The sequence below is a fragment of the Larus michahellis genome, chromosome 20, assembly GCF_964199755.1.
Source record: "Larus michahellis chromosome 20, bLarMic1.1, whole genome shotgun sequence".
NCBI lineage: Eukaryota > Metazoa > Chordata > Aves > Charadriiformes > Laridae > Larus > Larus michahellis.
In genome coordinates this window covers 6,056,312-6,174,267 of record NC_133915.1, presented here as the reverse complement: position 1 = coordinate 6,174,267, position 117,956 = coordinate 6,056,312, and the positions used below count along the sequence as shown (strand labels likewise).

The 117,956-nt window shown below is 60.7% G+C and overlaps 9 protein-coding genes and 1 long non-coding RNA gene across 28 annotated transcripts; 8 read left to right on the top strand and 2 right to left on the bottom strand.

Moving 5' to 3' along the window:
* Positions 1–769: 769 nt before the first annotated feature.
* PHYHIP (phytanoyl-CoA 2-hydroxylase interacting protein) lies at positions 770–5,459 on the bottom strand. 2 transcript variants are annotated; one of them, XM_074563719.1, is made up of 5 exons: positions 5,259–5,459; positions 3,695–3,878; positions 2,672–2,846; positions 2,329–2,446; positions 770–2,205 (listed from the first exon to the last, which is right to left on the bottom strand). In XM_074563719.1, the coding sequence occupies exons 2-5, from the start codon at positions 3,857–3,859 to the stop codon at positions 1,671–1,673; spliced, it is 993 nt and encodes a 330-aa protein (XP_074419820.1). In that variant the 5' UTR covers positions 3,860–3,878; positions 5,259–5,459; the 3' UTR covers positions 770–1,670. The 2 variants fall into 2 exon arrangements, with proteins under 2 accessions (XP_074419820.1, XP_074419819.1); XM_074563718.1 differs by lacking the exons at positions 3,695–3,878; positions 5,259–5,459 and adding an exon at positions 3,106–3,489.
* A 741-nt stretch (positions 5,460–6,200) lies between these two features.
* On the top strand, positions 6,201–12,219 carry POLR3D (RNA polymerase III subunit D). Of its 5 annotated transcripts, none has more exons than XM_074563717.1 (9): positions 6,220–6,353; positions 7,252–7,429; positions 8,476–8,519; positions 8,667–8,818; positions 8,935–9,059; positions 9,133–9,301; positions 10,864–11,120; positions 11,217–11,369; positions 11,693–12,219. In XM_074563717.1, exons 2-9 carry the CDS (start codon positions 7,265–7,267, stop codon positions 11,813–11,815), a joined length of 1,188 nt encoding a protein of 395 aa, XP_074419818.1. In that variant the 5' UTR covers positions 6,220–6,353; positions 7,252–7,264; the 3' UTR covers positions 11,816–12,219. The 5 variants fall into 5 exon arrangements, with proteins under 5 accessions (XP_074419815.1, XP_074419814.1, XP_074419818.1 ...); XM_074563715.1 differs by having other exon boundaries at positions 8,932–9,059; XM_074563716.1 differs by having other exon boundaries at positions 6,353–6,375; positions 8,932–9,059.
* Positions 12,220–13,741: 1,522 nt separating this feature from the next.
* On the top strand, positions 13,742–22,276 carry PIWIL2 (piwi like RNA-mediated gene silencing 2). 5 transcript variants are annotated; one of them, XM_074563808.1, is made up of 21 exons: positions 13,742–14,019; positions 14,101–14,203; positions 14,561–14,734; positions 14,815–14,913; positions 15,218–15,335; positions 15,492–15,616; positions 15,723–15,803; positions 16,141–16,254; positions 16,484–16,672; positions 16,806–16,890; positions 17,038–17,124; positions 17,282–17,422; positions 17,522–17,635; positions 18,021–18,209; positions 18,326–18,427; positions 18,532–18,651; positions 18,909–18,997; positions 19,296–19,401; positions 20,123–20,376; positions 20,551–20,658; positions 21,213–22,276. In XM_074563808.1, exons 1-21 carry the CDS (start codon positions 13,812–13,814, stop codon positions 21,367–21,369), a joined length of 2,763 nt encoding a protein of 920 aa, XP_074419909.1. In that variant the 5' UTR covers positions 13,742–13,811; the 3' UTR covers positions 21,370–22,276. The 5 variants fall into 5 exon arrangements, 4 of the variants coding, with proteins under 4 accessions (XP_074419909.1, XP_074419908.1, XP_074419907.1 ...); XR_012584294.1 differs by having other exon boundaries at positions 13,769–14,019; positions 18,326–18,431; XM_074563807.1 differs by lacking the exons at positions 20,551–20,658; positions 21,213–22,276 and having other exon boundaries at positions 13,769–14,019; positions 19,296–20,030; positions 20,123–20,190.
* Positions 22,277–23,485: 1,209 nt separating this feature from the next.
* On the top strand, positions 23,486–35,851 carry SLC39A14 (solute carrier family 39 member 14). 3 transcript variants are annotated; one of them, XM_074563709.1, is made up of 9 exons: positions 23,486–23,543; positions 26,998–27,273; positions 27,364–27,550; positions 29,995–30,164; positions 30,707–30,829; positions 30,914–31,099; positions 31,357–31,564; positions 32,082–32,266; positions 32,612–35,851. In XM_074563709.1, exons 2-9 carry the CDS (start codon positions 27,013–27,015, stop codon positions 32,756–32,758), a joined length of 1,467 nt encoding a protein of 488 aa, XP_074419810.1. In that variant the 5' UTR covers positions 23,486–23,543; positions 26,998–27,012; the 3' UTR covers positions 32,759–35,851. The 3 variants fall into 3 exon arrangements, with proteins under 3 accessions (XP_074419810.1, XP_074419812.1, XP_074419811.1); XM_074563711.1 differs by lacking the exon at positions 29,995–30,164 and adding an exon at positions 28,219–28,388; XM_074563710.1 differs by lacking the exon at positions 23,486–23,543 and adding an exon at positions 24,450–24,687.
* Positions 33,824–37,032, bottom strand: LOC141733397 (uncharacterized). The gene is made up of 2 exons (XR_012584284.1): positions 36,907–37,032; positions 33,824–36,326 (listed from the first exon to the last, which is right to left on the bottom strand). It is a non-coding gene; the product is annotated as an uncharacterized LOC141733397 (long non-coding RNA).
* A 119-nt stretch (positions 37,033–37,151) lies between these two features.
* PPP3CC (protein phosphatase 3 catalytic subunit gamma) lies at positions 37,152–74,483 on the top strand. 4 transcript variants are annotated; one of them, XM_074563611.1, is made up of 15 exons: positions 37,152–37,429; positions 54,537–54,734; positions 55,172–55,296; positions 61,326–61,437; positions 63,497–63,642; positions 63,797–63,936; positions 64,516–64,593; positions 64,690–64,784; positions 65,443–65,568; positions 66,514–66,591; positions 67,430–67,456; positions 68,369–68,450; positions 69,670–69,767; positions 72,525–72,554; positions 73,844–74,483. In XM_074563611.1, the coding sequence occupies exons 1-15, from the start codon at positions 37,378–37,380 to the stop codon at positions 74,020–74,022; spliced, it is 1,566 nt and encodes a 521-aa protein (XP_074419712.1). In that variant the 5' UTR covers positions 37,152–37,377; the 3' UTR covers positions 74,023–74,483. The 4 variants fall into 4 exon arrangements, with proteins under 4 accessions (XP_074419712.1, XP_074419713.1, XP_074419714.1 ...); XM_074563612.1 differs by lacking the exon at positions 67,430–67,456 and having other exon boundaries at positions 37,313–37,429; XM_074563613.1 differs by lacking the exon at positions 72,525–72,554 and having other exon boundaries at positions 37,313–37,429; positions 73,844–74,139.
* Positions 74,484–79,155: 4,672 nt separating this feature from the next.
* SORBS3 (sorbin and SH3 domain containing 3) lies at positions 79,156–91,568 on the top strand. 4 transcript variants are annotated; one of them, XM_074563813.1, is made up of 20 exons: positions 80,004–80,687; positions 81,185–81,341; positions 82,172–82,312; positions 82,430–82,535; positions 82,652–82,875; positions 82,975–83,038; positions 83,115–83,244; positions 83,336–83,429; positions 83,517–83,558; positions 83,657–83,743; positions 86,491–86,546; positions 88,301–88,425; positions 88,520–88,599; positions 88,694–88,740; positions 88,912–89,026; positions 89,128–89,253; positions 90,238–90,678; positions 90,764–90,843; positions 90,923–91,029; positions 91,118–91,568. In XM_074563813.1, the coding sequence occupies exons 1-20, from the start codon at positions 80,020–80,022 to the stop codon at positions 91,177–91,179; spliced, it is 2,952 nt and encodes a 983-aa protein (XP_074419914.1). In that variant the 5' UTR covers positions 80,004–80,019; the 3' UTR covers positions 91,180–91,568. The 4 variants fall into 4 exon arrangements, with proteins under 4 accessions (XP_074419916.1, XP_074419914.1, XP_074419913.1 ...); XM_074563812.1 differs by having other exon boundaries at positions 80,005–80,687; positions 82,172–82,321; XM_074563815.1 differs by lacking the exons at positions 80,004–80,687; positions 81,185–81,341; positions 82,172–82,312 and adding an exon at positions 79,156–79,286.
* Positions 91,569–92,729: 1,161 nt separating this feature from the next.
* Positions 92,730–100,779, top strand: PDLIM2 (PDZ and LIM domain 2). 2 transcript variants are annotated; one of them, XM_074563647.1, is made up of 10 exons: positions 92,730–93,016; positions 95,509–95,615; positions 96,056–96,260; positions 96,661–96,730; positions 96,822–96,913; positions 97,015–97,060; positions 98,873–99,030; positions 99,391–99,536; positions 99,643–99,748; positions 100,445–100,779. In XM_074563647.1, the coding sequence occupies exons 1-10, from the start codon at positions 92,745–92,747 to the stop codon at positions 100,638–100,640; spliced, it is 1,398 nt and encodes a 465-aa protein (XP_074419748.1). In that variant the 5' UTR covers positions 92,730–92,744; the 3' UTR covers positions 100,641–100,779. The 2 variants fall into 2 exon arrangements, with proteins under 2 accessions (XP_074419748.1, XP_074419749.1); XM_074563648.1 differs by having other exon boundaries at positions 92,757–93,016; positions 96,109–96,260.
* Positions 100,780–103,226: 2,447 nt separating this feature from the next.
* Positions 103,227–107,239, top strand: C20H8orf58 (chromosome 20 C8orf58 homolog). Its single transcript, XM_074563542.1, has 6 exons — positions 103,227–103,269; positions 105,874–106,376; positions 106,471–106,620; positions 106,739–106,814; positions 106,923–107,026; positions 107,136–107,239. The coding sequence occupies exons 1-6, from the start codon at positions 103,227–103,229 to the stop codon at positions 107,217–107,219; spliced, it is 960 nt and encodes a 319-aa protein (XP_074419643.1). The 3' UTR covers positions 107,220–107,239.
* Positions 107,240–107,483: 244 nt separating this feature from the next.
* LOC141733501 (uncharacterized) lies at positions 107,484–113,314 on the top strand. The gene is made up of 8 exons (XM_074563930.1): positions 107,484–107,596; positions 107,988–108,057; positions 108,150–108,273; positions 108,897–109,073; positions 109,827–110,103; positions 111,137–111,438; positions 111,524–111,637; positions 112,407–113,314. Exons 2-8 carry the CDS (start codon positions 108,012–108,014, stop codon positions 112,504–112,506), a joined length of 1,140 nt encoding a protein of 379 aa, XP_074420031.1. The 5' UTR covers positions 107,484–107,596; positions 107,988–108,011; the 3' UTR covers positions 112,507–113,314.
* The last annotated feature ends 4,642 nt before the right edge of the window (positions 113,315–117,956 follow it).

Sequence of the window (117,956 nt, the reverse complement as noted above, 5' to 3'; positions counted from 1 at the left end):
TCCCCTTGTCCCCTGATGGGGCGACGGGGATGCTCCGCACCCCGTTTGCGGTGGGATGCTGGGGCCAGGCAGCAGTGGTGGCGTGGAAACGCAGGGAGGGCCCCAGAGTGGGCTGCGCCCGGACAGGACGGTGACGGACACCAGGGCTTGTCACCCAGGAGGGTTTGCAGCTGCGGTGATGGGTGAGGAGGTGCCAAACCCAAACTTTGGTGGCCGTCCTGGGGCTGGCGAGGGGACCAGGGTGCCCGTGGCTGCCGCAGCATCCCTCCGTGCCACCTGCAAAGCCCTGTCCCCCTCTCCCCGAGCTGGACCGGGGTCTGGAGCTGCTTCTGGGGCTCCTGGTGGGGGACAGAGGCGTGTGACACGGCCGGTGGCGATGGCACAGGGTTTGATACGCCACCAGCACAGCACAGGGATGCTCGGGGACCCGTTTGCAAGCGGGATGCCAGGGACAGGCAGCAGTGGCGGCGTGGAAAGCGCTGCCTGGGCAGGGAATGCCCCGGAGTTGGCTGTGCCCAAACGGGACGGTGACGGGCACCAGGGCTTGTCACCCAGGAGGGTTTGCAGCCGCGGTGATGGGTGAGGAGGTGCCAAACCCAAACTTTGGTGGCCGTCCTGGGGCTGGCGAGGGGACCAGGGTGCCCGTGGCTGCCGCAGCATCCCTCCGTGCCACCCGCAAAGCCCTGTCCCCCCCCTCCCTGAGCCAGACGGGGGCCTGGAGCCGCTTCTGGGGGTCCTGGCGGGGGACAGAGGCGAGTGACACGGCCGGTGGCGACCGCACAGAGTTTATTGATACACCGCCAGCACAGCACAGGGATGCTCGGGGACCGGGGGGGGGTTTGTTCTCTTCTACCGTTACAGCGTGCATCGCATACACAGAGACGGGGAGCGGGCAGCCCGGGGTGGGGGGGGGCCGGCACGCAAGCGCCATGCTGCCGACGGCTCATGCGGGGGGCGGCGGAAGGGGGGACGCAGGGCTGGGGGGGAGGGGGGGGCTCAGCTCCGCTCTCCCCCCGGCCCCGGCTCCTCCGGCTGCCTCCTGGGCCGCGGGGCCGGGGGTTCGGGCGGCACACAGCGATGGCTAGAGCAGAGAGCGAACACGACACGGGGCCGGAGGGGGGGTACACCGCCAGCGTCCCCCACACACACACACACCACTGCGGACACTGCAGCCCCAAAGTGGCGCCGGCGGGAGGCGGGGAGGGGTCCCTGCCCAAGCACCCCTCCGTCCCTGGGAGCAGTTCAAAACCGGGGGGGTGCTTCCAGCCCCTCCGCCGAACCCCCCGGGGGGGAACGGGGATGGCGAGGGGGGGGGGCCAGCCCTGGTGTAGGGGGAACCGGGGGGGATGCGGGGGGCGGCGGAGGGGAAGGGGGTCCCGCGGCGGCGGAGCGCGGGGCTCACCCCGGCGAGGATGATGCTGGTCGGCCAGTCCAGGAGATGAAGGCTCCTTCCTTGGGGGCGCAGGGCGGCGCGGGCTCTGCCTCCGCGCTGGGCGAGGGTCCCGCCGGCTCCTTCCCCCGGCGGGCAGGGACACGGGCAACGCCGCTGTTTCCCCCGGCCGGGTCCCCCGCACCCATCCGCGTCCTCCACCCGGCAACGTCCATGGGTGAAACCCACCCCCCCCGGCCGCTTCCCGTCCCCCTCCCCGGCCCTGCCAGGCCCCCCAGCCTTAACGCCCCACGCTGATGTTGCACGTCTTGCAGCTGGGGTCCTTTTTGGCGTTGGCGGTGGAGAGGCTCATCAGCTGGTGCCCGCTGATCTCCCCCAGCACGCCCAGGCTGAGGTCCACCGGCTCGGTGTATATGACCTCCAGGATGCTGTCCTGGGCATGGCGGTACACCAGCTCGCCCTCCTCCACGCAGCACGTCAGGAACTTGTTGGAGGAAATGTCCAGCTGGGGTAGACGCTCCCGGCAGAAGAGATCCCCCGAGGAACCCTTGGGTGCCAGGACCAGGACCACGTAGTGGTAGGCGGTGTACATGCAGTAGAAGTCCGCGAAGTAGAGGTTGGTGTTGGGGTTGAAGAGACGCTGAGCCGGGATCTGGAAGCGGTACCGGCCGTAGGGGGAGTCCTGGGGGGGCTGCCCGGTGTTGAACTCGGTGTTGCAGCTGAAGAAGATGCCGTGCAGCATGCCGCTGGTGGGCGAGCCGTGGCTGCCGCTGTTGTCCTTCAGCGAGGGCTTCATCACGTTCCCGCAGTGCATCCTGCGAGGAGGAGGAAGAGGAGGAGGAGGAGGAGGAGGGACACACAGGGAGGGTCAGGGGACGTGGCCTCCGGCAAGGACCGGGTGTCCCTGGGGCTGGTGGGGCAGAGGGGCTGGGGGGTACCTGACGTGCTGGAAATACTCTTTGTGCTGGTTGCGGTAGAAGACGGAGAAGCGCAGCATACGGCCGGCGATCAGCTCGGCTTTCTCCTGCAGCTGGGCCAGGTGCTCCTTGGCGTAATCTGGGGACGGGGGGACATCAGGGTGTCTCCATCCCACCACCACCCACCCACCCCCGGGCAGCCCATCCCTGCCCGCATCTCCCGCTCCCCGCGCCTCCTGCTTCCCACTCATCAGCTGCCGCTCCAACCCGCCCGGCTTGTGCAAGCTCCCGGCATCTCCCCCGTCCTCCCGGTTGTCCCGGGTCCCGGCAGCGCCCGGCTCGGCCACCCCCACCCACAGCTCACCCCCGGTACAAAACTCCACCGTCTCGCTCCAGCCGGACACCAGGTACTCGCCGTCGCTCTGCTTCACCGCCGTCTGCACCGCCACGCTGTACTCGGTGCGGGGGCTCAGGAACCAGTGGCCCCGCACCGTCATGGGCAGCGGCACCGCTTTGGCCACCAGCTTGGTGGGGACATCCTGCGCCGAGGGGTGAGGGTCAGGCAGGGTGGCATCATCCCCTCCCGCCCCCCACTTCCCCTCTCCTCCAGCATCCCTGCTCGCTGCCGGGGGGATGCTGCCGGGGGGATGCTGCCGGGTACCACACGCTGCAAAATATCCTCGCCGGTGCCTTTGCCGGGGTTTGCCCGGCGCTGAGACACCCCCAAAGCGGCGTGATGTTGCCCCCACACACACACTCCAGCCCCCATAGATCTCCCTTCTCCCCGCCTTCCCGCACCTCCCGGCAAAGCCGCAGCTGGGACAGGGGATGAGGGGTCCCCCCCAAGGGGGTTCTTGGGGACCCCCCGCTCCCGGCGGCATCTCGCGGTGTCAATAGGCCACCGAGCAGCACCGCAGTGCAGAGCCGTTTCTGTGGCAACGGCGGATGCTGAAGTCGGGAGACACAGGGGAAAAAAAAATATCCCCCCCCCCCCCAACACACACCTCCCGCTACCACCCCCCTTATTATTGGGGAGGAGGAAAAAAAAATAAAAAAAAAAATGTTAAACATTAAATAGCATCACCCTGGCAACCGCGCTGCTAAAAACGTCCTGAATTAGTAACTCGCATCCAAGGGGAGGGGGAGCGGGAGCGGTTTGCGGCTCTGCTCCCCCCGCGGGGGCGCGGGGGGGGGTGTCGGTCACGCCCCCGTCCCCATCCCGGTCCCCTCCGCCTGCCGTGTCCCACGGGCGATTTGTCCCCAGATCAGCGTGGGATTGGGCTCTAAAGATGTTTTTCCCCCTAAAACCCGCTCTTCCTCTCCCCGGGAACGGGGTTGGGGGGGGGGGGGCCGCTTCTCCCCCCGGCTCTCCCCGCCCCGGGCTCACCCGATGCTTGAACTTGTTGGAGTTCTTGTTCTCCTTCTTGTTGAGGTCGATGAAGTAGTGGGTGACCCTCTCCAGGTCCCCCTTCTCCATGGCCCAGGAGATGCGGAAGGAGTCGCAGGTGATGTTGTTGATCTCGATGTTTTTGGGGGTGGAAAGCAGCTCCATGGCCGGAGGGGCTGCGCTCCTGCGGGCAGAGGAGCAGGATTGGGGGGGGACGGACACACTGAAGGGTGGCAAGGGGAGGGGGTTACCCCACTGCCCACGGCGGCAGCTGCCGGGGGGAGTTGGGGGGGGGGGCGGCCGCCCGCGCCGGTGTGGCCCCCCGCGGCGGAGCAGATGGCAGCGGGGTGGAAAAGCGGCGGGCAGCCAGGAATAGGCAACGCAGGCAGGAGCAGGCAGCGGGAAGCCGGGAACAAGCCCGTTCAGGGGGGGAAAAGCGGCTGCGCAGGATTGGAGGGGGTGCGGGGGGGAGCCCCAGCCGCTCCCCCGGGATGCCGCGGGGCCCCGGCTCGTCGCCAGTGGGTGTTTCGGGGTTTGCTCAACACCGGGTGGGGAAAGAAAAACAAGGGGAGCGGAGGGAGTGCTGGGAGAGGGGAGGGTTGGACGAGGGCACTGGAAAAGCTGGATCCGCCTTTGCCCTGGCCCGCGGCCGCCCCGTGCCTCAGTTTCCCCGTGGCTGCGCTCGCCTCCCTGCACCCTGGGGAAGCCGCTCGGCGGGGTGGGTGCGTGGGGGGCTTCGCACCCCGGGGTGGGCGCAGCGATGCCGTCGGTGGCACAGTGGCACAGCAGCCAGGGGATGCACCGGGGGGGGCTGTCGGGGGCGGAGGGGGACGGGGACCCCAAGGCTTGTGTAAGCCCCGCAAGGAGAAGCAATGCCATGGTGGGCGCCCACCCGAGCCGCGGCACCGCGGGGCCACCAACGCGCTCGCTGCAACCCACGTGTGCCCATGGTGGCTGGCACACGCGTGCCCGCGGCCACCCACACCCCAGCTCCTCCGTGATGGCCCCCCCCCCTGCCCCGCAACCGCCGCACGGCATCGCAACCGCCACAAACAGCGCCTGGCACATCCACCCCACGCGTGGGCACGCTCCCACGGCCACCCATGGCCACCCACGGCCACCCACGGCCACGCGTCTGTGTCCCCCGCTGTGTGCGCAGAGCCACGGCACACGCCGGCACCCCGCGGCAGGGTGCCCGCTTGCCCCCGCAGCCCTGCGGCGAGCCACACTGCGCACCCCCAGCCTCCCCCACCACCCGGACACCCCCCCCCAGCCGGGTGTCATCTATGTGGGGGTGTCACTTGGACACCCCACCACCACCCTCGGGCATGGAAGAAGGTCACCGCTTTGGGGACAGCGTGCCAGCCCCGTGCCCGGTGGAGGCGTGGGGGGGGCTCTCCTGTACCGGGAGCTTCGTAGCCACATCGTGATGCTCCGTGTCACCGCGTCCCCCGTGTCCCCACGCACTCTGCGTCCCCCGTGTCCCCACGCACGCCATATCCCCCGAGCAACCCCCGATGCCAGCAGGATGCTGCTGGTGGCACCGTGGTGGTGAGGCCCTTACCTGGCCGTGCCGGGGGGCTGCCGGGATGCGGTGGGATGGCGGTGAGGTGACAGGGCAAGGTAGCCCCGGTGGGGCCGAGGCGAGCGGGAAGGGCAAAGGATGCCGGTGACAACGCGGTACCCGACGATGCCGCGCTGCTGCCTGCGGCTGCTGCGACTGGGATCCTCCCAGCCAGCTCGGAAATAGCAAAAAAAAAAAAAACACCCTCCAGAGGAGGGAGGGAAAAAAAAAAAAAAAAAAAAAGAAGGAAAAATAGATACCGAGCAGCTTGGAAAGGGGTGGGAATAAAAAAAAATAAACCAACCCTTCTTCTTCTTTTGCCCAATGGGGTGGAGGGTTGTGGCCGGCGTCAGGGGATGGAGGCAGCGAGAGGAGTGGGGGGCTGTGGGTGGGTGGTGGGCAGCTTCTGCCTGAACCCCCCCCTTTTTTGGGGGGGCGTGGGGGGTTGTCCCGGTTGTGCCGGGGGCGGCACAACCGGGACACCCCCCTCCCCGTCCCCCCAAAAAATGGGATACAGTGATTGCCGGGGGATGCTGGTACCCACCAAGGATGCTGGTACCCAGCTGTGCCCCCCGGTGGGAAATGTGGGTGCAAAGCCAAAAAAAAAAAAAGGGGGGTGGGGATTGATGCTTCGCTAATGGTGATGTGGGGGACCCCCACTATGTGGTGGTTTTGGGGGGGGACCCCAAAAAAAGCTCATTTTCCCCCCTCCGAGCGCCCACGCGCGTGGGGGTGTAGATTGGTTGGGACCCCCCCCACACCCCGGGCTGCAGGAGATGCTGGAGGGGTGGTTTGAGCCCAAGATGAAGGGGAGGTTCAAATGAAGGGGTGAGTGACACCCCCGGCCCCCCAACCTCCCCGCTGTCCTCCCATTCCCCCCACCGTGCCCCCTCCGGAGAGCCGGGCACTGCCCATCACAAAGATGGCGCCGCAACCTTCGGCATGGCCGGGCAGTGCCAAGCACAAAGATGGCGGCCCATTGGCAGACCCCGCGTGCCCGTAACAAAGATGGCGGCAGCGGCGTCTCTCCGGGAAGGGCCCGTCGCACGGGACGCATGCGCAGTGGGGCGGCGAGCCAGTGGTTCCCCGGGCAGGGTAAGGGGCAGCGTGGCGTGGGGTGAGCGGCTCTGGAGGGGGGGCGAGTGGGTCTGGGGGGGTTTATGGGGGGGCTGAGCCACCTGGGAAGTGGGGCGAGTGGCTCCGTGGTGGGTGAGCTCCCTGGGGTGGGGGGCGAATGGGTCCGGGGGGGGTGCATGGGGGGGGAAACACCCTGGGGAGGGGGATGCGAGTGGGTCCGGGGGGTGTATGGGGGGGGCTGAGACCCCTGGGAAGGGGGGCGAGTGGGTCCGGGGGGAGGGCAGCACCCTGGGGAAGGAGGCGAGTGGGTCCGGAGGGGGGGAGCACCCTGGGGAGGGGGTGCCGGTGGGTCCGGAGGGGTGTGTGGGGGGGTTGAGCCCCCTGGGGTGGGGTCTAGTGGGTCTGGGGGGGTGCGTGGGGAGGAAACACTCTGGGGAGTGGGGTGTGAGTGGGTCCGGAGGGGGGGAACACCCTGGGGAGGGTGTGCCGATGGGTTTGGGGGGGGTATGGGGGGCTGAGCCCCCTGGAAAGAGGTGTGGATGGGTCTTGGGGGGGGGAAGCGCCATGGGAAAGGGGGGTTCGAGTGAGTCTGGCGGGGCGAATTGGGGAGGAGTACCCTGGGGAGGGGGTGCCGGTGGGTCCGGAGGGGTGTATGGGGGGGCCGAGCCCCCTGGATAGGGGTGCAAGTGGCTCTGGGGGGTGTGAGCCCCCTGGGGAGAGGGTGCAAGTGGGTCTGGGGGGGGTGCATTGCGGGGGTGGAGCACTCTGGGGAGGGGGAACGAGTAGGTCCGGGGCGGGGTGACCACCATGGTGCGGGGGGAGCACCCTCGGGGGGGGTATATATGAGGGGGTGCTATTTGGGGGTGAGGGGGGGGGCTGACCCTGGGTGCCCCTGACCATGTGTCCCCCCCTCCAGGGCCAGGCAGAGGATGGCGGAGGGGGGCTTGGGCGACACCGGCTCCCCCAGCAGCCTGCGGCCGGGGCTCCCCGGGGCGCGGGGGGTGCTCGGGAGGCGCCCGGCCGCCCCCCCCCTCACCCCCGGCCGCCTGCCCTCCATCCGCTCCCGGGACCTCACCCTGGGAGGCGTCAAGAAGGTGAGTACCCTTTTTGGGGGGTGGGTGGGGGGGATCCCCAAAACCACCCCTTTCGGGGTGATCCTGCCTCCTGCCCCACTGCTGGGGTGTGGGTGCGAGGAGAGGACCCCCAGAGCAGCAGCCCAGGGGGGGTTTGGGGCGCTCTGGGGGGAGCGGGACGTGGCAGATCCCCATCCACCTCCTCCAACCCACCTCACCTCACCCGGGGAGGTGTGAAGGTGAGTACCCCTTTTTGGGGGGGGGGGTGTCCCCAAAACCGCCCCTTTTGGGGTGACCCTGCTTCCTGCCCCACCGTTTGGGGTGTGGGTGCGTGGAGGGACCCCTGGAGCAGCACCCCGGGGGGGGTTGGTGTGCTCCGGTGGGGGGACCTGGTCCATTTGGGACTTGGCCGGGTCCCCAGCCGCCTCCTCCGGCCCCCCTCACCCTGGGAGGTGTGAAGAAGGTGAGTACCCCTTTTTGGGGGGGTCCCCAAAACCGCCCCTTCTGGGGTGGTCCTGTCTCCTGCCCCACTGTTGGGCTGTGGGTGCAAGGAGGGACCCCCAGGGGGGTCGGGGCGCTCTGGGGGGAGCGGGATGTGGCCGCGTCCCCAGTTGCCTCCTCCAGCCCCCCTCACCTTGGCAGGTGTGAAGAAGGCGAGTACCCCTTTTGGGGGGGGGTCTCCAAAACCACCCCTTTCAGGGTGACCCTACGTCCTGTGCCACTGTTGGGGGGTGGGTGCGAGGAGGGACCCCCAGAGCAGCAGCTGGGGGGGGTTCTGGGTGCTCTGGTGGGGGGGAGGCACCTCCTCCAGCCCCCCTCACCCTGCTAGGCCCGAAGAAGGTGAGTAACCTGGGGGGAGGATGTCCCCAAAACCACCCTTTTTGGGGTGACCCTGCCCCGCTGTTGGGGTGTGGGTGCGAGGAGAGACCCCCGGGGGGGTCGGGGTGCTGTGGGGGGAGCGGGACGTGGCCGCGTGCCCATCCGCCTCCTCCAGCCCCGCGGCCGGTTTGGTTTCTGTTGCTTATCTGGGCTCGTGCAGCGACTTGTCCCTCTGCTCTCGTTCGCAGAAAACCTTCACCCCCAACATAATTAGCAGGAAGATCAAGGAAGAGTAAGTGGCCTCGTCAGCGTTTCCGCGGGGCGCGGTTTCGCCGGGCGGGTACCCAAGGCGGCAGGGTCTCGGTGGGCAAAACAGCCCCCCGAGAGGGCAACCTGGCGGCAGGGGGACAGGGTGACAGGCCACCTCCCCGCTCCCCAGGCCCAGAGAGGACGTCACCGTCAAGAAGGAGAAGAAGGAACGGGAGCGGGACCGGCAACGCGATGGGCACGGCCGGGGCCGGGGCCGGCCCGAGGTTATCCAGTCCCACTCCATCTTCGAGCAGGGTCCTGCTGAAATGATGAAGAAGAAAGGTAAGGGGAGCTGCCCCCCTCCCCGCCGCCATTCCCGGGGAGGAGTGGGGGAAGATTTTGGGGTGTCCCACCCGGCTGGGGGCTCACCCCCGGGGCTGTTCCCTGCTCCCCAGCAGGCTCCTGGGACAAGACGGTGGACGTGTCGGACTTCGGCCCTTCCCACATCATCAACATCAAGAAGGAGAAGAGGGAGACGGACGAGGAGACGAAGCAGATCCTGCGGATGCTGCAGAAGGACGACGTGAGTGGGGCCGGGCCGGGTGGCTTCGGTGTCACCGGAGCCGTGTTCAGTGTCTCTTCTCCCGTCCCCGTAGTTCCTGGATGACCCGGGGCTGAAGAATGACATCCGTAACAAGCCGGTGCAGCTGCCGCTGGCCCACTCGGGCTGGCTCTTCAAGGAGGAGGCAACGGAGCAGGAGGACGCCCAGCCCTGGCTGCCCAGCCCCAAGGAGGAGAAGATGGAGCTGGACCCACCAGTGAAAGGTGCTTTTCGCGGGGGGAGAAACCCAGTGGGCGTGGGGGGGGCTGTCCCACCTCTGATGCCCACCCGCTATGTCTGGTGCCCACCCACCATCCCTGATGGCCACCCGCCCCCTCTCCGTGCCCACCCACCATGTCTGGTGCCCCCCCACCATTCCTGATGCCCACCCACCATCCCTGATGCCCACCCGCCCCCTCTCTGTCCTCACCCACCACGTCTGATGCCCACCCGACCCCTCTCCATGCCCACCCGACCCCTCTCCGTGCCCACCTGCCACGTCTGGTGCCCACCCGACCCCTCTCCGTGCCCACCCACCATGTCTGGTGCCCATCTGACCCCTCTCCGTGCCCACTCACCATCACTGATGCCCACCCGCCCCCTCTCTGTGCCCACCCACCATGTCTGGTGCCCACCCACCACCCTCGATGCCCACCCGCCCCCTCTCCGTGCCCACCCGCCATCACTGATGCCCACCTGCCCCCTCTCCGTGCCCACCCACCATGTCTGGTGCCCATCTGACCCCTCTCCGTGCCCACCCGCCATCACTGATGCCCACCCGCCCCCTCTCCGTGCCCACCCGCCATGTCTGGTGCCCACCCGCCATGTCTGGTGCCCACCCACCACCCTTGATGCCCACCCGCCCCCTCTCCGTGCCCACCCGCCATCACTGATGCCCACCCGCCCCCTCTCCATGCCCACCCACCATGTCTGGTGCCCATCTGACCCCTCTCCGTGCCCACCCACCATCACTGATGCCCACCCGCCCCCTCTCCGTGCCCACCCACCATGTCTGGTGCCCACCCACCACCCTTGATGCCCACCCGACCCCTCTCCGTGCCCACCCGCCATCACTGATGCCCACCCGCCCCCTCTCCGTGCCCACCCACCATGTCTGGTGCCCATCTGACCCCTCTCCGTGCCCACCCACCATCACTGATGCCCACCCGCCCCCTCTCTGTGCCCACCCACCATGTCTGGTGCCCACCCACCACCCTTGATGCCCACCCGCCCCCTCTCCGTGCCCACCCGCCATCACTGATGCCCACCCGCCCCCTCTCCGTGCCCACCCACCATGTCTGGTGCCCATCTGACCCCTCTCCGTGCCCACCCGCCATCACTGATGCCCACCCGCCCCCTCTCCGTGCCCACCCACCATGTCTGGTGCCCACCCGACCCCTCTCCGTGCCCACCCGCCATCACTGATGCCCACCCGCCCCCTCTCCGTGCCCACCCACCATGTCTGGTGCCCATCTGACCCCTCTCCGTGCCCACCCGCCATCACTGATGCCCACCCGCCCCCTCTCCGTGCCCACCCACCATGTCTGGTGCCCACCCGACCCCTCTCCGTGCCCACCCACCATCACTGATGCCCACCCGCCTCCTCTCCGTGCCCACCCACCATGTCTGGTGCCCATCTGACCCCTCTCCGTGCCCACCCGCCATCACTGATGCCCACCCGCCCCCTCTCCGTGCCCACCCACCATGTCTGGTGCCCACCCACCATCCCTGATGCCCACCCGCCACCTCTCTGTGCCCACCCGCCCCCTCTCGCCCCCGGTGCCAGTGAAAGAAGAGCCGTGCGACGAGGAACCCCCCCCCAAACCGCTGCAAAGCAAAGGACCCCCCCCGGGTTTTCCCCGGGACGTGTCGGTGGCCGAGCTGCTGCAGCGGCTGAGCCTGTCGGGGGAAGAGGAGCTGCTCTTCCTCCAGCTGCCCGACACCCTGCCCGGCCAGCCCCCCACCCACGACGCCAAACCCATCAAGACGGAGCTGCAAAACGAGGAAGGGCAGGTGGTGGTGGTGAAGCAGGAGAAGAGCCAGGTAAGGGCCCGACGGAGGGGGCGGTGGAGGGGGGACGACGGGGGACAGGGTGGTGATTTGTGTGTCGTTCCCCCCCCTCCAATCCCGCGGTGGCAGGAGGCGAAGCAGGCGGAGAATACCTGCACCCTGGCCGACCTCCCCGAGGGGCAGGTGGGGAAACTGCTCGTCCGAAAGTCGGGAAAGGTGCAGCTGGTGCTGGGCAAGGTGACCCTGGACGTGACCATGGGGACCCCCTGCTCCTTCTTACAGGTACAGGGTCGGGGGTGGGGGAGGGGGGTGTCTGGGGACCTGGTTCGTGGGGCTGCACCCCACCATAGCCCCTTGCCCCTTGGGGTTGGGGGGTCCCTGGGGCCATCAGGGAGGAGCAGGGTCGTGGCACCCCCCAGCATCCCTGTGGCTGCTCTTGTCCCCTGAGGTGTGGGTAGCAGTGGGGGGCACATCTCCTCCCGGCTTAGGGACACCACCCCCCGCCCCCGGCAGCGGGCAGGGACCTCAAGCCCTTCTCCCAGCCACAATTAAAGCGTTTCCCGTGGGATTGGGCTGTTTACGGGCGTTTCTCCCTGCTGGAACAGGAGCTGGTGTCCGTCGGCATCGGGGACAACCGGACGGGGGAGATGATCGTCCTGGGCCACGTGAAGCACAAGCTGGTGTGTTCCCCGGACTTCGAGGCTCTGCTGGAGCACCGGCACCGGTAGCCCGGGGGGAGCCGGCAGCGGGGGGGGTGCTCAGCCCCATGCCCGCAGCCCGTGGGGACGCTCCCCGCGCAGCTCGGGGACCCTGCGGTGCCCTCGGACCCTCCAGCCTGGGGACACGGAGAGGTGTCTTCTGCAGGTGTGGGCGCAGGGATGGCTCCTACCTCCTTCCCGGCCCTGCAGTGGGGCAGCACCGGGGCTGGGGGCTCCGGCTTTGACCCCCAGACCCCCCGCCCCCTTCCCGTGCCAAACAGGCAGGGGCTGTGTCTGCCTACGTCTCACGGATTTCTGGATGTGCGGGACCCTGGTGTGTCCCCCCCACCGGCTCTCCAGCAGCTGTGCACAGGCTGGGGAGAGCGGGACACGCGCCTGCGGGGAAAAATGTGGAATAAAAAGCTCTTTTCCCACCCCCCGCCCCGGTGTGGGGCTGCTCTTCCCGTCTCCTCCGCGGTGCCCCCGGCAGCTGTCCCCCCCCACCTCCGTGCCACCAGCCCCCCCCCCGCCCCCGTTGCCACCAGCTTGTCGGTGTGACACGCTCAGTGCTGGCACGTGGGGCCACGTCCTCGGCCACCTACTCACCCGCCGCTCCCTTGGGAGAGCCAGGGGGGGCCCCACAGCCTTTCCGGCCACCCCCAGGGCTGAGCAACCCCCCCCCCCCCCCCCCGAGCCCTGAGCATCTCCCTGCTCCATGCCGAGGAAGCAGCATGGAGGTGGCGGGATGTGGGGAACCCCCCCCAGGGACCAGTGTTGGCCCTGGGCACTGCTGCAGCATGGGAGGGGGCCAGTGCGTGGCCACCAGCGCCATCCCCGCGGTGGGGGCAGGAGGCTGCGTGTCTTGGGGGGGGGTGGGGGGGTGGGGGGGAAGGCATCGCCCAAGGGTCTGCCATCATGGAACCAAATCCTCCCGGGGGGAGGGCGGGGAGGCACCAATTGCCCGTGCGGAGCGGAGCGGGGGCTGCACTTGCCCCTTGGCTCTTGCCCCCCCACCCCTCGCCTCATCCCATCTTAACCCCCATTCCATTTTACCTCCCCCATCCCATCTTACACCTCCCCATCCCATCTTACACCTCCCTACCCCCAATCTTACCCCATCCCATCTTACTTTTACCCCCCCCATCCCATTCTACCCCTCCCACCCTATCCCATCCTACCCCCCCATCCCATCTTACCCACCCCATCCAATCCTTCCCCCATCCCATCTTACGCCTCCCTACCTTCTATCTTACCCCGCCGCCATATCAAATCTTAGCCCCCACCCCATTTTATCCCCCACCCTGTCCCATCTTATCCCTCATCCCATCTTATCCCTGTCCTACCCCATTCTACTTCACTCCCATCCCATTTTATGCCTCCCTAACCTCTATTTTACCCCCCCACCCCATAAAATCTTACTCCTACCCCATTTTACCCCCCCCACTCTATCCCATCTTACCCCCCGATCCCATCTTATCCTTGTCCTACCCCATCCTATCTTACCCCCATCCCATCTCATGCCTCCCTACCTTCTATCTTACCCCCCCCGTCCCATGAAATCTTACTCCCATCCCATTTTATCCTCCCCGCTTTATCCCATCTTACCCTGCATCCCATCATATCCCTGTCCTATCCCATCCTATCTTACCCCCATCCCGTCTTATGCCTCCCTACCCCCTATCTTACCCCCCCCCCCCCCATGAAATCTTACACCGGCCCCATTTTACCCCTGTCCTACCCCATCCCATTTTACCCCCCCCCCGCCCCGATCCCATCTCAGCCCCCCCGCCCCAGCTCCTGCCCCGGCCACGCCCCCTTCCTGCATGGGCCACGCCCCCTCGCCGGTCGCTGTCCGCGGTGCTGAACTCTACCCTCCCGCGCGGGAATTGGGCCCCGCCGCGGGGGGCGTGGCCATCGAGCTGCCCAATAAGAGGGCGCGGCGGCGGGGGTGGGCGGGGCCGCGCCTGCGCAGTGCGTCGGCGGCGGCGTGCTCGGTGCTGCGGGCCGTCGCCTCGACGGGGCGGCCATGGAGCCTCTCCGGCCCTTCCGCCTCCCCGGTCCCGGTCCCGCTCACCCGGGCAGGCTGCGGGGGCTCCCGGGACAAGCCCAGCGCCTGCCCCGGCCCGGCCCTCCCGAGCCCCGGCCCGCCGTGGCGCCTCTCTCTGCCCTGCTGTGCAGCCTAGGCCTGGGCGAGCGGCCCTGCCCCTCGCTGGAGGCCGGGGACTGGCCCCTCGGTAGGTGGCTGTGCCCGGGATGGGGGGGGGGGCGCAGCGAGGCCCGGTCTGGCCCCCCACCATGCCCTCTCCTTCCCACAGGCCGCGGCACCATGGTGGAGGCTCTGGCGCAGCCCAGCCCAGCGGTGGAGGAGGAGGAGGAGGAGGGGGCGGCGGCGGCGGCAGCACTCCCCACACGCGGGCGGTGAGCCCCCCTCTGTCTGTCCCCCCCCAACACCTTGGCCTCAAGTCCTTCTGGTGGTTTAATGGCTGACTCGGGTGGTGGTGGGCCGGGGGATGCTCTGTAAGTGACACCATTGTTGTGGCCGAGCCACCTGTGCCACCTCCTGTTCCAAAATTTGGTGTTTTGAGCATCTCCGGGCAGGGAGCACCCACTGTGTGTGGGGCACAAGCAGGGGGACCTGGCTGCTGGAGGGGGAGGATTGCTGAGGGATGCCCTAGGGGGTGGTAGGGATGGCCGTCACAGGGGGTTTGCAGCCAGGATACCACCGGCATGTCCCCAGCGTGCTGGGACTCACCTCTGCCTGCTCCGGGGACGCAGGATCCTGTGGCGAGGCAGAGGGGACGTGCTGCCCGCTCCCCCTGGGAGACAAGCCGCCGTGCCATCCCGCGGAAAGCCCTGCATTGCTGCTGCACCCACCCTGCACCCGCCGGGACCCCGGCCCTCCCTGCCACCTGCGCCCACCCCAGGGACCCCCCCGGCTGCCGGCAGACCGTAAGTGAAGTGTCAGCGAGCCCCGGCCCCACATGTTGGGGTCCCAGCTCTCCATACTGCCTCTGCTCTGTCTTTCCTAGGGCACCGGTGGCTAAGGGAACTGCCTTAGCCTTGGGGCTGAACTTGGTTAAAATCCACTGCCAGAACGAAGCCGTCTACCAGTACCATGTCACCTTCAGGTATCGGCGTGGGCACGGTGGGCCGGGCCCCCCCGCAGCCCCTCGAAGGGTGGGTGCCCCTTGGCAGAGCCCTCCCTGTCTCTCCGTCCCTCCATCCATTCCAGTAGCCGCTAGATGGAGCGTCCGGCGCGGCCACGGGGCTGCGGACAGAGCTGCTGCGGGGCAGCAAAGCAAACGAGCCCCGGCTTTTCCTCCTCGTGGGGTTGTTGGGGTCCTGAGTGGAGTCTCGTTGGGGGGCAGAGCGGGGGTTAAAGGACCGAGGACTTGCCAGCGGTGGCAGGTGATGCGTCCCCGTCTCCCGCAGCCCCGAGGTGGAGTGCAGGAGCGCCCGCTTTGCCATGCTGAAGCAGCACCGGGCAGTGACGGGGGACGTGACCGCCTTCGACGGCACCATCCTCTACCTGCCCATCATGCTCCCCCAGGTAAGGGGCGATGCGATCTGCACCAGGGTGGGGTTGTTCTGGCTGGTCTGGGGGCGTGGGGATGCCCAACCCGCCCCCCGCCCCGGGTCTCCAGCCCATGTGCTGGGTAGGAGAGCATCCCCCCCGCCCCGGCTAACGCGCCGTGTCGCCCCGCAGCCCGTCAGTCTGAAGGCTCAGCGGAGGAGCGACGGGGAGGAGATCACCATCACCATCCAGATAACCAAAGTCCTCGAGCCCAGCTCGGATCTCTGCATCCCCTTTTACAATGTGGTTTTCCGGAGGTGAGGAGCAGTGGAGACCCTCCCCGAGCTCCAGGGAAAAGACCCTCCTCCTCCTCCTCCTCCCTCCAAGCCTGAGCCCATCCTTGCTTTTATTTGCCTTCCCTAGGGTGATGAGAATCTTAGATATGAATCTGGTTGGGAGAAACTTCTTTGAACCTGCCCAGGCCACCGTAATACAGCATTACAGGTGGGTGCTGGACGTGGTTTTCTCCTGCCGCTCGCTTGGGTGCGAGACAGGGACGTCCCTGTTGCCCCGGCAGTAGCGCAAGGCTGGAAATTCGGAAGCCTTTGCCAGGTCAGCTCTCTTGGCCGGCTCTGGTTAACCTGACCTCAGAAGCGCCTGTTTTCTGCAGTGCAATTCAGGGGTTATTAGCTGAAAGCTGGCAGCCAGCTGGGAAATAAATCCTCTGTGTTTTGAGTGCTCCTTGGCGAGCGGGATGGCTGCCCGGTCCCTCTGGCAGCGCCGTGCAGGCGGCTCCGGTTTTAACCCGGGCGCCGTCGGGCATCTTTTCTCCTCGTCGCAGGCTGCAGATTTGGCCGGGATACTCCGTCAGCATCCGGAAGAAGGACGGCGGCCTCTTCCTCTTGGTCGATCCCATCCACAAAGTCATCCGCAGCGATTCTGTTCTGAACTTCATGTAAGAGAGGGTGGGGGGAAAGAAACAGAGGAGCCCCGTGGAGTTTTGGGGATGAGGGTGGCTTTCCAGCAGCCGTGTCCAGGGCTGTCTCTCAGCGAGGGCAATGCTGGCTACGATCACCGGGCTCGTGGCCACTGGTGTTGTTTGGCAAAAGGCGTTTGATTTTGGGGGGAGCGTGGGCAGGGAGCATCACCCTGAGCCTCTCCCCCTCCCTCTCTCCCCGCCGCAGGCACACCATCTACAAGCAAAGCCTCAGCAGCTTCCAGGACGAGTGCACCAAGCAGCTGGTGGGCAACGTGGTCATCACCCGCTACAACAACCGCACCTACCGCGTCGACGACATCGACTGGAACAAGACCCCGAGGGACAGTTTCACCCTGCTTAGCGGCGAGGAGATCACCTTCGTGGAGTACTACAGGTAGCAGTGGTCCACGGAGCATCCTTTGGGATGAGCATCTGTGGGGAAGGGCTTGATGCCCGGCTCTGACCGAGGGTGGCTGAGCAGGAGCGCGAATGTCTCACCTGATGCCACCTCCCTGCTGTTTGCCCAGCAAAGCCTACGGCATCACCATCAGGGAGCTGGACCAGCCGCTGCTCATCCACAGGCCCAGGGAAAAACAGACACCGGAGGGGAAGGTGAGCCGATCGCAGAGAGCTGCGGGGGGGAGATTGAGACCCGCGGTCTTTTCTCGCCTCCTCCAGCCCCTGACCTACCTGTCGCCGGGAGGGCAGGGCCTTGCAGCCCCCTCGGGGGGCTGACGGTGCCTGTCCCCCTCCCTGTAGCGTCGTCTGGACATGGTGCTGCTCGTGCCGGAGCTCACCTTCATGACCGGGATCCCCGACACAAAGAAGGACAGTCGAATGCTGAAGGTCGGAGCACGCCTGCGTCTGGTGATCCCCGCTCCCCTGAGCCGGCGCTTGCCCAGTTTGGAGAGCTGAGCCCTGGCCAGGCGCTGCTTGGGGAGCCCCCCCGCCATCACACCCGGGGGCTCCCCAACCCCTCTCCTCCCGTGCCCGCCCGCTGCAGGACGTGATGCGGGAGATGCTGCAGAGCCCCAGGCAGCACTACGTGCGGCTCACCAGCCTCCTGCGCAGGATCAAGGACAGCCCGGAGGCCTCGGGGGAGCTGATGCGCTGGGGGCTCACCCTGGACCCGGACATCCACAGGGTAAGGGGCTGCGGTGGGGGCCCCCCCCCTCCCCAGGAATTCAGGCAATGGCCGCACCGCGGCGGCACCGGAGCTACCGTGGGTTTCTGCTCCTTTCAGACCCAGGGCCGAATCCTGCCCGCGGAGAGGATCAACCTGCGGCACAGCTCCTTCCTGCCCGCCGAGGACCTGAGCTGGAACAAGGAGGTCACGCGAGAAGCTTCCATCTCGGCGGTGAGCCCACGGCTCGGAACCTCGCAACAACATCCCCTTGTTTGAAAACTGGGATGGGTTTTCTTAGTGCTGGCATCCCGTCTGCCCCGCTCCCGCCTGAGCTTGTTCGAGCTAAAACCCTTCCCTTATTTATGTTGGCTTTGTGCGTCAGCCTGGTTTTCCTAAGGAGGTTAGAGGTACGCGGCCGCGGCGTCTGCTTTCCCACCTCCTCCTGGGGTGGCTGAAGGCTTCCAGACTGCAGCAATCGGATGTTGTGTGCCCTTTAGGTTCCTCTTGGGCTCTTTTTCCCCTCTCCCAAATTTCCCGCTGTGCTGCAGGGCTGGGAGCTGCGTGTTTTGGCAGCCGTGGCCCCGAGGCAAGGGCTGTCCTGGCCTCCCTGTCCTAGATCGCCATGAATTACTGGCTGCTGGTCTACCCGAAGCGCCTGCAGGACCTGGCGAAGGATCTGGTGGCTGCCATGGAGAGCGTCTGCGGCCCCATCGGCATGCACGTCAGCCGGCCCGCCTTGGTGGAGCTGAAGGATGACCGCATCGAGACCTACGCCAAGACCATCCGAAGCGTTTTGGGCAGCGAGGTGAGGAGCGGGGGGCTGGGAGGGGGGGATATAGCGCAGGTTAGGACAGGCCGTGCTGCCGCTGGGTCTCCTTGGGTGCTCCTGCATCTGATGCTCCTGCGTCGCCCTCCCCGCAGGACAAGGTGCAGCTTCTCCTGTGCATCATCTCCAGCAGCCGGGAGGACTTGTACGGGGCCATCAAGAAGCTGTGCTGCGTGCAGTCCCCGGTGCCCTCCCAGGTAGGTAAGGGACTCGGCAAAACGGGACCACCGGCACGCTGGGGGCATCTCCAGCCTCGGTTTTCCCTGGTTTTTTTTTTTTTCCCCGCCCCCTGCCCCGCCAGGTCATCAACGCACAATCCCTCATGGGCCAGGCGGGCAAGATGAGGAGCGTGGTCCAGAAAGTCCTGCTGCAGATGAACTGCAAGCTGGGCGGCGAGCTCTGGGGGGTGGACATCCCCCTGGTAAGGCGAGCGAGACACGCGTGCCGTGAGTTTGCGAGCTCCGGGGGCTGGGGGGGGGGGGCGGGGGTGTGTAAACTGGTGCGGTCACGGGCTTCCCTGTGGGGATGCGGGTGAGCCATCTGCGGAATTGGGGTTGGCGTCTCTGTTTTGTGCGTACAATGTCCTTCGCAGCCGGAGGGATCCCGGCAGGCCAGCCCGGAGCTGTCTGACTTATCCCTAACTCCCACCTGCCTTTTTACCCCCCCACCCCCACCAAGAAACAGCTGATGGTCATCGGCATGGACGTCTACCACGGCCACAGCAAAGGGATGCGCTCCGTCATCGGCTTCGTGGCCAGCATGAATCAGTACGTGGTACCCCACAGTGTGTGGGGGGGGGGGTGGTGTGTAAAAGCGGTTTTCCTTCTGTTCTTCCCTGGGAATGCGGAGGGGTCCCGCACCGGCATCGCCGCTGCCTCCCCTTTGCTGGGAAAGGGGCGAAGCCGGTGTGTTTATGTTGGACGCGGTGGTGGCCTTCAGCGCTCTCTCGGTGCCGGGAAAGGTGCCGCGAGCGCCCAGCCCGGGGTGGGTTTTGCTTGCGCAACGTCTGGGTGGACTTTGGCTGGAGAAAGGGGGTGCCTGACGCTCGTCCCCTCCTGTCCCCAGCGTCCTCACCAAGTGGTACTCCAGGGTGGTCTTCCAGATGCCCCACCAGGAGATCGCCGACAGCCTGCGGCTCTGCCTGGCCGATGCCCTCCAGCATTTCCACGAGGTGAGGCCAAAATGGGGGAAAAAAAAAATAAAAAAATCCCTCCCGCCGTTTAACGTCGCCTCCAAACAAGGGGAAAAAACACCCCAAACCTCTCTGTGGGGGAGAGCAAACGTCCTCGGCAGCCTTTGGACTGGACGTGGCGCCCCGGGGAAGCTCACCTTTATCTGGGGAACGTGCGAACGTGCCTGGAGGATTAGTTTGCACTGGGGGAAGTGCCACGTTAACGCCTCCGCTCCCGTCGGCGTGGAACTGCTGAGCCCTGTCCTTTCGCCGCACGTCCCCAGCGTGAGAAAAGCAGCGTGCGATGGGGCAGGGACCGGCTGCTCTCGGGATTTTCCCATCACTTCGGCGGGCGCTGTAAAAAAAAAAAAAAAAAAAAAACACAAAAAACCACCCCTGAAAAGGGGAAGTTTGGTGGTCCCGTGGGCAGGATTAGCACGAAACGCTGCTTCTCTCTGCCCTGCAAGCCCTTCTGAAACCCGCTTTAAAACGCGTTTGTCAGTTCTGAGCATAATCAGGGGGTTTTCTGCAAAGCCGGCGGGCGATGGGTTGAATTCGCAGGCTGCAAAACCGCTGTATTATCCACCCTGGACACCCCGTGGGTGACCAGCGCCCCGCTTCTTGCCAGGGTGGGCATCTCCCCCTTGCCAGCCAGTCCTATGCGTGGTGGTGGGGGGAAAAAAAACAAAACAGCGACTTCTTCCAATTTCCGCTCGCCCAGATGAACCACTGCTTGCCCAAGAAGATTGTGGTGTACAGGGACGGCGTGTCCGACAGCCAGCTCGACACCGTGCTCAAGTATGAGATCCCCCAGATGCAGAAGTGCTTCGACACCTTCGAGAACTACGAGCCCAGCATGGTGGTCGTGGTGGTGCAGAAGCAGATCAGCACCAATTTCTACGCCCTGAGGGCAGAGCAGTTCGCCTCCCCTCCTCCGGGAACGGTCATCGACCACACCATCACCAGTTCGGACTGGTGAGTGCCGGTGGCGGCAGCGCCGGCTGCTCGCGGGGAGAGCTGCGTGGGGTGGAAAACACCCCCTTGTGCATTAAAAAAAACCAAAAAACCAAAAAAAAACCCACCAAAAAAAAAAACAACCCCCAAAATAAACTGGCGTGCCGCAAAACCTTGCCCTTCCTTCCCTCTCAGGCAGGATTTCTTTTTGTTGGCCCATTGCTCCCGCCAAGGCTGCAGCATCCCCACGCGCTACATCTGCGTGCTGAACACGGCCAACCTCAGCTACGAGCACCTGCAGAGGTAAGGGCAGGCTTTTTGCTGTCTCCTGCAGCGTGGGGACCCACGTCTGACACCTCCCGCCCCCAAAATCTGGTTTTATGTCACAAAACAGTCCCCCGGAGCTGGCGGGGAGGGCAGCAGGGACTGGGCTGAGCCTGCTCTTGGTACTGGGTTAGCTGGGAGGACTCGATAGCGGACAAGAGGGAGGATGGCATCTGTCTCGCCTCCTCTCCGGGCCAGAACTAATTGCAAAGGTGATAAAGGAGAATCTGTGTCACACGGCGGTGGCCTGGGTGGCCTTGAAGGAGAGCTGCAGCGGGTTCAAACGCGGCTCAAACAGTCCTTGGGTAATTAATGCAATCAGCCGCTATCGGCGCCCAGGCAGCACCTGACCTTTAATTCCTGTCATCGGGAAGAAAAACACCCCCGGGAGCAGAGCGAGCCGTAACGGCTTCCCGCTGCCGTAGGGAGCAGGATCCGATCCCCAAACCTCGACGCCACAAGCTGGGAATGCTGGGGAGCACTCACACACACACACCCCCCCCCCCCCCCGCCCCTTCTCTCGCTGTCCCCAGGTTGACTTTCAAGCTCTGTCACCTCTACTGGAACTGGCCGGGCACCGTCCGGGTCCCCGCGCCCTGCAAATACGCGCACAAGCTGGCCTTCCTCTCGGGACAGGTCCTGCACCACGAGCCCGGCGCCCAGCTCTGCGACAAGCTCTTCTTCCTATAACCGGGGGCGGGGAAAAAAAACCCATTTTGGGGGGTTCGGCTCCCCCAGCCGCTGCCATTAAAGTCTCCCGCGAGAGGCGCTTTCTTCCCTGAAGTATGGGTTGGGTTTTTTTATTTATTTATTTATTCTTTAATTTGAATTCTGGTTTCTTGGGTTCGTTCTTATTGGTTTTAAAAGGATGCTCGGAAGGGCGCCGGGGCGATGGCCTCTCGGGCTTTATCTCCGTGGGAATGAACCCGCGGCAAAACCTCGTTTGCCGCGGGGCCGCCAGCCTCTGCCCGCTGGTTTCCAGTCCTCCCAGTAAAGGGGTTTGAGTAAATGAGCCCCGCAGCGGAGGCTGCAGCTCATCCCTGCGCATGCCCCCGCCCCAGGGGAGTTTTGGATGCAAAACTCAATGATTTTGGGGATTTATTTGCTTCCCCCCCCAATCTCTCGCATTGCCATTGAGGCAGTTTAGAATTTGCCTTTGTTTTTCCGAGCTCCTGTTGAACAAACCCAGCTCCGGTTCGGCTGCTTGTCACTGGTTTTCCAAGGGGAAACCGTTATTATTTTTAATTTTTTGTTATTCTGTGGGGCTGGTAGGAGAGCAGGTCCCTATCCCAAGGGAAAAGCGTGTGTTTGAGTTTTCAGCTATTTCAGGTGTTTCTTTGCTGGGGTCAAGAGATGTTGGAGACCTTTGTGTTTAAAATTGTCGGGGGGCTGCGAGAGCATCCCCCAAATCACCTGCATTTCGCCTCGTGCCTCCCACCCCCTGCCTTGTGCCAACACCAGCAGGGATTGGGGGTACAGCGGGAGCCTCCTCCCAGCCTCTGCCTTCCCTTTTAATGCAAAAAAAGTTGAAAATATTTAATAACTTTTTTTTCCCTGTAACTAGTTTTCAATTAACTTCAATAAAAGTGTTGCTGGCAGCTGCTCGTCTCGGCTGCGGGGTGGGCGAAGGGGCTGGGTGCTCTTTCCCGGAGGGAGAGGGGACAGGGAGGGGGACGCAGCAGTGACACGATGCTGTCACTGGAGCCCGTCACTGCGTCCCCTGTGCCCTGGGTTAATCATTCACCCTCGCCACTCGCCGATAGCAGCTTTTATCCCCTTTTATTTGCCGGCCCCAGCGGACTTTGGCAGCCTTCGCCCAGCCTGGGTGGATGCTTTGGTGTGGGGTGAAGCTTGGCCCCGAGCGGCTGGGGGGGTCTTGGGGCTCTGATGGGGGACTCAACCCCCCTGGGAGCCCCTCCAGTCCCTTCCAGGGGGGTCCCTGGGGGGCTGTGTCCCCTCAGATGGGGTCTGTTTGGTTCTCTGTCCCCTTGGGAGGGGTCTGAGGGGTGCCCTGTGCCCCCAAGGGGTGTCTGAGGGGGTCTGTGCAGTGCCCTGTACCCCTGAGGGATGGCCAGGGGGGTCTATGGGGTGCTCTGTTCCCCCGGGGGGGGTCAGGGTCTGAGGGGTGCGCTGTGCCCCCAGGGATGCCGGGGTGGGGAGGGTCTGTGCAGTGCTGTATACCCCCAAGAGGAGGGCAGGGGGTCTATGGGGTGCCCCATCCTCCCTGGGAGGGGTCTGTGGGGTGCACCATGCCCCCAAAGAATCCTTGGAGGGGTCTGAGGGCTGCCCCATACCCCTGAGGGGTGTTTGGGGGGGTCTGTGAGATGCCCCGTGTCCCCAAGGGTGCCTGGGTGGGGGGTCTGTTCAGTGGCATATAGCCGGGGGGGTGGTGGCTCTGTGGGGTGCTCTGTCCCCCCGGGAGGGGTCCGCGGGGTGCCCAGTGCCCCCGAGGGGTACTTGGGGGGCTCCGTGGGGCGCCCTGTGCCCACCACGGGTGTTTGAGGGGGTCCGTGGGGTGCTCGGTGCCCGCAAGGGCGTCCGTGCCGTGCCGTCCGCCCCCGAGGGGTGTCCCGGGTGCCGCCGGGGGGGGTCCGCGGGGTGCCCCGTGCCCCCGAGGGGTGTTTAGGGGGATCGTTGGGGCGCCCCGTGCCCACCATGGGTTTTCGGGGGGGTCCGCGGGGTGCCCGGTGCCCGCTGCCCCTCCGGCCGGTGCCCGGCGCTGCGCAGCCGTGGGCGGGGCGGGGCCGGGGGGGCGGGACCAGGCGTGACGCCGGCCAATGGGAGCGCTCCCCGTACCGCCGGCCGAGCCTGCGCCCTGCGGGACCGGGAGCGGGAGGTGGCGGCGGCGGCAGCAGCAGCGGGAGGTAGGGCCGGGATGGGATGGGGTTAAGGGATGGGATGGGATGGGATGGGATGGGATGGGGAGCGGGCAGGGAACCGGCTGCGGTGACGGGGCACGGCGGGGACGGCGGCGGGGGGACGGGGCTAAGGCGGGCCCCGAGCCCCGGGATGGGGATGGGGATGGGGGGATGGATGCAGGGATCGGCCGTGGGGTCTGGGGCCGGTCGCAGGGCCTGGGGGCAGCTATGGGGCTCTCTTTGGGGCTGCCCGTGGGCCTGGGGTCAGGTGAGGGTGCAGGCAGTGGTGGGCTGTGGGGCGAAGGACCCGTCTGTGGGGCAGAGGATCCGACTGTGGGTCGGAGGACGCCAAATGTGGGTCGGAGGACCCTGTCCATAGGGTAGAGACCTCGTCTGTGGGGCAGAGGACCCGTCTATGGCCAAAGGACCCTGGCTACAGGGCAGAAGACCCCATCTATGGGGTGGAGGACCCAGCTATGGGGTCTGGCACCACTGGTGCAAGCTCTGGGTCCGGGCTGGGGCTGGGGCAGGGGGAGAAGGGTCCAGGGTGTGGGATGGGGGCTGGCGTGGGGATGGGGCAGGGACTGGGGGTGTCAGCGGGGCAGGACGGGGGGGCTGGGGGGGCCCCTGTGGGGTGGGAGAGCCAAGGGGGCACCTGGGCAGACGGTTTTGCTGCCTGCCTGCCCACACCAGGGCCTGTGGGCAGGGATTTGGAGGAAATTAGGGGCCAAGGAGGCAGTTTAGGGAGGTGAAGGGGGACGGGCTGTCATCCCTCTGGGACGCGGACGTGCCCTGGGGCATGGAAACCCTCCCTGCCCGCAGGCAGATCCTGCCTTCGCCGCCGGACACGTGGAGCGGCTTTTGCTCCGGAAGGAGGTGGGGATCGCTGGCTGCAAAACGCCCTGGCGAGAGGCTGGGGTGCAGATCTGGGGAGGGTTTGGGGGGGTCCCTGCTACCCCTCTCCAGTGGGCATCGCTCCCGGGCACATCCTGTGGGACATCCCCTCCCCGGCGCGGAGGTTCGTTCCCTCTGCCCAGTCCCAGCACGGCAGCGAGCGATAAAATAGGTCAGGCGGTGGGACGTGCGCGGCACCGCGGCTCCACGGGCCACCCCAGCGGGTCCCGTGGCCAGCGAGAGGACGCCCTTGAAGGTAGGGGGCTTTGGGGGGGGGTCCCGCTCAGCGGGCGATGGAGAGACGGCAGCAGGGGTTTGTGTCCCCAGGGTATTTGCTGCAGCTTCCCCTTTCCCTCTGGGATGGGGGGGTTTGGATGTGTTTGGCACCCTCCTGCCTTGCCCAGGGCTCCCCGATACATTTGGGAGGGTCCATGAGCTCCGGGCTTGTCCTCTTTGAGCCCTTTTCTTCCCGAGAGGCGGCTTTTCCACCTCATTTCTGCCTTAAAACAGCAATTCAAAGCGTGTGATTCAAACCCCTGCCCGGCTCTGCCTGCAAACCGCTTCCTGCCTTTTGTTTGGCAGCTGGGGAAAAGTTGAGGTCCGGTTTTCCACCCTGGCTGTGCCCGGCTCAACCCAGTTTTGGGGAGAAACCGGGGGAAAAGGGTTATTTCGGCGCTGGAGAGGGGCTGTGTGCCTTGGCACGGGATAATCAATGTGTTCCGGGCGGGATGGCCGCCGGCAGGGCTAGGGATGTGGGGAGCACTCAGCACTCGGTTGGAATGAAGAGGGGGGGAAAAGGCAGCCAACGTCCCTGTCCCGGGATGTGGCGCTGCCTTTGCCACCGTGGGCTGCGTGCCAGCCCCTGTGTACCTTGTGGGAGTCACCGGCCACCCAGGTGTCCCACGTGGCCACCTGGGCTAGTTGCTGCTCCTGTGGCAGGGGAGAACCCCTCTGGAAGGGTGGATTTGGGTAGGAGGGAGGCAGAGGAAGGTGCCCGGCTCTCTCTGGGGGTTGCTGAAGAGGCAGAAGTGCCTCAGGTACCCCCCCTGGAGCAGGGGGAGCACCTTGCTCCCCCCTTTTGGGAGGAGAGGGGTTAAGCCAAAGCATCCCAGATAAGCCCTGGCAGGAGGAGGCTAAAACCTCCAAGGCCTGCGCTCTCCCGGAGAACAAAGCTCGCAAAGTGGTGGTAAGCTTGTAAAACCTGTGGGAATGTGGGCACCTTCGCAGGGGGAACGGGGGTCCTGAGGGGGGGGGACGGGGTCCTGGAGGGGGAATGGGGTTCCTGCCGGGCTTGGCCTCGCCGCCCCGGGCAGCACCGTGCCTGGCAAACCCGGCTCAAGGTTATTTTCAGAACAATTGGTTGGCCGGGCTTCAAAAATGTCTTGGGCTTGTTTTTTTGGAGGAGCCCGAAATCTGGAAGCTGTCAGCACGGGACGAGCGTGGCGTGGTGCCGGGGCGGCAAGTCCCGTGCCAGGGCTGGATGGGGCCCCCGGCCATAACGGTGGAGGAAGCCATCCCCGGGGCTGCAAACCGGGAAGGGGAAACCATGAGGCAACGTGTCCCCGAGCCCCTGGGCTGGGAAGGGGACGGCTGCTGGGCGCACGGAGGAGGCGGATGTGAATTATTTTCTGTTTGCCCTTGTGAATCCCAAATTTCCCATCCACCTTTCGGTGAAGCTTTTCCAGGAAGGCAGCCCGGGCCCCGCTCCAGCCTCTTGGGTGCAGCCCAAGGTGGACGTGCGGGTCGTGCTTGGCCTCCCACCCTTGCTCCAAACCCCTTCTTTTGCACCCAAACGCATGCTGGCGGGCAAAGCCCGGCTCCCCCCGCTCTCTGCCACCCCGTTTTTATCGATTCCGGCTCGTATGAAAGGAGCGGAAAGGGCAAGGATTGATTCTACGCAAATACTATAAAGGCATCTGCGGTTACGGCTGTTATTGTTATTGCCGTAGTTAAAATATAACCCAATGAAAATGCCACCTCTGGCCCCTGGGCTCCCATGTTCTCCGAATGCTGGCGTGGGTGGGCAGAGGTCCCCGAGGGGTGTGCGTCCTAGCCCCGGTGGCACAAGGGTGACCTGATGTGGCGTTAGTGTGGCCGGGGGCCGGTGCGTGGCTTCCTTACCCCACGGAGGGCCAAATCCGGCAGCTGGCGTTGGGAGTAACTGCACCGGGGTTTTCTGGGCAGGATCCCCATCGCAGCCCTTGCCTGTTTTCCGACCGCTGGCCGCTCTTCCTAAGGGATCCCAAGGCACTGCAGAGCCCCTGGGAGCCGTGTCCCGGCAGCCCCCCACCCCTCGGCACACGGCTGCGGTGAGCGGGGTGCTGGGGGTTTGGCGCAGGGTGGAGGAGAAGCAGCCGGTCTTGTTACTGCTTGTTGAAAAGATGTCGAATTCCCCCTCTTTGGGATCTGGGTGCTCTCAGCACTGCGCAAAGCTGTGCCCCCCCCTAGCCTGCGGCTCCCTGGGGAAGAAATCTGCCATCTCCTGACGGAGCTGTGGGGTGGAAGAGCGGTGTTCGGAGCCGCTGGGGATGGTAAAGCTGATGGCAGCGCTTGGCTTCTCTTCCAGCATCCCCGAGACACCATGATCCCCAGCGCAGGCCCCTGGGGCTGCTGCCTGCTCCTGCTGCTCTGCCTTCTCCCCTGCCCGCGGGTCTGGGCAGGCAGGGATGCCACGGCACCGGGGCTCTCCGCAGCCTCCTTCCTGCAGGATCTCCTCCAGCGGTACGGAGAGAGCGAAACCCTCAGCCTGAAGCAGCTCAAGGCCCTGCTGAACCGCCTGGACGTGGGAGTGGGACACGCCAACATCTCCCAGGGGCCGCAGCAGCGGGTGAACCTCTCGCGGGTAAGGCAGGAGCTCTGCAGAGCCCCCAAATCCTCTTTGCAGAGCTGCGGGGGGGTCTCAAGGCATGTGTCTCTCCCTTCCCTTCCCCAGTGCTTCAGCTCCGTCGAGCTTTTTGCCATCCACAACCTGAGCGAGGGCTCTGCCGTGGGGCACAGCGAGTTCAAGGAGTTTTGCCCCACCATCCTGCAGCAGCTGGAGTCCGGGGCGTGCGCCTCCGAGAACCTGGAAAACGAGGAAAATGAGCAGACGGAGGAGAGCAGACCCAGTTCGGCCGAAGGTAAGCGGGAAACGAGGGGGCACGAGCACTGCCTGGCCCTGGGCACGGAGCTCGGGGACCTGAGACACCCCAGGACCTGCGGAACAGCCGCAGAGAGGAGCGAAGGCAGTTTGCCTACAGCAGCCGGGATTCCTGACGGGTTTTTCTCCGTGTGGTTTGTGTCGTGGGCTCGCAGCGTGTTTTTTCCCCCGATTGCACGTGCCGCAGGTCGGAGCTGTGCCTGCAGCACAGCTCTCTGGGATAGCTGGATGATGGGGACCTTGCTGTGAGTCCCCATGGGTGGGAGGGGGTGGCCCCACTGACCTGCAGCCACCAGCGGATGCTAAATAAAATTCCAGACATCCAGGTCCTGATGATGCCCAAGGTCTTGGATCGGCTGCCCTGAGCGCAGCGCTGGCTTTTCCCATGCTGCGAGGCCGGGGTTGGCTTGGGAAAACCTCTTCCAAGTAACCTGGTGGCTTCGTTTCCACCTGCCCTGCAACAAAAATGATGGTTTGTGTCGCAGTTGAAGCGTCCGGAGCAAAGGGAGAGACACTCTGGCACAGCGGGGGCGTAGACCCGGAGCCAGCCTTTTCCGCCTGCCCGGATCTGGGGTCTCGGGGTCCTCCCCGTCTCCCCGCGCCGAGAGCCTCGGTAATGTCTGGCCCTCGTTTCTTCTCGTTCCGCAGTGTGGGGCTTTGGTTTTCTCAGTGTGTCAATGATTAACGTGGCCTCCCTGCTCGGAGTCTTCATCGTACCGTGTACCGAGAAAGCCTTTTTCAGCCGGGTCCTCACGTTTTTCATCGCGCTCTCCATCGGCACGCTGCTCTCTAACGCGCTCTTCCAGCTCATCCCAGAGGTGCGGTAGAAAGTCCCTGCCTCTCTCCCGTCTCCGAGGGCAGCTCTCCGAGCGCCCTCTCTGCCTCCAACCCTGCCGAATCGAACCGATCCCTCCGTCACCCGAGGCTGAGGGCTTCTCTCACGGGCTCCACAGGGCTTTTCTCATCCCTCCGAGCACCAGGAAACCCCCTGGAGTGCGCGGGCAGCGCGGGGAGGCTGTGCCCTCCAGCCCTGCCGGTCCTTGCAAGGCTGCTGGCCAGGTCTGGGGTCCGGGAAGGTGCTGGGAGAAGCCGTTTGCTCCTGCTCCATGGGCTGTGTCTGCTTCGCAAGGGGGTTTCTCCCTCGGGAGGGATGTGCTCAGCCTTAATTTGGGCAGAGCTGCTTCACTCTGATGCTGCTGAGATGTGGCAGCGCTCGTGGCGTGAGCCACACGGAAAGACGTGCGAGGCAGAGAAAATATCAGTGTAAAAGCACAGAAAACAGCCCAGAGAAGCACCAGCTTCCTCCCCAGTCAGCCAGCTCTTACAAATGTTTTAATTGCCTTTTTCCCCCCTCCACTCTGATTTACAAGGCCGATGTTCCCACAAGGATTTGTGCTTATGTGAGGTTTCCTGGTGCTCTGATGGACCCGACAGATACATCGCAAATTAATTGTGTTGTAATTGCACAGTTCCGGAGTTGAATGCATACAGCCACGTGCTCTCGGATTGGACACCTTTGAAACACGCGTGCTTCACGGAGCCCTTCCCCATCTCCTGGGGAGGAGACGAGCTGGATCCGAGCTCCTGCACATCCAGCCTTAAAACTCTGCATTTGAGGTGCAGCCTTCTCTCTTTGCTGCCGCTGGGTTTTGCCTCCTGGCATTGCCTGCTCCGCTCTTGGGCAGCGAATGCCTCATCCGTGTTGGCAGTGGGATGTTTTTTCAAGGCTCCTTTTCAACTCCAGAACTGTGATTTTTTTTTTTTTTTTATTTGCCAAACGTAAAGACCAAGCGCCTCTATTTTCCTGATCTGCCAGGAATTGAAATGCCTTACGTACGCTCCACCCTCGCCGTCAGTCGGAGCATCCCAGCGTGGCTTGCGGGGACCGGCTGCATCTCTCCGGGCTGCGGGGCGAGGATGGAGCGTACGAGATGCTCAGGGGGACCTCGGCGCTCTGTGGCACTGGAAGGGCTGCCCGATGTCCTGCAGGGGCTCGGGGAGCGGAGCTGGGGTGCTGGCTCCGAAACGGCCTGGCCGCCAAAACTCAGCTCCATCTAAAAAGAGAGAAAAGAGAGCTAAAAGCTTAAAGAGAGCTGCTTGCTCCAAAGGAGGGCTCCTCTCACAGTCATTTGGAGTGAGCTCCACGGTGGGGTGTCCCTCCAACCCTTCCCAAATTGCCGTTCCCAGAGCCACGCAGCACCATGTTCGCCCCTCTTGAACCAATGCCAGATGAACAAGCAATCACTAATGAATGTCCTCTTCTCTCTCCCCCCCCTCTCTCTCCCTCCCTCCCTCCTCTCTCTTTCCTTTCGGCGTGGATTCCTTCCCCTCCCTCCCCTTCCCCACGTTGATCTCCTTCCCCTCCTACAACCTCCCCCTCGTCCCATTCCCCCCCCGGGGTGGGTTTTGGCACGCACGCCGCAGTCTGGGGTTACGGTTTCCTCTGCGTCACCGTCATCTCCCTCTGCTCGCTGGTGGGAGCCAGCGTGGTGCCCTTCATGAAGAAGACCTTTTACAAGCGGCTGCTCCTCTACTTCATAGCTCTGGCGATTGGAACTCTCTACTCCAACGCCCTCTTCCAGCTCATTCCAGAGGTAGGGTGAGGACCGTCCGGTCTGTCCTTTTCTCTCTCTCGGGGGCTGTTTCTCTCTCTCTGGGCGCTCGCTGGCTGGAGAAGGGGAAGGCGGCGTCGGAGGGGAGCCGAGAGCGAGGTACAGAGGCTGGAAGCCCTCAGGACTGTGGCCAGAGCTGGCGTTTCACCCCTCTTTGGAAGGGAATTGCTCCAGAGAGACCTCTGCTCTGCTTCATGCAGAGAAACGCTATTTTATTGCCCTTTCTAGCCCTGCTGGCAGGTCGCTTTTCTGCCGAGAGAGGCTTTCGAAGCCTGCTTTTAGCATCCCTGCCCCAGTGCAGGGTGGTGGATCCAATGCGTTGGGGCACAGCCGGCTCAGCTGGGGGAGAGAGGGAGATTAAAAGTGCACAAAGGCATTTTCTGAGCCTGCCCCCAAAGCAGCCGCTGCTTAGAGAGAGGTCAGAAAGCGGCAGCATTGCCCCAGAGGTGCCAGGGCAAAGGCAGACAAAGGACACTGCTGGAGTCTGTCCCTCAGTCCTGTCACTCGCCCCCTTTTGCCTGCAGGCGTTTGGATTCAACCCTCAAGAAGATTATTACGTTTCCAAATCTGCTGTGGTGTTTGGGGGCTTCTACCTCTTCTTCTTCACGGAGAAGGTCTTGAAGATGCTCCTGAAGCAGAACGACCAGGTGAGGCTGAGCAGGGGCTGCTCGGGTGGCAAACAGGAGAAAAGGCCGGGGTGAATTCGCCCGTGAATGTCCCCTGTCCCGCAGCATCACCACGGGCACAGCCACTATGGCCCTGAAACTCTGCCATCCAAGAAGGACCAAGAGGACGGCGTCACCGAGAAGCTGCAGAATGGGGACCTGGACCACATGATCCCGCACATAACCAGCGAGCTGGAGTGCAAGACCCCCTCCGGGGACGAGAAAGTTGTGGTGGGCTCCCTCTCTGTCCAGGTTAGTGCCTCTTCCCGCTGGGTTGCAGCTGGGCACGTGGAAAAAAATAGTCTGTTAACGGAAAAAGAGCAGTTTTGAAGCCCATTGCATCTCCCTGAAAATCCTCCATGGGTGGTGGAAAGCAAACGGCTTGGGTCAAGCCTTGTGTGGGTTTAATGCATGGAGGGGTGGGTTCTGCTGGGTGGTGGAGGAAGCGGTGACCCCCCACCCCGAGACGGGCTGGGTGCTGAGCCCCTGCCATCGGGATGCCATTGCAGGACCTGCAGGCTTCCCAGAGCGCGTGTTACTGGCTGAAGGAGGTGCGGTACTCCGACATCGGCACGCTGGCGTGGATGATCACCCTCAGCGACGGCCTCCACAACTTCATCGACGGGTTGGCCATCGGGGCCTCCTTCACCGTCTCAGTCTTCCAAGGGATCAGCACCTCCGTGGCCATCCTCTGCGAGGAGTTCCCGCACGAGCTGGGTACGTGAATTCTCGGAAAAAGATACTGAGAGAGCTCTATGGGATCTGCCTCTCTTTAAGGCTAAACCTGCCGCTTCCCTGGTCCTACCCGTTATTTCTCGAGAGAAAGCCAAATGTGGGGTGGAATAAACAAAGAGTAATGATGGAGGGGGGACGGCGAGGCTGTAAACTACACTGAGTAATCGCCGCTCTAAAAATAACGAGGTAATATGATGTCTGAGATTTAAATTTAGATGGAGACATCTGAAGAAAAAAAAACAACCCAACACCTCCTTGCTTTGGGAGGGGGAAGGCGGGCAGCGGTTTGGGTTGGAATGTCCGAATTTATGCGCAGGCAGGGCCAGGAGCTGGCAGGGAGGCAGCTGGTGTGGCCAGTGCTCGGCGCCAGCGGCTACGGGGAGCCCATGCTTGACCTCGCGCAAAAGCAAGCGATGAATATGAATATCGAAGTGCTGTCCTGATGCTGCTGCCTGGTGACAGCCTCCTCCATCCTCATCCTCCCCGTTCTCTCGCACAGGGGACTTTGTCATCCTGCTGAACGCCGGCATGACCATCCGCCAAGCGCTCTTCTTCAACTTCATCTCCGCCTGCTGCTGCTACGTGGGCTTGGCCTTCGGGATTGTGGCCGGTAGCCACTTCTCTGCCAACTGGATCTTCGCTCTGGCCGGAGGGATGTTTCTGTACATCGCGCTGGCTGACATGGTAAATTCTGAGCCCGGGGGGGGATGCCGCCGGGTGCATGGTCAGGACCTTGCCAGGGTTTTTTGCCTGGCTGGAAGAGCCTGGAGGCAAGGCAGGCACGGAGAGCACAGGGGGATGTTTGCTCTGTCCCCCTGCCCCACGCAGATGCTGCCTGTAGTGGCCAGAGTTCATCTCCACTTGGCTTTGCCAGGTCTGGTGGCGCGGTGACCTGGCTGAGAGCCCTGGCATAGGTGGCGAATACTTGCCGGGATGGTGGCACGGGGTGGGAAGCAGCGTGCATGGCTGGGAAGGACAGAGCGGCTCCTGTCGCTGAGTCCTGCCATCGTTCTCTTTCTTCCCTCACAGTTCCCCGAAATGAATGAGGTCAGCCGGGAGGACGAGCAGAACGGCAGCACGCTGATCACCTTTGCCATCCAGAACGCGGGGCTGCTGACGGGGTTCGGCATCATGGTGCTGCTCACCATGTACTCTGGCCAGATCCAGATAGGGTAGGACCAGCCCGACTCGCAGTCCTGATCGTTTTTCCAGGGTGTTTTTTTTTGGGGGGGGGAAGGGGTATTTCTTTCTTTTTTTTTTTTTTTTTTCTTTCCTTTTCCTGCTGCAAGCATATGACGGTACCTGTGCGGGCACTGACTTCACACTACAGAAGAAGAGGCATTGCTTTTAAAGCTGTTCCACAGACTTCATTTTATTTTGGTTTAAAGCTGAGGGGAGCTTCATCCCCTTTGCTGTAGGACCGAACTGACCAGAGGATCTCTTTCCAGTGTCATATCCCTTCTCTCCTCTCTCCTCATGTCTCCTGGGGAAGGATGGAGTTGGGAGACAGGAGCTCCTCTAGCCCGTGTTGCTCCCCTCCTTGTGCTCGGAGCGGTGCGATGGGACGTGACGCTCTCCTGACCCCTTTGCGGGGGGTGTGTGATGGGGACAGACTGGGACAGACCCTTCTCGGAGAGTTATCCACCAGCCAGTCCTTGGAGCTGTGCTGCTCTCCAAGCACAGAGGGCTGCCGAGGAAGAGGAGGCTCGAGGAGCACAGCTCATGATTTGAGCATCATCCTCGCTGTCTTCAGAAACATGTCTCCGCAGCCACGACTGGTTTTGCTCCCTTTCTGCCTTGGCAGCCCAGACGATGCCCTGGGAAGAGCAGGGTGAAGAGAGTTGTGGTTGTTTTGTTGGGTTTTTTTGTTGGTTTTTTTTTTTTAAAAAAGCACATTCTGGGCGTCAGTGCTCAGAACAGAGGACACCAAACCGCACTTCGTGCGGGTGGGACTGACGCATGGGCTGCATGGGGATGCCCTTACCTCCCGTAGGTCCCTGCTGCTTTATGGGGGGGGGAAAAAACCCCTTTTCCTTCCATGAGGGCAGCCGTGTGGCAATGCTGGTGAGAAGGGCGCAAGGGCAGAGCTGGGATGGTGAGCCCCTGCCTTGCCATGGGCTCCCGAGCCCGGGGATCGGTCCTTACGCTGTTATCAAGCTCACGCCGACACCTGGGGACAGACACCGGTTTTTAAACACTGATGCTGCTGAGTTGCTGAGGTTCAGGGTGGGGTGGGGGGGGGCTGTTTTTTTTTAAAAAAGAAAAATAGACTTGTGAACCTCTTTAGGTTGTGCATTCCCAGCCTTAGGGAGTAGCCAGAGGAAGGGTGTGACAGGCACTTCACAGCTCTGCTTCTGGGCTGGCTTTCCCCAGATTCACTAGGTGAATTGACTTATTATCATATTGATAATGTTGCCCACCCCGCCCGTGTCGCTTGAGGTCCCCCTGTGCCCCCTTCTCCCTCCCCCAGAAAAAAACCTTATCCCGCGCCCGGTAGCGGTGAGGTTGTGGCCACGCTGATAAGCGGAGCTGGTTTAGGCGGCTTACCCTCGTGGGTATGGCACTGGATGGGGATGAAGGAGTGGTGCTTTGAGAAGGGCTTTGGTGGACGTGCTGGGGATGGCTTGTCACTGAGCGTCTTCCTTCGCCTGTGCAGGTGGCCGTGGGTGCGTGTGACGGGATGACGGCCATCCTGCCACCTTGCCTTGCTTCTGCTCAGCACTGGGGAGCTGAGGCTCCCCACACCTTCCTTTCCACCCCTGTTGGAAAGCGAAGCGGAGGGTGCGCCGAGTCGTCTTCCTGCCCATCCAAGCGAGAGAAGGGACCTCAGCCCTTGGCAGAGCCCTTGGCAGGCTCCGCACCGTCCCTGGTCATGCCCTGGTTTGATCGCTGGCTGCCCGTAACTCACCGTAGTTCCTAATTTGCCTTAGTTAGGTACCAGCTGGATGACGTTCCTCTTAGGCTCCTAACAGTTGTCCCTGAGGCTGTGGGTCTCTGCCTGTTGAGATGTGGCACAGCCATCTCGACATCTCCGCTCGCGGTGGCTTTGGCTAGGCCAGGCATTGACTTTGTCCCCTTGGCACCCAGGAGGCTGTTGGCTTTGTCCCGCACCCAAAAGGTTAAAATATCAATGTGTTGAGGAGCAGGGAGCCTTTTTGGGAGCACCCTTCAACCCAGAGGTACCACTTTGTCTTCGGGCCGCTGGCTGGCGATGCCTTCGGGGAGAGATGGGCTCTGCTTTATCCCGTGCAGTGTCTCTTGTTCATGTGGATGGACGGTCATCGTAAGTCACTCTTCCCTCTGTGGCTGGTCCGTGGGACGCAGCCGCCTCCAAGCAGCATGGTCTGTCCTGGCTCGGGCACCTCTGCAGCACCTCGCGGTGGTTACCCATGCTTGGGGTTGCTGCTGTTTTTCAGTAGTCGGGAGGAAAACGGTATTGGAAACTCCCTTTCCCCGCTCGAGAGAGCTGCAGGCCCATCTGACCGACTTGATGTGGAAAAACTGAGTCCTTCGAATTGGCATATGTGCCCCTCTCTTCTCTCTCTCAAGGAAGTATTTGGAAAATGCCGTATCGCTGGCGCCTTTCCACGGGGCAGAGGGCAGCACGGCACTGCCAGGGCTGAGTCGTGGCTGGCAGGAGCCGTTCAGCCGTGCACAGATGGAAAAGACCTTGCGTTGGAGGCAAAGCGGGGGGAAAATCTTGTCCGTCCCTTGGGGACGGCAAGGCGCTTGCAGACTGTGCCTGGGAGGTCCCCGAGGGCTGCAAAGGTGGCAAGGATTGAGGCTTGGCTTCCTCGGAGTCGGTCCGGGCCCCATGGCACACAGCGGGGATCCTGAGTCCGTCGTCTTCTCATTTCGAGTTTAACCCTGTTTCTTGCCGACTGAGTCAATGCTGAGAAATCTGTAAATCAGAGATTTGGGCAAAACCCCTCGGAGAAATAAGGCTTCTCGCAGAGAGGGACCCTCCCTCTGCCGAAGGACTGGTGGGGGAGAGCTCCCATCCCTGGCTCGGGCTGGTACCCGCCGTCGGGGAAGGGATGGGGCAGGCGGGAGGACGAGGAGGGAAAACGACCCAAATCGAGCTTGGTTTTGGATTTTTTTTCATCCATGTTTCCCTTCCGTGTCCGGTTCGCAGCTCAAGTTCCATCTCAGTATTTCAATAACTCAGGTGTTGTAAGAGATACGCGTCGAAACAAAGAACATAACTTATGTCACGTGAATTGTAAAGTTATTTGTAAAATTCCATAAATAAAATATATTCTGTAATGACGAAGCGTTGCAAGCGTGCTCTAGCGGTAGAAACCTCCCCCTGGTCAGAGCTGGCTGGGATGTGAAGGGGTGGGAGCTCCGCTGGTTGAGGATTTTTCCAAGGGGAAGGGTTTGAGGCAGGCTGGAAGGGCTGGGTGATGCAATCCCGCTTTTCCAGCCCCAATTTCCAGGGCTGTGCAGTGCGGCGCGGCCGACGGAAGATGGCACTGACATTCCCCCCCCCGCCGCCCCCAGCCTGCCCGCGTGGCACGGCGCTCCAAGAATTGCCTTTAGGGTTGAAAAGCCCTTTTTAAATTTTTTTTTTTTCAATTTTTTTTTTTTATTATTATTTTTTTAAATGTATTTCCAAGCATTGAGGTTTGGCTGGAGGGAAGATGAGGTTTCAGAGCCGGTCTGCAGGGTGTTATATTCCTCTCCAGCTCGCACGAGGGAGCCTGACTGGGAGCAGCGTTATTTGTGTCCTTGCTTCTCCACCCTGCATTAGGGGAAGGAAAGAGGAGAAAAAAAAAAAAAAAAGCAGCATACTTTGCTTTTCTACTTCAATTTTTTTGCCTTTTTATATACCATTACCCTCAAGCTGCCAGCTCCGAGGGGCGAGCGCAATTTTTAGAAACCCTGCTTGCAGCTAAAGAAAACAGATCTTGAAATTCTGTGGTGGTTTTTAAAAATAAACGCTATTCTAAGGAAGAAAGGTCACAGTGTGCATCTGACTTGCTCTCTCTCCTCCTCAGTGCTTCCAGAGGGGCTGTCAGGCAGCAGCGCTCCTGGCCTATGCCTCAAGGCTTCAGACGGGCCATTTTTTGCTGCAAAATCCCCAAGTTTTGATGAACAACTGCGACCTCGGTTACCCACCTCAGCAGACAAATTAAACCCACCAAGCCGCACTGGCTGGGCTCCCCCTCAGACAAACTCAAGCCCTTCTTGCTGTTTGTAGTGGGGGTGTTAACGCTCCTCTCTGCCTCCCCATATGCCACAAGCTGTCTGAACGCTGCCTGATTTCCCAATCTGCGCTGCCACAGAGTGGCGTGGAGCTTTATTTTTACCTACTTTCCTACCTTCCCCACTCCTCTCCTGGCCCTAAGGGGAGGCCATGGCAGAAGGGTGGGAAGGGGCCTTCGCGGCCCCTCTCCTCACGAGCCTCCCGCCATCTTGCCGCCCCCCCTTCCCCGTCGCCTAGCAACACCCCCTTCCCCTTCAAGATGGCGGCAGGAAGGGGCTGAGGACCCCCCCACGTGACGCGGGGCGCAGGCGCGGAGGGGCGGGGCGGGCGCGCAGGGGCGCCTGCGCAGTGAGGGAAAGGGGGGGGGCTGAGGGAGGAGGGCGGTGTGGTGGTGGTGGCGGCGGCAGCGGCCGGGGGGGGGGAAACGGGGAGCCGATCGCCACTGGGGCGACCAGCGGGTCCCCAGCACCGCCGCCGGGAGCACCCCGCGGCCCCCTCCTTTTGAGGAGGGGGGGGTGGTTGGCGGCGGGGGGGGGGTGGAGGGGGAGAAGGCCGGGAGAGGCCCCCGCCGGCACCGCCAACCACCATGTCCGGGCGCGGCCACAACAAGCTGCCGACCACCGAGCGCATCGTCAAGGGTGAGGGGCCGGGGGCGGCGAGGGCGCCCCCTGCCTGCCCGGGGGGCGCGCAGGGGCGGGGGGGACACGCCGGGGGTCGGGGGGGACACGCCGGGGGATGGGGGGGGCTGGTTTTGGGGGGGGAATTGCTGAGGTGGGGGGGGATCCCCTGGGTTTGGAGGGGGAGCTGGTTTGGGGGGGCATCCCTGTGCTGGGGGAGCCCTTGGCGGGGGGGGACGAGCGTTGGGGGGGGCATCCCCGAGCTGGGGGAGCCCTGGGGGGGGGGGGGACGACAACCGGTGGGGGGGGCATCCCCGAGCTGGGAAAACCCTGGGGAGGGGGGACCGTTGAGGGGGGGGGGGGCTGGTTTTGGGGGGAGCGTCCCCGAGCTGGGGGAGCCCTGAGTGGGGGGGGAGACAACCGTTGGGGGGGGGGGGCATCCCCGAGCTGGGGGACCCGTGGATGGGGGGGCGACCGTTAGGGAGGTCGGTTTGGGGGGCCCATCCCCGAGCTGCGGGAGCTCTGGGGGGGGTGACGGATCCTTGAGGGGGGGCATCCCCGAGGTGGAGGAGCCCTTGGGGAGGGGGGGGATGCCTGGAGTGACAGGGGGGGCTGTTCTGGTGCGGCACCCCTCTTAAGGGAGAGCCCGGGGGGGGGGACAGGCTGGGGAGAGCAGCACTTTTCTGGCAGCAGCCTCTGCAGAGGAGCCGGGGGGGGCAGCTTTGGTCTTGGGGGGGGCATCTCTGCTCTAAGGGGAGCCTGGAGGGGGGGACCTGCTCTGAAGGGTTCCATTTTTGGCCTGGGGGGGGGGGGGAAACCCCTGGTCTAAAAGGATGACCCGTCGTCTCCCTCCCCCCCGCGCCCCCCCGCCTTTTTCTGGTGCAGGTCCTCAGCCTGGTGCAATATGAGGATGGGGATGATGGGCTGGGGGTGCCCCATGGGGATGTGGATGCATGGCAAGGAGGGGGCGGTATCCCTGCTTTGCTTGGCGGGGGGGGGAGGGGGGGGGATTCCTGTCCTGGGGAGAGCCCAGTGCCCGGAGGAGGAGAAGGGCAGGGTGCCAGCCCAGGCGGGCATCGTGCTCCTTCACACCCATGAGGTTCCCCCCACCCCGAGACCCCGCTTTGGGTGGTAAGGGGGGGAACCCTGTCCCTCCTTTGCGTCTCCCCCAGAGGATTTGGAGGGGGGTGAGAGCCCCTCCAGCACCTCCTGCCTCCCCCAAAGCCCCGTTGGCTCTTTGGATGCCCCCGGGCGGGTGCCAGCTGGCCCCCTCTCCGGCACCCGTTATAGCAGGCACTATTTTTGAACGAGCAGAAGACACCGAAGCGGTTAACGAGGAGAGAAATGCGTTAGCGGAGAAACTCTGGGATTAGAGGGAGGCTGGGATGCTGTACATTTTGCTGCCCTAATTGATCCGGTGCCATTCCCATCCCCACGCACCGGGGAACATCCCCTGCGCGCCTTCGCTCGCTTAAACTTGTGCTCGGCACCCACCGCCGTAGCCAAGGGGCACCCAGTTGTCCGAGTTATACAACCCCCCTGCCTGTTATTAAATCTCCTCGCCCGGCCGGCTTGCATCAGTGCCGGCAGTCGAGCTGGGTGATAAAAGGAATGTTTTTCCCAGGAATGGTTATAATACACGTCTATGGAGGTGTCCCCACCGGGGGGATGCACGCTGCCATCTCTACCTTCTTCTCTGGATGGGTCTAAGTGATTTTTTTAGCCTGTCATGTGGCCGATCACATGTTTAGATGTTAATAACTGTGGCCTTAAACGAAGGGGAAAGTGGACGAGGGTGGCAGCCTGGACTTTGAGGGCCCCCCCCGCCTTGGTTAGCTCTGGTTTTTGATGGGTTGCTTTCAAAGCATTGCTAGAAATAAAGCTGGATTTGGGGGAGCCGGGGTCTTCCCCGGAGCTGCGCGTGTGGCTGGGTGATTTGTAGGTCTGCGGGCAGCGGTGTGAACCGTAAATCTCCTGCTAAATCCCAGGCAGCTGCCTGTGTTTAGGTTGGCCTTGTTCGGGGAAGGTAATGTCAATGCAGCCATTATGATTCAGCTGAGTCGTCCCTACCGACACGCCGTCCCTGCTGCTCCAGCTTCCACAATCCCAGGAAATCCCGTCAGCAATCCTGCCGACGTTATCGACACCACATGGAGGGGGGGGTCGACCACCCTGCCGCATCTGCAATGCCCCACTAATTTTGGTAATTAGTCCCTAGCCAGGTGGGGTGGAGGCTCGTGGCGTTGGCTGGAGCCCACTCGCTCCGAGAGCTGCAGGAACTTGTCGAGGAAAATGTTTGATTTCCCCCCCAGGTACCCTTGGGACACGGATTTGAGAGCCTCTAGAAATCTAGGGAGGAATAGCTTCTTGCCTGGCTGTGATTATTGTTTAAAGGTGGTGACATTGTTCGTGGTTATTAATAATTTAAACCTGAAGATAAAAGCTAATTTTGCTCAATTGGAAATGCCTACAATTAAGTAGGATGTAGAATTTTAACTATGTTTAACCTATATATTTACATCTCTAGAGCCCTGCAGAAGTGTTAACTATAATTATGTTTAGTCAGGAGAAATACAGTGTTTCCATTTGCCTCCCTTTTGTGCTTAAACTTGTACACGGGTACCTTCAAGTTCTTTATTAAAATCTCTAATTCTGGGGTTTGTCAAGAATTGCTTTTTAGTAGCCCCGTTGTAGCAGCAAAGTGATAACAGAGATCATTAATGTTCCAACTTGGTGCTCGCAGGAGAGCTCTTGGGGTGGTTATGCTGGAAATCAGAGTGATTAGCGAGGTCTGGTTATCTACATTAGCCCGAATTTAGGCTCAGATTAACCAACGGATCCAAGCTGTGTGAAATACACGTTTTTCAGGTGTGTGGGTGCGATGCTTTGGGCTGCTGCGGTGCCTCTGAAGCACGTAGGTTGGATGCTGGAGCTCAGGTGTGATGGGTGCCTTTTTTCCCCCGCTCCGTGCCCCGAGAAAACAAACCTGCAGAGCTTTTTGTGGCACAGAAGTGATCCCACTTCATTCCACCTCCAGCGGATCACGCCTGCGAGGTGTGCTGTCCTCGGGGAGGCAGAGCTGCGTGCCACGAGGATCCTTTCCAAAGGCATGTGAGCACGGCTGAACGGCAGAAGGCAACCCAGTCTTTGCAGTTGCATCCATGAAAAATTATTTAAAAAAAAAGGTACCCCAGAGTACTGGTATTTAGACACCCAGCCAGAGCAAATAATTTAGAGTGATTTTTCTAGATGTGTGTGTTAGCAAAGCGTCGCGCCATCACAAAGCTGGTGAAGGAGGAGCAGCGAGGAGCTGGTGCCCTCCTTTTGGCAGCCCTTGTGTGTTTGTCAGTCGTCGGTGACATCCCTCATCCCCGTACGGTTCAATAGTGTTTTATATTTTATTTGTTTTATGAAGTACTGCTGGGTTTCTGCCTTTCTGTAGATGGGCAGGCTGCGCCACCGGCAGTGGGGTTCATAGTGGTGATAGAAAACTGGGACTGGTGCTGAGACCATGTAGGTAAAGGTCTTCTGTAAAAAAAAAAAAAAAAAAAAAAAAAAAAAAAAAAAAAAAAAAAGTGGATTTTCCAAGTTTGCGCTTTGCTGTTCCTTTCATAAGCACTTGGGCTTTTTTCAGGCACGTATCTAGTTTGTTTTTTCCTGGTTGGAAGATTTAAAGCGTGTGTGGGGGATGTAAGACCCCCGAACATGATGCTTTCTTACATATCAGCTGTCTGATTCCTGGCGTGAACCTCCCAGGTATGTTGTAGCTCATCTGTTTAATATCTAATTAAGGTTTGTGGGAGCGAAGGAGCGGTGGGGCAGCTTCCCTCACCAGTATCTCCCACCACGTGCGTGTTGGGCTCGAGTAAAGTCAGGCTGGAGCAGAAAACACCCAACGAGCTGCTCCCCTTCTCTTGGCACGGCGAACGCCTGCCTTCGGAGGGTGGCGGAGATGCTGCTGGAGTCCAGTCCCACAGGATTTGTTCAGCCAGGCTCCTGGTGCCTTCGACAGAAGCCTCTGGGGAGCCAAAAAACCGACATTGGATCAATAAATGCCATCTTCAGAAGCTTTGGAGAGCTTCCCCCGCGCTGCTGCCAAGTGGAGAGGGTACAGAGGGTGTGCTGCTTCATCTTGCTGCCCGAAGACGCTTTCATTTTATGGAAAATGTGTAGCTTTCTTACCTTGTTTTTAACATAAACCACTACTCCTGAAATGCAGTCGGCTGGTTGAGCGTTGGGCTTTCTCTGGTTGCGGTAGGTTGGGAGCTGTGCAGAATTTTTTATAACAGATCACATTGATACAAAAGTCGAAGTAGCTTTGTGGTTCCATCTTAAATCTTACATACAAGGGAAACTGTGGTTGTTGAAAAGAAGAAATACGTAGCACCATCACTGCGATCGCTGTTCGTTTCGCGTTTGTCTTCTGTAATGCTTTGGTTCGTTTGTCTTGTTGAGTGTTGCCATTTTGTAGCTAATAAGGAACGTTTTTTGGGGGAAAAAAGAGCTGCGAAAATGGCTAAAAATGGAGATAAAGGCCAAGGTGCATGGCCTCAGACCTCGGGCGTGCCGGAGGAAAAGTGCAAATACCATCTGAGTCAAGATGCGGTGGTGGGATCCCTAAAAAGCAAGTTGTGTCATAGTACAGCAACTCGTCTGGACGGAGCTCAAGAAGGTCTTGAGTGTAGATAGCCCTTCAAGCATCAACCCCGTAGGATCTCTCCGAATTACTTGGGAATCTGGTCTTTTGGGAGGTCTTTCTTGCAGGAAAGATGCTGAGTTATTTGTAAATGGGATGTACTAAGAAAAGGGGCAGGTTTCTGCCTGCGCTGAGACTGGAGGTTGCAGAATTGGTGCTGATTTTTGCCAGATCATGTGGCACTTCATCCGAAAATGAATCAGAAGTTAAACACAGCGCTAAGCGCCACTTCTACAAATGTTTTAGGGTAATGCAAGCTGTTCGGCTCTAATATGCTTCATGTAGCCCTCATCTGCCCCCAAAAAAGGCAGTACCCTTTTTTTTGTCTGTGAAACTTCCCAGAACCAGGTTTCTTTATAGCCTGTAGCAGAGATGCTCTGCTGCCGTGTGAATCAACAGAAATGCCACCACTGGTGGCGAAAACTAAACCCCAGCGCCAGCCTTGGCTACTAAAACCTGTTTAGAAACCTGTGATAAGACGTCAGGGAAAGCAGATTGGGCTTTCTTTTGATTTATTTCCTCTGAGAATAACACCAGATGCTTCAGATGGGCGCTGGAGGTGGGACGGAGGGGAGGGAAGGCCGTGTCCCTTTGGAGCCCCCCGTGTTTAATATGATGTTTCTGCTTCTGGATATCAGCCTGGGAAAGGTTAATCCCGTTCTCCCCCCAGTTCAAGGCTTTGCCGGATGCTCAGAGGACCCGTTCTGTAGCAATTAGAACAAATGAGCCCCCATTAGCTTGGTACTGTGCTGAAATTTTATTTTATTTTTTTTATTTAATAAAAGAAACGCGGAGTTGAGAGGGATTTGTGATGGGTTTGGTGCTCGTTGGGTTGCCCAGGCAGGAGAAGGCAGGCTGTTCCTTAGGAAGTAGGGCAGGGTGCTGGCTTAAAATAGCGACGAACGTCGGGCTGCTTGTGATGAAGGGAGCTATTTAGGTAAATCCTGGGGTCTTGGTGGGGGCAGAGCTGCCTGCTAATCTAAAGATACTCCTCGGAGACCTATATTTGTCCGGGATCCTTCCCGGCTTGGCTGGTTTTCCAGGTGTTCCCTGTTGGATCCTTTGCTCTCCTCTGCAGCTTGCCTTGGGATGGTGGGTGTGTTTACTAGACCTACAGCGCGTTAATGTCTTGGATGCTAATGGAATTAGACATCATTAAGCAGTGGGAGCGAGGAAACAGGCTACGTAAAGGCATCAGCATTATCCTATAATGCAAGGCTTGGCTCTGAATGGCTCTTGCAGGCTGGTCTGCCAGGCTCAGGGCGCTGAAGAGGCATATGCCGATGACACTTGAGAGCCCGGTCAAGTGTACTGGGAAGAGCCTACAGGGCAGGGAGAAGGAGGGATGGGGAGCAGCTCTGCACCCAGAGCATCCCTGGTTAGGATGGCATGGACCAGAGGTGAGATGGAGGATGGAAGGTGGATCCTCAAAAGGGGTAGGAAGATGAAATCTTGGTGCAGCTTTTAAAGGATTTGGCTGGCAGGGAGGAGGAACGTCAGGGCTGCACTTGGACTTCAGACCTCCAGCCTCCGAAGCAAAAGCTCGCTGCTGTCTCTCGCTGCAGCATCTCCAGCTATGGCGCCTTAATAGGATCTCACTGCGTTTGCATTAGGAGCAGAGGTGGATGTGAGCGTGTTGAGTAACGCGACCTCCTCCAGCCAGGAGCCTGGCTCTGCTGCCAGAGAGGGCATGTGGGGTTTAGCTCTCCAGAAGCCTACATCAGTCTCCTGCCTTCTGAGTGCTTCCCCCCTTTAGCGAATACCTTTGCAATGGTGGTGGCTGTGAGATGGGATTTAAAGTGCTTTCCTTGCTCCGAGCTGGATCTGATGAGAGTGTGCAAGGATCTATTGCATGCAGCTCTGGGGTCCCCAACAGCAGAAGGACGCGGAGCTGTCGGAGCGGGGCCACAGAGATGCTGGGAGGGCTGGAGCCCCTCTGCTATGAGGACAGGCTGAGAGAGCTGGGGGGGTTCAGCCTGGAGAAGAGAAGGCTCCGCGGAGACCTTGGAGCCCCTTCCAGGCCCTAAAGGGGCTCCAGGAAAGCTGGGGAGGGACTCTGGAGCAGGGAGGGGAGCCATGGGACGAGGGGGAAGGGTTTTACACTGACAGAGGGGAGACTGAGATGAGATATTGGGAAGAAATTGTTTGCTGTGAGGGGGGTGAGCCCCTGGCCCAGGTTGCCCAGAGAAGCTGTGGCTGCCCCATCCCTGGAGGGGTTCAAGGGCAGGTTGGCCGGGGCTTGGAGCAAGCTGGGCTGGTGGGAGGTGTCCCTGCCCAGGGCAGGGGGTGGCACTGGGTGGCCTTTAAGGTCCCTTCCAACCCAAACTGTTCTGTGATCTCTCTTGTGTAAGACAAGTGCGTCAGGGTGAATTTCAGGAAAACGGAGAAGTGGTGCCAACAGTGATCCCAGTAAGACTCCTCAGTTCCGTAGCCTGCCCTAGAAAAGGTTCCCGTTTATCAGTTGCTGATGTCTAGCAAATGTAGTAAAATGGCTTCTCAAACAGCAGCAAGAGTATTATCCCAAAAGTGATTTTTTTCAGATACGTATCACAAAGGTTTCCTGGAGGAAGACCCCAGACAGAAGCGCAGAGGGCTGGTTTTGCTGGTTCAGTGATAACTGGGGGCTCCTGTCATCGAGCTCCATCCTTGGCACATGAAGGTCTGTGAAGCTGCTCTGAAAGCATCGCTAGATCTTATTTAGCCTGTTTTTTGGGCTACTTTTTGGTTTGCAAGAAAGCTGCTCTGGCTGCTCTGCAGCGTGGCCGCTGGGAAGGTTTTAATTAGTTTGCAGCTCCCTTCAGACCGTCTGCACCTCTGTGGGGTTATAAGGTGATACGTGGGTATAAATGTCAAAGACTGGAGTAAGCGCATTGCAAGAAATGGTTTAACCGGCGCTATTTTGATCCCATGTGAAGGCAGCGCGGGTTGAAGCATTAAGGCGTGAGATGGGAAGAGAAACCGAGACCCCTGTCGTGTGTGAATTGGTGTTTTTTTTGTTTTGTTTTTTTTTTTTGCTGCAGTGGTGATTGCAAGCGCTCAAATTCTCATTTATCGATGGTGTGACCACCTTTTGGTGGATGTGGTGAAACAGGCTGGGCTCTGCTTGCTTCCACCGGCTCCAGCCCCAGCGTTTCTGGGTGTTATTTCGTTCAGGTTTCCTGTGTGGAGCAGCCGATTCCTGCCTCCAACCTCATCCCCACTGAGATCTTGCGAGTACGCAATGTGCAAAACCGTGGCTGCTTTAAAAGTAGCTTTAAAATTGGAGCCAGCACCCCCCTCCCCTGCCGCTAGTGGGGTCAGATTTACATTCCCCAGCAGGTGGGGGATTTGCCTTTGACACAAAGACCCCGCTGTTCTTGTATTAATGATCTATATTAGTGGACACGCTGGCAGCTTGCTAACCTTGTGAAACAGGTGGTGAATTTCCCTGCCTGCTGACATCTAGGAATCCCTTCCCGTCTCCTTTGGGGAGCTGATTTTTTTTTTTTTTTTTTAAAGTAGCTGCAGCTGTTTTTGCTCTAGACCTCGGCCTTTTTCTTTCCCTTTTTTTCTTTTTCGCTCAAGCTGAGCAGGGACCCCCCTCCAGTTGGCCGAGAGACCATCCCACCGATGGACCTGTTGAGAGAAGGGCGCCAGGTTTGCTGTATATCATATAATACGTGTATTTTTAACTGCTGAAAAGCCTCTAGAGCTTGAGGGTCTCAAAAGGGATTTTTTTCCAGGCTGGTATTGAGGGCTTATGTGCTCTCCTTGACGGTAGCCGGTGAGTTGGCATTTGGTGATGTAAGGAGCCCGTGTCCCCGGCAGAGGACTTGGCTCTGGACAGATTGTCTCAATGACAATCCCAGGTAAATCCGCATCAGTGCCCGTCATTAAGAGAGGGACCTGCGCATGGCAACGCGGGCGCTGGAAACTTGACGGACCTTGCAAGCAAGTACGATCTTAACGTCTGCCTTGCTCCCAAGGAGGCTGAAAAAATGTGATGCCCACCGAGGGAGTTTTTGAGCCAGTCTCTGAGCCACGGAGCACTTTGGCAAGAGCAGGACTGGCACCACAGCACAGATTTGGGTCACGGACGAGGTTCGGCTTCATTTTCGGTGCAGGAACACCGGCGCAAAGAGCCGATTGCTGTGGGGAAAGCTTTGTGGACGGCTCCCCTGGTTGAGACCTGGGTGGCTGATGTGCGGTGACAGTCTTAAGTCGCCTCTGTTCTAATTAAATACTCACGGTTTTAATCTCACACGGCTCCTGGAGGAGCGCGGAGAGGGAGCAGAGTGCCAGCTCCACCTCGTGGGTCAGTAGTCCGGCGAGGGACCACCAGAGCTGGCTCAGGGCTTGCCAGCCATGGCAACCTTGGCACATAGCTCTGTTGGTGAACCCTACTTGAGTAGCCATGGTTTACTTTGGCAAAGGCACCTGGTTTTTTTTCCCCCTAGGCTGATAACACTATGTACTGTCCGTGCTAGATGTTTTGCCAGCAGAAGAACAATTTAACGATAATTACCTCCTATCCTGATTAAAGATTTTAGGAGTCTGTGAGCACAGTTCAGGTAGCTATAAGGTTTTAGAGGCTGTACGGCTTCCGAAATGCTCAGATGGACTTTAATTTATGTAGCTTTTATGATTATATTTTTTTTTTAAGCTTCTTGGCATCGTGCTTCGTATTTCTGCAGGTCCGTGGGAGCTTTAAGCGTGGCCTGGGTTATGCTCTTCTGGCACACGCTGTGTTTGTATTTGCGTTTTGATGCACGGGACTGGCGCTTGCTTTTTTTGGAATTAAATGCACCTGGCTTCTGCATAGACTGTGTGTGCCAGATTCCAGTAACCGAGAGTCACCGTGGCCTCAAAATTTGGGTGTTACTCCTCAAGTGACTGAAAGGTAGGTGATAAGGTAAAGGCAGATTTGCTGATGGGAATGGTTCCGTTGGTTAGTCTTTCTTGGTTTCATTCGGCTCTGGTATCACGATGACTGTGTCTCTCCCCCTTCGAAGAAATCATTTGGCTTCATAGAATTTGACATGCACTACAGATATTTTTAGGGTTATTGGGAGGAGATATTCCAGTTGCCCTGCAAAAAGGAATCTGGCTTGAGGTGAGGAGCAGAGCCAGCTCTCTGGACCAGTTGCGCACTGGGAGGGCTGGCTTGAACTCCAGCAGCACAAGTTTCGGATGAAACTGGGGTGTTACGAACTGCATTTAATGTTTCTCTATATTTGACAGAGCTGCCATTCAGTAGGAATTTACACTTGCAAAATGGATGAGAAAGATACCCAAAGATACTCTCTGTTAACGGGGATGGGGTGTGTGATGGGTTGGGTTGATGCTCAAGGCTGTGTATGGGGCTGTGTCCTCCTGCAGCTCTTCCAGGGGCGAGAAACGAGCTTTTTTTGCTCCGTTTCATGAGTGCTCAGAGCCTCTGAAACCCAGGGTCCATTATTCATAAGGAAAAGGAAAATTGCTACCCACGGAAGAGTAGAAAGAACATGCAAACGTTTGGAGGAGAGCAGAAATGGCAATAGTAATTGTGTCTGGCCCTTGCGTTCTGCAAGGAGGGTGTTTGTTCCACTTGCTGGCTCTTCTGAGATGCTAATGTTATTTATATTAGCACCATCCACCAGCAAGGGGAGAATTTACTTATTTTCTCAGGTGGTAGGAGGCTGGAGGAACAATATATTTCTTCCACTTCGTGATCACTGTATTTCCACATAGCTTCTGTGGCTGGAGAGAGCAGCAGTTCTCTGACACAGCAGGGTCAGGGCGCCTGTGCCAGCTCTGCTCCAGCCTGAAAAATGACATTATTTGTCAGGGCTTGGTCCAGGCTTTGAAAAAATTTAGTATCAAAAATACATCTGGTTTTGCAGACTCTCATGTAAATTTGCCCTGAGGCACCCCAGGGGAGAGAAGACTCAAAACTTCATGCAAACCAGCGCAGGGATTCTTAAAGCAAAGGCATCTTGGCGTTTGATGACCAGAATTTTGTATCAATCATAATTTAAAAAAAAATATTATTCCATGGAAATTTAGGTAATTGCTAATAACTATTAGGACTTAACAGCAAGTTTGAATTTGGCTGTAGCTGCTGATGTTCGAGCCATCCTTGCTTTTGATCTGGACCCCCCGATCGGGAAGCGCTGAAGCAGGTTGGCTGGAGCGTTGCAGTAGGTAACGACGGCATCCATCACTCGCCTTGGAGGGTTTGTTCCTGTTAAATGACTGCAAGAGCTCCGCACGAGCCCGAAACTTCAGCTTTCTGCAAGCACAAAATGGCATTGCTGTTGCCTTTTAGTTGCTGAAATCCTCCGGGTTATTACCTCTCAGCTGGCTCCGTTTGAGCCCTGGACTCAGCTTTGAATAGCCCAATGTAGGTTAGGTGTGAATGGGAATAGGAATGTGATAAAAATAACATTAGGCTATTTGGAAATTGGGGAGGTGAAGAAAAACCCAATCCTGACCTGTTTGCTCATGCTGTGCACGGCTCGACGCAGGAGGCGGCTTTCTCTTTGCCTTTCAAAAGGGGTATGGATGGCTCCCATGCAGATCTTTGGCTGTGGACGGTTCTAGCTTCGGCTTCCTCGGTGGCCAGACCTCCCTGGTGGCAGACGGATGGATCTCGCTGTCATCCCCAACCGTCCCACCCGGGGCTGAACCACAGTCACGTAATTCAGATGCCTTCCAGCGCAGGTGAAGAAATTGTTAGTACCTTACCTCATGTGTCTGAGCATAAGAGAAGACAGCTTTTACTTGTGCTTAGTTTTGTCTGAGCCATACTGGCTGCTTCAGAATGCCCGAAATGTACCTTTTTTTTTTCTCCCCAAAGTGCATCTGTAACCATCTGTTCAACTATCTAGCTGTAACATCATTTATTTGATGAGGAGCAAGCAGGGAAGGGGGCTATTGCATTCAGTGCCCTTCAGATTCCCTCCCAGATGGGTGTCCGGAGTCGCAGAGAAATCGCTCTCAAGTTTATTATCGGGCACGTTTAGTCCTGGATGATTTTTGGACTCGAAGCCCCACGTGGCCCAGGGTGAGAGGACACCTCCTTTTCGTTAGAAACCCAACCATTCGGGGAATAAACCGAGTTTTACTGTAGCTGCCACATCAATCAAATAGCCCTTGCTCCTTTTTCAGTAATGAAGCTGGCTTTGCTGCTCTGTACAGTCATCCGAGGGACTCTCAAAATATATAAACAATAATTTGAGGATCACTTTGTTTGCTCTTCCCTGGGACTGGCTCCTTCTGGAGGTGTGGATGGGTCAGCCCTGCTCTGCCTGCTGCCGCCGCCTCCAGTCCTGCGAGAAGAGGACCTTTGCTTCGTTTCTGCTGCTTTTTTTATGAAGATACATGATACATTATGTGATCCGACCCAATCTGTGCTGTGAGAGCCATGATGAAGCTGAAGTATGGATGTAGAAATACAGCCCAGGCTTTTTTTTTCCCCAGAGGAATATAGTCTTTTTGCACTGAGGGGCAGATGAATGGGCTGTGATGCTCTGGTTTTGGAGAGCTGGTGGTAAAGAAGCAGCTTTTTATCTGCTTTTTTATCTCACATCCTTAATTATCCATGCCCTCTTGGAGGGCTGTGAATATCTGCTTGCTCCTGGACTGGCAAATAAAATCTGCATTAATTTTGTAATAAAGAGTCTTGCACCACAGTCTAGCAAAGATACCGCAGTCCTCTTGCTTTTACGGGATTCCCTCAAGCACAGGTGACCTCTTAATCCATTTTACACCTCAAAATTTTGCTTGCATTTGTGTCCTTCTGTCTGTGATTTGGCGTGCGGCGTAGGTCCTGCTGGCAGAGTGGGAATTGTAGGAATTCTCAATCTATGGAGTGTGTTTTGATGCCCTTGCAAAATCAGAAGTCCCAGACCTAAAGATGTAATTATTTAAACTACAACCACGTGCAACGTGTGGTTTTGTACACAAAGGGAAGATGGCAGGAAGATCCCAGCACTTGCTCACAATGTTGGGGATGTTTTATCCATCACTTTCGTTAATTATTGTCTGTGGGCAGTTCACGGAAGGAGCTGGCTCTGAGGATGAGCGTAGCACACTGCATCTTCGTGCTGCTTAGGCCATCTGTGACTAGCCACAGCGGTTTTTTTGTGAGATAAGGAGTTTTTTCCCCATTTTGCAGGTAAGAGCAGGAAGCGGATGAGACTCTCCCACCTTTCTCAGTGCCCTGGGGGTGCGAGATTTCAGGTCAGCTTTTGCCAGCGCTGTCTGTGCATCCCAGATCCCTTCCTCGCCCTCCTGCTCCCTCCGACAGAAGTGAGCATTAATACGGATACAACTCAGATTTTTTTTTTTTTTTTTTAAATAAAGTGGATATTTGTGCATCGGATAACCCCTTGCGCCGAGTTGACTAAAGCCCTTACACAAGTTATGCTGGCTAACAGGATTACTTGCTTTGACAACACTAATTACTTAAGCACTCGTCCTCATCCCCTGCTGTATGGGGGACACGGGCATCGCTGGGTTTGGGGTTCCCGTGTGTGTCTCTCTGGTGCGTGAGGATCTTTTTACGCCGCTCCCACGAAGCTTTTGAAGTTCTCGACGGCTCTGGGTGCACCACGACACCAGTGTCTGCTTCGAAATTTTTTGGGGTGGGTTAGCGGGAAGCACGAAGAATAGAAAAGCGGTGATGTGGGGTAATCCCTTGCCTAGTGTGAGGTCTCCGCTGTGTGTCTGCATCCCCAGGATGGTGCTGGTCCCTCGGGCATCTCCGGAGCAGGTTTTTTTTCCTCCCCGTGCTCCATGCTGGCTGCAGCTTGGCTGGCAGACAGGCACGGCAGAGGAGAAGCCGGTTCCTTATCGTGCCCAAGCTCCTTGTGGGAGTGGAGCTGTGCAAAGCCAGCGAGGGAACTTACATAAAAGTTCTTGGCTGCTCGCATCGGCGTAGCCTCATATTTTATCTTGCATAACTCGGCTTGCTAGGGCTACCAAGAAAAGGCAAAGCAGACCATGCCAGGAGCTTTTCATGGATCTCTTCTGAGCTCTGTGATGGGCAGTACCGCTCTTGTGGTTGCACGCCATCTCTGTTAAGCTCTCTGTCCCGACTTCTGTGGGGTTTTCACTTGGGTAGGGTGGCTCCGGAGTCGGTGGCTGCGTTTGAAAGCCCGGGACGATGGGGAAGAAGGAGCTGAACGGTTCGTACTTCTCTGTTCTCTTCCTTATAAATAATTTGACCTTCAAGCGCTCTCTCACTTCCCTTGGAGTCAGATGGCAGATGCTAGGACAACTGCCCAGTTTGTAGAAGTACTTAAAAATCATTTTCCAAGTCACTCCATGGCAGGGAGTCCCAAAGCCTCCGGTGCCCCTCAGTCCTTGTCCTGTGCCCACGTTTCCACCCTGCTCCTCTTGGCCTCCCTTGTTCCAGCTGAACCTATTTGTGTCAGACCCCCTTCCTTACGATGGACAAACGCTGCCGTCCTTGCACAGATCCGGGAAAATATATGAAATTCTGCAAAATGTCGAGTTTTTCATCAGTAACCAGTTAAAAAAAAAGTAACTTTTTTTTTTTTCTTTTGGCTGTAGAGATGAGCGATATCTGCGGTTAAAAAAAACCCTGTTGTCCAGCCTGTGTTGGCATAAGCAGGGGTCTTGCTTAAACCTCTTTAATTGGCGGCTGCGTGGGGAAAGCGCTGCGTGTGCCCTGGACCGTTGAAGGCATGTGGGGGCACTTAGCACATCCCCAGCAGAGCCAAACTTCCAAAGCCACCGATGAAAGAGGGCCACCTTATCGTGGGCACCGGCTCCCCTTTCATTATAGCCCGCCCTTGTTCTCCTCTGTCCTACATTTCGTGTTATTTGAAAATTGATGTTGGGCTGCAAAGAATCTCTTGTGCTGCCTCTCCGCTTTTCCTCTCTGCCCCCTGGGTTTCCCAGCTAAAGAGCTGCTCTATTTGCATTTAAAAGAGATGGCTTGCATTCCTCTTAGTCTTTTATTATTTGACCACCGCTATTTTCGCCTGTTAAATCCAACATAGTTTGGCATATGGGCTGTCTTTGCTGGGTGGTGGGTAAGGACATCAGCTTCATTTGCGCATCAGATATTTTTCTTCTCTAGCTGGATTACAGTGAAGTGCAAATCTGTCTTTCACCACATGACATGATGGCATCAGAAGCGGGAGATGTGGAAGCAATGGTACATTATCTAGTGAGTGGGTTTCCTTACACGCGGCGTGTGTTGGAGGTACCACTTACTCAGAAGCAGGCTGGCACCGGAATCATTAAAAACGGCTGTAAAAGGCCCGTTTTCCTTCACAGAATCACACAGAATCACAGAATGGCCGGGGTGGGAAGGGACCTCTGGAGATCACCTTGTCCGACCCCCTGCCAGAGCAGGGTCACCCAGAGCAGGTGGCACAGGGACGCCTCCAGGCGGGTTTGGGATGTCTCCAGAGACGGAGACTCCCCCACCTCTCTGGGCAACCTGTGCCGGATTTTGGGGTCGGCTGGGGGATGCTCAGCAGGGATCAGACGGTCTGTCCGTCTGCCCGAGGTCTTACGGACAGTGGTGCCTCCAAGACCTTTTCACGGAATGGTCAGGGTTGGAAGGGACCTCTGGAGATCATCTCATCCAACCTCCCTGCCAAAGAAGGTTGGACAGGAACGCATCCATGTGGGTTTGGAATATCTCCAGAGAAGCAGACTCCACATCAGGGAAACTCTCAAAGTAAAGAAGTTTTTCCTCGTGTTGAGATGGAATTTCCCGTGTTCGTTCCAGTTTGTGCCCGTCACCCCACGTCCTGTCGCTGGCCACCACTGAGAAGAGTCTGGCCCCATCCTCTTGCCTTTAGCTATTGCTGAGCACTGATGAGGTCCCCTCTCAGCCTGCTCTTCTCCAGGCAGAACAGCCCCAGGGCTCGCAGCCTTTCCCCAGCAGAGAGATGCTTCAGCCCCTCAGCATCTCCGCAACCTCCGCTGGACTCTCTCCAGCAGTTCCCTGTCCTGGAACCGGGGAGCCCAGAACTGGACCCAGTGCTCCAGATGGGGCCTCCCTAGGGCAGAGCCGAGGGGGAGGATGACCTCCCTCCACCTGCTGGCCGTGCTCTTCTGAATGCCCCCCAGGAGACCACTGGCCTTCTTGGCCCCCAGGTCCTATTGCTAGCTCTTGGTTTTGGGGTGGTGTCCCCTGTCCCCAGGGCCGGGAGGGTCCCCGCACCAGAGGAGGAGGCTTTTCTTGGGTTTGTGTGTGCCACCAGAGCCTGCAGCACCCCAGGAGCATCCCAAAGGAAAACCCACCCCAGCATCTGCTCACCCATCCCGCGGGATCGCTCCCTCCGCAGGGCTGGGCTGGGATCGCTTCGGTCCTGCTCTGACCGGCGGGGTGTTGAAAGGGCTGAACGCAGAGGGTTGAGGAGATGCTGGTTCTTTGAGATGTTTTGAGAAGGAAACGGAGTCCGGCACCTCAGATGATCTCTGGAATAAGATGCAAATTGCTCCGTGGCGCACAGGTGCCACCGGCAGCTGGGTCCCACCTTTGGGGCTGTTTGACAGGATTTTACTTCTAGTTTTTCTCTTTTACCCAAACATCCAGGCCCCCTTCCTGGAATTTATTTTAAACCAAGGCACTATATAGCCTTTAAATATTATGCAGGCGTCGTGTGTTCTCCTTCTTTTTTAAATTAGCCAGGCCCGGGGTAAAGGTAGGTGAGGAAGCCGGATGGTTCTCACTTGTAACTATTATTTTTGCTTCGTGTGCTTCCTTTCTGCTAGAGGTCACCTTCTCACAAATAATACAATTGCCTAGCATGAAAATAATAATAATAGCTTTTAATGGGGTGGCTTTCTACCTAGATTTAAAACCCGGGGAATGCGTTGCAAGTAAATGAGGCTTTAACTTGCCTTAAATGCTGGATTCCACCAGGATTTACCAATTACTGAGCTTGGCATTAAGCTTTTTGAAGCGGCCCATACCGGGAGGTGCGAGGCTGTTGCCTGGGGAAGGCACCTTCTGCTTTGCGGGTTTGTGCAGTTTCCTGATAAGTGTGAGTTTGACACGTAGTGGTCCTCCTACCTTAATCGCCAGCTTCGGGGAACCGGTGTGGGTTTTTTTTCCTCCTTTTGCTGATATTTGCCTGCAGTCCTGTTTTAGTGCAACACGATGATGACAACTCCCCCCGCTGAATTAGGAGATGGCTTTGGTGCCCGCGTTTTCTGTGGCTGCATATGGCATTTTTTTGTCTGCATACAGTGATTTTTTAAACATGCTGAGGGGTGTATTCGGTTGCTCTGGCAGCGTAGCTTTTCTTCTTTCAGTATTTGAGAGCATAATTTCAGTGAAAGTACATTTGGGAGTGCATGCTCGTCTCGAGGCTTGGAACGAAAGCCTCCCGCTGAAAAGACTGTAATTCTTTTTTTTTTTTTTTTTTCTTCCCCCTCCCCGAAAAAGAGACGTGTTGCTAACTTCTTCACTTCCATTTCCAGCTGTCCCATTTCCTCCCACGCAGCGGCTCACTCTGAAGGAGGTGTTTGAGGATGGGAAGCCGAGGCTTGACGTCTTGAAGAGCCACTTGGTGAAGGAAGGGCGCCTGGAAGAGGATGCGGCGCTGAAGATCATCAACGATGGGGCCGCCATCCTTCGGCACGAGAAGACAATGATTGAAGTGGAAGCTCCCATCACAGGTCAGAGAGCTTTCTGCGGCTGGAGTCCTAAATCAGGGCCATCTAGGAAACACGAGCTGCTCGGAGAACCAGCCTTTCTGCTGTCTTCCTTCCATAGAATCACAGAATGGTTCGGGTTGGAAGGGATCTTAAAGATCATGTAGTTCCAACCCCCCTGCCCTGGGCAGGGACACCTCCTACTAGACCAGGCTGCTCAAAGCCTCGTCCAGCCTGGCCTTGAATCCATCCGCAAAGGATTTTTTTTATTTTAATTGCCTGAACTCTCAGTAGAGAGGATTTTGCTCGTGTAGGTCGAGCACATCTTTGCGGAAGCTGGATGTAAAGCAGGGGTGGCCGGGGTCAGAGCGCAGCCATGCTATGCTCCTTATTGCCGTCATGACCTTTCTTTTCTTAGCATGTAATTCTGTCCCTCTTTTGTGCTGTTCTTCCTCCCCTAGTGTGCGGTGACATTCACGGGCAGTTTTTTGACCTGATGAAGTTGTTTGAAGTTGGAGGATCACCCAATAACACCCGCTACCTCTTCCTGGGAGACTACGTGGACAGAGGCTACTTCAGTATAGAGGTGACAAATAAAGTTGAGCCTGGGGATGCTAGTACTAAACGAACCAAAAGTATTGAACTAAACTAGCAGATACAGATTTCTTGTGCTGGATTTTATGTTCTAGTCTAGGTTTGCGTGCAAGGAAGGACATGTAGGGAACTTACGGTATGATTTTTGGCAGAAATGTCATGATTTTGAATCGGATCCTCACCCAGTGACAGAGTCAAACAGCAGCCGTGGGGTTAATGACTAAACTCTAGCTTCTGAACTCGAGTTTTAATATCACTTGTAGCTGTCAGTCAGGGGAACAAGAGGGAGAGTTGATTGTATGTTGCGGGCAACAGGATCCTACCAGGCAGTGGGAAGCAAATGTTTAAAAACTTGCAAGATTCAGCTTTGCAGGGGAAAAAAAAAAAAGCGCTACGCTCCTGAGTCACTGCTTCCCCACCGTCCCCGTGAAAGCATCAACCTCTCAAAGCCAGAGACAGGGTCAGGAGAAAGGAGCAATAAATCATCTGGGCTGTTGTATGTCTCGCTGTGACCCAGGGGCTTGGTGCTGAGGCATTTAATTGTGTATCTAACCACACTGCGCCCGTGTGACAATCTGCCTTGTCACAATAATGCTGTCACCTTACAGACATCGGCCGAATGTCTGGCAGCGTGTTAGGATTCTGCGGCTCTGTGGGATGCCACCGACCGAGTACTGGGGTAACGCTGCCAGTTGTTGGTCTTAGAGGACAAATCATCGATGGGTCCCCGTGATCGCTGCTGGCTTACCGAAGACCTGGGAGCCTCAGAGCAGGCAGGATGGGAGAGCTAGTAAATGCCACAAATCCCACGGGATTGCAGCCTTCTGGTGTTGCAAAGGCAGAGCTGGGTGGAAAAAGAGAGCTTCTTCCAGTTGGAGGCAATGTAATAGGGTCATTTGGGGAAACGGGGGCATGAAAAGTGGCAAAACTGGCCTGGAATAACAGAGTAAGCGTTTTTTTCTTCAAAGAGGGAAGGTGCAGGAGTAGCAGAGCTGTTGGGTCTGCAGAGGAGTCTTTCTCAGTTAAATTTTGGGGAGGAACTCTCACGGATAGCGATGAAGGCAGTTAATGCAAGCTCTTCTTTGAAGGGTTCTGCAGAGGATTTAGGAGGGTACCGCCGACAGCTTGCGCTTTAGCGGCGGTCTGGATTGCTTCCAGCCTGGCGCTTCATGTGTTCCGAAACGCTGTCGGTGAGCCAAGGTGTGACGAGGAGCACTTTCCGGGGCAGCGGGGACGGATGCTGGAAAGGTGGGGTTGTGGCTGTTGGGATTTCTGCAGGAGGAGCCCCGTAACCCCTGGGGAGGAAGGGGAAGGACAGGCATCTGACCGCTTGTTTAAATGGTTTGGCTTGCGCCAAGCTGGGTTTGCAGTTTGAGTGTATTTACCTGGAAAAGAGATTATAACACGGCAACTCTTTCTGAGATAAGACGTGGGGTTTTTGTTTGTATTAACTGAGAAACCTTCAAATGAGAGTTGTCGTACCCTGTGTCTATGCACGAATTTTACAGATCCTGGGTGGTGAAGTGCTTCTCCCGCTCTCTGCTCCTACCCTGCGATTGATCTGGGATCTGATGTGGGGATTTTCCTCCCAGATCTGCAGAATTGAGTGCTGGAGTTGGGGATCGCTGCCCTCGTCTCTGCGTGCTGTGACAGTATGGAAGAATTCCAGGGGGATGGGTGGTGAGTCCACCTTGGAGAACAGAGGTGGTGGGATTTTATTTTTTTTTGAGGAGGAAGGTCTGAAAATTAGAGGTAAACCCATCAGGTCCCTGTTGTGGCTTGCCCCTTCGACCCTGTGCAGGGCAGCCTGCTGTTTTCAAGCTCAAAAGCCTTGGGGCAGTTGGTCTTTGTAAGGTCTGAGCACAAGTTTCTTATTTCATGCTGCTTTTGACCTTCGTCCTTCCCCTTTCCCCCCCACATCTGCAGAGGGAAAGCCACCGTGCGCGGCATTACCCCACGGAGCCAGCATTGATCTTTCACGAATCAGGGTGGGCTTTGATTAGTACATGCGGGGGCTGATCCAAATGTCACTGATAAAGCAGCGTCGAGAAGGCTTCATTCCCTTATTCCTATTGATGTGTGCCTCTTCTTCCCACCTACTGCAACGCGCAGCCGCTGTGTTTCAAGAGATTCCCACCTGGGTGTGCAGAAACTGGTTTCTATAGTGAAATCGCAGGAGATTTGCAGCTGGCGTGAGAATCGCTACAAACAAAGGGTTAAACGGTGCCAAAAGGGTGTCTTTGCATTATATTTTTTGTTTAAAGACTTGTACAACATGCAAAGCTGGAGTCTGGAGCGCGGAGATCGCTGATGTGTGAGCGTTTTGGCTTTGGAGTTTTGATTGTTTTCTCCCAAAGGCTCTAGGTGATGGAAAAGGCATCCCAGTTTCCCTGCGCTGTCACCGCTGGGAAGGTGGGAGAGCACCAGCATCGTCAGCCTTCCATGAGTCACCGCACAAACTTGTGCATCCATGGGCTGGGTGGGGAATATTAGCGAGTGCCGGCCCAGAGCTGCTGATAATCATGACCTTTTAACTGAATGAAATAGGAGGTAATTGTATAATTGCATCCTGATGCAGGCAATCAGGAAACAAGACGCAAAAACGGGGGCCAAGGAGGTGTTAAGGCAAACCGTGTTCCTTCTTAGCAGTCCAAATAACCCTTGCAAGCTTTCCCCATCGCTGTGAGTGTTTGGTTGTCAAGGTAAAAGGAGCAGTTTGTGGCTCAGACAAAAAAAAAAAAAAAAACCACCTTTAAAACCCCCGAAAGGCTCTGTTCATCAGCTCAGCTGGATGTCTTCAACAAATTATTTCTGGGTCTCTAGCTTAGGGAAATTCTCATTTAAAAATGTTCATTCTCAGTAGGTATAATGAGGCTATGAAGCGTGGTTTGGTTGGGTTGTGTTTTGGGGTTGTTTTCTTTTAGACTTGTGGGGGGAGAAGGGAGGGAAGCAGCCGTGTGAAAGCTGCGACGGCTGATGTCTGGTGGAAGAGGACTTGCTTTTAGTCTGTGCCACAAAACCCACCGCGACGGCGAGACTAACTGGCCAGGGACTCGGATATTATAGTGAAGGGGCTGAGAAGCAGCACGGAAATGGGGCTGACCACCTCCGTTTGGAGCTGCTGATGGGACATCATCCTGGTGGAGGGTTCTCTCACCAGTCTGCAAGTGGGAAAGATGCTCCCTTCAAAGTGCTTTACGCTTTTAGTTACATCTCCTAGCCCTTACGTGAGGACCGTCCTGGTCTGTGAGGATCTGACCATCCTGCCAGAATACAATAAATAGAATTGTTTTATTAAATTATAAAGTGAATTATTATAACCAAAAATAGAATTTATGGAAAGAGTAGATTTATCAGTAAAGATGGCGTGATAATGGCATACACCTTTGCCAGACTAATTTTTCAAATCTGATCACAATAGGATGCATGATTGTTGTCTAATTATGGAATTGTATGTACGCTAATCTTGCCAGGATTGAATGCATTGTTTTATCCAAAATAATATTAAAGAGATCCGGTCAGTGATGCAAGGCGCGAGCGAAGGTAGATTTGAGGGCTGAACGCGGGATGCTGGACTTTCACCGTGCTGTTTCTTCTCCGCCTGCTCCGGGAAGAGCTGTCAGGCTGGATGTTCATAATTTTCTCATAAATGCTGGATTTTTTAAATGGTAGGAGAGATTACGGTGCAGGTTGTTGCGGGCAGGTTTGGCGGCAGCCCCATTTGTGTTTGCTTTGGGTTACAGGTAGCAATTCCTGAGCTGCGGAGTGAAAGCGGGGGATCACATGGGGACATAAGCATGAATGCTTGGCTCTGGGCTTCAAACCGATAGGCAGAATAGGGAGAAAAGCAGATTATTGAAGCCTAATAAGCCATAATTGTCTCGAGTTGCTACTAGGCTATTGTAAACAGGCGGTAATCAATTCCTGGGCACAGCGCCTTGAAAATCTGGGAAAAGGATCTCTACAATGAGGCATGTGAGTAGAGAAACGTTCCAGAGCTGGCGAGGGCTGTTGAATGTCCTTTCTCATCAGTACACCAGCAGTACCCGCTGTTGAATGTCCTTTTCTCATCCTTACCCCAGCGGTACCCGCTGTCGAATGTCCTTTTCTCATCCTTACCCCAGTGGTACCCGCCAGCCCCCACGTCCTCGTGAAATAGCTGCAAACCCCGGGGAACGTCAGCGGTACCGGGGAGGTGTGCTCTCAACGGCTGCGGTTCACTTGCTACATATCCAGGGAGAACTGTGGTGCTGAGTGACACCATTTGCTTCCATTTCCCTTTAAAACACTTCAAATGTACCTTTAAATCTCTCTTCTGCAAGTTGCCGACCTTCTGTACATCCCAAATCCTCCCTTTTTTGATGGTGTCTCTCTACTTTCTTGCTTTGCTTTGCACCAGTGCCGCCAGTGCCGGTTGCTTTCTCCAGTCCTTAGCACGTCATTTAGTTCATTTATAGTGACTTTCACTTTTCAGTTCTCACACTAGCCCAGAAGAGTGACATTTGGGTTGCAAACGCAGGAGGTTAAAGCTTTAAATCACAGGATAATTATAAATCATAGAATCATAGAATCCTCATGGTTGGAAAGGACCTTTGAGATCATCGAATCCAACCAAATGGTTTTGGTAGGAACGTTCCTCCCATTAACAGATGTAATAAAACATTATTTTTGCTAGCCTTAACCACAGCTTAAATTACTTGTTTCTGTTCAATTTTAAAATTCAGAATTTGCTATCCAGGTTTGTTTTCTTTGGGGTTGGATTCTGAATTGGACACAGACGGGTGCTTTACAGCTCCTTGGGGTTTTAGGGATCCCTGCGTGTAGCTGGGATGACTAATGTAGAGCTTCCCTTGCAGATTCAGTGCTTAAATACCATTATATCTAAGGTGTCTGTACTGGAAACTAGCTCGAAACTGGTTTATTTTGGTCCTGAAGGTTGTCTCCCTGCCCCAGCAGTTGGTTCCCGGAGATCTGTGCACCAGATCAGCAATGTTTTTAAGTGTCAAAACTGTTGACAGACTTCACGGTTCACGTTCTCAAAAGCGTGTGCTGTTTCTGTAGCATGGCAGCCTAAAGGGTAAACTCTTATTAGAGACTTTAATCCAGATTTTCAAGCTTGCCTGTCACTACGTGTTGTCCTTCCAGCTCTCAAAATCAACCAGGGAAATGTGATAACATTTCCCCGCGTTAGATACCAGCTGATTAGCCGTCAGCTCGATGACATATAGCACGGAAGGGTAAGAGCATCTTTCCAGCCCTTCCCTTCTTCACGTAGCCTCTTTGGAAAGCCACCGTGAAATATTTCCTGGTAAAAAAAACAAACGATTGTTTCAGTTGAACTTTGGTCCACGCTTCATCAAAGACGATCATTTTACAGGTGTTGCTGCTCGGAGAGGGGATGTGGAAAGCCCTCTTCAAAGCCAGAAGGCTTTAGTAAGCGTGGTTTTTGGCTAAGCTTTTCCTGTTTTGAACTTGAACTTCACATGACTGTCGCGTAAGCAGAAAAACGGAGGCGGGGGGGGAAAGTCAGTGGGGAAGATCGAGCTTAATTTTCTCTTGATATTTCATGCAGTTGATTAAAAGGCTCGCAAGATGGCTGGCCGTTGTGCTTGCCGCTCTCTGGTTTCGATTGCAGCGGGACATCTGGAAGGCGCATCTCGCCGCGCAGCTGGTTTTGCTTTGCTGCTCTGAAAATGGGTGCTTTTTCGCTTTGGTTTTCTGCTGGAAGGAAAAGCTGCCCCCACCCAGCCCGGAGCCGGTTTCAGTTGAATGCGATCTCATTTGTCACTTCTCCAACTCAGGCCTAATATAGAGAAACGCTCGATGTGGCTTTCCCCCCACTGGTGAAGTTGGCCAAGATAAGATCTACTGCCGATTATGGAGCTGGGTTTCTATCAGGGTTCCGCTTTGAATTCAGCTTGTTGGGTGTCTTCCCAGAAACACTTAGTGAAGTCTACGGGATGATTAGTGCCCTATAAAAGGTTTTTATTACATGCCATCTCCTCCTTCCCTTTCTTGCAGTGCGTGCTGTATTTATGGAGTTTAAAGATAAATCATCCCAAAACGTTGTTCCTCCTTCGAGGGAACCATGAGTGCAGGCACCTCACAGAATACTTCACCTTTAAGCAGGAATGTAAGTATCAGCGGTGTAAGGATTTAAATATATTAATGTGTTGTGACCAGGTGTGGGGTTTAATTTTTCTGCCTGCCGTGGGTGCTGTCGATTCGCTCTGGAGCTGTAGAAACCTGGCGTTTTGGGTTTTGTTTTTTTTTTTTTTTTTCCTGCGCACATAGCTCTTCTGTTTCAGCTCCTGCTAAAATAAAAACACCCAAACCAAATAGATACGTCCTGTAAATTCCTGAGTGCGTGTCGATGTGGCCGTCTGGTTAGGAAGAAGGAGTACGGATGGCAGAAATGCGAATACATCTTCCCTGTCTTGCTGATGAGCCATTTGCAGGCACCCCCCCCTCCCCTGCCTTGACTTTCAGGCCCAGCAACGTATAATTACTGCCAAATGACTTTCAGCTCCAGATTGTGCAGCTGGGATCGGTGATTACAATTGGAAGCAAATAAAGGATTTGTTCCTCAGTGTTTGCGCTAGGGAGAATCATTACCTTTAAGATGGTTTTAGTTGAGTTAAAGAGAGTTTTGTGCGGCGTTTGACATATTTTTAAACCCACGATGATGAAAGGTCGGGGAGTGACCCCTCTCCCCCGAGGATGACAGTCATTCCTCCGAGCAATAAAAAAGAATATACACCAACAACATGCAGCGCTTGGTTAGGGAATATTATAGGGAATATGTTGCTCAAGGACCCGACCTCAAGAAATCATTATGGACAAGGCACGAGTCCAATCTTTGGACTGGATGCTGCCGGCCGGTGTAAGGCTGATAGGTACTGAGATAATGACATCTGTTTGCTCCGAAATGAGTTGGAAAACACCAGCCAGCTCCCTGCTGGGTACCCTACGCATCAGATGGTGGTAAATGAGCTCCTGTTGAGCTGGGCTCAATTTGAACCAGAGAGCCAGAGGTGATGGGGATGTTTTTTTTTCCCCTTTGGAAAACAGAAGATACCGCCTTTCCACTTCTACATCATAGCGTGCAGATGAAAAAAACTGTTAGTAACTCTAAAATGAAGCTGGAGGAAAGGTAAACTTTCTATTCATGCATTTTTTTTGCTATAGACAGGGCTGCGTTTTCTAGCAGGAGCGGCGGAAGATCTGGCTATGTTACACTGCTGCTGCCCCGCGAAGGGGTTGCAGATGTGAGAAGACAGGCGCTTGACGTGCTGTGATCTCTGGGAAGCATCAAGAGATATTTCTGAACGTATTCAGCTTGCTGGAAAAGCTGAGCTGCTTTCGGCAAGGCCGCGGTATCTCTGTTTAATGTATTGAAACATCCCCTTCACCTCTGTTAAGATGAGGCATCCAGCGGAGATTGTGATCACTTGGAGCCCTCAAAGATCCTGCGTGAAAATTCATTTAACTGCAGGCGGCTTGGGCAAATTCTGACTCAAAGCGCTCCTGTCCAGCCCAAAATTCTTATCTTAAACGATCGTGGAATAGTGCTGTGCCAAATTAACCAGCTGCTGCATTTCCCAGTGTATAATCTGCCTGGCAGCTGAGGCTGGTAAGGTGCAGCATAATACAAGTGTGTATAAATATATATATGTATCTCTATAAAAAAGTGACCTGGTAAGGTGTAGGGAAGTGATGGGATATTGGTATCCCAAGTTTTCTCTTCCATGGCGAGCTCCTCGCTTCTTTGCTGTGTTCATCTTAGTGCAGGTGTTCTAGAAAATAGCTTGAAGGGGGATGAATATTCTTGACCATGCCCAGATTACTGTGAAGCCTTTTTATCTTCATGTCCAACAAGCATTTTCGACGTCAGCGTTTGCGCTAATACGCGGGTGCAAAGTGCGACTTGGTGGCCGTAGACACAGAGTTTCCGTATCACCTTAGGAACTGGGTTCCTTGAACTTATTTATCAGCACTTTGGCTGATCAAAGCTTTGCTTAATGCTTCTTACATTGGATGCGTGAATGACTCCCCCTTTTAAAAAAAAAAAAAAAAAGAAAAGATTAAAAAAACCCCACTCTGCTTTCAGCCTGAGCGGTCTTTGTTGTGTAAATGAGTGAATTAATTCAATTCTTCCCTCTTTTCCTCCCCCTGCCCCCCATTTTTTCCAGGTCGAATCAAGTATTCGGAGCGAGTGTATGATGCGTGTATGGATACCTTTGACTGTCTTCCTCTTGCTGCCCTCTTAAACCAGCAGTTTCTGTGTGTTCACGGAGGACTGTCCCCAGAAATCACGTGTCTAGATGACATTAGGAAAGTAAGTAATCCCTGCCGTCCTTTCACATAGCTTACAGTTAATAGTGCGGTTAATGGCTGGCTTGATTCCTGCGTGGAATTGCAGGTTGAGGCTCCCGGGCTCTGCCTGTCCCCACCGTGGACCTCCTCGTCCTCATTTGGGGTGTGTTTTTCAGTTAGACAGGTTTAAGGAGCCTCCAGCTTTTGGTCCAATGTGTGACCTGCTCTGGTCCGATCCATCGGAGGATTACGGCAATGAGAAAACGCTGGAGCATTTCGCCCACAACACTGTTCGAGGCTGCTCCTATTTCTACAGGTAAGTGGGGTTTTAGGGGGCTCTGGTGGACCAGAGCTTTTTGTTTCCCCTTACACTGAGGTATTCGGGGAGAGAAATTGCTATTCAGATCACTCCCTGGGACTTTACAGCGCACCTGGCTCTGAAATAGCCTTTGGTTGGCTCTAACGCACAAAAATCTTGTTTGTTTTTATCTCTCCTGCAATATTGAGCTCTCTTTGGATATGTTGCTCTACGAAATTGTGGTATCGGACAGCAGAGATGCCTCTTTTAGCTGGCAGGGTGCCTTTTGAACGGTTTTCAGGCATTGGACGGTACCAGGAGCTCTAGGAAATAATCTTTTCCTGTCTAAAAGAGAAGCATTTGTGCTGACAGACCACTTGTAGCCCGGCTGATAGGGAGGATTTGGCACCAGGGGTCTGTTTAACAGAATGCTTTGCAATTAATTTTTGAATGATGTAATACGTAGTGGCCTTGTTTGGGGATGCTGGACACAAACCGAATGGATGCTGCAAGCGGCTGGTTTCTGAAACCAAGGCCGTGGGTGCTCTCCCTTCTCCTGTGCTGCGTGCTAATGAATACTTGCTTTCTTTTTTCCAGTTATCCTGCAGTTTGTGAATTTTTGCAGAACAATAGTTTGTTATCTGTAATCCGAGCTCACGAAGCCCAGGACGCTGGGTAAGTGCTGCAGCCCTGTAGCCGAGTGGGCTCCGTCTGCTTTCACGCTATCCGTAGCCAGCCCGGGGTGTTTTTAACACTTGACCTGTTTTTCAGGTACCGAATGTACAGGAAGAGCCAGACAACAGGCTTTCCATCATTAATCACAATCTTCTCTGCACCAAATTACCTAGATGTCTATAACAACAAGGGTAAGGCTGCCAAGGCCAGGGCTCTGCCGCTCTTTGGGCGTCAGTACTGTCCTCATGTGCTTAGGAAATCCCTCTCCACCGTCCCTCTCCATCCACCCTCTCCTCTAGTTGCGAAATGAAAAAAAAGAGCTTTATATGTTAAACTAACGGCAGCTGGGGAGCTGGAAGTGGCTGGGTTCTCTGACTCGAAGACTTAATGTGTTACTGTGGCAATTAGCTGTCAAGTTATAAAGCCTAGAATAATGCTCTCGTTTCCAGCCACGTGACATCTGATGAATGCTGCCATAAAAGAGAAGCTGCTGGTTTACGCAAGCTTTTAACTTCACTGTGCCCCTAAAACCGTACGAGTATGATGGGGCACTTTCCTTGGGTTTTTTACCCCTCGCTTTAGATCTTGGCCCTATGTTCATCGCTTCTGATTTGCATGAATTCTAACAGCTTTGTTAAGTTGACCTTCACTATTTTGGTGACCTTTAGTGAAACAACCTAATGGGCAAACTGAAAAATATTACTTAAGCCTTCTCGTTTTGGAGAGCTGGTAGTTTGATTCTGCGTGAGTGCAACCTCTCGTTGATGAGGAAGTGTAATTAGCGCGGGTAGAACTCCCAGGAGCTGACAGTGCCTACGGACGTGTGTTCTCTTCCCTTTTCTCTTCCAGCTGCTGTACTGAAATACGAAAACAATGTCATGAACATCAGGCAGTTCAACTGTTCCCCTCATCCCTACTGGCTTCCAAACTTCATGGACGTCTTCACATGGTCCTTGCCTTTTGTAGGGGAAAAGGGTAAGAGAGATTTGGATTTCTGTTACGAGTTGATCGTAGTACTGTAGAACCTGTCCCACGGGCTATTAAATGTGTTGGGAGAGTGTTTTACCTCCTTAATATCAGACAGCACTGGAAAGCAGTTCAGGTTCAAGGAGATCTGCATATTACTGGGTAAAGTTCTTGTGGAAATAATTGTCAATACCTGTTTTGGAGAGCTTTTACCAATAGAACGATCCCTTCTCGCTATTTCTGCCTTGCTGTCGGAACTGATCTCGGGTGGCGTAGCCCCACCTCGGAATTTGGAGACGTTTCTCTCGCTCTGGCTTTGCAACAAGAGAAATTAAAATCTCCCGTTGGCTTGTGGCCCACCGAAAAGGAAGCACTCACTGCAATTTGAAGGCTTATTTCATTCTGAAGGAGGCGAGGCAGCTTAAAATATGACCAAGACTTTGCCTCAAATTCTCAGTGAAAGGGTTTTCACATCTTTAAATTCCGCCCCAGTGTTGTACGTTTGGAGTATGACTTCAAGGTCTGAAGTGCCGAAGGCTGGAGGTTTTTTTGACTTTGAGGAACCAAAGGTTCAATTTCCCTCCCCCTGCCCCCGAGATCTGACATTTTTGGAGACAGGTGGCCTGTTGTGCCGGTCGGGGTGGGGAGGTGGGACCTTCAGCGAGCCCAGGCTGTTCTGCCTGAACGTTGGCACCCCCTTCCCCACGTCTGGTTCATCTCTGATGTGCTTGGACTGCATCCACCTCCTTGGCAGAAGGTGTAAAGCATGTCGTCTGCTCTGGGTACTGCTGCGAGGTACCAGCAGCAAGAGGCTAAAAGCGTCTTTGGGTTTCTACTTCCAGAGTATAAATGACCTTGAAATCGTTGGCTTGTCCAGCTCGTCCTTCAAATACCTCTTGTCTGCCAAGCGTGCGCACCAGGTCTCTCTAATCTTCCTGTCTGTGCTTCTTACAGTCACAGAAATGCTTGTTAACATCCTCAACATATGCTCCGATGATGAGTTGATTTCAGATGGTGATGAGACATTGGAAGGTAAAAAACATGCTCTTACGACCGAGCTGGTAACGGTGGGGGGGTGAAGGTGGGGAAAAGGTGTATGATGCTAGCTCAAGAGCGATCAGCGCTTGATTTATAGCTGGATGCCCAGCCAGGGTCTCTGGTTCCTTTTTGGCCAACCCTTGTGCAGTTCTGGGTAGGAAACACATTTTTTTTTCCTTTGCTATTCAGTCACAGAGAAATTAAATTACATTCACTGCGACAGACGCTTCTTGCCAGCTACTCTGGAGAATGGTTTCCTGCTCCTTATACAGAGACTGCTTCCCGAGCGGTTATTTTTTTTCCCCCCAATTCCAAATTTTCTACACCAAAATATCTCCCCGATCTTCTCATCTGTTGCAGTGAACTCCTCTGTAAAGCGCCTTCTCATGTCACCCTCCCCGCCCGCCCTCCCCCTCCACCAAAAAAAAGCAGAATGCGGTTTTTGGCCCTGGTTTTTAAGCTATGCATGAAAGGGACAAAACAGATGCTGAGCTGATTTGCCAGTTTTTGTATCGGGGGGGGGGGATCGCTTGCGAGCGAGGTGGTGACCGAGAGGAAGACGCGGGGCTGTGAGCATGCACGGGGAGCCCGGGGAGCTGCCTGCACCCCTCCGTGTAGGGTGGAGGACGGTCAGAGAAGCAGAACACCCTTGTGGTACAACAGGGTGCCGCTGCTTCGGTCCAAGGTTGAGACTTTAACCCGCTTCTCCCATTGCATTTCGTTTTTGTTTTTTGTTTTTTTTTTTTTTCTTTCTCCCTCCCATGAAAATTAAATTTGTTTCTTCTATCTCTGTCTTCATCTACTTGTTTCTTGGTGTCTCCTCTCCCTGAAGATCACTACATTTCAAGCTATCAGAAAGGTACCCAGCTAGAATTTGCTACAAGCTTAATTTTCACTGCCTGTGCCACCAGATTCCTTGGAGTGGATTTGAATAGCTGACTAGTCGGGCAGACTCTTCATCCCCTTTCAGTTTTAACATAAGCGCCGTGTGTTTTTTAACCCTTCTGCGTTCCTCCAGGAACTTGAGAAACGGGGTCACGTTTCTATCTGACTTCTGAATGCAGCCACTTAGTGCATGGCTGAGCCATGGGTGCATGTTAGACCTCCGGTTTGGCTTGTACTGTCCTAATGTGTACTTGGGCCATGTGAGGAATCTCAGCTGAGAGGAGATGTATTTGTTACCTCTTTTACTCGGATTTTTTGTTTCGTTTTCAGTTACCCTCCATGCTTTTCTCTCCCGTTGGGTCTGTATTAGCGGAAGGGGAGTTTCACATATCTCACTTTGTGTTTGCGTGGGGGTCGAAGCAGAGTTGCAAGGCTCCGGCCAGCCCTTCACTGTGCGCGTTGGATGCCAAAGCTGATGCTTGCGTGACACTCCTCCCCGCGGCGAGCACAGCCCGGTGTTCTGCAGTGTTCATCAGCAGTCAGATTCGTCAGTGTTCTGCCTTGCAAAACTGTGTCTACATGGCTGAGTCATTTGTGTTACATCCTGTGTAGTGTGATCAAACCTGGTGAGCTTCGAACAAGACCTACCCGATTCCGTTTTCCTTTGGTGGTTTCTACTCTCTTTAGACCTTTTTAAGTCCGTGTGTCATCTCGTTGGTGTTGCCCTTCTCACTGCCATCCTCTCAGCACTGTTCTCTCGAGAGTGTAGCTGTGAATCTGTAAACCATGATTTCTTTTCCTGGAGTCAGGCAGGTGCTTCATATTGACGTTACCTCTGCCTGGAAAGCCTTAAACATGCTGGCGTTCTGTTTTTTCTCTCCCTAAGGTGGGACAACAGTCCGTAAAGAGATCATCAGGAATAAGATTAGAGCCATTGGGAAGATGGCGCGTGTCTTCTCGGTTCTTCGGTAAGAAAGTGACTTGGGATTTGGGGTCTGAGTTTCATTTGGGGTCTGGGTGACTGGGGGGATGTTGGTCAGAGTGGGCCAGGCAGGCAGAGTCCTGCTGGGGAACAATCTTAGGAGACTCTGGCTTCAGAGCGGATGGCAAAGGCGCGAGGTGGTGGTTTCTATGTGTCTGGCCATCTGACTTCCTCAGAAACCTCTCCCTCAAGCACCAGCACCTGTGCCAGCAGAAATACTGCTCATTAGGAATGTTTAGCCTGTTCAGGATGCATTCGCCATGCTGTAGCTCTGGTGCATCGTGGCTGAGTAAGCAGAGGTGCCGTATTTACGAGGCAGGTTGTGCTCGGTGCCTGGCAGATCAGCCTGTGGTCAGCACAGGGCAGATTCCACTTTTCATGCTGCTCGCCACTAACGGTCTTGCGTGGACGTGGGTCAGGGCAATCCCAAGCACAAATCCAGGCTGGGTGGAGAATGGCTGGAGAGCAGCCCCGAGGAGAAGGACTTGGGGGTGTTGGTGGTGGAGGAGCTCAACACAAGCCATCAACGTGCGCTGGCAGCCCAGAAACCCCCCGCAGCCTGGGCTGCGTCCCCAGCAGTGTGGGCAGCAGGGCGAGGGGGGGATTCTGCCCCTCTGCTCTGCTCGGGTGAGACCCCCCTGCAGTGCTGCCTCCAGCCCTAGGGACATCGGGAGGACACGGAGCTGTTGGAGCAGGGACAGAGGAGGGACATGGAGATGCTGGCAGGGCTGGAGCCCCTCTGCTGTGGGGACAGGCTGAGAGAGCTGGGGGGGTTCAGCCTGGAGAAGAGAAGGCTCCGGGGAGACCTTGGAGCCCCTTCCAGTCCCTAAAGGGGCTTCAGGAAAGCTGGGGAGGGACTCTGGAGCAGGGAGGGGAGCCATGGGATGAGGGGGAAGGGTTTTACACTGACAGAAGGGAGACTGAGATGAGATATTGGGAAGAAATTGTTTGCTGTGAGGGCGGTGAGCCCCTGGCCCAGGTTGCCCAGAGAAGCTGTGGCTGCCCCATCCCTGGAGGGGTTCAAGGCCAGGTTGGTCGGGGCTTGGAGCAAGCTGGGCTGGTGGGAGGTGTCCCTGCCCAGGGCGGGGGGTGGAAGGAGATGGTCTTTAAGGTCCCTCCCAACTCTGACCATTCTGTGGTTTTATGACGTAGCCGAGCATTGCATTCATCTCTTGGTAACTGCTTGCGTTACCTCTTACTTGCAGAGAGGAGAGCGAGAGCGTGCTGACTCTCAAAGGCCTGACTCCCACAGGTACACTGCCCCTGGGAGTGCTCTCAGGGGGGAGGCAGACCCTACAGACCGGTGAGTATGAACCCTCCTGCCCCCTGCAACACCGCACCCCCGCTGCACTTCTATACCTGGCCCTCAGCTGCCCCTTGAACCGTTCGATCGGTTCCCGTAGGCATATTTCAGGGTGCCAGGGGATGCGAGAGATGGTTCGGGCCCACGGGGAGGAAGGATTCAGAAATAGGAAAAAGCAGAAATGTAGGTGGGGATGTGGAGAGCCTTCCAAGATGTCCCCGCATACCCTGGAGGAGGGGAAAAAAAAAAAAAGACAACAAACAGCACCCCGCCTAAAGCATGTGTATTGCTTTATTGTGTGTTTCTGCAACAGTTTTTATCATTTATTTCTCTCCTAACGCTGCATGATGAGCATCCTCTGCTTCACCTCTCCGCTGCTGTTGTGTGATAGCGTATATATGAATGTCACAGAAACATGCCTGCTTGTTTGTTCTTCGTCAAACGAAACCCCTCCGATTCCGACCCTCTGAAATTGCCAATCCCAGAGGAAGCTTAGATTTAGTTGAAGGAAGGAGAATTCTTCCAGGCCTGTATGTTTCGTATTAAGACTTTCTCTTGGCCCCCTGGTTTTGATCTGGTTTTGGAGGTTTCTTTTCTGTTGCTTGCTGGCAAATAACTTCGCTCCCTCCCTCGGCGGCCGACTGCTCCGTCTTAGTGTGCCGAGAGCAGGACTGAGCTCGCGATCTGCGTGCTTTAGACTCGCAGGGCAGGGAGATTGGCCGATGGTCAGGCAATGAGTTATCACAGTAACATGTGTCCCCAGAGGGAATCCTGTAATCTAGTGTTTTAATCCTTTCCTGCCGCCAGCCTTTGAATGCTGGCATCTCACCAGCCTGCTTTTCCCCTTCCTATCAGCGCTGGGTAATTTCCTGCGGGCCCAGAAAAGGGCTTGTTCTGGGATTGCCTTGCCTTGATTAAATAGTTCACAAGCGAGAAACATGTAAATATTGCTTGCCCACTCCTGGGGGTGGAGAGGATGCGGTATCGCTCCCAAACTCATGGGTTTCTCTGCCCGCAGAGGAGTAGGGATTTTTTTTTCTTTTTCTTTTTTTATAACAGCCATAATGGTTTCTGTCGCCCCAGTTCTGCTGCAGGCATGGGAACAGAGCCTGAGTGGGAAGGCGGCGGTTACAGCTCGGCTCCAGCACCCAGCTCTCGCTGTGCCGCAGCTTTGCCCCTGTAGCAGGGAGCGGATCATGCTGTAAAACTCCCCTGCGCCTTCCCCTGGTGGGGGGGAACCTCTAAGAGGCTGCCAGGCAGCCCCCCCAGTAAGGATGCTGACATTTCTGCATCCCCCTGAGACAGGACAAACAAGCTGGACCTTTGCTGCTGCCTTACCCGACCCTGCCTGCTGCTCCCATGGCTGCAGGCTTCCCACCCCTCACTGCTCCTGGCACCCCTCCGTGCTCCCCCCAGGCATCACCCTGCTTTTCCTGCCCTTCTCCCACTCCTTTTCCCCCCGGTCCTGCCTCCTTCTCTCCCCCCTTTCCCGTTTTCCCACCTCCCTTCGCACCGTGCCGTCTGCTCGCAGCAGCCTCCTGCCCGACACTCCTCCTTCAGCCGTGCTCGAGCGGGGAGAGGAGGCGGCTGCCCCCCTTTTCTGGGGTGCCTCTGCACCCCGAGAGAGGAGAAACGGGGCTGTAGGTAGCAGTGGGGGGGCCCCTTCCCTCCCTCCAACCTTTCGCAGCATGGCTTAGCGAAATGAGCTGAGTAAAATCACTGAATCTGGAGGAAAGATGTTGAGCCACACTCCATTCTTCCTCCGTGGCCTCTCAAGGAGCACGTGGCCTTTGCATTGTGTCCAAAGCAACAAAAAAAAGTGGCGTTTTGAGGCTAAAAGTGGGGATTCTGCTTAAGGGGAGGGCCTCCTCCCAGATGTTGAGGCAGGGACTACCAAAACTTGGACAGCCGATGCAGCAGATTGAGGACGGGGACGTGGCTCAGCTTTATGGTGCCTTGTTGCTTGGTAACGCTTTTAGGAGGTGGAGCTGAAGCCAAACTGGATTTGAAGCATCAGCCTATACCTTTTTTTTTATTATTATTATTATTATTATTTTTTGGTATAATTCAAGGCATCGGGAGCGGAGCAGCCTGGGATCTGCTGCTGCCTGCCCTCCCCCAGAGAACAAACCGCCCCTCGCTTTCCCCGCAGCTCCAGAAAGTCATCGTGTCCCTGGGGGGGTCATTTCCCTTACGTGGGGCTCTGGTGGTTGGGGCTTTCCTCTGGGGTGAATTCCACATTGTTTACCTCCTGAAGGTGGCCGGCGTGCCCTAGAGCCACCAAACTGGGAGCGGGGGGTGGCTGTATACGCAGTTGGGGACCCACGGCTTTGTCCAAGGCGATCTCTGTCCTTGCCGTGGGATGCCTGCGTGTCCCAGCCCTTCGGTGCACGAGCAGGAAGCCACCTCTCTGCTTTTCTCTCTCTATCCATCAGATTTATCTCTGTGACAAGTCCGGAGAAGGTGAGGAAAGGAGACTCCCCCGCGTGGGTGCTCAGCAGGCTCTAAACCCGAGGGAGTCCCCTTTCAACCTTCCTCTCAAGCTCCTGTCGCCTCTTTTTCCGCCCCGCGCCCCCCCCTTTCTTGCCAATTGGTTTTGATTTACGGTCGTCTCCACCGGGGCTGGGAGGCTGTGGGCTCTGCGTTCGCAGCGATGATGTTAGATCACTCACTGTCACTCTGTTTTTTTTTTTTTGTTTGTTTGTTTGTTTTTTTTCTGTCTTCATTTTTGCATGCCACTGTTCTTCTGTATTGCAGCCACAGTAGAAGCGGTAGAGGCACGGGAAGGTATGGCTAGAATCCGGCGAGAGACTCAAAATCATCTCTGTGTGTGCGTGCGCTAATTTTAAAGAGCTTTATCAGCCTTCTGGAAGCTTTTTACTCTTGCATCACCAGAAGTGGGGGAGGACGGGCCCCTGCTGGGAAGCAAAAAAAAATACACAGTGGGCTGGTTCCAGTCTATTTTAGCCTCAACGAGGCTATTTCTTAATGCCATAACTTTGTTCCCCATCTCCGGAGCGGTTTTGTGCTCTGGTGTCTCAAGACCTTGGTGTTGGGGTCCTGCAGTGTGGTCTCGGATGCCTCAGGGCTGAGTTCATCATCCCCTGGGGAACTGGATGCTCTTGGTCAAAATCACGTAGGAAATAGCGGATTGCGCCTCTCTGATACCGTCCTCGCCTTCCCCGCAGGTGGGCCAAGGTGGGAGAAGCCGTTTTCTCCCTGCAGAAACGACAGATTTCACGAGGTTTTCGTGGGGAGGTTTTCTCCTTGATGGTTCCCTTCAACTACCGATGAATGGGGCCGTACATCCGCGCAGAGAGCTTGTTGATTAGCGAGGGAAGCTCGTTTGTAAACCAGCCAAGTCCTCGTAAAAAGATTTGGCACGAAAGCCCTTTTTCTTAAATTATCTGTAGTACAAAGAAGTTCAGCATTCGGTCCGTATTGTCACCGCAAGGGTGATGTCCTCAGCCTGGTGGTGACGAAACCGAGAGACGCCTGCCCTTGGGGGGGTGTCGTCGCTCCCGACGCTTGCCCGTGTTCTCTCCTGGTCATGCAAGAAGCGTTTGTGACCCAAGGACTAGCCGTTTTCCCTCTCCTGGTGTCGCAGTGTGTGGTTTGTGTTGGAGTTAAAGCCTTGTGGTGGTGTCTTTGTGTTGTTTCGGTTTTGCTTCTTTTATTTTATTTTTATTTAAAAAAAAAAAAAAAAGTATGGTGTTTTTCAGCTTTGAAAGTTCCCTGAGATTTCACTGTCTGGGGACACTGAGCACTTGTCTGGGCTTCAAGTTCCTTTATTAAACTGTTATTAAAAGACAAACCATTGAGGAGCAGAGCAAATCGCTGCTCTGGATCCCGGACTTTGCTGCCGTGACCTGGCGCAGCTCAATTTCCCGGCTCGTGGTCCCCACACGCACTGGCGATGCCAAAGAAAAAATTCACCTCCCGGTTCTGGTAGCCAGACACGTGCTTTCTGTTGCCCTCCCTCTGTCCTGTAGTGTCTGGCGTGTGCTAAAGGGCTCCTATCGGGCGATGCGCGGCTCGGGCTGATTCTCTTCTTTTCTCGGCCCTTCTCTCTGCAGCCATTCGTGGATTTTCACCGCAGCACAAGATCCGCAGCTTCGAAGAAGCCCGCGGGCTGGATCGCATTAACGAGCGCATGCCGCCACGCAAGGATTCAATGCACTCAGACGGGCCGGTAAATTTGGTAACCTCAACAAACTCTGCGGACAAGAACGGCACGGGGAAGAAAGCCCAGTAACGGTCCCAGCGCCCAATCTGCACCACTAAAGGATCCAAAACTTAATGAATTTTATTTATTTATTATATTGGGGTGGGGTGGGGGCGAGGGGAGAAACCAACTTCACCTGGAGGCACGTTCATAATCCAGTTTGCATCCATTCTGTAAGAAAGGTGACCATTTTGTAATTTTTTTTTTTTATTTATGTTCAATATATAAAAAGTCCATCTTTTTTTTTTTTTTTTTTTTTTTTTTTTTTTAATTTAGAAACCAATCTTACTGCTAGTGCGTATATGGAGTGTTGTGCTGTACAGCTGACCTCTCCTCCGCGAGAGGCGAACCTCCGCGGCGGTGGCGGTGGGGGGGGGGGGGGCGGGGGGGAGGATTAAAAGAAACGAAACCAGTCCCAGGCAACTTGGGTCGTTGACTTTGGTGCAATTCGGAGTTAGCCTGTGCTTTCAAAAGCAGGTCCTTTGCTTGAGAAAAAAAAAAAAAAAAGAAAAAAAAAAAAGGGTTGGTTTGGGGTTTTTTTTCTTTTTTTTTTTTTTTCTTTTTTCTTTTTCACAACTCTCTCCTTCCCAGAGTTTGCTGGTGTTTCCTTCAGCCTCTTGCCCACCTGCGTCTGCTGCTTTTTTGCAAGCGGTTCTCTGGAAGGCGCGTTGCAACGGGCTGGGATCCGTCCCTCTTTCCAAGGTGACATCCAAATATTCGGGATTAGCTCCGAGGGCCTCCGGTGGGTTATACCAATCACAGCACCTTTTCCTTCGGTAAATTCAGTTTTATTCCAGTGGAGCCCCAAGGGAAAAAGTAACTTCTTGATAAAAAGGGGGAGGGCGGATGGGAGAAGCGCTGCCCCTTGTTGCCGCTCTTCCCGAAGCTTCGGCCGGGGGTTTTTCATCCTGGTTTCTATGATCCGGGGCCGCCCGGGCAGCGGAAAAACCCCTCTGGGAATCCCTCTGATCCAGAGCAGAGGAATTCTCTCCGGTCTCTAGCCATCGGCAGCTCTTTGGGAAATCTGCACTGAACTGGAAAGGAAAAAGGGGGTGATTTGTATAACCTGGGGACAGAAGGACCCCTGTGCCGCCACCCTGGCATCCCGCGGAGCCCGCGGCGCGCTGCCCTGCGCTCGCGTCAGCCCTTGCTGGTCAGGATGCGAGCGGTGGGTGGACGCGGTGGTGACCCCTGGGCCACCGTCGCCTCCCACTCACCCAGAGTCCCCCTTCGGGGGGGTCTTCCACCTCCTGGGGCTTACCCCAATGCTGGTGACCTTGTTAGCCAGCGACTGTTCCTCCCGACTCCGAGGGAGCCACGGGCACGTCAGCCTTTCCCAGCGGTTGGAGGGGGGGTCTGCCAGCTCGTGATGAAGATTTGGGGAAGGACGGGTGGCGGCGCTGCTGGTTTCCGTAGAGATGTGGCTTGGTGGCTTTGCTAAAAAGCCCCCCCCGGGTTGGGAAGCGCATCCCCCCCCCTCGGCTGCAGGGGAGGGAGGGTGGTTTTATGGCAGGTAGAAGAACCGAGTGGATCTGGGCAGAAATTTTGGCAGGGTGTTTGTGGAGAGCTGGAGAGGGAAGGGGGAGCTCCTGGTGAGCAGGAGGGTTTCCAGAGGGACGCGGTGGTGAAGGTTTTGGAGCTTGGATCTGTTTTAAGCAGAGCCTTGGTCTTTCCCTTAAACTCTGAGCTGAAGCGAGTGTTGAAAAAGTGTTTTGCAAGACTTTTCGTTTGGTCGTTTCCCTTCCCCGCGTGTCGCTTGAGCCGCGTCCTCCCCTGCCTGCCATTGCCCGGAGTCAAAGCAGCAGCTTTCGGAAGCAAATCCTTTGCCAGCTTTCACTTCTTTTTTTCCAGCCAAACTCTCTATTGTGCTTTCTCCAAGCAGGGGCAGCAGGTGAGCGGGTTTAGCCTCTAATAAGGGATATTTGCCAACCCCTTCTCGGGATCTTGCTGTCTTCCCTTTGTGCTCCGGCCCGGAGCTGCCATTCTAGCGACAGAGGAAAACAGCAACTTTGCGGGAAGCTTTCAAAATTGTCTTATAATCGTACGTCACTGAATTTCATGCCAGCTATTTAGGAAACCGTATCTGTGAGCAGACCACTGGGTTTTCACAAGAGACTTTTTGAGTCGCATGCCTCCACTTTTTTTTTTCTTCTTTTTTCTTCCCCCCCCCACCCCCCCCCCTTTTTTTACACGCCCACTGCTTTGCAAAAAAAAAAAGTGCGAGATGTTTTGAGCGAGCTTCTCTTAACCCCATCCGAGGCGTGGGGGCCAATTGCCTTTGTCTGTGAGTATTTCTTCTTCTTCTTGTTTGTTTGTTTTTTGGTTTTTTTTTTGTTTGTTTGTTTTGGGGGTTTTTTTTTGTTTTGTTTTTTTTTTTTAAACGGCATCCTTTCTTGAAATAACAGTGAGCCGATGTGTGGTATCTTCCTCTGAGAGCGCAAACCGTGCAAAGGTGCTGCCCGTGCATGATGGGGCATGTTGTTCTGACCCAGGCTGGGATCTCGCCCAAGCAGCAGTTTCAATCGGGGAGCTTTGGGAACGGGTGCCGTGGATGGGGCTGGGGGGGGGCGGGAGGGGGGGCATGATGCTCGTAACCCCGAGCCTGGCACCCCCGCGCATCGGGGTTTCAGCAGGGACCGACCGTTTGCGGAGGGGGATTTGCTTTGCTCATGGTTTGTCACCCCCCAACCTTCTCCTGCTCTGGCATCGCCAGCCCCCCCCCCCCCCCCCCCCCCAAAAAAAAAAACCTATTTGGCTTTGTGGTTTGCTGCCCTGGCAAAGCGGGGAAGGGGGGGGGCTGATGGCGTTGCGAGGTGCTGGGACCCCCAGTCCTGGAACTGGGTGTTGCTGGAAGCGTCCCTGCGGCTGGTGGGGCCGCAGTTTCCCAGCATCCCGGCCCGGGGCTGGGGCGGGGGGGGGGGGGAGCTGCTGCCCCCCGCTGCCGCCTGTCAGGGAAGGCGGTTGATGGCTGGATGTTGGTGTCCCCCCTCCCCGAGCCGTGCCCAGGAGCCGTAGGGCAGCACGTATGGATGCCATACTGCATCCGATGCCATGCTGCATCCGTTGCTGTAGCAACGCCGGCGCTGGTCCCCCCCCCCCTTTTCCCTTGATAGGATGGGGTGAGGAGCAGCAGCGCTGGGGTGCGTGGGTGCTAATTAACCCCCTCGATTGATTAACGCTCGGCCGCGTAACCCTCTCCGTGCTGACACCCCCGCCCCCGGGGAAAGCAGAGCATTTTCCCAACACCGAGCCGGGCGACCCCATCCCCTCTTCCCCAGCTTTTTGGGGAGGAAGGTGATGAAGACCTCGGAGCAGAGGCCAGCGAGGTCCCCGGCAGAGCGCCCTGCCCCGATCCCCACCGCGGCAAAACCAAAAAAATTCCCAGAAACAGGCAAATTTTTCCCCTCTTCCCTCCCCTCCTCCTCTAATCCCTACAAAGCCAGCGCCTCGGAGCTAGGCACGTCTCCGGCCCCCTCATCTCACAGCTCCCGTCCCTTTCCCTCCCCGGTTGCCCACCCGGACTTTGGCAACCAAAACTCCGGGAATGGAAGCCAAAGGAGCACGACCAGCCCCGGGGAAAGCCCAGCCGCCTCCTCCGCAGCCTGGGTTTATTTTTTTGCATGTTATAGCAAGGTGCATGTAACAAGGAGGGGAGTCAGCGATGGGGGTCGGGTGGTGGGTTGAGTTCAAGCTTTTTGGGTTGTTGTTTGTGTTGTTTTGTTTTTGTTTTTTTTTATTATTTTATTTTATTTTATTTTATTTTAAATTTTCTTTATTTTCTTCGGGTTTTTTTTTTTGGCGTTTGGGAGAACCTCTTTGCTGGCCGTGCCAGCCCTGGGAGCCTCTCGCGGTTGCCTGGGCACGGATGCCACCCGGCTTGGTGCGGTGACAGGGACACGTAGAGGCCGAGTGGCCTCTGCCAGGGAGGACCTGAACCCCCACGGGACGCGTGCTGGGTGCAGTGATGGTGAATTTCAGGGTTCTTGATGCTGAAGGATCACACGCCCGTTGCCTGGAGACTGCCTCCTTTTATTATTTTTTTTTTTGTTCTTTATTTTTTTTTTTTTAGTTCTGTTTAAAGGAGAAAAAAAAAATGGTGAAAATGTTATTTATTGGCAGAAATTATTTAATATAATTTCTTCTTTTTTTTTTTTTTTTTTGGTGAACAAGGAATGAATTTGTTAGAACTGTCTTAATGTAAATCGGAAAGTCATCTTTAAGGAGAAAAAAAAAAAAACGGAAAAAAAAAAAAAAGTTAAAAATTGACGCAGTCGCTCGGCTCCGCTGTGGTTTCTTTTTGGGGGGGTGAAGGGAAAGGACCCCCTCGGATGCTCCCTGGCTTTCGGGAAGGAGGGATGAAAGGGGTTTTTTTTAGGGGCAGCGCCCGGATGGCGTCTCCCAACCTCCCCGGCACGTCGGCACTTGCGGAGCCGCTCCCGGGCGCTTTTGTTGGAGAACTCTCCTCCGCGCTCCTTCCCCTCTCACCTTTCCATCCTCCCGGCTGGGTAAATACCCCTCCTCCCGCCGCCTCCCTGCTGCCGGGAGGAAGAGGAGGGTATTTATTTACCCATTCATTTTTGCCCCCCCCCGCCTTCCTTCCTCACCCCTCTCCCTGGGCTATCGTGGACTCGCAGGGCTTTGGTGGTGGCCAGGCTCCATCCCGCTCTGCTAGCCACCTGGTTGCCCCCAGGGAAACCCGGGCAGAGCAGGAGGTGGCTCCTGCAGCGGTCCCCGGCTCCGGCATCACCTGGAGGCGGGGTGACCTGGCTGCCAGCTGTGGCCACCGCATCTGGCTTCTCCCTTGCCTTCTCGTGCCAGCATCTCGCCGTCGAGTTCAGCTCGCCACGTGCAATCCCTTTGCCGGCTCCGGCTCCCCGTGGCCGCCCTGTGACAGCCGTGTCCCCAGCTGACGGAAGCCACCAGGGTGCGACCGGGGAAGCGATGCTCCGGCTTTCCCACCCTTTTCCTGGGTGTTTCCACCAAACGACAGGGACCCACCAGCACCCCACATCGCTGCCCATCCCTGGGGCTCCCCGACCCTCTCCGTGGGCACGGGGCCGTGCCAGGGCTCCGGCGTCTGCCCACGACAGCCCGGAGGGTGACAGCATCGTCCTGCCGGGCCCCGCGTTCCCGGCTGGCATCGCCGCGCTGAGCAAACAGGAAACACTCGCCCTTTGTTAATCCCGTCCCGAGCTGCGCGTTAAATATTTATCTGCGAGCGGAGGCTGGTGCTGGGAGGCCCGGCCGGCCCCGGGAGGCTGCTAGCCATCGGGACGGTGCACGGGGCCACGGAGGTGAGTCCGGTCCCTGCCGGGGGGAGCCGACATCCCCCTGGGGTGGGCAGCGGCGGCGTGGGGTGGCCGGGACCCCGCAGCCCACGGGAGGGCATTGCCATGGGGAGCTGTGACCTCCAGAGATGTCACTCGGAGGACTGGAGGGGACTGTCGCCCCCCTGGCTGGCAGGGATGGGGTCTCGCAGGGTTTAACCCCTTCCCTGCTGTCCCCAGCCCTGCTGTCCCCTCTGCCCTTGTGTCCCCGAGTTTCCCCGGCTCCTGTCCCCAACCTGCTTCCTCCCTGCGGTGTCCCCGGTTTGCACGGGAGGAGCCACCCCGTCCCGGCGCCTGTTGGGACGAGGAGCCGTGTCCTCCGGCGCTATGACAGCAGGGAGCCTGCTCCCGTCCCCTTTGTCCCCTGGGTGCAGCATCGTGACGACGACGGCGCCGTCAACCCCATTGTCCCCATCAACCCCGTCGTCCCCATCAATGGGTGGCTCGGTGGGGACCGAGGGGTGGGTGGCGGGCGGTGGTTGGCAGCAAAGCCGCCGTCCTCCCGTGGGGACGGAGCTCACGCGGGAGCGCGTGGGACAGAGGAAGGGCTGGGGCTGCCCCGTTTCGGGGCTGTCAGCAGTTTTGGGGGAACGACGAGCAGGAAGGGACCCGGAGCGGAGGCCGGCACCCGGAGTGCTGACGGAGGGGATGAGGTGGGTTAACGGGGCACCCTCAGGGAGGGGTTAAATAGGGGTCCCCAATGCCCAGACCCCTGGGGGACACAGGGGACGAAGTGTCACCCGTGGAAAAGCAGGTGGCAAAAGGGATGGGGGCTTTGCTTGCTTCGCTTTCACTACGTCCCCCCGGCTCCAGGGCTCGGGGGGCTGTGGGAGCGTGGAGCCCCGCTCCCCGTTTCATCTCCCCCCAAAAAATCCCCCCTCCAAGCTCCCGGCTCCATGCTGGCGGGGGGCTGGCGAGGCCGGGCTTGGCCCCGTTTCGTAAGCGGGGGGCCGGGAAGGCGCGCGCGGGGCGTGGGATGAGTTCAGCCTCTTGGCTCCTCTCCCTGGATCCCGGCCCTGGAAATGTCACTGGAAACTCTGAATGGGCCGGCCCCGCTCCAGAGCGGGGAGCGCTTGGTGGGGGGGGACATGAGCGCACCCCAGGGGGGCAGGCGGGTCCCCGCCGCCGGGGAGGACGGTGCCTGCTGACCCCCACCCCTGCACCCCGGGGGATGCTGTCGGGGGGGTTTTGGCCGCCGGCCGCCCAGGACGCGTTGAGGCCCCCGCTCGCCTTCCCCCGGCAAAGTTTGCGCCGGGCGTTTTTCTTCCCCGCTGCTCCCGGCTCCATCCCGCTCCTCGCGGGGGCTCCCCGAGCCCCCGGCCACCCCCTGGACCCAGCGCTGGGCCCCCGGCCGGCATCGCCCAGGAGGTAAGAGCTGGCTCGGGGTTGGGGGCGGGGGGGGGGGTGGCCGGCAAGGGGGGGGTGACCCACGGGGTCCTGCCCCCCAGGGCCAGGCTTTGGGGGACAAACCTCGGGAGCGGGATGGGGCCCATTCCCACTGTGGCACGGCACCGTGCTGGGGACGGGGTGGCAGTGGGCAGGGGTGCCCTGGGGGGGGCTGAGCCGTGTGGGGGGGTGGGAGCCTGCACCCCACTTTCTGTGCCCCGGGGCGAGTCGTTCCCGGGGCCTCAGTTTCCCCACGGGACTAATAACCATTAATTACAGCCCTGCTGGCTGCAGAGCGGTGGGAGGGAGGAGCCGGGGGGGTCCCCAGGGCACGCAGGGCACCGTGCTGGGCTAGCAGCCCCCCGGCTGCCCTCTTTGAGGAGGGGTCTGCGCCGCGCTGGGGTCCCCCACGGCATCCGCGACTGAGATGGGGATGGAGATGCCGGGGGACCAGCAAGGACACGGGTGTCCCCCGAAAGTTCCCGGGGCTGCCTTCGCCACCCCTCCCTCCCCGCTCCGGAGCCATCCATCCTGTGCCGATGCAGCCCCCCGTCTCCCCGCCACGGTGTCGGGAGCCGTTACGGGGGTCCCGTCCCCCCGCTCAAGTTGCCCCCCTCCCTGTGCCGTGGCCCCGGGGTGAGTCATGGCGGGGTGGTGCCGCGTTCCCGATGCCTCTCCGCTCCCTCCTCTCCCTCCTCTCCCTCTCCCTTCCCTGTTTGCGCTGCAGGGCGGGGAAATAACTTCTGCCTCTCGGTCTTCCTGGGCCCTGGCAGCTCTCCCGGCGCTGGCACTGCCCCACGCCGCCGCCGCCATGTGCCCGGGCACCGCCTGCATCCCGCCATGCCACGCCGGGATGCCGGAATGATGGGCGGGTGGCTCGGCCATCACCCTGTCTCGCTCCGGGGTGTTTTCTTCCCCAAAATCCCAGGGGGTGATGGATCCCGCTCCGGAGTGTTTTCTTCCCCAAAATCCCAGGGGGTGGCGGATCCCGCTCCGGAGTGTTTTTTCCCCAAAAAATTCCAGGGGGTGATGGGTCCCTCTTCAGAGTGTTTTCTCCCCAATAATCCCAGGGAGTGATGGATCCTGCTCCGGGGTGTTTTCTCCCCCAAAATCCCTGAGGATGGTGGATCCGTCTATGCAGGGAAGGGGGGCCGGGTGGTCTGGGGCTGGGGCCACATGGAGAACTCATGGAGGAGTCGTTCCAGGGCTGTTTCTGGCCAGGAAAAGCCGCTTCCCCCCGCACCGTGCTGCTCCCCAGCTGGGGAGGGTGCTACCGCGGTTGTCACCCCGCCACGGTGTCCCCTGCGCCTGTGAATGACCCCGGAGGTGGGGATGGGATAGGGCTCCCCCGGAGCCCCCCAACCCTCCGGCAAAGCCCGGTGAGACGAAGCCACCGGAGGGGAGCACCCAGGAGATGGAGGGGAGGGAAAGGGACCCGCCATGAGCGCAGTCGCTTTCCCCCGCAGGGCACGGGCAGCCCCGGGGCACCGTCCCGGCCCCCCCCGGCCATGGCGGGCCGGCTCCTGCCCCCCGACGCCGGCCGGGCCCTGGGCACAGAGGACGTCCCCCCATTCCACCCACCGCTGTGGGTGCCCCTGCAGCGCACGGTGAGGCGGGTGAGTGTGGCCGGGGGCTGCTGCATGCCCAGGGGGGGCGTTGAGGGAGCCATTCCGCCTCCATGCCTTTGCCACCCCCCCGGCGCCAGCTCCCTCCTTGTGCCGCAGGTGCCCGTCATCCGCCACCGCGGCTCCAACACGCTGAATTTCGACTTCCACGACGCGGAGAGCCCTGGCGCGGCCGAGCGCGGGCCGGCAGCCCCCAGGAGCTCAGGTACCCGCCCCGAGCATCCCTTGAGGGGGGCATCCCCGGGGGGGGCATCCCCATGGGCTTCCCCGAGTGATGCTGGGCGGAGGGCAGAGGCTCACCGTCGTCCTCCTCGTCCCCAGTGAACGCGTGGTACCAGACGTGGCCGGCCAAGGAGGCGAAGGCACCCAGCACCCCGGCACCCGCCGGCCCCATGCTGGGCCCCGGGGCTACCCACGCGGGTCCCCGGCCACCGGGCTGGTCGGCCACCTGGACCAAGGACAGCAAGCGGCGGGAGAGGTGCTGGGTGAAGTACGACGGCATCGGGCCGGTGGACGAGACGGGGATGCCCATCGCCTCCCGCTCGGTGAGTTGGGGGGGCACGGGGCTGGGGTTTCCCCCCCAACACCACCACCATCACCATCGCCATCATCACCCCCCTCATGGCCCCGCCGTGTCCCCGCAGAGCGTTGACCGGCCTCGCGACTGGTACCGCAGCATGTTCCGGCAGATCCACCGCAAGCTGCCGGGTGAGTCCCGGTGCCGCGGCACGGCATGGCACGGGGTGGCACCGGCACGCGCTCACCTCCTCCTGCGTCCCCGCAGAGCCGGACTGGGACAACCATCGCCCACCCACGGCCCCCTCGCCCACCGCGGTGCCTCCGTCCCCCCCAGAGCTGCAGAGGAAAGGGCTGGCACCGGCTGTGCCCCCCAGTTTGCCCAACGGGCTGGACTGGTGAGTGTGGCAGCGGGGGGTGGCCCCGTCCCCGTGGGGTGCCCGCAGAGCGGGGGGCTGCTGGGGCTGAGCTCCTCCCGGCTCCCCACAGGTCCAGCTGGGGCGACGCCGGGGCCACGGCGGAGCCCGGCAGCATTTTTGACTACGAACCGGGCAAATCCTCGGTGCTGGAGCAGCCGCGGCAGGTAGGCACCCCCCGGGTACCCGCGCAGCCCTGGCACGGAGGGGTGCTGGGGGGCGCACACCTAAACTGTCCCCCTGCCCTTTTCCAGCCCCTGGCAGCGGTGCCGCCGGTGCGGGCTCAGCCCATCGAGGTAAGCTGCCGATGGGGGGCCGGGGGTGGCAGCGGGGGTCCCGGTGCCCCTGCCGCTGGGATGAAGGGCGATGGCCCATCCTCATCCTGCCCGTGTAGGTGCTGCTGGAGCAGGAGCTGGAGCAGCTCAGCGAGGAGCTGGACAAGGACATGAGGGCCATGGAGACGCGCCAACACCCCTGCCAGGTACCCGCACCCTGCCCGGGACCCCCACACCATGGCTGGGACCCCACACCCTGCCTGGCACCCCTGCACCATGCCAGGCACCCCGCACTGTAGCAGGGACCCCGCACCCTACCCAGGACCCCGCACCCTGCCAGGGACCCCCACACCATGCCAGGGACCCCCACACCCTGCTAGGGACCCCTGCACCCTACCCAGGACCCCACACCCTGCCCGGGAGCCCCGCACCCTGCCTGGGACCCCCACACTTTGCCAGGGGCCCCCGCACCCTACCCAGGACCCCGCACCCTGCCCGGGACCCCCACACCCTGCCCGGGACCCCTGCACTGTGCTCAGGACCCGCACCCTGCCTGGGACCCCCACACTTTGCCAGGGACCCCCGCACCCTACCCAGGACCCCGCACCCTGCCCGGGACCCCCACACCCTGCCCGGGACCCCTGCACCATGCCAGGGACACCCGCACCCTGCCAGGGACCCCCACATTGTGCCATGGCCCCCTGCACCCTACCCAGGACCTCACACCCTGCCCGGGACCCCTGCACTGTGCTCAGGACCCGCACCCTGCCAGTGACCCCCACACTTTGCCAGGGACCCCCACACCCTACCCAGGACCCTGCACCCTGCCCGGGACCCCTGCACCATGCCCAGGACCTGCACCATGCCAGGGACCCCCGCACCCTGCCAGGGACCCCCACATTGTGCCATGGCCCCCTGCACCCTACCCAGGACCTCACACCCTGCCCGGGACCCCTGCACTGTGCTCAGGACCCGCACCCTGCCAGGGACCCCCGCACCCTACCCAGGACCCCGCACCCTGCCCGGGACCCCTGTACCATGCCCAGAACCCGCACCCTGGCAGGGACCCCCGCACTGTGCCAGGGACCCCCACACCATGCCAGGGCCCCCTGCACCCTACCCAGGACGCCACACCCTGCCCGGGACCCCCGCACCCTGCCAGGGACCCCCACACTGTGCCAGGGACCCCCGCACCCTGCCCGGGACCCCTGCACCATGCCCAGGACCTGCACCGTGCCAGGGACCCCTGCACCCTGCCAGGGACCCCCACACCATGCCAGGGACCCCTGCACCCTACCCAGGACCCTGCACACTGCCCGGGACCCCTGCACCATGCCAGGGACACCCGCACCCTGCCAGGGACCCCCACACCATGCCAGGGACCCCTGCACCCTACCCAGGACCCTGCACCCTGCCAGGGACCCCCACACCCTGCCCGGGACCCGCAGCCTGCCCGCCTCTGCCAGCCTCAGGAGGGGGGTGTCTCCTGCCGCCCCTCGTCCCTCCCTGGGCTGGGGGGCACTGAAGGGACGTACGGGGCTGATGGTGTGTGCATCCAGCTGTGCAAGGCTTCAATGTGAGCGTGGCAGGATGCGTGCACAGCTGGATGCGGGCAGGGTTGGGTATGCGTACATCTGGGTGCGTGCACAGCTCGGTGCAGGCGGGGCTGGGCACACGCACGGCTGGCTATGTGCACATCTGGATGCAGGCATGGTCGGGTACACCGACATCTGGATGCATGCACACCTGGGTGCGTGCACAGCTGGATGCAGGTGGGGTTGGGTGGTTGGGTACATACACTTCTGGATGCGTGCACAGCTGGGTGCAGGTAGGGTCGGGCACATGCACATCTGGATGCAGGCAGGGTTGGCACACGCATGGATGGATGCGTGCACATCTGGGTGCCGGCAGGGTCGGGCACATGCACAGCTGGATGCAGGCAGGGCTGGGCACACGTGTAGCTGGGTGCGTGCACATCTGGGTGCCGGCAGGGTTGGGCACACGCATCTGGATGCGTGCACAGCTGGGTGCAGGCAGGCTTGGACACACGTGTAGCTGGGTGCATGCACATCTGGGTGCCGACAGGGTCGGGCACACGCACAGCTGGATGCAGGCAGGGCTGGGCACACGTGTAGCTGGGTGCGTGCACATCTGGGTGCCGGCAGGGTTGGGCACATGTGTAGCTGGGTACGTGCACATCTGGGTGCCGGCAGGGTTGGGCACACACATCTGGATGCGTGCACAGCTGGGTGCAGGCAGGCTTGGACACACGTGTAGCTGGGTGCGCGCACATCTGGGTGCCGGCAGGGTCGGGCACACGCACAGCTGGATGCAGGCAGGGCTGGGCACACGTGTAGCTGGGTGCGTGCACATCTGGGTGCCGGCAGGGTTGGGCACATGTGTAGCTGGGTACGTGCACATCTGGGTGCCGGCAGGGTTGGGCACACACATCTGGATGCATGCACAGCTGGGTGCAGGCAAGGTTGGGCACACGTGCGGCTGTGTACGTGCACATCTGGGTACTGGCAGGGCTGGGTATGCACACATCTGGATGCGTGCACGGCCGGATGCAGGCAGGCTTGGGCACATGCACAGCTGGATGCGTGCGTATCCGGGTCTGTGCACATCTGGGTGCAGCCAGGGTTGCGTAGGCGCACGGCTGGATGCAGGCAGGGTTGGGCGCGCACACGCGGCTGGCTGCGTGCACATCTGGACGCACCGGAGGCACGCACGGCCGGCCGGTGGCGCTTGGCCACGGCCCGTGGCTTGGCCGTGACCGTGACCGTGACCGTGGCCATGGCCGTGGGACTCTAGGACCCTGTCTCGCCGCGCCGTCCGTCCATCCGGCGGTTATTGGCTCGGTGCTGGACTCCCTGGCTTCCCGCGGAGGAGACTCAGCCTCTCGGATGATTAATTTTTCTCTCCCACCCCCTTCCCCATTCCTCTCCGGCAGAACTCGGCGCCTGCTCCCACCTCTCCTTCCCCTGCTCCGGCCTCCCCGGCGCCTCGGTGAGTAAAACCCCCTGCTCCCCGCAGCCCGAACCCCCCCCCCCCCCCCAAAAATCCCACTTTCTCCATCCCCCTTCACGGTGGAGAATCCCCCCCACCGCGATTCGCATCCCGAATCCCCCCACCCACCCCCGCAACACGCCATGGGAGGGATCGTCCCTCCTGAGTCCCGGCTCTGGTGGTGGGGTGGAGATCCCTGTGGACCCCCACGGAGCGCCCCCCACCCCACCCCACCCCCGCCATGGCATTTTCCCCACCACACCCCCGCCATGGGTGGGGGACCCGGCGCCGGGATGGCTGCCCAGTGGGTGGGACGGGGACAAACCGGGGGCTGACCCTTGCCCCCACGTCCAGCCCCGTGCGGGGACGCCGTGTCCCGGGTCCCGGGACACGGCGTCCCCGCACGGGGCTGGACGTGGGGGCAAGGGTCAGCTCCCCGTTCCCACCACGTCCCTGCTGTCACTCACACGCCGAGGGGACACCCCTACCGCTGGGTGCCCCCCGAGGGTGGCGTGGGCACCTCGAAAGCATCCCCCTACCCTTTGCCCTGCCCCGGCGGCGCGAGAAAAATAAACAAACAAGTGCTCGACTTTTCGTAGGACCTACCCTAACATCCCCCCCACACACACCCCGGCCCCAAGGGGTGTGCGTGGGGCCTGGACCCCCTTTTTCTGGGCTGGGGGCGGCCGGAGAGGGGGGGGTGGAGGGGTGAATTGGGGCTCTTGAAGCACCCTCCGGGAGTGGGTTATCCATTAGCCAGGCGGCCCTTCCCGGCGCTCGCCTTCTCCCCGCTTCCTGCTCCGCGGCGGCAGGGACGTGCCGTTGGCACCGCCGGCAAACTTTGGACTCGTCCCGCCTGGCTGCCACCGTGACGGGACCCCGGGGAGGGGTGTGGGGGGGGGGGACGGGACTCTGCGGCCGGGGGGGACCCCGACATCCCAGTCCCAGGAGACCCGAGGTGCTGGGAGCTCTGCAGATGGGGGACCCCAGTGTCCCGGTCCTATGAGACCTGGGGTCCTGGGGGCTCTGCAGCCGGGGGACACCGGCATCCTAGAGCCATGGGACCCGGGGTCCTGGGGGCTCTGCAGCCGGGAGACCCTCCATCTTGGTCCCAGGGGACGCAGGATCCTGGGGGCTCTGCGGATGGGGGACCTCAGCATCCTTGTTCCAGGGGTCCCGGGGTCCTGGGGGCTCTGTGGCCAGGGGATCCCAGTGTCCCAGTCCCGGGGGACCCAGGGTCCTGGGGGGTCCGCAGCCAGGGGACCCCCCATCCTGATCCCAGGGATCTGGGCTCCTGGGGGCTCTGTGGCCAGGGGACCCTGGCGTCCCGGTCCCAGGCAACCAGGGGTCCTGGGAGGATCTGTAACCAGGGGACCCCAACACCCTGGTCCCCAGCGTGCTGGGGGCTCTGCAGCTGGGGGACCCCCCATCCTAGCCCCAGGGGAGGCAGGATCCTGGGGGCTCTGCATCCGGGGGACCCCGACATCCCGGTCCCAGGGGACCCAGGGTCCAGGGGGCTCTGCAGCTGGGGGGTCCCAGTGTCGTGGTCCCAGGGGACGCAGGGTCCTGGGGGCTCTGCGGATGGGGGACCCCAGCATCCTTGTTCCAGGGGTCCGGGGGGCTCTGCGGACGGGGGACCCCGGCATCCCAGTCCCAGGGGATGTGGGGTCCTGGTCACGGGGAGGGCGGGGGGGCTCTGCAGTGGGGCTGGATGTGGGGCTCAGCCCTGCCCTGAGCCGCTCTCACCCCCCCAGGAGCCCCCTGTCACCCCGCCGGCTGCGGAGCCCCCCCAGCACCCACCGTCTGCCTGCCAGCCCCAGCATGGAGCGGGGTGGCCTGGGGCTGGCCAGCGAGCGGAGCCGTGCAGCCCCCGGCAGAGGTGAGCACCCCCCCCACCCCGAGCTGTGCCGTGGGGCACCCCATACACCCCAGCCCCACCGCCCGGTGACACCCCCCCACCCTGCTCTTTGCAGACACCCTCAGGCCGGGGACCCTCCCCAGCCTGTCGGACATGGGGGACCCCGCGGAGGTCGTCAGGAGGGAGGAGAAGAAGGTGAGGCCGCGACGGTCCCATCCCCCATATGGGACCGGGGATGGCGGGGATGGAGGGTGTCCCCCCCCCCGTAACCGCTCCTCTCCCTCCCCAGATGAAAGCCGCTCGCCTCAAGTTTGATTTCCAAGCCGAGTCACCCAAGTAAGTGACAGCGCTGCCGGGGGTCCCCGCCGTGCCCCCGCGGTCCCCCGGAGTGGCGATGGGGACCGGAGGAGCCCCGGGATGCGGGGTGGCCGTGCCGGCCGGGCTGGGGAGGGGTGGGTGTCCCCCGGGGGTGTCCCGAGGGGTGTCCCTGAGCGCTGCCGCCCGCAGGGAGCTGACGCTGCAGAAGGGGGACATCGTCTACATCCACAAGGAGGTGGACAGGAACTGGCTGGAGGGCGAGCACCACGGCCGCGTGGGCATCTTCCCCTCCAACTACGTGGAGGTGAGGCCGGGGGGATGGAGAAGGGGGCGACCGGGTTTGGAGACACACTCCCCCCCCCACTCCCGGTGCTGACTGTCACCCATGTCACCCCTTCACCCCAGATCCTGCCCCCCACGGAGGTGCCCAAGCCCATCAAGGCGCCCACCATCCAGGTGCTGGAGTACGGCGAGGCCCTGGGGCTCTACAACTTCCGAGGGGAGCTGCCCGTCGAGCTCTCCTTCCGCAAGGTACCACCGTGCCGTGCCGTGCCATGCCATGCCGTGCCGTGCCGTGCCGTGCCATGCCTTGCCATGCTGTGCTATGCCTTGTCATGTCATACCATACCATGCCATGGCATGCCATGGCGTACCACGCCGTGCTGTGCCATACTGTGCCATGCCATGACATACCATGCCATGCAATGCTGTGCCATGTCATGCTATGCCATGCCAAGCCATACCGTGCCATGCCATGACATACCATGCCATGTCATGCCATGATAACCTTGCCGCGCCGTGCCATGCAATGTCATACCATGCCATGTCATGCTATGCCATACCATGCGATATCGTGGCATACTGTGCCATGCCGTGCCATGACATACTTTGCCATGGCATACAATGACATGCTGTGCTGTTCCATGCCGTGCAATGCAGTGCTATGCTGTGCCATGTCATGCCATACCGTGCCATGCCATGACATATCGTGCCATGTTATGCAATGATATACCTTGGCATGATGTGCCCTGCCATGCCATGCCATGCCGTGCAATGCTGTGCCATGCCATGGCTATGCTATGCCATGCTGTGCCATGTCATGCCATGACACACCGTGCCGTGCCATGCCATGACATACCTTGGCATGCCATACCATGCCATGCCGTGCCATGTCATGTAACGCTGTGCCATGCCATGCCATACCACGCCGTGTCATGCCATGATATACCTTGCTATGATGTGCCATGCCATGCTGTGCCATGCTATGCCATGCTGTACCATGTCATGCTGTGCCATACCATGCCATGCTATGCTATGACATGCCATGCCATGCTGTGCCATACCATGCCGTGCCATGCAATGCCATGCCGTGCCGTGCAACGCCATGCCGTGCCATGCTATGACGTACCTTGCCATGATATACCATGCTGTGCCGTGCCATACCATGCTGTGCCGTGCCATGCCGTGCCGTGCCGTGCCACGCCATGCTAACCCCTCCTCTCGTCCCCTCCGCAGGGCGAGCGGGTCTGCCTGGTGCGGCGGGTGGACGAGAACTGGTACGAGGGGCGCATCTCCGGCACCAGCCGTCAGGGCATCTTCCCCGCCACCTACGTGCAGGTGCTGAAGGAGCCGCGGGTGAAAGCCACGGCCGAGGACTTCCCGCCCTCGCCCGCCCCCGCCAGCCCCCGGCCCCCCGCCGGCTCCCCGGCCCCCCAGCGCTCGCCCGCTCCCCGCGGCTCCCCGCTTTCCACCGGCTCCCCCCGGCCGGCGGAGCGGGGTCCTGGCGAGGCCGGTGGGTGCCCGTCCTCACCCCGCCACCTTGGCTTTGCCTTCCCCCCCTCCCCAAAACTGCCCCGTGCCGGCGCCCCGAGCCCCTCGCCAGCCCCCGCCGGCCCCCCGCACCCTGCGGCCGCCCATCCCCAGGAGCCCTGGCATCCAACATGGCCCCCCGAGCAGGTAAGAGACCCCCTTGGCATCCCCCAGCCCCACTGGGGATGTGGGGCCGCCCCATAACGCTGTTCCCATCCTCTCCCCACTGCAGCACGCAGCCCCGGGGGCACCCACCGGCACCCGCCCCGAGCCCGCCCCGTCCTACAACGGCTCCGAAATCCGGTGGACCCCGTAAGTAGGGCCGGGAGTGACACGGTGTCCCCACGGGGGGGACGGGGTGGCGGGCACTGGCCACGCTGTGTCTCGGCAGGTACCGGGCGTTATACCAGTATCGGCCCCAAAACGCCGACGAGCTGGAGCTGCTGGAGGGCGACCGGGTGGATGTCATGCAGCAGTGCGACGACGGCTGGTTCGTGGGTGCGTGGCCACCGGGGTGGGGACGGGGACAGCCAGGATGCCACCGCGGCCCCTCACTCCCTCTCTTTGCCTTCCCCCCCACCCCAAGGTGTCTCCAGGAGGACGCAGAAATTCGGCACTTTCCCCGGCAATTACGTGGCGCCGGTGTGACCCAACGGCGTGAAGAGGAACCCGGCGGGCGCTGTGGGGCTGGGGGGGCCCCACTGTCCCGCCTCGGCCACCCTGCGCCCCCGCTGCCTCCCCTCCGTGTCCCCCCACGGGGATGAAGTGCCTCCAGCTCCCTCCCGCCCCTATGGGGCTGCCTCTAACAGGGATCAATCCCCCTCCCCGGCATGGGGGGTTCTCCCCCAACCCAGTGCCTTAATCCAACCCCTCGCCACTGCCCGGTGCCTTATTGCCCACCGTCCCGGTGGCCGTACCCCCCCCGTCCTCTCTGGCCACTGCCGGGGGGGACCTGGCCGGTGACGGCTGTGACCCGAGATGCCAGTGCGGGGCCGCGCCACGCGCTTCTCGTCCGTCATTAAAGCTCAGCTCAGCCCAAACCTGGTGGTGCCGGGACGGGAGGGGACCAGGGGGACGATGCCCATGGGGAGATGTGGGGCAGGGGCCCGCGGGTCACTGCGTGGGGCCGGGGGCGGGGGGGCTGCGGTGGTCCCCGCGTGGGTGGGGGTGACACTGTGGGGCTGCAGTGCTGTGCAGGGGTTTACGGCCCTGCGTGGGGCTGCGGCGGTGCGTGGGGGGCTGCCAGGGGAGCGTGTGGGGCTGCAACTGTGTTTGTGGGGTTGCAGTGGTGTATGTGGGGCCACAACAGTGCATGTGGGGCCACAACAGTGCCCCTGGGGGGCTGCAGTGGTGCATGTGGGGCTGCAATGGTGCATGTGGGGCCACAACAGTGCCCCTGGGGGGCTGCAATGGTGCATGGGGGGCTGCAAGGGAGGATGTGGGGCTGCGATGGTGTTTGCAGGGTTGCAGTGGTGCATGCGGGGCGGCAGCGGTGCCCATGAGGGGTTGCAGCAGTGCATGTGGGGCTGCAGGGGAGGATGTGGGGCTGCAGCGGTGCTCGTGGGGTTGCAGCGGCGCATGTGAGGGTGGCAAGGGGGCATGTGGGGCTGCAGCGGTGCAGGGGGGGCTGCAACGGGATGCGCGGGGCAACGAGGGGACACGTGGGGCTGCAATGGTGCCCATGAGGGGTTGCAAAAGTGCATGCGGGGCTGCAGTGGTGCCCATGGGGGGGTTGCAATGGTGTGTGTGGGGCTGCAACGGTGCACGTGGGGCTGTAGACGAGCATGTGGGGCTGCAGTGGTGCCCATGAGGGGTTGCAGTGGTGCATGTGGGGCTGCAGGGGAGCACGTGGGGCTGCAGTGGTGCCCATGGGGGGTCGCAGTGGTGCATGTGGGGCTGCAGGGGAGCACGTGGGGCTGCAGTGGTGCCCATGGGGGGTTGCAGTGGTGCATGTGGGGCTGCAGGGGAGCACGTGGGGCTGCAGTGGTGCCCATGAGGGGTTGCAATGGTGCATGTGGGGCTGTAGGGGAGCATGTGGGGCTGCAGTGGTGCTTGTGGGGTTGCAGTGGTGCATGTGAGGGTGCAAGGGGCCACATGGGGCTGCAGCGGTGCGCGCGGGGCTACGACGGCGCACGGGGCAGATGTTGCGTGGGGTGCGACGGTGCACGGGACGGCGACACTCTGTGGGGCAGCGACACCCCCGAGGGGCAGCGATGCCGCGTGGGCGCCCCCCCAACCCAGGGGCCACCTCCCACGGCACCTCCCGGCCCCTGTGCCCGGCGCCCCCGCTCGCCACAGCGGGCCGGTGGGTGCCCTTGCCCCTCGCCGTGCGCCCCCTCGGGGCGGCCGTGCCCGCAGACGGCGCTGCCGAGCCCGGCCCGGCCCCGTTGGGCTCCGCCGGCCCCTTCCGAGGGGGCGGTGCTGCCGCCGGGGCCGCGCTCGCCTCCGCCGCCCCACGGGGGCCGCCCGGCTCGGCCGCCCGCCGGTGAGTGCGCCCGGGGGGCTGCGGGGGCGGTGGGGCAGGGAGAGGGGGGGGGGTGTGTGTGTGTTGGTGTGGGGACACACACACACGACACGGGGGTCGCTCAGCCCGGGATGCTGCAGGCTGTCGGGGGGTGCCCGTCCCTCGGGGATGCAGCTCTGGGGGGTCCCGGGGTGCTGCTCTCTCGGGTGGTGGTGGGGGGGGTGTCTGGGGGGGGGGGGGGGGGGGGCGGGCAGCCTGTCCCGCAGGTGTGTCCCCGTGTCCCCTGTGCCTCCTGGCGTCGCCTGTCACCCGCCGTCCCGCCCCGCGGGGGGGCCAGGCGACACCGCCAGCCGCCGCCGCTGCCACAAAAGCATCGCTGTGCGGCGGGTGCGGAGCCGGGACCCGGCGGGGCTCCGAGGTGGGGTGCGGGGGACGGGGAAGGGCTGCGGGGGACAGAGGTGGGGGGCAGGGGGCGGGGAAGGGGTGCAGGGGACAGTGGTGGGGGGCAGGGGACAGATAAGGGGTGCACGGGATGGGGAAGGGGTGCGGCAGGCAGAGGAGGGGTGCAGGGGACAGAGAAGGGGTGGAAGGGACAGAGAAGGGGGTGCAGGGGGCAGAGAAGGGGGTTCAGGAGACAGAGGAGGGGTGCAAGAGACAGTGGTGGGGTCCAGGGGGACAGACGAGGGGTGCAAGGGACAGAGAAGGGGTTCAGGGGACAGGGGAGGGGTGAAGGGGACAAAGGAGGGGTTGAGGGGACAAGGGAGGGGTGCAGGGGACAGAGGAGGGTCCAGGAGGACAGAGGAGGGGTGCAGGGAATGGAGGTGGGGTGCAGCAGATAGAAGAGGGGCGCTGGGGGCAGAGAAGGGGTGCAAGAGACAGTAGTGGGGTCCAGGGGGACAGATGAGGGGTGCAGGGGATGGAGAAGGGGTTCAGGGGACAGAGGAGGGTGCAGGGGACAGAGAAAGGGCGCAAGGGACAGATGAGGGTGCAGGGGACAGTGGTGGGGTGCAGGGACAGAGGAGGGGTGCAGGACTTCTGGGGGCCCAGGGGTCGTGCCCAGCTGGGTGTCGGGGTCCCCGGGGCGTCACCTCGCTGCCCAGGGATGCTGGGCCGGGCATGGGGAGGGGGTTTGGGGTTTCCTCCCGGCGCGGTGAAGCCCAGCCCAGGAAATTCTTCCGGGCAGCCTCTCAAGCCCCTCTTTGTGCGCTTGGGATTTTTAAAATGCCTTCCCCGGCGGTTGCGGATGGGGTGCCCGGGTCCCGCGGACACCCCGGGGCTGTGCCAGCGGGGTGGGACGGGACGGGGACGGTGGGGGACAACTGGGCAGGAAGCAGGGATGACACGTAGGGGAGGGGGCTGCCCGTCCCCATCGAAGCCAGTGGTTATTGCACTCACTGGGGGGCCATGGAGACCCCATGCCACCCCGGGGGACCCTCAGCATCCTTTCGCTGGGGGGCTATGGGGACCCCGTGCCACCCCAGGGGACCCTCAGCACCCTGTCGCTGGGGGGCCATGGGGACCCTGTGCCACCCCAGGGGACCCTCAGCATCCTTTTGCTGGGGGGCTATGGGGACCCCGTGCCACCCCAGGGGACCCTCAGCATCCTTTCGCTGGGGGGCCATGGGGACCCTGTGCCACCCCGGGGGACCCTCAGCATCCTTTCGCTGGGGGGCCATGGGGACCCTGTGCCACCCCGGGGGACCCTCAGCATCCTTTCGCTGGGGGGCCATGGGGACCCTGTGCCACCCCGGGGGACCCTCAGCATCCTTTCGCTGGGGGGCTATGGGGACCCCGTGCCACCCCGGGGGACCCTCAGCACCCTGTCGCTGGGGGGCCATGGGGACCCTGTGCCACCCCAGGGGACCCTCAGCATCCTTTCGCTGGGGGGGCTGTAGGGACCCTTGTGCCACCCTGGGGACCCTCAGCATCCTTTCGCCGCAGGGTGAAGGACTCGGGGCAGGGGGGGTGGGATGCTGGCAGCCCTGCTGCGTGTGGGGACCCCGATGAGTAGCAGGGTCCCCCCCTCGCCGGCCGCTGGCCGCCCTCGCAGCTGCGTCTTCCCCTCCAAACCCCGCTGGCTTGGCCCTGCCGTGCGTGGCCACCAGCCACCGGACTCGCTGCCAAGGCGGCACCCATTTCCACGCCTGGCAGAAGGCCGCGGGGACGGGGGGGGTGACCTCGCCTGCCCCGTCCCACCGTCCCCACAGCTGGCAGTGCCCGGGACCCCCTTGTCCCCAGGGAGGGGCTCGGCAGGGGAGGAAGCCACCAGCTTTGGGGGGACCGGGGAGGCAAGAGGAAGCGGCGACGGTGGCGGCTGGCACCCTGTGATGGCGTGGGGACGTGGGTCCCCTCCCCGGAAGGAAGGCGCTGCCGGTCTCCGTCATGCCGGGGACCCTTTGGGGTGCAGCGGGGACGGGGGGGAGCCCGGTGGCGGAGCGGGGAGAGGGCTCTCCTCTGCCTCGTCCCCTCGGCACCCCGAGGTCTCCTGACGCCGCGGCTCCCTGCCCGTCCAGAGCCGCCCGCTGCCATGCCGGTGACGGTGACCTTGGCCGGCCCGGCCCCTTGGGGCTTCCGCATCACCGGGGGAAGGGATTTCGGGAAACCCCTCACCGTGTCCAAGGTAGGAGCGCCCCCCCCAACCATGCGCCCCTTGGCCCCGGGGAGGGCTGCCGGGGTGGGGAGCGGATCCTGTTTACCGTCCTTGAGGGATCCTGCTCCGTGGGAACGGCCCCACGGCGGGCGACGGCGGCGCGGGGGCTCGCGACACCCCCGGGCTGGGCAGGGCCGCGACGACTTTCCGGCTCTTGTTGCCGTGGGCTTGGTGTCCCCCCACCCCCGCCCCATCGCCGGTGGCCACTGGCACTGGTTTGGCAGCTGCCGGCGGGTGGGAGCATCCCGGCAGGGTGGGATTTGGGGAGCAGCGCGGAGCTGGCGGCACCGGGCCATGTGCCGGCACCTCGTCGGCAGCGACGCAGGAGGGACGCGCGTGGGGATGCTGCGGTTAAATCCGCGTCCCTCCGGCGCGTGTGGGGCCGAGGGATGGTTGATGTGGGGGCTCAGCGCCTGCGAGAGAACACCGGGGCTTGTCCCCGCGTCCCCTTTTCTCCCCGGAGGTGACGGAGCGCGGGAAGGCGGCCGCCGGCGACCTCCGGCCGGGGGACATCATCGTCGCCATCAACGGGGAGAGCGCGGCCGAGATGCTCAACGTGGAGGCGCAGAATAAGATCAAGCAGAGCCCCGGGGAGCTCTGGCTGGAGGTGGAGAGGTGGGGGCTGTGACGGGGTTGGGGTGGGGGGGGGACACACGTATGTCAGCCTGGACTCCTGTGTCCCCAGCCCCATGGAAGGGAGGTCCCCGCGTGGGCTGGGGTCCCCAACCGCGTCTGCGGGGGGGGGTTGTTTTTTCCCCCTCCGGCCACTCTCGGGGCCGCGCCATCCCCGCGGGAGCCTGTCCCGGCTCTGTAATTAAAAGAGTCAGGCGGTAACGAAGCCAAGCAGCCCTGGCAGCCGTTACCTGGCCAACTGGTCCCAGTTGGGGGCCTGGGGCTGCTCCCTTTGCGGGGCAGGGGGGGGCGCAGGGGAATGGCCGCGCCATGCCACGGGGGCTGCGTGCTCCTGGGGCAGAGGGAGGACACCCCCCCCCAAACCCTCTCCCTCGGTCCCCAGGTCCCCGGTGTCACCTCCCAGCCACGCCAACGGGGACACCTCACCGGAGAGGCTGGCCGCACGCTTCCAGGTGAGCCCCCGCCAGCCCACCCCCCCACGCTCCCCCCGGACCCCCAACCCGGGGCTGATTCCAGCTGATTCCATCTCCCTCCCCTCCCCAGGACACGCTGCGGAGGCAGGAGGAGAACGGGGGGGCCCCGAGACCCTCCTACCCCAGCCCGGCGTCCCGCAGCCCCCCGCCCCACAGCGGCAGGTAAGGCTGGAGCCAGGCCGCGTGTGGGGCTTGGCGGGGGGGTGGGCAGGGGTCCGGGCAGGGCCGAGGACTCTCCTGATGGCTCCGTTCTCGCCCCCCAGCTCACAGCCCCCGGAGGAGGATTTCGCCCATCCCGGCCTCCACCAGGTGAGCGGGGAGCTGGGGGGCGCTGAGCGGGGCCAGGCTGGCGGGGGGGACATCAGCCTTTGCAGCCCCATAGCATCGCCCTTTGCAGCCCCACACCTTTACCCTTTGCAGCCCCACACCATCACCCTTTGCAGCCCCACACCTTTACCCTTTGCAGCCCCAAAACTTCACCCTTTGCAGTCCCACACCTTTACCCTTTGTGGCCCCATAGCATCACCCTTTGCAGTCCCACACCTTTACCCTTTGTGGCCCCATAGCATCACCCTTTGCAGCCCCACACCTTTACCCTTTGCGGCCCCATAGCATCACCCTTTGCAACCCCAGACATCGCCCTTTGCAGCCCCAAACCACCACCTTTTGCCACCCCAAACCATCCCCTCTTCCAGCCCAGCACCATCCCCCTTTTGCAGCCCCATGGCCACCTTATTGCCCAGCCCCGCTCTGCCTCGGGGACCGCGTCAGCCGTGCCACCGGTGCCACCGGCCACCTCCCCGCCGCGCTGGCAGCCCCCCCGGGGCCTGGCGGGCACCGTCACACCTGCCCGGGGATGTTTTCCTCGCTCCTACCCGGCACCTTTTGGCAACGGCGCCAGCCGGGGGAGCCCAAACCAGTTTGGGGAGGCCCGTCCCTGCTCCCACAAGCCCGGGGGACTGGGGCGTTGGCAGGGCAGGGACCCGCAGCCTGGCGCACCCCCGGCGGCTGTGGGATGCCCGGGGAGTGGGGCCGGGATGCTCGGAAGGGCCGGGATGCCGCCCAGACCGGTCCCGGGATGCCCGCGGCCGCCCCAATCCCTCCCCGCCGCGGTTTTTGGGCGGCTGCTGAGCCCCGCGGGGCAGCCGCTGGCTCCGGGGTTGGCGTCTCCCTCTTCTCCTCCCTCCCCGCTTGCTTTTTTTCCTTGTTTTTCAAGCCCAAATCGGGAAGCGCGGTGGCCCCGAACGCCGCCCTTCCCAGCTGCCTTTGGCCGCGGCCCCGGCCGCCCCTTGGCTCCTCCGGCCGCTCGCTCCCTCCTTCCTCCCCCAGCTCCTTGTTTGCTTTGGTGCCGGCCCCGGAGGGTCCCTCCCTGCCCCGGAGACCCCCATCTGTGGGTCTGGGGCTGCGCGGGATGCGCTGCCCTGAAACCCCCCCATGGCCCGAAGGGGCGGCGAGGGGAAGGGCTTGTCCTCGGACCCCGGTTTTTGTCGCATCCCAGGGCGGGTTGGCCGTGGTGGGGACACGTCTCCGCCACCAGCGGCTCATTTTAGGGTGTCCCTCGCCTGTTTGTGACCCCCCGCAGAGCCCTGGTGGCTGCCCCTCTCCCTCTCCATCGGGGTCCAGGAAGGGGCTCCTTGTCCCTCGTCCCTTGTCCCCGGGCTCCTGCCGGGGTTTCCATCTGCGTGGCGGCCGCTGCTGGGAACATCGGCTTCCACTTAGCCGGGGTTTCGCCTTTCCTGCCTCGCCGGGGCCGCTAAGCAGGAGCAGATGCCGGGGATGGGGACGGATGCAGGCGTGGGGAGCAGTGGGGGTGCTGGCCCTGCTTCCCCCCGCCCCCCCCTCCCCGGAATCCTGCTGGCCCTGGGAGGGGAGGAGGAGCAGCCATGGAGCATCCCTGCATCCCTCCCGGGGAGCACCCATCCCTCCGGGGACCCCGCTTGGAAAAAGCCCCCCGGGGCCACGTCCGGGTGTCGTCCCCCCCAGGAGGAGAGGGGGGGCTTTGCTCTGCCTGGGGAGGTGCCACCCTCGCCCCCGGGGCTTGGGACGTGCCGGGGGGGGGTCGCTGCAGCCCCCCGCACCCCCCTCGCTGGGGCCCCCAGCTCCTTTTTTCCCCCCCGCCAGGAGCGAGGAAGCCTGAGCCACCACAGCAGCCCCCCGGGGGCCATCCTGCCTCCACCCCCCTGCCCCCCCTCGCCGGGGCTGGGGACCCCCCCAGAGCCCTGGGAGACACTCAGGGGGCGACGCCGCTCCTCTTCGCCCTCTCCCAGCCCCTTCAACAGGTACGGAGCGGGCTCGGGGCCGTGCTGGCGGGGGCGATGGGGGGGGAACATGGACGTGGGGAAGCCCCCAGCCCCACGCGCCCTTCCCGGCGTGGCAGCTCCGCACCCAAGGGTGCGCGTCGGGTGCTGGAACCCGTGCGAAGAGTTAAGGCAGGAGACGTGGGAGGGCCGGGCAGGCTGGGGCAGCTCCCCCGGGGTGGAGGGAGCAGGCGGTGGGGTGCAGCCCGACGGACCCAGGCATCCGGGTGCTGGGACGCCCACCCCCCCACCACCACCCCCACCCCCATCAAAAAAAACACCCCCCACCCACCCCACCCTCCCCACCTTCCTCCATTTTCACACACACACTTTGGGGCGCAGCCTGGGCTCGGAGCCGGCCATGCGGCGCTTGGAAGAGGATTCGGAGGTCTACAAGATGCTGCAGGAGAAGCGGGAGCTGCGGGCGGCCCCCCGGCAATCCAGCACCTTCCGCCTGCTGCAGGAGGCTCTGGAGGACGAGGGTGGAGGTGAAGGGGGGTATGAGGGAAGCTGGGGGGGGGGTGGTTATGGGCGAGGGGGGGGGTGTCCGGACAGGGCGGGTGGCAGGATTCTGATGGCCTCGTCTCCCCACAGCTGGCCCCACGGCCCCTTTCCCCAGCCGGCTCTCGCCCAGCGCCCGCAAGCCCGTGGCCGGCGTCCAGAAGCTGCACGTCTGCGAGAAATGCGGCAGCGCCATCGCGTGAGTGGGGCTGGGGGCCGTGGGGGGGGGTCCTGTGTCAGGATCTGTCCCTGCCATCAGCTGAGTGGGGCTGGGGGACGTGGGGGGGGTCCTGTGTCAGGATCTGTCCCTGCCATCGCATGAGTGGGGCTGGGGGACGTGGGGCGGTCCCATGTCAGGATCTGTCCCTGCCATCGCATGAGTGGGGCTGGGGGACATGGTGGGGGGCGTCCCATGTCAGGATCTGTCCCTGCCATCGCCTGAGTGGGGCTGGGGGACGTGGGGGGGGTCCTGTGTCAGGATCTGTCCCTGCCATCGCATGAGTGGGGCTGGGGGACATGGTGGGGGGCGTCCCATGTCAGGATCTGTCCCTGCCATCGCCTGAGTGGGGCTGGGGGATGTGGGGGGGGTCCTGTGTCAGGATCTGTCCCTGCCATCGCATGAGTGGGGCTGGGGGACGTGGGGCGGTCCCATGTCAGGATCTGTCCCTGCCGTCGCATGAGTGGGGCTGGGGGACGTGGGGGGGGTCCTGTGTCAGGATCTGTCCCTGCCATCGCATGAGTGGGGCTGGGGGCCGTGAGGGGGTGCCCCTGGGCAGGATCCGTCCCTGCCATCCTTCCCAGCAGGGCCAAAATGGGGCTGATCCTTTGAGGGGGGGGGGTGGGATGACGACTTGGGGAGCCCCACTGATGCCGTCCTCGTCCGTCCCCACCCAAGGACGCAGGCGGTGCGGATCCAGGAGGGCCGGTACCGGCACCCGTCCTGCTACGCCTGCGCCGACTGCGGCCTCAACCTGAAGATGCGGGGTCACTTCTGGGCGGGCGACGAGCTCTACTGCGAGAAGCACGCCCGCCTGCGCTACCAGGGGGGGCCGGGGGGGGCCAACCCCCCCACTGTTTCCCCCCACTCCTGAGCCCCAAGCACCGGTACGGTTGCGATGGGGAGCTGGCCGCCTGCATCCCCCCGCTGTGTCCCGGGGAGCAGCGTGCACCCCGTTGTCCGTGTCCCCCCCCCCCCCCCGCAACAACGCCCCACTGCTTTGGTGGAGTCGGGGTCTGCCTTGGGGGGGGGTGTTGGGGCATCACCGGGTTGTGGATGGCCGGGGGGGGGATGGTGGGGGTGGCGGGGAGGGGGGGGAAGGATGCGCTGCTGCTGCCCGCCTTTGGCCTTGCTTGTGGGAGCGTGTGTGATGAGCTGGGTTGGTTCTCAGCCTGGGCTGCAGCTGCTGCACGCACCCGGGGACACAGCAGGGACATGGTGGCGGCGGGGACACGGAGACACACACACACACACACACACACACAGAGGACACAGCTTGAGCACTTAGGTACCGGAGAGGGGGGGGGCTGGCACCGCTTTGTACACAGACTGCAAAGGGCTTCTCCGAGATATTAAACCAGATCTCTATATAAATATAATATATATTTGCTCCACTCCTGTGTCTGGTCTGTGCTGGGGGGGGGGGGGGCGGCGGGGAGCGCAGGCAGACCCCAGACCCCTCCTGCCTGCACCCCGGGGGGGTTGGTTTCCAGGGTTTGGCCCAGGCTCCGTGGCACGGTGGCAGGGCTCGGTGCTCCCCGCTCCCGGGAAGGTGAGGGTTCCCCGCGGGGCCGGAGTGTCACCTCCCTGCGCCGGGCGTCCCCGGGAGGTGTCAGGGGTTTATTGCGGGGCTGGTGGCCGGGGCCTTTGTCCCCGGTGAGGCCCAGGTAGGCTCTTATCGCTGCTCTCCACCCCGCGTGCGTGCGCGCACGGAGATGGGCTTCCCTCTTATCTGTGCTTCCCTGTTATCGGCAGCACCTCACCCAGCCGGGGGGGGGACAACCAGCCCCCTCCCGTGTCCCCAAGCAGTGGGGACAGACAGCAGACCCCTCCCTTCCAGTGTGGGGGACAACCAACCCCTTCTCCGTGTCCCCCGGACAGTGGGGACAGCCAGCAGCCCCCCACCAGTCTGGGGACAACCAGACCCTTCCCGTGTCCCCCGGACAGTGGGGACACCAGTACCCCCCCTCCCCTCCAGTGTGGGGACAACCAGCCCCTTCCTTTGTCCCCAACCAGTGGGGACAGCCAACAGCCCCCCTCCCCTCCAGTCTGGGGGACAACCAGACCCTTCCCCGTGTCCCCGGGACAGTGGGGACACCAGCAGCCCCCCTCCGGTCTGGGGACAATCAGCTCCCCTCCCCTCCAGTGTGGGGGACAACCAGCCCCTTCCTTTGTCCCCAGCCAGTGGGGACAGCCAGCAGCCCCCCACCAGTCTGGGGACAACCAGACCCTTCCCATGTCCCCCGGACAGTGGGGACACCAGTACCCCCCCTCCCCTCCAGTGTGGGGACAACCAGCCCCTTCCTTTGTCCCCAACCAGTGGGGACAGCCAACAGCCCCCCTCCCCTCCAGTGTGGGGGACAACCAGACCCTTCCCCGTGTCCCCCGGACGGTGGGGACACCAGCAGCCCCCCACCAGTCTGGGGACAACCAGACCCTTCCCGTGTCCCCCGGACAGTGGGGACACCAGTACCCCCCCTCCCCTCCAGTGTGGGGACAACCAGCCCCTTCCTTTGTCCCCAACCAGTGGGGACAGCCAACAGCCCCCCTCCCCTCCAGTCTGGGGGACAACCAGCCCCTTCCCGTGTCCCCGGGACAGTGGGGACACCAGCAGCCCCCCTCCGGTCTGGGGACAATCAGCTCCCCTCCCCTCCAGTGTGGGGGACAACCAGCCCCTTCCCGTGTCCCCAAGCAGTGGGGACAGCCAGCAGCCCCCCACCAGTCTGGGGACAACCAGACCCTTCCCGTGTCCCCAAGCAGTGGGGACACCAGCAACCCCCCTCCCCTCGCTGCCAGCCCTCATCAGGGCGACTCCTTTGTGTCCCCCCCCCCAACAAATCTGTGCTTAGGGTGCACTGTAGCCCCCCCCCCCCCAATCATGCACCCCTGGGCTCAGCCGAGCTCCCATCACCGAATTCCCGCAGACCCCCCCCCCCAAGGAGGGATCAGACCCGGATCCTTTGTGGGTCTCACCGGCAGGGGGGGGGTCCCCACCGGGTCCCATGCAGGCGTGGAGGGGGGGGGCAGGCAGGCTCAGCCCCACGCCTGCACCCCTCAATGCTATTAGAGCTTTAATTAAGCATCCCCGGGGGGGGGGGGGGGGGATGGAGGGGGTCCTGCCCTCGCCACCGGCGTGTGCTCGGGGAAAAGAGGAATAAACGCTTCTGCCTCGGGGAGGGGGGAGGGCCTGGACACCCCCCCCCCCCCCCCCCAACCCTTAGTAGCGCAGCCCCGGGCCGGAGCTGGGGGCAAAGGTGCTGCCCGGGCAGGGGGCGTCTCCCCCCGGCCCCTCCCCGCCCCACAGCCCTGCCCCATAAAAGCGGCGGAGAAGCCGCCGGCCGCCCCCCAGGGCGGCCCCCTCCGCCTTCCCCGCTCCTCCCGCTGCGTCCTGCCCGGTCCCCCCCCCGCCCCCGTCCCCGGACCCCCGTCCCCGGACCCCCCGGTCCCCCCCTGCCCGGGGATGCTGCGCCGCCGCGGAACCTTCAGCCTGGAGCCCCTCCGCGGTGAGTCGGGGTCCCCCGGGGCTATGGGGGACCCCCGCGCAGCTGGAGGGGGGGTCCTCTGGGATGGACGTTGGGGGAGGGGTCCCCAGCAGCGAGGGGACCTGGGGGTCCCTGGTGCCCCCAGTTAATGCTGTTTGTGCTAGAGGGGGGTCTCTGGGCGTCCCTGGACCCCGAGTTCGTGCTGGAGGGGATGCTCAGGGATCCCTGGGTTGGGGTGTCTGTGCTGGAGGGGGGGCCTGGGGGTCCCTGGAACCCCCCCAGTTAGTGTTGCCTGTTGGAGGGGGGCCCTAGGGGACCCTGGCACTGCCCCAGTTAGTGCTGTCTGTGTTGGAGGGGGGACCTGGGGGTCCCTGGAACCCCCCCAGTTAGTGCTGTCTGTGCTGGAGGGGGACCCTGAGGGTCCCTGGAACCCCCCCAATTAGTGCTGTCTGTGCTGGAGGGGGACCCTGAGGGTCCCTGGAACCCCCCCAGTTAGTGCTGTCTGTGTTGGAGGGGGGACCTGGGGGTCCCTGGAACCCCCCCGGTTAGTGCTGTCTGTTGGAGGGGGGGCCTAGGGGACCCTGACACCGCCCCAGTTAGTGCTGTTCATGTTGGAGGGGGGGACCTGGGAGTCCCTGGCACCCCCCCCCAGTTAGTACTGTTTGTGCTGGAGGGGGCCCTGGAGGTCTCTGGCACCCCCCAGTTAGTGCTGTTCATGCTGGAGGGGGGACCTGGGTGTCCCTGGTGCCTCCCAGTTAGTGCTGTCTGTGCTGGAGGGGGGACCTGAGGGTCCCTGGCACTCCCCGTTTGTGGTATCCGTGCTGAAGGGGGTCTCTGGGGGGTCCCTGGACCCCTAGCTTGTGTCGTCCCCCCCCCCCGGCTGGGAGGGCCCCAGGGCGCCATCTGTGTTGTGAATTCAAACCAGGTTTTGCCTCCCAGTGCTTGGGCTGATGGGCCTGTGCCTGCACCGGGGTCTGGCCCGCTGGGTCCCCGCGGAACAGGGGGGTCCCAGAAACCCCCAGCCCACCTCTATGTGCCCCCCCCACCCCCAGCTCAGGCTCTGCTGGGAACCCTCCAGCAGCAAAACCTGGGAGCTACTGGGGGGGTCTGAGCTGGAGCTGCGGACGCAGGGGGACCCCCCCCAGCATGGCCACGGTGGGAGGTTTGAGCTCTCCTGGCGATGGGGAACCCCCCCACGCTGAGTTTCCAAGCCCGTGGCGGTGGGTCAAGCCGTGGCCGGGAGGAAAGCGGCCCCCCCGGCACGTGGGTCCGTCCGGAGCAGCCCCAGCAGCCGGTGGAAATTCGGTGTGTGGGAGCGTGGCTGCCAGCTGTGCCGGGGCGTGGGGGCCCCCCCACGGCATTGCTGGCATTCATGCGGCCGCTCAACGGCCGGATTGTCCCCCGGCCGCTCGTGACATCCCGGTACCGGCTCCCGCGCCATGGCGGGCACCGGCCTGGCCAGCCCATGAGGGATGCGGGATGCGCGGTGAGCGGCTCCGGTCTCAGCGAAAGCGGGGGGGGGGCTGGAATTTGGGACCACCGGGGACCCCATGCCGGGGAATTTGGTCCAAGGTGGAGAGCCCTGAGCGGCGTTTCCCAAAAAAAGCGGTGGGATTCATCCGGCACCCTGCAGCTTCCCTGTGCCCAAATAACCCTCTTGCCTTCCTGGTTTTGGGGTGGGAAGGGAGCCCTTAACCACCGGCCCAGCCAGTAGCGCCGATCCCGAATCCTGAAAGGAAACCAGTTGGGAACCAGTCCTGTAATGAGGTGCCTCTGGATGCAGGGCCCGTCGCCGGCTGGGGGTGGCTATAAAAGGGAGCGCCGGGACGCGCGCCCGGCAGTCGGCTTCGGCTCTCGGCGATGTGGGGGGGCTCCCGCGCCGTCTGGAAGAGGAGGTTCAGCTGCTGTGAGTGCGGGGGGGGGGAGGGGGGGCGAAGCCCAAGCCCCCCAGCAGGGGTTTGCCGGGGGGAGGGGGTGGGCGGCTCTGCACCCCGATTTGAGAGCCGGGAGGGTGCCAAGCGTTGCTCCCCGCCACCCCGAGCCCTCTGCCGTGGTGTGGCTGGGAAGGGAGGTGGGTGCCCGAGACCCCCCGCCGCGCCGGCGATCCCACCCCGAGCTGCAGGGTGGTGGCATCCTGGCTGGCGATGTCCCCCACGCTGCGGGGACCAGGACGAGGAGCCGGTGGTCCCTGGAACCCCATCCTGCAGCAGGGGAAGGATGGACCCCATGGCCAGGCTGTGTCCTGCGGAGTCGGGGTGCGGGGTGGTGGCCCCCGGCCAGGTTGGGGGGACGATGGTGGGTGCTGCCCCGGCAGCTCAGCAGCGCGGGGAGGGAGGAGGGAGGATGGGGCTGGGCCGGGGGGACACGGACACACACGTGCTTCTGGGGAGCAGCGACAAGACGCTGCCATCGTACGAGCATCCCCGACACAGGGCAGCACTGCGAGGACCCTCCGGAGAGGGGTCCCCAGCTTGGGGGCGGGGGGGGGTGGGCTGTAACTCCGCACGGCAGCCGGGAGAGCGGCCTCGGGAGCCGCTGTGGGGCAGCTTGGGGGGCTGGGGGGGTCACGCCTGGGCGTGCCTCCCCCTGGGGACCCCCCCGTCCGATGCCACCCTCGCCCCGCAGATGGTCCCTGGGAGACGGCGGAGAGCTGCGTGGTGCGCACCTCCGCCAGCGTCTACCGCCGGCTGCAGGAGAGCCCCCGCCAGCCCCCGGGGGGGATGAGCGCCTGGGGTCCCCCCCCACCGCCACCCCTCTCCCCACGCAGCCCCCCGGCGAGCGGGCGGCTCCTCAAGTCGGAGTCGGAGGATTCCGGGGTGGAAATGGCCAGCAACGAGCACTCCCCTTCCACCCCGCTGGGCTCCGAGAGCAGCTTCTCCCTCGACGGCATCCCACCGGAGAAGAAACCCCCCGGAGAGGAACCGGGTACCCCCAGGCCCCCCCGCAGCCGTTCGGCCAGCAAGAAGCTGGCGCAGGCAGCGCAGCGGAGCAGGAGGCAGCGGGGGGGGCCGGGGCGCTGCCTGCGACAGCTGGGTCACCGCAGCGCCAGCGCGGCCGAGCTGCGGGTGCCGCCGGCGAGGGACCCCCGGGAACCCGAGGAACCCGGCGCCGAGGACCCCGAGGGAGCGGTGGGTGCCCGGAGGGAGAGGGGGCTACAACTCGGGGAGGGGGGTCAGCCACCAGATCTTGACACACCACACATCCCCCCCAACTTGCCCGCAGGCTGTGGCGGAGGCGATGGTGCCGGGGCAGGGGTTGCGGTACCTGGAGCACGTCTGCCAGATGCTGGAGCGCCTGGCCCGGCTGCAGCAGGACAACCGGCTCCTCCGGCAGCAGGCGGCCGATGCCCGGCGCACCCGCCCTGAGGCCACGGTGAGGGCCGGGAGGATGTTGGGGTGCAGGGATTTTGGGAAGGGGGGGGGGGGATGCTGGGGTGGGGGGTGTGGGGGGGCGGTTTCCCAGCTCACACCCTGCCTCTCCGCACCCACAGCCCACCCGGGAGCCCCCGGCCGCGTGGAGGGGGGAGCGATTCCGGCCGCGCTCTTGCTCGGACAGCCAGGCACCAGGTGAGCGGGGTGGGATACAAGGATGGGGGGGCGGCTGCGTGCAGCCAGATCCCCCCCCCAATATCAGCTTTGTGTATGTCCCCCCCCCCCCTCCTTTTCCCCATGCAGCCCTCGACCCCGGGCCGTGCCGGAGGACGTGGGGGTACTCAGCCAGCTCCCCCAGCCTGCTGGACCCCTCCGAAAATGGGGCGAGCGCCCCGACACCGGACAAGGTAGGGACCGGGGGGGTGGCGGGGACATGCGGGAGGGGGTGTCCCGCAGGTGTCCCCCCCCCGCCCCTGTCACTCACTCTCTGACGGTGACCTCTCGCCCCCCCGGCAGGACGGGCGCTCGCACTGGGGCCGGGTGAAGGTGCTGCTCACCCGCCTGACCCGCCGCTCCCTGCGGGGGGGACGCTGCAGGTAGGGCCGGGGTGGGGGTCCCGCCCGCCGCCCCCGCACGGAGGAGCTGCGCCGCACCTATTGCGTCACACCCCCACCGGATGACGTCACGCCCACCCGGGGCCGGTCCCCGGCCCGGCGCTCCCCCCGTTCCCCCGCACCTTTTCCCTCCCTCACCGCCCCCCCCCCACAATAAAGCCTTTTCACTGCCAAAAAGGCGTCTCTTTGCGAGGTGATGTGCTTGTGGCGCCGTGACGTCACTCTCCACCCATCGTGACGTCACGGGGACGCGTCACTTCCGACGGTTTCCCCACCCCTTTTGTCCGGCCCCGTTCCCACCGCCCAGTTCAAGCGGCTGCCGACCCCCCCTCCATCCCCCGGATCCCCCCCCCACCCGCCCAGGTCAGCTCCGGGGGGTCCTGCTGTCTCCGGGGGGGGGGGGGGGGGGTATAGCTTGTCGTGTCGTCCCGTCCCCCCCCTCCCCCGAACCCCCCGCTGAGCCGCAGGTGGGTGGGGAGGGGGCGCTGGGGGGGTCCCCGCTGGGGGTGGGGGTGGGGTGGGGGGTGGGATGCTGCGGGCGGCATCGCGGATGGGGGAGAGGGTGGTCTTCCTCGAGGGGGGGGTGGTCGCCAGCCTGCAGGAGCGTTGGGGGCGGTGGATGAGGAGGTTTTCTTCCAGCTCAGGTGAGGGGGGGGGCGGACCGAGCTGGGGGCGGCGGGGGGGGGGATGCTCCGGCGCGGTGTTTTGGTGCTGATGGCGCCCCTCACCGTGCCGTCGGGGCTGCGTGGGGCAGGGCCGGGTACCGCCGGTGGGCAAGATGCCGGGGAGAGCCGCCTGCAGCTCCGTTGACTCTCTCCAACCAGGTACCCCCGTTACCCCCTCCATTCCCCCCCCTCCCCCCCCGGCCCCTTCCGTGGGGAATTTCCTACCCTGACTTGGTTTTTTTCCTTCCCAGCAGCTCATCCCCGAGCCCCCCCCAACCCGGCACCGCTCCCACCCGTCCCGTCCCTGGGGAGCAGCGGAGCATCCCCGGAGCCCGGCCCCAGCATCCTGCATCCCGCCGCTCCTTCCCTGGAAAGGTGAGCGCTCGTCCTTGAGGCGGGGGCCGGATGCGGTCAGCGGAGGGTTGGGGGGCAGTGTGGGGTGGTGTCTCTGGCAGCGACCCCGGGGAAGGCTGGATGAGAGCGGGATGACGGGATGCTGTGGGTGTTGAGGGTTTTCTGGAGGAGGCTCGCTCCTGGGTGATACCACGGGGGTCTTACGATCCTTAGTCCCCCCCTCCCCAGCAGTGAACCTCTTCCCATCGCCCCCGTCCCCCGCCGGAGCCACCTGGGGAGAATCCCGGGGCGAGGACCGAAGGGCAGGAGCGGCTCGGGCAGATGGCAGCGACGGGGATGTGCGTCCCTGCTGTGGGGTGGGCACCCGGGCAGCCCCCTCCCCTGCTGCCCTGCACCGCTCTAAACACTCACCTGGGCTTTTTGGAGCTCTAAACGCCCACCTGGGCCAGACCTTAAGTCATGGGGCCCTTCCCTGCTGGCTGCTCTGGCCGCGTAGGGATTTTTTGGGGGGGATATTTGTGGTCAGAGAGGATACCTCTGGTTTTTCTAAGTCTTGTGGCACCAGCTCTGCGCTCCCACACCGCCTGCGCGGAGACGGCTTTCGGGGGAGCCCGAATGCCCTCAGCGTGGCTCTCTGCCTCCAGCTCCTTCTGCGACGCCGGGGAGATGCTACGGCAGCACGCGGCTGCCCGGTGGCTTCTACCACCTCCGCCTGGGCACCCTCCCCGTCGCCGGCGGTACCCCAGCTGCATCCTGGTGACCCCGAGGAGGAGGATGCTGAGGCCGCTCCGGATGATGCCGATTCTGCTTCCAGGGCCCAGGTGAGGAGGAGGGAGGTCTGCTCATGGCGCAGGGGCCCGTGGCTCTATCGCCCAGGAGGTGGCCCCGGTGGCCCTGGGTCACCTGGAGCGCGGGAAGGCTCCCGAGCGAGCACCCAACAAAGCAAATTGAGGCATGGACCCAGGCGTGTGCTGGAGTTGGCAGTCCTGGCAAGGGTTAAATCACCCAGTTTTGGGTGATACCACCCTTAGGTTTGGTGGTACGCTGTCACCTGGTTGTGGGATGGCATCTGCAAAACCTGCCCGTGTCCCCTGGCGGCGGGGGGGGGATCTTCTCCCCAAGGGGGACGGGGGCTTTGGGGAGGAAGGGGAACAGTCGGGATGCTGTCGTGCGAGAGGGCTCACCGCCTGTCTCTGCCTAGTCCCTGCTGGGGAGGAAAGAGGGCAAAGCCGTGCTGGAACGGCCCCCACCATGGGATGGCCCCATCCTGATGCTGACCCCCCCCCCCCGCCCCCGGTCCTGGCGTGCAGGGCACGGGCTGGGCTGGACCTGAGGGGCTGCACGGAGTGGTGAGTGCCGCCAGCTCGGGCATCTCCGAGCGTCGTCGTCGTCCCTTCCCTCTGCTTGTCGGAGGTCCGCGTGCCGACGTGCTTCGCCCCGTAGCGCTTCAGGAGCCGAGGCCGAGAGCACGCCCCATCGGAGAGTTCATTTTCCCTTTCTGCGAGCTCTCCCCTATTAACGTTGGGATCTTGTGGGCGGGAGGAGAAACCGGTAATTATCCGCTTTTCCTACAGGAGACGGAGTCCTCCCCGGTGCGGGGAGCGCGGCGTGCGTCCCCGCCGGCGTGCAGAGCCGGCCCTGGCAAAGGGCTGCTCCTTCGGGAGCAGGTTTCCGGACGGGAGCAGCGGTTTTCACCGCCGGGAACACAGCTTTCCATGGGCGAAATCCCCCTCTGGAGCGCAGGGACGGCAGGAGGAGCCGAGGGCACAGAGCTGGGAGCCGGGCTCGGCTGAGCATCTCCGGGGATGCAGGAAGGGAGGATGCGCTGGATGCGGGGATGCCGGGGATGAGGTGACAGGGGAGGGCTGGCAGCCCCACGGGGGGGGTGACACAGCCACGCAGGCGAAGCCACAAGGGAAGCAAGGCGGATTGAGGAGAGCCCAGGCGGGGTTTAATCCGGCAGCGAGGAGTGTGGCACCTCTGTGCCATCCAAGAGGCAGCTGCACACACACACCCCCCCCCCCCAGAGCACTGCAGACACCCCCTGCGGGGCTGTCACAGCCCTTTGCCCGCTCGGGAGATGTCACAGGCTCTGCCAGGGCTCAGGTCCCCACGCGTCACCTGTGGAAGAGCATCGCCCTCGCTGGGGCGCACGGGCTCGGCTCCTTGCATGACAGTTATATATATATATAAAAAAAATATATGTATATATAGCATCCCTGCTCCGGGTAACCGTGGCAACTGGTTTTTATTTTCCTGAAGCCCGGCCCGGCGTGTGATGTGGTTGGGAAGGAAGGGCCGAGGGGAGATGAAGTTCTCCGCGCCGGGTGCTGGGGGAGGAGGTTTGGCTGGGTCCCAGCGGTACGGGGGGCCGGGGATGCTCTGGGGCTGGGGCCTCGCTGGGGACCGTCACCAGCCTTTCCGTGCCCTGTCAGGGCTCTGGTCCCATCCCCGTCATTCCTGCCGTCGCAGCCTCCCTGCCGGCAGCGGGAAGGTTTTATGGGGGTCCCGCTCCCTGCTTTCTGCTGGGCTTCCCGGGGCACCCCCGACCGCCGTTCCCCACCGTGCCGCAGGGTCTGGTTTGCCGAATTTGGGTACCGGCGGGAGGTGGTGGTGGTGGTTTTCCTCCCTTTCCTCCTTTCCCCGGAGGAGTGGGAAGCCTCGTGCCAGCCCAAGGCGGAGAAGGACCTCCATTGCCCCCATTGCGGAGGAGAAGCCGGCGATGGTGAGGCTTCGCCGTGATGCCAGGTGTCCCAAAAGGTGGTTTCATTTCTGCGGGTGCGTGGACAGGGCTGTGTTTTGGAGGAGGCGAGGTCCCGCTCTGGGTGACATCTCCCAGCACTTCCTCTTCCCGCTACCACCTAAACAGGGCGGTTTTTAGCAGGAGATGGAGACCCCCCGGGCAGCAAGCGGCACCACCGAGCTACTGCTGGAGCCCAGGACACCGGGGGCAAGACTGCCTGCTCCATCACCCCGCTCTTCGCCCTGCTGGAGGCGGTGGGAGAAGCTCTCCTCCAATGTAGGCTCGGCACGGCACGGGCAGGCAGGTCCCCTGCGTCCCTCTCCCTCCCCGAAGAGGCCGAGGTGGGGGCTGAGCTCTTCCAAGAGATGCTGCAGCGGGATTTTGGCCTTGCCGGAGAAGGAAGAGCCACCGGAGCCCAGGAGCCTGGAGCCAAGGGCTCTTTGGTAGGCGCAGGGATGATGGGGGTGTGGTGGAGCCTCCCACGCTGCTGGAGATCGTGCGGTGGGTGACAGGTCGTTCTTGTTCCAGGAAACCTCCGGTCTCCCACAGCGTCACGGTGCCCAACCTGGGGAAGCCGCTGGGGAAAGTGGAGCAGCCGACTCCACCCGGAGAGCAAAATCCACCCGCTGGAGGTCAGGCTGGGTAAGGCGGGGTGAGATGTGGTGGGACGAGGGGTCTCCTCTTTGTGAGCTGCCGGTCACTCCCTCTCCTCTCTTCACAGACTCCCAGAGCGGCCGGGGTGGGAAGGGACCTCTGGAGATCCCCCCGTCCCACCCCCGGCCAGAGCAGGGTCACCCAGAGCAGGTGGCACAGGGACGCCTCCAGGCGGGGTTGGGATGTCTCCAGAGACGGAGACTCCCCCACCTCTCTGGGCAGCCTGTGCCAGGGCTCTGCCACCCTCACAGCACAGAAGTTCCTCCTCGTCTTGAGATGGAACTTCCCACGGTCACGTTTGTGCCCGTTACCCCTTGTCCTGTCCCCGGGCACCACTGAGAAGAGCCTGGCCCCGTCCTCCTGACACCCCCCTTGAAGTATTGATCAGCGTTGATAAGATCCCCCCCCCACCCCCCGTGGAATAATTACTAAGATGACCAAAAATACAGCGTTGTTCACGCATTAAGGAAAGGTATGAAATCCAGAAGTTTCTAGGGTAGAATACAGCCGCAGTGGCAGGCGAGGAATCCACCCGTCTGCGGGTCCCCGTACGATGTCGGTGGCCAAGCAACACGGTGGGGGCGGAGTGGAATGGAGAGTCCGCGGTCGCTCCCTGTGATAATCCAGCAGATGCGGGAACGGGATGGCCCTATGGAACCGATAAGCTGCGTACTTCCTACCCTGAGCCAACGGTCTGCCGGCTTTCGACGAAACGCTGGCCTTCGTGCGAACTTTGCTCCTTTTCATGTCATTACAGCAGCGAAACGCACCTCCATCCCGAAGGCTGCCCGCCTCCACGGTGCGACCGCCCCTCCTCGAGCCTGCGCCCTGAATTCGTCGTAAACTCTACCCTGTAAATGTGAGGCGAGAGGATTTTACGCCGCTCGTAATAAAGGTATTTATGACTTAGAGTCACTCGAAGTCCACCTTGAAGGTAAAAAATAATAGTATAAAAATAGCCCAAGAAAGGGGGGGCGACGTGAGGGAAGACGCCATCGTGAACGCGTCAAGGAGGACTCCGTCACCGACCGCCTTTGACTCCCGGGACCAGGCGAGGGGCTGAGCCTTAGGGACGCCTTTGGGTAAGACTTGGACTATACCGAGCGCTTCCTCGGGAAACTTCGAAATCTCTCTAGAGGGTCTTTTTCCTATGTGTATAGCCGGGCTGTATTGTTCATAACTCCGTCGCGCGTTTTGTATAATGAGCCGCCGCTTTGATTTGCACGTGCTTTGCAGACGGTGTATTTCTCACCGGCGACCCGTAAGAACCTATATAACCTGTTGCTTAAATAAACCGCGCTGTTTAAGTAGCCGGTCGCTTCGGTTCCTCATTGAAGGCGACCAAAGGCTCGAGAGGGGCCGTGCCGGTCCGGGAGCGCGACTAGACTGAAGGCGCAGGCCGCTATCGGTGTGCCCAAATCCTAACGGTTGGATAGATTTAAACGCGATGGGGCCGATGGCGGTGAATTGGGCATCACTCAGAATTTAAACCCAGCCGCACCCGGCCTCCCACCTGGGTGAGGAGTGCTAGAACGCAAGGGGGTTTATTTTCTGCCAAAACCGTTTCGCCCCGTAAGGCAACACCCCCCTCAGCCGTCTTTTCCAGACAGAAAAGCCCCGAATCCCTCAGCCTTTCCCCATCAGAGGGATGTTCCAGTCCCCTCATCCTCTTGGTGGCCCTTTGCTGTCCCCTCTCCAGCAGTTCCCTGTCCTTCTGGAAACGGGGAGCCCAGAACTGGACACTGTGATTCTGTGATTTTGTGATTTTGGGTACGGCAAGCCTAAAAAAGTTGGCTTTTGGTAGGGCCGGTGCCGCTGTTGGGCTGGCAGGTGTCGGTCGGTGTCTCCTAATGCCACGAGGTGCTTTCCCGGGCACAATGAGGGGGTGGATGGGGTCAGACACAGTTGTGAGCCGGTTTCCAGTGGTTTTTTGCCGGTGTTTGCAGCGTCTCTGAATGGCCAGAGCTGCCGGGGGGGAGCTTGTTGTGGCCGGAGCCGCTGTGGTTTCTGGTGGCAAATCCCTGCTGGGAAGCACGGCCCGGCCGGGGAGGAGCCGGGAGCTGGGGTCCCCCCGGGGAGGCGGTTGCGGGCACCGGCATCGTGCCTTGTCTCTGAGCAGGCGGCCGGGTGGTTGTGTGTGTTCCGCCGTGATGTTCGGGGAGGGAAGGGTCAGCCCCATGCCACGGGAACCCGAAAAGCGACTCGGGGCCCTTCAGAGAAAGCCGCTCTCCTGGCTGGTTGCGGTCTGGGGCTGTGCTTTAGTGCTTTTGTTCCTCCCGGCTTTAGCGTTGGCCTAGAAAGGGGTACAAATCCCGCCTCTTTCCCCGTGTTGCTCCCGCAGATGCCCCCGCGCGGCCCCGGGGGGTCGCGGCGCTCTGGGCGGGGGGCGAGGAGGCGTCGGGTCCCGCTCCCGGGGCCGGGGGCCGCGGAGGCGGCTCCCGGGTGTCGCCGTACGGCGGCGCCGAGAGCAGAGGGGGGTTCGGAAGGGGATTCAAGCGGTGCCGCGTTTCCCGGCCCTGGGAGCGAGGTGCCCGGGGCAGCGGCGTCTCGTCCATCGAGCTGACGGACGGGGTCGCGTTCGGTGTCCTGCTGCCTTTCGGGGCTCGGTTTAACACAGGCAGCTGCGGCTGGCGCCGCTGGGGGAACCGGTGCGGGTAGAACGGGGAATACTGGACCGCAGCTGGCCACGGCAGCGGCCATTCCGGTCGAGCTGCAAGCCCGTCGGCACACGCCACGAGCGTACCGGGGTCCGGTAGAGAGAAGGCTGCTGGTTTAGGCATCTGGCTCTTCCCTGGCATTCTAGGGCATCCAGGCTCGTGGGGCTAGGAAAGGCTTAATGAAAGTGGCTGGGTTGGATTCTGAAGATGCAGGTTGTTATCCCGTGGGTCTGAGCAGAACCTGAGAGGCTTTAACTCGTGTTTAAGGCTTGAAGGCCTTGGGTTTGGGTTTGGGTTAGGGTTAGGGTTATGGTTATCCTTAAGTGCCTCGATGGGGGTGAGGATTATGGGGGAGAGGGGTAACAGGGAGGCGAGTGGCTGGCTGTCGTTATTTCTGAGTTATTTCTCCTGCCTGTCGGGTTGGTGCTTCACTTGGGTGCAGATTCTAATCATATTCTGATTTTTCCTGCCCTTTCTCTCTTGCAGGCTGTAACCAGCTGCTGGACGAGGCGCAGGTGACCCTCTCCTTCCAGGACTGGCCGACGTCACCCAACGCATCCATCAAACCATGCGTGGACAGTTTGAGGGTAAGGCTGGGGGGAGCCTCTCTGCACCGCTCCCCTCCCCTCCGTGCACTGTCATCATCTCAGTCGCTCAGCTCTTGGCAGCGTTAAATAACTCTTAGCAGGGTGGGAAGTGTTTTTCCCCAGTTCGGAGCCAATATTTTGCCCTGGGGAAGCTTCTCTCCCCTGGGATTTATTTCCTGACTCGGTGGACTCGGTGCTCAGCAGCAGCCGGGCGCCGGGGTTTATCCCGGGGAAGGGAGAAATTCCCCGAGAGGTGGTTGATGCTCGAATTCGAGCTCGGGGAGGCAAAGGCGGGTGAGCTGCCTGACTCAGGAGGGCTGGGGGGGGCCGCTTTGTGGGCTGTGGGGAGCGCTCTGCCCTCCCCCCCGGCCCCCTGCCGGGCCTGAGCGTTCCCTGGGCACGTACGGCCCTGGGCGATGGCTCGTGGCCGCGATACCTGTCGCCTGCCCCACTCCGCTTCTGAGCCGGCAGCGGGGCACGGCTCCGGCCCGGCCTCCAGCCGAGAGGCGGCAGCTTGTGTTGGGTCTGTGAAAATCCTTACTGGGGATGGACTTTGTGTGTCTCTGGGCTGCTGGGAGAGCTGGGCAGCTGCTCCCCTGAAGAGAGGGACCCAAAACAGTGCCGGAGGGGAAGCAGCTCTTTGCAAGCAACTGAAGAGTGGTGTAAGTTTGTCACCTAAGACAGAGAGACCTGGCCAGCTGGCCACCCGGCCACCCTGCGCGGCGTTCCATGGAGGGAGCAGGTAAGCACAGTGTCGGCCACGAGCTGCTCTCGGTTCTGCTCAGTTCATGGTTGGAGTCAATGATCTTCAGTGTTTTTTCCAACCTGAATGATTCTGTGGCTCTTAAAGACCATGATATTGTCCCCACACAGCGGCAGCAATGAGTGACCATGAGGCTGAAGGGGGGCAGCCCCCTCCCTGCACTCACAGAATCACAGAATGGCGGGGGTGGGAAGGGACCTCTGGAGATCCCCTCGTCCCACCCCCGGCCAGAGCAGGGTCACCCAGAGCAGGTGGCACAGGGACGCCTCCAGGCGGGGTTGGGATGTCTCCAGAGACGGAGACTCCCCCACCTCTCTGGGCAGCCTGTGCCAGGGCTCTGCCACCCTCACAGCACAGAAGTTCCTCCTCGTCTTGAGATGGAACTTCCCACGGTCAAGTTTGTGCCCGTTACCCCTTGTCCTGTCCCTGGGCACCACTGAGAAGAGCCTGGCCCCGTCCTCCTGACACCCCCCTTGAAGTATTGACCAGCGTTGATAAGATCCCCCCTCAGTCGGCTTTTTTCCAGGCTGAAGAGCCCCAAATCCCTCAGCCTTTCCCCATCAGAGAGATGTTCCAGTCCCCTCATCCTCTTGGTGGCCCTTTGCTGTCCCCTCCCCAGCCGTTCCCTGTCCTTCTGGAACCAGGGAGCCCAGAACTGGACCCTGCCCAGGGTGAGACAGGGCCATACTGGGACACATCCAGTTCAGGGCTGCAGAGGCACTGGAGGGACTGGGGGGGAGCAGAGAGCCAGGGCTGGCATTGCTTAGAAGGAAGATGGAGTGGCTCAAGTTTTAAGGGAGCCCTGAGGCTGGAGGCCCAACTCCCTGCCCCTCTCCGTGGGGGGCCACCCTCTCTGGGGGCAGGGAGCCACGGCAGCAGGGCCACAAGCCAGGACCAGAGGCACCAGACTCTGACTTCGAGAAAATACTTTACTGTAAAGGTGATAAAGCGTGCTCCGGCTGGAGCGGCGGAGACACTCACCCCTTGAGCAGGGCAGGGGTGGGCTTGAGCACCACCCCCCCAGCCCCCCACCTCCCCCCCCCCCCCATCTTCTCCTTCCTGCCCCCCAGGGAAGCCGGAGCCGCTGCTGTTCCGCATCCCTCAGGCTTTCTTCCAGGCGCTGCAGCAGCAGATGTCCGGGGGGAGCGCAAAGAAGATGCTGCCCAACTCCACCAGGGGTGAGACGCCGACACGCTCCGCACCTGGGAAACCCCTTCGCCCCCAGGTCCAGGAGGAAGAGCCCAGCAGCACCTAGAAAAAGCTCCCTCCCTCCCTCCCGCTGCTTTCTAGCGGCTTTTCCCCTCGCTGCAGCCCAGAGGAAAACAGCACAGCTGCAGGAGTGCGCCCCAGAGGTAAGTGGGATGCACAGGCCCCCCCCCCGCCAGCTCCTGCCTGGCCCCAGCCCCCCGCCCGACTCGGGGCACCCCCTCTCAGCACTTGGCAGGGCACAAACCCGGCCCCCGCCAGGGCTGCACGAATAAACCCAGCCAGGCTTAGAGCCAAAGGACTTTATTCCTTGTTGTGTCATCTCCCCCCCACCCCCCAGCTCTGATGGAAAGGCTTCCCCCCCACCAGGGGAAGGTCACGGCCCCCCGTGCGGGCGAGCGTCCTCGCTGCTTTACCTTCTCTCTCCCCCCACCCGGGTGTAAATCCTACCTGGGGTGTAAATCCAGACTCACCCACCCCCTCGGGGCTCCGGGCGCAGCTAAATCCATCCTGTCGGCACTGCGGGAGCACGAGTCGTCCTCTCTGCAGCAGCGAGGCCTGGGGACCCCCAGCACCAGCCCCCCCCGTGCCCCCCCGGCAGCACGAGCCAAAGCAGCTCTCCCGAGGCCGGCACCAGTTAGGATCCCATTTAGTCGCTGTTACTCCAGAGCTGAGTCCCGGGGAGAAGCAGCCGGCCAAGGGCAAAGCCCAATCCTCAGCAGTTGCCCCCCCAGCCCGGGCCCATAGCCACAGAGTGGAGCAAGAGGAAAAGTGGGAGAAGAAAAGGAAGGAAGAGGCACAGAGTGACCCTTCCCCCCCCCCCCAGCTTTTGTCCCCCGGGACGCCCTCCCCCTGGGCACCTTCTCCGAGGACAGTGGCACATCACCAACGTCCTGCAGGTAAGGGGGGGGGGGGGGGGGGGAAGGGCAGCCCCCCAGCCCCCCCAGCCACCCCCTAACCTCCCCCTTCCCACCTGCCTGCCCCCACGCTTACCCTCAGCTGCCCCCGGAGATGCCCCGGGATGGCTCCTGCGAGCTCTTCAGGTGCCCTGAGGTGGAGGTGGGGAGCATCGTGGAGACCTGCAGCCCCCTGGA

What these genes read in the sequence shown, in the direction of transcription:
- PHYHIP (XM_074563718.1), bottom strand. Translation starts at nt 3,378, where the DNA reads ATGTTTAACATTTTTTTTTTTATTTTTTTTTCCTCCTCCCCAATAATA. An exon ending in AGCTGCGGCTTTGCCGGGAG is followed by an intron (nt 2,847 to 3,105) that starts GTGCGGGAAGGC and finishes CCCTCGGCGCAG; the next exon opens with GATGTCCCCACCAAGCTGGT. An exon ending in GGTGGAGTTTTGTACCGGGG is followed by an intron (nt 2,447 to 2,671) that starts GTGAGCTGTGGG and finishes CCCCGTCCCCAG; the next exon opens with ATTACGCCAAGGAGCACCTG.
- POLR3D (XM_074563713.1), top strand. Translation starts at nt 6,227, where the DNA reads ATGGCGGCCCATTGGCAGACCCCGCGTGCCCGTAACAAAGATGGCGGC. An exon ending in CCAGTGGTTCCCCGGGCAGG is followed by an intron (nt 6,354 to 7,251) that starts GTAAGGGGCAGC and finishes CCCCCCCTCCAG; the next exon opens with GGCCAGGCAGAGGATGGCGG. An exon ending in GCTGGACCCACCAGTGAAAG is followed by an intron (nt 9,302 to 10,863) that starts GTGCTTTTCGCG and finishes CCCCGGTGCCAG; the next exon opens with TGAAAGAAGAGCCGTGCGAC.
- PIWIL2 (XM_074563807.1), top strand. Translation starts at nt 13,812, where the DNA reads ATGGAGCCTCTCCGGCCCTTCCGCCTCCCCGGTCCCGGTCCCGCTCAC. An exon ending in CAGTACCATGTCACCTTCAG is followed by an intron (nt 14,914 to 15,217) that starts GTATCGGCGTGG and finishes CGTCTCCCGCAG; the next exon opens with CCCCGAGGTGGAGTGCAGGA. An exon ending in TGCCCATCATGCTCCCCCAG is followed by an intron (nt 15,336 to 15,491) that starts GTAAGGGGCGAT and finishes GTCGCCCCGCAG; the next exon opens with CCCGTCAGTCTGAAGGCTCA.
- SLC39A14 (XM_074563709.1), top strand. Translation starts at nt 27,013, where the DNA reads ATGATCCCCAGCGCAGGCCCCTGGGGCTGCTGCCTGCTCCTGCTGCTC. An exon ending in GGAGTTCCCGCACGAGCTGG is followed by an intron (nt 31,565 to 32,081) that starts GTACGTGAATTC and finishes TCTCTCGCACAG; the next exon opens with GGGACTTTGTCATCCTGCTG. An exon ending in ACATCGCGCTGGCTGACATG is followed by an intron (nt 32,267 to 32,611) that starts GTAAATTCTGAG and finishes CTTCCCTCACAG; the next exon opens with TTCCCCGAAATGAATGAGGT.
- PPP3CC (XM_074563611.1), top strand. Translation starts at nt 37,378, where the DNA reads ATGTCCGGGCGCGGCCACAACAAGCTGCCGACCACCGAGCGCATCGTC. An exon ending in GAGGCAGACCCTACAGACCG is followed by an intron (nt 69,768 to 72,524) that starts GTGAGTATGAAC and finishes TCTGTATTGCAG; the next exon opens with CCACAGTAGAAGCGGTAGAG. An exon ending in AGCGGTAGAGGCACGGGAAG is followed by an intron (nt 72,555 to 73,843) that starts GTATGGCTAGAA and finishes TTCTCTCTGCAG; the next exon opens with CCATTCGTGGATTTTCACCG.
- SORBS3 (XM_074563812.1), top strand. Translation starts at nt 80,020, where the DNA reads ATGCCCAGACCCCTGGGGGACACAGGGGACGAAGTGTCACCCGTGGAA. An exon ending in TGCGGGCTCAGCCCATCGAG is followed by an intron (nt 83,559 to 83,656) that starts GTAAGCTGCCGA and finishes CTGCCCGTGTAG; the next exon opens with GTGCTGCTGGAGCAGGAGCT. An exon ending in CGACGACGGCTGGTTCGTGG is followed by an intron (nt 91,030 to 91,117) that starts GTGCGTGGCCAC and finishes CCCCACCCCAAG; the next exon opens with GTGTCTCCAGGAGGACGCAG.
- PDLIM2 (XM_074563647.1), top strand. Translation starts at nt 92,745, where the DNA reads ATGCCGCGTGGGCGCCCCCCCAACCCAGGGGCCACCTCCCACGGCACC. An exon ending in CCCATCCCGGCCTCCACCAG is followed by an intron (nt 97,061 to 98,872) that starts GTGAGCGGGGAG and finishes CCCCCCCGCCAG; the next exon opens with GAGCGAGGAAGCCTGAGCCA. An exon ending in AAATGCGGCAGCGCCATCGC is followed by an intron (nt 99,749 to 100,444) that starts GTGAGTGGGGCT and finishes TCCCCACCCAAG; the next exon opens with GACGCAGGCGGTGCGGATCC.
- C20H8orf58 (XM_074563542.1), top strand. Translation starts at nt 103,227, where the DNA reads ATGCTGCGCCGCCGCGGAACCTTCAGCCTGGAGCCCCTCCGCG. An exon ending in CCGAGGACCCCGAGGGAGCG is followed by an intron (nt 106,377 to 106,470) that starts GTGGGTGCCCGG and finishes ACTTGCCCGCAG; the next exon opens with GCTGTGGCGGAGGCGATGGT. An exon ending in CTCGGACAGCCAGGCACCAG is followed by an intron (nt 106,815 to 106,922) that starts GTGAGCGGGGTG and finishes TTCCCCATGCAG; the next exon opens with CCCTCGACCCCGGGCCGTGC.
- LOC141733501 (XM_074563930.1), top strand. Translation starts at nt 108,012, where the DNA reads ATGCCGGGGAGAGCCGCCTGCAGCTCCGTTGACTCTCTCCAACCAG. An exon ending in GCGGGGATGCCGGGGATGAG is followed by an intron (nt 110,104 to 111,136) that starts GTGACAGGGGAG and finishes GGTTTTTAGCAG; the next exon opens with GAGATGGAGACCCCCCGGGC. An exon ending in CCCGCTGGAGGTCAGGCTGG is followed by an intron (nt 111,638 to 112,406) that starts GTAAGGCGGGGT and finishes ATGTCATTACAG; the next exon opens with CAGCGAAACGCACCTCCATC.